This window comes from Mixophyes fleayi, chromosome 1 (genome assembly GCF_038048845.1).
Source record: "Mixophyes fleayi isolate aMixFle1 chromosome 1, aMixFle1.hap1, whole genome shotgun sequence".
NCBI lineage: Eukaryota > Metazoa > Chordata > Amphibia > Anura > Limnodynastidae > Mixophyes > Mixophyes fleayi.
The window spans coordinates 319,269,787-319,405,555 of record NC_134402.1 but is presented as its reverse complement, the minus strand read 5'-3'; the positions used below and the strand labels follow the sequence as shown (position 1 = coordinate 319,405,555).

Sequence of the window (135,769 nt, the reverse complement as noted above, 5' to 3'; positions counted from 1 at the left end):
CAGTATGACCAACCAAATGAGGCGACAATCGTCCATTTGGGCAGATTTTCGAACATCGTGTCACAACACACACTGACCCGACTTTCGATCGAGCGGGCGTATGTCAGCTGGTTGAGCCGATTATTGGACAAAAACCCTGTAGTGTGTACCTAGCTTAAGCCTACGTGCAGTAATGCCAGGGGAGTGGTCGCTCCATCAGGTTTTCCAGTTGCTGGTCCTGAGGTAGGGTCTCCTGGACCTCATGGTGTTGAGGCACAACCAGCGGGTACCCAGGTTCTGCTCAAGGGTCAGAGACAAAACCCTAGGACTTCCGGCTGGGGTACCTGTTCCTTCCATTCCGATGCTCTTCTGTGCCCCCAGAAGGGTCAAGCGAGGAGGACTCCAGTAATCCTGGTGGCTTCTGTTGGGCCTCACTCATAGAGTCTGGTTTGCAGACATACAGTTAATTGCGGTGAGTCAAGGACACTGTCTACCAATTCCAGACGACTTCCTACTCAAAGGACTCTTCAGACATCAGGACCTGCCTCAGCTGGCTTTATCGGCATGGCTGTTGCAGCTAGCCTTTGGCAATCAAGAGGGTTCTCTCCCAGAGTTGTTAATATCCTACTGTGGGCTCAGAATTTCGTCTGGAATCTACCACATCTGCTGAACTTACATTAGGTTGTGTGAGTCGGGCTTGCCACACTGGTTGTTTCATCTCCTACACTTCCTTGTCTTCCTCCAGGTTGACCTTAATGCTGGCCCTTTTTTAAAGGCATAGCCCTCTGCAATTTTCCACCTTCAACTTGCGGAAATACCGGACAATCGGACATTCATGCAGGGAGCCCTGCATATACAGTCACCGTATGTCCCACCTAGAACACCTTGGGATCTGAACTTGGTGTGTAATATGCTTCAAGGGCCATTTGCAGAGTGGTACAATAATGGCACTGCAGTTTAGCAAATAGAGTTGGGAATTTAGTCAGGATTCATGGTGTCCTCAATGCTGAGAAATACAGGCAGGTACTTATCCTTAATGCAACACCATCAGCGAGGTGTCCGATTGGCTCCAAATTTATTCTGCAGTAGGACATCGGCCCCAAACATACAGCCAGTCATTAGGAAATATCTTCACTGCAAAGAACAACAGAGTCCTGGCAGTGATGATATGGCCCCCACAGAGCCCTGATTTCAACATCACTGAGTCTGTCTGGGATTACATAAAGAGAAAAGAATTTGAGCAAGCCTACATATACAGAAGACCTGTGGTTAGTTCTCCAAGATATTTGGAACAACTTCCCTGCAGAGTTCCTTCAAAAAACTGTGTGCAAGTGTACCTATAAGGATTGATGCTGTTTTGAAGGCAAAGGGTGGTCACAGCAACTATTGATTTGATTTCTCTTCTGTCCATTCACTTTGCATTTTGTTAATTGATAAAAATAAACTATTAACACTGCTATTTTTTTTTAAAGCATTCTTACTTTACAGCATTTTTTTTACACCTACCTAAAACTTTTGCACAGTAATATGTGTATAATTTATATTTGTATATATGTATATATATTATACAAACATACATAAACATGAGGTTCTTGGGTATTCACAAGTTGATAAAACGGTTAGAAACTCGTTTAGTTTATGTAATATTTTGTATACTAATATTAGTGAGCCAAACACATAAATGTTTGCTACTGGGATCAATAGGTCTTCAGTCGCTGTACAAACATATTATATACAAGTTAACCCGTGCATGATACTCATGCATTCTAGTCAAATCAAGCTACTTAAGGTGTTAAAAAGGTTCTTGTCATGCATTTGGGCCATAGCCCAGGCCTCAACCACCAACCACTCCCCACTGTCACCCCCGGCAACCACCAACCACTCCCAACTGTCACTTCTCCTTCAAGAAATATATATATATATATATATATTTTTTTTTAAATCTTTATAAACACTTAACAATTAACAAATTAAAAACGTCTTAGTATACCAAATTTCAGCCCTTTCTGAATTTTTTTTTCCCCACACACACACTAAGAATTTAGTAGGTCAGTGTATAACTCCGGCCAGCAGGTGGCGCTGCAGCTCGGTTTTATTTTTTCCACACACAGCCTAACACACACCACTAGACATTTATAATTATATATATATATATATATATATATATATATATATATATATATATATATATATATATATATATATATATATATATATATATACACACACACACACACACACACACACACACACACACACACACACATACAAGTTAACCCGTGCATGATACTCATGCATTCTAGTCAAATCAAGCTACTTAAGGTCTTAAAAAGGTTCTTATCATGCATTTGGGCCTAGCCCAGGCCTCCTCAGGGGAAGATCGTTACTTCCCGACCCAAGCGCCCTTTTTAATGTGTGTTCATGAGGTAAAATTACCTCACGAAAAAGAGTTTAACCCCTCAACTCGTAAATTTAGCCTTTACTACCCCTCCCACGGGGGGAAGGGGGGAATGATGGAAGTTAACTAACTTCACTATTCTAATTTTTTTGTCAAATAATGTCAGTATACCAAATTTCAGGTCAATTGGATGAGCCCTTTCTGAGAAAATAGTTTTTTCCACACACACACACACACAAACACACACACACACACAAACACACAAACGCACGCCTCTACACATGTGTGTTCATGAGGTAAAATTACCTCACGAAAATGAGTTTGAGCCCTACCAAATTTCAGCCCTTTTTGAATTTTTTTTCCCCACACACACTAAGCATTTAGTAGGTCAGTGTATAACTCTGCCCAGCAGGTGGCGCTGCAACTTGGTTTTTTTTTCACACACAGACGCCACTAAGCATTTATATTTTATATATATATTTAAAGCATTCCATTTATTTTTCAGACGTTTGATCATGTATTATGTTGATTTAAAAAAAGAAACTAAATTATGCACTCTGTAAATCATTGTATTATTGATACAGTTAGTTCTTAATTTTGAGTTTAATTTAGTAGATTACTTTAAATATGAAACAAAATATTAAAATTACGTATTAACTATGATGTTATATCCAGGTTCATTCTATACAAATCAGTGAGGCGTTAGGGTTGATGGCAGGTGAGCAATAGAGTAGAAACTTTTGCCGTATTTCCATTAAATGATAGAGCTTTTCCATTACCACAGAATAGCTACCAAGAATATACAAGTGCCAATTACGTCTTGTACTTGTACATATTTATGAGGATTTCATTAAAATTACAGATGCCATTTGGTGCAGGATGTTACTTCTTTCTGTACAAAGATGTGATCAATTATTTCTAGGAAATAGAGTGGACAGGGTTAAAGGTTATCAAAACAATCCTTTTAACCATTTTCATTATTGTAAACCAGGAGAAATACCCAAATGCAGAAAAAAAAAAAAAAAAGAACTGCAAGCTAATTGTTATATCAATTACAAATATATAGATATAAGCATCATCTTACACATCTGGTTATTAGCATTAACTGTTGTGATGTGGAAGTTATCCAGGGAGATTGATTTAAACACACAGTCTATATAGCAGGAGCAAACAGGATAGTGGATTCCAGTCTCCTGTTAACTGTAATGGCCATAAGTGGAGATTCAAGAGACACCAGACATGGTACAAAGGACTCACAGGATGGAAGATAAAATCCCATGATCAGCAGTTTCTCATGGCCATGGTGAGTAAGCAAAGTCCACAGTTTGTTGACTGTTCACATAGCCGAGAAGAGCCTTGAAAGTTATCCCTAAATAGGATGGTAACATTTTATTTTCAGGTGAAATCCCTGCAGACTGGCCCCTCATTGCTTTTTTGACTTTTTGTTCTTGCGTTCAGCTTTGCTAGTTTCATCATGGGCTTTCCTCTTCATTGCCAGCTTGTTGGCCTGTGAAAAGAAGAACAATTCGAATCATTAAGAACATATTATCTTTAAGGAACCTTTAAAGTGTTTTTATGGACTGAAACGGTTATAAACTTCCCTGGGAGAAGCATGGAGGTAAAATGCACTGTAAATATAGATATAATTTTTCTCCTGTCACTGCAAGACACACACCCAACATTCCTCAATATAGATAAAACACAAAATCAGCAAAGCATAGAATGCAATTGTCCTTCAAACTTGTAGTGACTGCCCTGTTACATGAACCAATCAATTTTCCCATGGAGCAATGTAGCTAATCTCAATTCTCCAAAGTTTTTTTCCCTTTTAAACAGTCACAAGTCAACAAAAGACTAGAAGAAAAGAGCAATCTATGTGGTTTGATTTCTCAGATTTGCCCACATTGTATGCTCAGCACATATGACAGTTTTGACAACACTGCTGTACAATAAAAGTAAATCTTGGAGCAATCCATCCTACAACTCCTAGCTCACGTGTGCCATTCCATGGTGCTAGTGAGCAAGATGTGTAAACACATTTTACTGCATTTATAAATACATCTGTGCATGATTACAGAAATCCTGAAAACATGAACGGTTGGTAGCCCTTGAGGACGGAGTTTGAGCACCTATGTCATAAGGGGTAGTTTTTTGTAAAGCAGCTAAAACTTTAGGTTTATGAATGAACATCTGATTAATTCCCAGTTTGCATAGAAAACCTTTCCTTAGAAATTTGACTGGGATGGTGGGACAAATGGGTGGTAGAGTGTTTCACCTGTGACATTAGACACAGTGTCTATTAGACATCAAACAGCCCGAACCTGGGGTCCATTTGTGAATTTGTATATTGATTTTATTCAAATGGAAGAAATAATATAACAACTTTGAATATGTTTTGATATTTGTATGCATCCATTCGTGATGGACTGAGGCCCATCCATCTGTGAAAGCAGATGCTGCAACTGTAGCCAATAAGATAGTGAGATAGTTTATTGCCAGATTCGGTAAACCATTAATCCCAAACTTTACAGGACAGGTAACTAGGGAAGTGTATACGTCACTAGGGATAGATCAAACACGCCGCTGCCCATACTACCAACACAGTTAAGGCAAAATTGGATTCTAAAAAAGACCAAAATATGAAAACATGGCTATAAAGGCCAGAAGCCATACCTACTGTCCTCATCAGTATCACATACATAGGAAAACTGGACTAAGTATACTAAGAGAAACCTATGGGAAAACCGATAACATTGCCATCATCACAGACTGAACCATTGGCTACTCATGATTTGGAACCAACTGAACAGGTTTTGAACTACTGCAAGGAGAACTGGGAAAGGGAGCAGACCAGCCATGTCACGCCACTGAACTCCAAGACTGGGTCAAAATATGAAGGAACACCAGGAAGAAAAAATTCTTTGCTTTGGCCAAGATAGACTGGACCTTGAGAGTGCAGTTATTCTCACACATAGCGGTCACGTGTCAAATTCAACATCCATCTCTGTGCTCTGCACCTAAACAAGATGTCTGTTCCAGGAAATTACACCCCGCTTGCTCTACCAGCAACATACACCAATGAGCTCATTAACCTACACCTGACAAATTGTGTTTCAGAGTCTGCCAATAGGCTGTACATTTAAAAACATGTTGGTTCATGAGGTAACAGTTTTCACAAAGCATGCGAGTTCACATTGTGGACACTATAATTAAGTTGTTGTGGCCCTTGCACTAGAAGAGTTTCTGCATATGTCCGAGTCTACTCTGAGGCAGGATTCCACATGGTATCAGATCCATATATTCCTGAGATCAATAAAACTGCTGGTGCTAAAGGAAGTAATGACCAGTGTTCCAGCCTTCTAAATAGAACGGCTTTAACAAACTGCAGAAGGGCATACAGACTCAATACTAAAACATATTTCTCTTTAGGAATATTGTTCTTAAAAGATCAGGGTTAGTAAGGATAGGAAACAGAAAATATAACGTCATTGTACAAATCCAAAGCAGTTATGAAGCTCAGAATCTCACCGTCACTATGTCAATCATTTAGCAATTCCCTATGAATTACCGTAAATGACACATTCCCTATCTGTACTCCAAAGATTAATTAGGAACTTTAGGAAGAGGGATCTAATCGGTACACTTGAAGGATCTTTTGGGATAGCATTTACCCTATATAGAGCCATATATAAATGTAGCCATATTAAATTGTACGAAAGTAGGTCTGCCTTGGGGTGGCAATGTTATTGCATAAATATGGTTATCCACAATATGTTTATATATAAATGTATTTTGTGACAACCATTTTTTTGTTTAGTAGTTTCTCAGCATGTTTAGATGTTATACATAATTTTCTTTTTGAATTGTTTATGTTATAGGGGAGGAGGTGTGTGTTGACATACGGTGATACAGGGACAGCAGACTGATTTATAAGCATGGTTCTGGATGCAGGCTGGTACTGAAAAGAAAAGACTGAGGCAAATGGGCAGATGATGTAATGGAAACCATCACAATGGTAAATAAAGTAGGCTGAGCCTCTATCACTTTTGAAAAATGAAGGCATCACAGGAAATAATGACTGTGGACTTGGAAAGTTTATATACACTGTGGATGTGTGTGGCTATTATTAAGGTTAGGAGGAGTTTTGGGGACTATGTCACCTTCTCCATTTGATAGGCGGCTTCACCACCTCTAGTGAAAGGAGACCACAATACACGATTGTCACTCATAACCACTAGGTATTGAGCAAGTGCTGTAGCAAGCACCAGCAGACTGTGCTATTAGATATAGGTAAAACTACAGCTTCTTCTTCCTTCAGCAGGAAAGCAGCCACAGAGCGATTATCCAAAACAGATTGCTAGGTAACTGTACTGTTACTCAGGGACAATATGCCAAACAATATGGGCTTCATATTTTTACTATTAAGTGCTAAATATATACTTGCTACTCCTTTCCAGGGTCAAAATGTTGTCATAGGTAACAATAGAGAACGAACAAGCAAGTAAGAGCCAGTTTGCCTTTTAACTCATTGTGGTTACTGGTATTTGACTAGCCATAACCACTACTTTGTGCTGCATAATTGTTTTTTTTAAGGCTGGGTTCTCACTGAACAACGTGCCTGCACTTTACTCTGCATCAGAGGGAATCAACAGGTTTTCAAGCTTTGCCCTGGAAGCCAGTTTGTCAAGAACCATCCCGGTTTGCAAAGCATGTGGGCGGCCTAGAGTTCCACTCCCAAAGTGACAGATGCACACATTTTTTTTGTGTGTGACTTTTCCAAATGTGGACAATGTAAATAATGCCTTAAAATATACACCCTGGACCTGTTGTTTATTTGCCCTTCACAAACCAAAAACCAATATGGATTTCCTTTCTCACCTCTCTGACTTTACGCTTTTTGCCAAACATGATCTTGTTGTAAAGATACTTCTCCTTCTTCTTCATCATCATGATAGCCAGGCGTTTCTCCTCATTCTTCTCAAGCTCTGCAGCTCGTGTTTTGTTCTCTACCTTTACAGTGCCTGCAGTCACTTTCACATTCAGCTTCTGTGTGACAGGGAGACATTTAGCATCAAAAAGCAGGAGAAAAATGACAGGTAACAAGACAACATTTTAAACCAGAATGCACCTTCTCTCCAATTTTTTTATGTTCCAGCTCTTTCAGCTTATCACTCTCCTCATCCTCTTCGTCATCCTCCTCCTCATCGTCGTCATCCTCCTCCTCCTCCTCCTCCCCTTCTTCGTCTTCCTCCTCCTCATCCACCTCATCATCTGCCGATGAAAAAATAGTTTGCCCATTGTACTCACATTGTCCAGCTTACTCCACATCTTCCAAAATGTTCTTTTTGCTTTAGATCTGTCCACAGATATACACACACATTGCCAGAACAGTAACATGACAGAATTATCAAACTTATTTTAGAAATTCAGGTTACAAACTGAGTGGGACATAAAAGACACCAAATAATAATGACTGCTCTTTAAGCAACAATACAGAGCCTCCTTGTTTAAAAATCAAATTAATTCTAAGCTCATCTGCTTCCTCAATTACCGAGTCTCTCTCCTCTCTGCAATGCCAGCAGCCGCTGTTTCTCTGGGGGAACGTAGTCTCCTTCCTTCTCCACAACAAATGGAGAGAGATGGGGAGGGAGCAGCACCCCAGGAAAGTAATCTTCCACAGGCAGGAGCAAACGGGCGTTCACGCTGTCAAACAGCCACTGTGGTTGTACATAATACCTGTAGATGAAATGTGCAAGTAAATACAAATATTCACATATTTTACTCCAATCAAACACAGTATTTTAAAAAGGGACCAACTTAATTTTTTTACATTTTTGCTTAATTGTGTTTGTGGCAACTTATATGCTAGACATTGTTTTGTTACTATGTGTAGGTCATGAGCAAATGTATAGAGTTGTGTCTGAAACCTCTCCTCACAGCCCGATTACGGTCATTTTTGGTCTTTTATGGAACCGAATCATCCGGAATGATGTCATGCCCCCGTCCCAATGATGCCACAAATATTTGTTACCATTAAGCAATACCCCCTAAGCTATTGTATAGTGAGTGGATTGTCACACCTCACTGGCACTATGGGTAAAATAAAGCAAACCATGGACGTTCTGTTGAATACTGGGCCTCTTAACTAACACCACCATAGAAATTAGGTAAAGACTTATCACAATATGCCAAAACGTATATTATAGGGAAAATAAAATAGTCTTTGAAACAGATAGTATGAAATTTTGAGAGAGAATAATAAAACAAAAAGCTAAAAGATACTATAAGTTTCCATACACAACTACTATGCCATTTTTTGTTTGTGTGTTTGTTTTGTTGTTTTATTTTGGGTGAAGTTGTTTTTTTGTTCTTTGTTTGAGGGATGGTAAGTTCCAATTGTGGGTAGGGAATGTTGAATGGCTGCATCACTTGGGGCCCATACATTGGTGTGGCCCAGTGACTGCACATGCCTAGTCATAGTTGACATTGGCGGACTGCATTTTCCAGACACCCAATCCATCTCACCAATAGCAAGATGGATAGTAGCGATTGTTATGATTTCTAGCCACAATTGGTCTACACAGGCCAAAATAGACAAAATTATGAGTGGCAATCTTAACTCTACTGTCTATCCTCAGGTCGAGACATGCAGAATAGACATTAGGTGTAGTATGATTGTAAGAAGCGAGAGCCACATTTTTTAAAAAATCATTATAAAAAGGTTTAAATGCTTTCAATTGTATGTTAAATATATAAAAGCAGGACTGGGAAAATCCCAGGGGCCAGCTAGAAAATGCTCCTTAAAATACTGCTGAGCATAGCATACAAGAAATATTTGCCATTGGTTGGACTAAAACACTGACTTATGACCATCAAAATAGAAAGTAACAGAAGAGGGCAGGGAGATTTCTGTAGATCAAACTGTAGACAGTGATTTGCCATCACGGGAGGGGGGCGGGGATATGAAGGATGTGAACCCCAATATCGTGAGCAAGATTACCTGTTGATGATCTGAGGTTGTACATTGGGCCGGTCCACAATGTGATGCGTGATGGAAGTATCTGAGCTGTCATACGTTGCCCCAATACAGAGTGAGCTATCCCATGACACTTCTCCTCCAAAACATCTATTGAAACAGAGAATAGTATTATGACATAACATATTAGAAAAGAACCCAGAACATAAGGTGGTCCTTATCATTTTTCACTATGATTCATATAGCCTATCACATCTTATTGCACCACCACCAACTAACTGCAGATAGACTGATATGTCAACATTTAAGATACATTTGGGCATACTCCAAGTACAGTGCAGCAATAATAAAATATAAAAAAACAAAAACAATGAAATCACCAAAACACTAGGCTTTTTTTCCCAGTAAATATTTTCTATTATCAAACTCAATCCATTTTCAGATATCAAACAATCTAACATCACTTATAAACTACGTTCTTTTCTAATCCTACCAACCATTTTCAACTTACCGGATGATAAAGGCAAGAGCCTCTCTAGGAGCCTCCCGATTCAAGAAAAACTTAAGGCCCACAAATAATGCCTTGTGCTTCTCCTCCTCTTGCTGCTGCTTTTGCTGCTCCTCCTGAAGGCTTGCGTTCTCCTACACCAATTAGAGCTCAGGATGAGAAAGATATATGCAGCACCTCTGAGGGTCTGAGCTACTTATGAAATATGTTACAAACTCTCACCTTCAAAGCCCTCACCAACTGCCTTATAAACCTCTGACCTCATCACTATATACTCTCTCTCACTCACACACCCTCTTAGGTCTACCTCTCTCCTCCTCTCCGATTACCACCTCTCACTCTCATGTTTCTTTTAATAGTCTTTATTAAATTGTGTCAAGTACTGAAATGATCCAAGCTCTTCTCTAAACCCCAGACCTTAGAGTCTTCCAGCTTGTAATATTGGTAGGTACAATTTAATAGGCATCACTTGACCTGTCTGGATTCTCAGGAAATGTCATACATAGGTCATACAATACAGTCATTGATAAATATCAAGAGACCTCTCAAAATTCCCTAATGCCTGCCCCTTATGTGTAAAAACAAGGGGGGAGTAGAGTGAGGTGAATAAGTGTCTATAAAGAAAATAAAAAGAAAAAAGGATTGTTTGAATGATTAAAATTTAAATTTAGAAAAAAAACCATTTTGTTTAATAATGGAGAAGTAGCTCATACAACCCTCGGTTCTCAAGATCCATCATCTCCCTTGACTGAATTATCATGCTGTGGTGCCAAGAATTTGTGTAGTGTCTGAACAAATGGTTGCAGCAATTCACATAACCATGCAAATCACACTAGCAGTTCTACGCAAGTTCCAGGCACCTCTCTAAGTCAATGGAGCACCATCTACAGTACCTGGGGGTCAGGGATGGTAGCTTTAAATATTTAACAAATAGACTGCCTAAATGAGGATGCCGACTGTACATCAATGACATGCAATGATGAGATGGAGACTCAGACTTAATGCAGTGTGATCTTGTACACGGTGTCCTAGACACCAAAATACAACTGTAAGCTGAACTTGGAAAAGGGATCAATGCCTGAAAAATCAGCAAAATTGTTATGTACAATAGATAAAACAGACCCATGATATATTTTGGTTACATGTTCGTAGCTTCCCTTTCGCCATTTCATTAATCTCGACTATATTGCTAGAATACATCCAGGTACACCATATACGTCTCCTTATAAAATGCAAGGTCTGTTACTCGTCGCACAATGAATCTTAGGCCTGGTAAATTAGTAGGTTCACTTACTGTATCTGCAGGGAATTCATCAACCTCTGCTTCCTCTTCGGGCTCAGATGGAATCACTCGGGATAGACTGGCACCGAGAGCTGACAATTTCTGCAGGACACAAAGAGCGGGCAAATTTATAGGAACTAAAAGATTGTTAAGGAGAGTTATCAGAAAAAAACTGTGGCGCCAGAGGAAAGGAAGAGCCAGTGGGTAAAATAGATATTGGGGGGAATCATAACAGGTAGGCATTATGCCAGTATTATACCTCCATGTAGGCCTCAGATTCAAGAGCGTATTTGTCCTCATCTTCTAGTTTCAATTCTGCCTCTGAACGAGAATCCAACTAATGGGTAATGAAAGAGCACCACAGGGTTATTAAGTAAATCTCAGACATTGTGATGACAAACAAAAGCATAGACTAAAACACAGATCATAAACCAAATAGGGAAGATGTGGGATCTTCCTATACCAATTCTAGTTTAAGCACGGGCTATTCTATCAATTTGCTTACATTTTAGAATTTTGATTAGGCTTTAAAATGTCTTTTCTAGAATAAGTAGGTGTCAGGTTTATCATATACAATACAATATAATAAACAATGGACAATACAATAAAGAATCTTTACTCTTACCTTTGGAGGATACTGCAGATTAAGAGTCTGGTAGAGGCGAAAGTTGATAAACCCAAGAAGGGTTGTATAAAATTCTGTGAAAGTGGCCATAACCCTGTAATCCACATCTGTGGGGTGCTGCAGGGAGACAGTGAATGTAGTGAAGTTAAATTGAGAGCACTTGCCAACCATGCTAGGCAAAAACCATGTTTTAGCCATGGTTTGATTCATCCAACACTATTACAGACCTTGAATATAAAATTACACAATAAAATGCTTAGTAATAATCTAAAAGCTTTTACAGAAACAGTAATGATTCATCATAAAGACAATATAGTAGTTTTAGTGGCCAATTTAAAAACAAAGTATTTTATAATAAAATAAGAAACACAAAGCAACACGTGTACTGTGCGTGTTTTCACCCCATGTGGCTCAAAGGAAATATTCCCAGATCTCCCACATGTCCCTTATTGTCAGCTCCTAAATTAGAGGATTGTTGTTGAGAAATAAAAAGACTGAACTTCTGACAGAGGGATGGGGGTGGTGGGGAAAGAGATCTCAGAGTTATAAACTCAGACAACATACAATGCAGTAGAATCAGGACTTAAATTTAGGTCTTGGATATATGTCTTTTTCTAATTCTTATGAAAATGCCCACACATATCTTCTGAGGTTCTTAACTTTCTGAACCAAATGCTAACAAAAAGGATTTCACATTTCTTATTAAATAGTATAATTTCTACTATAAAAGAAAAATTTGCTTAGCTAGTTGAATAAGAAAAAAAAAAAAAAAAAACCTGAAACATCCTTATGAACAAGATCAACACGCTCAATATGAATAAACGCTGTGAGTATTTAGGAACCTTGGGTTCCTAAATGCTCCCCAATTCAGCAGTAAAAGAAGATTTTTGTACTTATGTTAAATCAATTTCTCCAAATCCATCTGTGAATTGAGGATAAGTGGGGTTGGGATATGGGAATAGCTTCAATCTTAAATTGTTTAACTATTTAGTGCTCAGCTCCAGATTGGATTTCTGATAACTCAAAAACCACCATGCGATTCCAGCACCTGGACTGTCCGATGCAGGAGAGTCTGTAGTAAGGAAGTCAACTCAGATTTCAGAATAAGATCGCCAAGGTAAGTCACAATGGTCATTCCCTGAGATCTCAACAGGGCCATCATGATTGCCATGACCTTTGTGAAGATTCATGGCTAGACGGAAAGGAAGGATTCTGTCTGCAACCTGTCACCCATTTTGTAATTTTATTTGCCACCTGGAACAGACAAATACACAGCAAACTTCCCTCCTCCAGTTTACGGAGCCTCCATTCCATAGGACAGGTCCCAGAAGCGCCTAATCCTCTGGTGGCATCAACCATGAGCAGGGGTGCCACCAGACCATTAAAAAATCCTGCCCCAAATACCCCCTGAGAGCAGGAGGTGAATGGTATGTTCCTGCTGGGTTGGTGGCAGCGATCTTGGAAGCGCAGCTTTTTTATTTATGCTTAACTGGACCAAACGTCAGTAAATCTAGAGCAAATAATTTGTTCAGTCTTTCCATAGCAAAAAATTTAATTAACAGACTGTCACTAGCCCTGCATATGAATAGTACAACTGGCTGTGGAATACATCTGAAACACTGACAATGCAGATATTGAATAGTTTCCCTGGGTTTGGGGTGGTATAATAAAATTAAATACATAAAGATTTTTTTTATATAGATATACAAATATTCATACATAATATATATCTCTATCACTGTATATATCTATATCTATATATATATATCTATATATATATATATATATATAATATATATATCTATCTATCTATCTATCTATATATATATATCCACACATGTACACACACTGTATATACACACACACAATTATAAATAAACAATACTCTTGTTTCCTATGCACAACTTATCAGCTGATAAACAAATACAAAAGGAAATTCCATAAATAGGAGATACCACTTACATCATGAGAAAAAGCATATGGGGTAATCCATGTGACAGTCTGCCCAAGGATCTCTGCTTGATAATAGATTCCTTTTATTGATAGGAACACCTAATGAGATAATTTAAGCATGTGATATAGATGCACAAAACAGTACAAATAAATAAACAAAACAATAGAAAATAAATTTAGTTTAAAAAATATAGTGACAACTAAAAATATCACCACACCCTTTATGGCACAAAAAGATTCCACAAGAAACTAAAGCATTGAAAATGAATGCAATAATAAACTTTCAAATGAATGAAAAACAAATATCAAAAGAACAAGCTCTCAAACTGGGGAATTCTAATAATGTTCATTTCCTATCGGCACTATTTTGTAAGTTAATGAATAACATATGCAAATCCAATTAGTAACATTTTATTACCAAAATATAGTTTCAGAAACACAGTCTCCCATTTATTTACAGAGACAAGTATCACTCGATTGTTCAATTTTCAGCCTCTACACCAGGGCTGCAAAACTGCAAAATAAAACCGTTTCAAACTATTGAGGCATGACACTACTGTGCACCAATGTCATTTAGGGAACACAATATGTGGCTCATATAAGTGACACTGAATACAGTGTAAACATGTTGTTATTTGACAGCATGCAATGAATTAATCTTGGAAAGCACTTCAAGTTATACAATATAAAGGATTTCTACAAACAAGGGTGACTAGACATTGTGTATCGCTGCAGCATTCAAGTTTGACACATGTGTAAACAACTATAATCTGATTTATAGTAAAACCTCATTGACTGCTTGGAGTGAGAGAGGGCCAGAGTTGAGAACCCATTTATAGAATTGGCCAAAAGCTCACTACAATTATAGTTTTTAATGTAATTGTGCCAGGATGCAATATATGCTCTAAAATAGAATTTAACACAATTTAAACTTAACTCAATTTTCATCAATCTGTGAATTCTCAAATTACTTGCAGTTTTATTCTTCAGATAGTTGCTGTATATACCCACCACACAGCATACAAAGGATGATGATACATACCCTACTGTGTATTCAAGCTAAAATCATATGTTGGTCACACCAAATGCTTAATTTACATTGGATTTCCTTTCTTAAAAGATGTTACAGAAACAAGTTGCCTCCAAAAAAGGGGCCTCTTTTATCACACCTTGGAGTTATTGTATCAATATGAGAATTTCCAGCGGGTTTGAAAAGTGGAGATGTTGCCTAAAGCAACCAATCAGATTCTAGCTGTCATTTATTTAGTAGGTTCTACGAAATGTTCAAACCCGCCGGAAACTCTCAGCTTGATACATTTCCTCCCTGTTTATTCGCTGTAGTTTCTTACATGCATTAAGCACAGGGAGCTGTAGTTTGACATCTGGCGCTGACACTGCTTAAAGTGAATAGACACGCCAGGGTTCCAGATGTAGGTGGAGACCACCATTATTGCTAACTTTTCACTAGGTCCGCTTACATTTTTGGGGAGAATGATGATAACATGTCTTGTGCACCCTGTAGTTAGAAAAACACAAAACAAAATAGGGCTCCACTGGAGCTTCATATACCCAAGAGCGAGCATTTCAACCAATGTGTAGAGAAATACGGTCTGGAAGTAAATATTACTAGCGAATGCCAGTTGATAAAAGCTACATAGCAAAGAGTCAGTGCTTGTAATCATAATATATCCTATTGATTTGTTGATATTTAGCTATGCAAGTATATGCCAGCCTGGCTTAATGTTTTCTGAAAATGTTCTCCTCCAATCTTCCCTATACTGTGAAAGCAAAGTATGCAACTCACACACCAGACTTATTTACAAATATTTATTGTTGCTTCACATTAACCTTTCAGTGGAGATTCCACCTTCATTAATAATCACCAACAAAACACTGATGGGAAGCAACAAATATTTGCAGGTCAAAAAAATAAATGAATGTGTACAGGTTGCATGCTTTATATATGGGGATTATTGTGGCTTCTGGCACTCACCTGTTTCCCAGCAAGTACATTCTCATTAACCGAGTGCACGTGGACACTTTATAATTGTTAATCAATCACGGTTACCTTATTCTGCAATCCCCTTTCATGAAGTATGCAAATCACTCTTAATTTTTTTGGTGTGTTTGTTGACAATAGTAGATAGAAGTTGGAAGCATGGGATTTATTTTTAAAGACACTAAACTCACATCAGAGCCAAACACATTCTGCCCACTAGATTAATAACATTCTCAAGATCGGATAACTCTAATATGTTATATGGCCCTCCTCCGCATCGTCTCCTGGGAGTCACTCAATAATAAGCAAACCCGTACTGACAAAAAACGGACCCAGATCAGGCAGGAAGCCCTAACTATGGAACCTGTCTATCCTGCAAGCTTCAACCTGCCTATCTATCCATACGACATATATCTCAGCCCTAAAAACAAGTCGTCTGCTGTTCCACCCAGCCACAGTCACCGGACATCGGCTTCACAGCTGCCGGGAAATATTTATTCACCTTCCTTACATGGAAAGTTGGGGGAATAGCAGGGGCTTACTCTGTGTGGATGAGGAACTTCGTGTTTACCCAGCAGCACTCTCACCCTCTGATCCAACAATCACACTCAGATGAATCCCTGTCCACACAAGCCTGGGCTGTCACTTCAGTAACCGTCCACAGATGGCTGGGAAATCCTTCTTGGCAGGCAACAACATACTATATTATTCACACAGACCTGCGCAACATACTTGGCACATTTTAAAGAAGAGAGAAAGCTAATCGAAGAAATGCAAACTATACAAAGTAAACAATAGAAAAATTACAAATCGCATACAAATAGACCGTTCTTTACAGCTCTGCATTTTTAACCCTTTCGCCAACAATATTACACTGGGATATTACTAGGTTTGTTGCACAGGACTGAGATTTATCTTAACAAGTTTTGTTATAAAATACAAAATAAAAAAATAAAATAAAAATAAAATAAAATATATCAGCCAACCTAACAAAATATTTGCTAACCTGGGCTTTCATTGAATACTTACCTACATCCCTTTCACTCCAATGCTTCTGCTAGCTACCATCAATTAGCGCTTCTATACACAGATTTCAGCACTGCAACTCTCTGAGAGACCCCAGAGTTTCCGTTAAGAGCAGTTCTAGCTGTAATAATAGCACAGGCAGAACGTGTTGTAGCCTAATAATCAATACTAATGGTCCCTGCTAGGTGCACTGAAGATGGGGCAGCCATTCAGTAAAAATAGAACTGGAAAGTGCAAAAAAGGGAAACTCCCGCTCATCATCATGCGACATCCTTTTAGTCGCTGTTTTGTCCAGATGCGAGTACGGTGTTTATAATTTAAGCACACATAATATAAGCATATACAGTACACACAGAAAGTTCGTACAGACAATTATGATTTCTTCGGGTTGTGAAAAATGCAGTGGTATGTGATTTCCATGTAAATACGCTGCCTCTTCTAATTGCAACTAACCTTGCGTAGAGCACGGGAAGCAATGACATAATTAAGGAATTCTACAGAAAGACGGCGACAAAGCTGTATAGTCTGGACGTGGCACTTCCCAGTGCGCCGAAAGGTGGAGAAAAGAAAACACATGGATAGAGCATCATCCAAATCTCGGAGAGCATCAATAAAGGTTGGGTATCTATAGAAGGCAAATACAGCATTGTTATGCATTTCAAGCAATCCAGTTAATAAAAATTGTAAAACAAAACCTTGCAAGTTACACCACCAACTATTACCAACAAGATACCATTAAAACATTTTTCTACCCCTTAAAAACAGATTAGTGTGGTGTCAAAATCATTTGAGCCAATCAGAAGCTTAGTTTACAGACAGCTAACCAGAAGTTTTTGAAAGGAAACAAGTAATTATAAGTAGCAGCTGCCATTTCTTCCCTGTAAACACTAAGGGTATATTTACTAAATTGTGGGGTTGAAAAAGTGGATTCAAGTTATTTATTTAGTGCATTCTACAAAATGATAGCTAGAATCTGATTGGTTGCTATAGGCAACATCTCCACTTGTTCAAACTCGCAGTTTAGTAAATATACCCCTAAATGTTGACTAAAATCAGCAATACAACCAAGGACATCCTTTAGCTTGAATTTCTTTTAGGCAATACAAAAAAATGGAACCATTTGGAAAGAAATTATCTCACCTCTCCTTTATGATGTGATCCAGTTTATATGCTGGTTTGTTGTCTCTAATTCTATCTACTGCATCCCATTCCTGTTTTCCATATGCTTTGCGCAGACGGCGCACAAACACCTGATAGTTACAGAAGATTTAATTTGTTAAATACATAGATATTTAAAAAAACTAAAATGCAGCCTGTATGCAAATAGTTTTAATATACAAAAGTCTCTTTATTTCTTTGATAGTAATTAGTGTTCCCGATTCACTGATTATGTTCTAGCCAGCACTGGACAGAGACTACAAGATACGTTTGTGCATGGTTCTTAGGCTTGTAAGCAGAGCCTGCCTACTTATTTGTCTATTTGTTAATATCCAGTCTTATTTTATTGCCATGTTTCTTCCCAATTGTAAAGAGCTGCAGAATATGCTGGTGCTATATAAATAGAATGTCAATAATGGTTTTGAAGGTAAAAGCATTACTCTAAGAGGGGTGAGGGTTATGGAAAACAAAAAATATAAATAAGAAAACCTCCAAGCCACTTTCCTTAACATCTCACAAGCAGGAATATGTTGCAGTCTACAGTACTGAATGCTCCCCATTTCCTCATTCAATCCTTTGGTAAAAAGTTAGTGGGCAAACCTATAAACTTTCAAGTAGCCTATGTTAACATAGTCCTTTTGTTCTGGATGTAACGGAAAATGGCTGGTCACAAAGGCTGAAGACAGCACATAGCTTAGTATCTTTACCATCTAAAGTCCGGCATGGCATGAAAATGCAGTTATATATTATAAGGTTAAAAAATGCTCAGAACTTTTTTCCCTTTCTATATATTTTTTTTATATATGGAATATTAAATATGTATGTTGTGCCATAGATGGTTAGCTCCTAAAAACAAACCTTGTATTCTCTGAATTTTCCCACAATAGGTTCGTGCAGCAGAAATTTTATATCCTTTACGAGATAGAATGTCCGGGGAGCTGTGGACCCCTTATTCACTTTTTTCTTGTGTTTGGGTTCATGAGGATAGATACCTTTCAGGATACAGAGGCGTCTAAGGAAAACAAAAAAGTTAAATGTGTCGGTTTAGCTAAATCAATAGGTGTTTGTAAAATTCAGTGCATACTGCAGAATCTGGTAAGAACTGTTAATTTCATCTAATCCAGACAAGACTATTAAATCCATTGTTTTTATCTTAAAGCACCTATAACTAAATACATTTATCCCCCAATGTTAACATACTGACAAATGATTCCAAAACATAGGACACACACATTTGTAACAGATTTCCCATTACAAAATGCAATTAGAATACACAACAACTTAAGATAATTCTTCCTTAGCTTTGTAAATTAAGTATAATAGTCTACAAAAAGTAGTCAAGTACCTGAAATCTGGCAGGCTCAACTGCAGCTTCTTTCGAGCCTTATTTCTTGTGATGTAGTTAGTGGCAGCGCCACGCTCATACTAAGAATAAAAAAAAAAAAAAAAAGAAGACATGTAACAAGTTATGCACTACATACCTTGTTGGTAACCGTAAAGTTTACAGTCCTAAATACCCAACAGTGAAGTCAGTGTGTAAAACTGACTTATATTCATAGGGCAGCACAGTGGCCTAGTGGTTAGCACATCTGCCTCACAGCACTGGGGTCATGAGTTCGATTCCCGACCATGGCCTTATCTGTGTGGAGTTTGCATGGGTTTCCTCCAGGTGCTCCGGTTTCCTCCCACACTCCAAAAACATACTGGTAGGTTAATTGGCTGACCCTAGTGTCTCCCTCTCTGTCTGTCTTTGTGTGAGTGTGTGTCTATATTAGGGAATTTAGACTGTAAGCTCCAATGGGGCAGGGACTGATGTGAAGGAGTTCTCTGTACAGCGCTGCGGAATTAGTGGCGCTATATAAATAAATGATGATAATGATATTATACTAGATGCCTCCATTTTATGTGAATAAGCCAGCACTCAAATAAATAAACTTTCTTAATGCCTATATATCCTGTTATCTACACATAGGTGAAAATGTCAATGAGAAACTACTATCCCACTTCGCACTGAGAATCTGGGGGGGGGGGGGGGGGGGGAATTTCTAAAAATATCAATGGATGTAGATTCTACTCATAATTTTCTGTAACCATGCCACATGCATACACTAACAGTTAAATACAATTCTGGGCTAACCAAGACACTTTCATGACAAGCACAGTTAGAATGAGTTCAATTCCTGGCCATGGCCTTATCTGTGAGGAGTTTGTATGTTCTCCCCATGTTTGCGTGGGTTTCCTACCACATTCCAAAAACATACTGATAGGTTAATTGACTGTTAACAAATTGAACTTAGTCTCTATCTGTGTCTGTCTGTGTGTTAGGAAAATTGGACTGTAAGCTCCAATGGGGCAGGGACTGATGTGAGCGATTTCTCTGTACAGCGCTGCGGAATCAGTGGAGCTATATAAATGGTGATGATGATGATATATGTGAGCACTGTGTTTTTGGTGGTATACTTTATTATCACTACGTGGTAAGAATTAAACAAGCATAAAACAACAGAGATTTGACATGGAGAGGAAATGCAGCCGTTTAATAACCAACAAACAACACATGGCCACTTTGAACAGTGTTTTCTATATTTGGCCATATGAACAAGGTTCTCGCTAAGTGTAATATATGTGTGTATGTAACATATGGCCTGTGCCTCTACTTTACACTACTGTGAACCATATACACAACTTTTAAACCACATTTATACCTTCTTTTTCTCCAAGCCGCCCATCACTGCTTACTGACCCGGACCTCTCCGGAAACCTCACACGTGTATTCTGCACGCCGTAGTCAGGACCCCTACAGACAACCTAACCAATGCCTGCTCTAAAGCCAAGCAGGCATCTCAAAGGACAGCTAAAAACAGGCTTCTGCTATACTCCGACGTCACTGGCATTGTACGGTACGTAGTGGCTGGTACAGAGGTGAGCGGCGCGCTCCTAGCTCTATGGCTGCTTGATAATCTTTATCAACATTTTTATACAATGTAAAGGGGCACTCTTTCCTGGGACTGGTGTCTAATCGGGCCTTGGGTGTACTACCGGCGCCCTGATCTGTTTACTAAGTATTGTTAGAAAAGTTTTTGTATTTAAATGTTAATCATATGAGTATTATGGCTGAGGAGCTAGTTCTCCTGCAGCTAAATCATGTCCCGACGTATGACATCACCAGGTCATGTGACTGCTGCATGGCTTCCATGTAGTTGACTGAAAAGGAGAATAATCGTGTAAGGAGAAGGCGGCACACCGGTGAGAAGAGGGGGCATGTGAGGAATAATCTGATAGGAAGGCAGTATGTGAGGCAAAGTGTGGAGGAGACACATAAGGGAGAAGCTGGTGAATATGACGGTGTTATATGGTAAGGAGGAGCCATGTGGGGAGAAGCTTCTCCATCACATTTCTCCTCTGCCCAGCATCTTTTTCTTTCCCATTGCACTCAGTACATATTGGTGATTTTCTGAAAATCACTGCTGAGGGTGTGACATTTCCCTGCTCTTTGCTGAATAGCAGCCTTCTATGTCCCCTTCTGGCAGTGAACCTTTGGTTATAAGTGCTTTGTCCATCTAGGGTGCAACTTGTCCAGACAGTGTTAAGCTGGGTACACACTGCAGAATTTTCCACCAACTTTTTATGCCGATCGATTTTACATGCGATCGATGTTCCGATCGCTCGCATACACACTAGCCTTGTTTAGGACGATAAAAGGAACAGTGGACGTCCCTTTAGCGACTTTTTACAGCCATGTTGTCGTGAGCAATGACTGTAATTTCGTACTCACTGTTGTGGATCGGTCGGAAGTTTATACACACTACACAACGGAAACGAGATTGGAACGAAAATATTAAACAGTACGACCAACCAAATGAGGCGACAATCGTCCATTTGGGCAGACTTTCGACCATCGCGTCACTCTGCACACACTGACCCGACTTTTGAACGAGCAGTCGTATGTCGGCTGATTTAGCCGATTATTGGATGAAAACTGTGTAGTGTGTACCCAGCTTTAGAATGTTTGATAGGCAAAGTGTATTGCACGTCCAGATTCAGGGACAATGAACCAAGATATGATAACATATTGCAGTGGTGGGCATTATAGTTGCATAACAAAATAGCAGATTGCATTGTAAAGTGCATGTCATGGTACCATTTTTTTTAATCGGTGTTCTAAAACCGTTTATTTTCGGCTATCCAGTGTTAAACATGAGAGAATATATTTGTACGGTCTGGAAGGCTTGAACTGTTAGCGTACAAAAAAGTATCATGTGCATACATGTAAATAGAGACTGTAGCACAAACAGTGGTTAAATCATTGATGAAGAAAGGAAACAGTAATGTAAAACACAGCCATCGAACATATCGTATACTATTGCTAGTGGAAAGAATTACAAAAAAAAATGATTTTAGGGTAAACAAGAATTATAAAGATAATAAAAAATGAGGCATAATAATTACTGCCCTGAGTTGTTATATAGACAATCCTGTTTGCATGAGGACTGCCTATATAACAACATCTTTGTAAGATACTGTATGTAATAAAATACTGCAACAAAAATGTTTGAACTATTGAATTTGTAATATTCATTTTATTTTGATATAGGTATGTGCGGTTACATTTGAAAAGTTAAGAATTTTACTGGAAATAGACGATATACCCAATTTCTTAAAAAATCACCCACAGGAGATTGTCAAGCACCCATGATAGAGCACATGTGAAGGGAACCGTGAAGCTGAGAAACAAAAGTATTCTTCAGTGTGTTCATGTAAAGTGGGGATACTAAAACATTAACCCTTCTTACTCGTACGATCCATTGTTTATACTGAACATGGAATGTTTTTCAGAACAGAGAGAAGTGAAACTGAAAACCCCTCTGGAGGTATCGTGCATGAATGCTTACCAGCTGAACCTCTGGACTTGGCAAAACAAAGAAGAACAATCTTAATTCGTAGTTGTACACAGACAACACAACAAATGATGGATATTGTTTATTTAATAAAAGATGAAACATACCTGAGAAAATTTTACAAGACCATTAGAGATTTAGCAGAAGATATGAAAAAAAGACATCCCAAAAGACAAAGATTTGCCATTGATTGAAACGCCTAAAAAATGCAAGACTGATGAAAAAATGAAGCTGCTTCCAAAGAGACAAAAAAGGAAGCCTAAACATTCAGCATCCCAGGGGACTCGGTCAAAAGTAGATATGCGTAGAGTAGATGCCTTACAGTTGGTAGAAGTGGAACCTGGACTTGGTGAACATGAAGATTTAGGCACTCCACATTAGGTACTACAGTTTCAGAGGATCATTGTCAATAGGATCAAGTTAACATATGCAGATAAAGAATCGATAGCCAATAATAGTTTTTATCTTCGAGTTTTAAGATGCCACAGTGCTCTGAAGTGTCTGACAGTGGGGAAAACAGGAAATGCATACAACAGGCTTACAGAGCTTATATTCTAATTGGAAGAGGGGTAAGCTTTAATAAAAAGATGGTTTTTCAGAGCACATTTAAAGAATTGGAGGCTATGGGAGAGTCTGATCAGGGTAGAGAATTCGATAGTTGGGTAGCAACATAAGTGAAGTCTTGTAGGCAGGAGTGAGAGGTGGTTACCAGAGATGAGATGCTGTTTACAGGTAGATCTAAGAAGGAGAGCAATTTGAGATGTATGAAGGGTTGGTGCTGTTGAAGGCTTTGTAGGTAAGGGTGAGTAATTTGGATTGGATTCTGGAGGACAGGGGTAGCCAGTATAGGGATTTGCAAAGTTGTGTAGCTTCAAGAGTGATGGATCAGTGTAGCTGAGACATTTAAGATGGATTTAACCAGGGATAGATGGGCAAGGAAAAGTCATATAACAGTAGGTTGCAGTAATCAAGGTGGGAGATGACTTTTGATATCATTATGAGTAAGATAATTATCCTATAAGCTGTCTGCACCAGATACCAGTTATCGGAACAGCAATAAGACAGTGCTATTTTGATTAATACATGGTATGCTGCTTTTCAACTCTTTGTTTTTGTATTTTATTGCTAGCCTTTGTTGTGGGAGGTTATTAGCGGTTGATTCAAGTCACTGATCACGTGTCTGTTACCCATGCACTCTCAGTGTGTATTGGCTGCATAATTAATGTGTGTGTTTGTAAGTGTGCTTTGTTATACTAGTATTAAGTTTTATATATTATTACAAACAAAAACACAGTCAGTGCTTAATACTGCATATATATATATATATATATATATATTTTGACACTGATGCCCATCAAATGACAGGCACAACCGCTCTTTTTTTCGAAAAATGGTCCTTCTGTTGTTCCATTACCAAGAATCCATAGCACACTCTTGACAGGATGGGAGCAGGTGACCCTAGCTCTGGCTAGCCATAGACCTCCTGCATACAATGAGGTACCCTTGATGTTGGGATGCAGGCTTAAATGTTTTGATCAAAATATGAACCAATACCTCTTGTTCATTTTGCTAGGTAAGCACAGATATGCAGTGTTAAGGACAACAACTGTCTTTTTGTGTTCTATACATATAGGGCATTTATATTGCCATGCAGCTGGTACCATGTACAATATGGGATTAATCGAACTCTGGCTTATTTCTTCTCCAGAATTATACCAGAGTTAAACAGACGGTAAAGAGGAGGAGAACACTCTACCAGAAATCACTGCTACAGGAAGACCCAAACCAACATCCTCCTTTCAGTTCTGGTACCTTCCACCCTATGCACCTGCTTTGTACACTACCTGGACACTCCCTACTAAACTGCTAGTATGGATAAGATTACTGCCGATTTACTGAACTGCTAGCATACCTTGTCTCTCATTTTATTTTGCAGAATGTCCATTCTGTTACGCATCTGTATCCCCATGTACACTTGATCTCCCAGAAGGGAGTTTTGCTAAGGCTTGCAAGTATGATCTTACATAATAAAATGTCATGTGAAATACATGGTACCTATGTTAGTTGATTCTTAAATAAGGTTATATGTACAATTCAGTTGAGTATACAGTTCAGATAATTGTTTATTATATATTGGTTATTCTGTTAACATTCATAATACTTATTTAGATATTGTAGTTTTTATATATACACACTAATCCTAGATTTGAAAATAGGTGCAAAGTACCATATATTAGGAATAGTGCAGACAGTAGTATGGCACTACATTTCATGTACATCTGTTGAAAAGAGTGTTTGCCTCTTGAAATCTAGTGCCATACCACAGTCTTGTCACTATGGTATCCTGTGATCTATTTGTATATTATTTTTAATCACATTACACATTTGTTCCTATTTCTCTTCCTATTAAGGATAGCATGGCTTATTTCCTTTTTTGTATGCGTGTGAGTGAGATTTTGTCTTTGTATGAAAAATGTATAATTTTGCTTCAAAAGTTATGTTAGTATATACTGAAAAGTAAAAAAAAAGAAAAATAAATTATTTTTTTACTTGTCCTTACTTTTTATTTTATTTGCTTTTATTTAAACTAAAACTTAAGCATGTACCTGGTTTTACAATGGTTTAAATTCCATCAGCATTTCAAGAGGCTGTGATTTCTTGTTATTGCTGCATAGATATCCCATGCAAAATATGATCATATTTATATCCTCTGGTAACCAGGCAATGATGCGACCCCTAAAAGGAACAAACACACACAAAGATCCCCCAGCACACTGCTATATAGCCAGCAACAGATCTGCTATTTCTACTGTAGATAAAACTGCAAAAGTCTCAGTTGCACACATTTGCAAATGTATGTTTAAGCCACCCGCCTCTCCACGGCGCTTTTGCTAATAGGGTGGTCCTAACTCTAAACCATTAGAGTCCCATATATTTGGGCCATACATATGTGTTTTTAAATTGAGAGCCAACTTACCAAAGAGGTACCCCAGAAGCCTCCAAATAGCAATCCAATGTCAGCACTCCCCCTCAGCTACTGACACCAACATGCCTCTCAGACAAATTAAGAAATGAAAGTTGCTCAATCAATTTATAGGCTATAGCAGGTGCGTGAAAAGGTGGGGTTATCCTGAAAGGAACAAACACAGAGAGAGAGATCCCCCAGCACACTGCTATAGTCAGCAACAGATCTGCTATTTCTACTGTAGATAAAAATGCAAAAGTCTCAGTTGCACACATTTGCAAATGTATGTTAAAGCCACCCACCACTCCACGGTGATTTTGCTAATAGGGTGGTCCTAACTAAACAATGATGCGACCCCTGTAAGATAATTACATACACTGTCACCCAGAACTGTATGTGGCATAAAACAAACTACAATAACAATGACTGTTTCTACATAACTCATTAAGATCTATTACCTGTGATAATGAATACTCAAAACAAAATATTGGACATACCATTGACAGAAGGCAGGACGGATACCAAATTCTGACCTTAGCATCTGCATGTCGGAGCAGAAATTGAGATTAGTCAGACCAAGCAACATTATTCCAAGCTTCAAATGTCAGTTTTGATGGGTCTGTGCCCACTGTAGCCTCAGTTTTCTGTTCTTGGCGGACTTGAGAGAAATCCAGGATGGCTTCTCCTGCTGCAGCCCATGTACATCAAGGTTTTTTCGGCCACAGTATTGCCACTCACTAATTGTTTGTAAACACTAGAGTAAAAATCTCAAGAGTTTAGCAGTTTGAGATACTCAAACTACCCTGTCTGGCACCAACAATCATTCCATAGTCACAGTCCCTTAACTCACATTGTTTCCTCATTCTGGTGTTTGGTCTGAACAACAACTGAACCTCTTGACCACATCTGCATTTTTTTATGAATTGAGTTCTGCCACATGGTTGGCTTATTAGATATTTGCATTGAGTAGGTACACCTACACCCACAAGTCCTGAGATCCCACATATACCGTATATACTCGAGTATAAGTCGACCCGAATATAAGCCGAGGCACCCAATTTTACCTCAAAAAACTAGGAAAACTTATTGACTCGAGTATAAGCCTAGGGTGGGAAATGCAGCAGCTACTGGTAAATTTCAAAAATAAAAATAGAATTAACAGTTCCATTTTGATGACTTTATATAGATGTTTTTATACTGTCCAACTTTATATATTATTATGCCAATTTGCTAATCAATGAGCTGTAGCCTATGTTCCAGGTTTGGGCTACCTTCAGCTCTCCAGTTCTTCTGGACCATAAGCAGCTGCCACAGGCTGAAACTTGTACAACAGCAGGTGCTACAAGTTCTCTAAACCTGATAAATGCCTCCATGACAGCTTACAGAATTCTGCCCTTAATAGTTTCTGGACATCATACATAAAGAGGGGACGTTATTATGAGAACACAGGAAGACGCTTTATAAAGGAATTACAGAACAATTCCTAAGTTTAGAGATGGTTCTCTCTCAGTAAAACTAGAGTAAAGGGACTGCAATGTATGGATTTACATTACCATTATCTGTTTTATTTGGATTCATAGTTTGCAATTGAAAAGTGTGAATGAATAAAGATTGTTTAAACCAAACCCCCCTTATAAGTAAGCTAGAGGATGATGCGTCCCAGGCACTGCACTCCCCTTTTGGGTCTATCTGGAAGCCGCAAGAGTTGCCGAGGTTGCAGTGAAAGATGGACATTTCCCAGCAGCACCCGGAGCCCAAGACGCAGACAATCAGGAACAGCAGTTTGCAACGGGACCCAAGAGAACCGCTGCATATGTGCAGTCTAATGCCGGGCAGCGTCTGAGAGAGTGTTCCCGACGTGGCTCTGCGCAGTGTGACGTGATGTTAGAGGTCACTCTGCACAGGCCGCACCTCCTCCACCCACCTTGCCCGCTTCTCTCCCCACTAGGGATGCCGCTCACCTAGCTCACTCGAGTATAAGCCGAGGGGGGACTTTTTCAGCACAAAAAATGTGCTGAAAAACTAGGCTTATACTCGAGTATATACGGTATTCAAAACTCCCCCACATTTTACTCGGATATCCCTACATGTCACTCAGACCTCAACACAGGCCATTGACATCTACCCACATTTCCCCATGCCTTCAACTCACTTGCATTCTCACACAGAAGGCCTGAGGTAGAGTTGGATTTTTTTTTAAAAAAAATTCAGACGTAAATTGTCTGAAAAAAAAAACCACCTTATTTTGTGTAGTATGGCAAGCTAGATGCATCTGAAGATCCAGACACATTTTGAAGCTGTCCTCTAGTACCCACTAGAGATAGACCTCCTGACAGGTGCATATGTGTTGGTGTCCATGTCTGATATCCGTGCATTTTTGTGAACATGCCATTACTGTACTCAGTCTACACTTGCAGGTCCCTTCCCTCCCCATGTCTTCCTCTCTAAATGTAAGGAGTCATAAGTGTAAGATGCGCCCAAGCCTACTAAGAGAGTAGTGTGACTGGATCACTTATCAAGCTTATTTATATAATTGCAAATGTACTTATTTTTGATATTGTGTGTATTTTGGTAAAGGAAATATCTTTATTTCTGAGACCAGGTGTAAATGTATGATGCTCCAATTTTTTCAACTCGCCGGAAATCGGCGACTTTGCATTGAAAATTGAAAGCGGCGAAGGCAAACTGCCTTTACAAGCCATCGCCGCTTTAAATTTTCAATGCAAAGTCGCCGATTTCTGGCGAGTTGAAAAAATCGGAGCATCATACATTTACCCCCAGGGGAGGAAATTAGTTTTTGTTTTAACTTTGCTAGAGGAAATGCATTATTTCTGAGGTATATATCCGATGCAATAAGCATTTGTTGAGGAAGTCTTTTGTGTATTTTGGTGTAGAAAAATGACTTGTTTGGGGTTTTGTAACTTTTCTTTGGGAAGTCTCAATTGGAGGAAATGTATATTCTGCAACTGTCTTAAGAAAGGACCCATGTTAATCTAATGTTAATTAGACCTTTTTATGTGTGAAGTCCAACATACCTGAAAGCACAGGAAGGTTTAATTAGACTTGCTGTTATATTTCCTCTGTGTCTAAAACAAAATGCAGGAAATCACAGCAAGTTTAGGATAGTACAGATAAGTGTAAATATTGTTAGCTTTGCATTGCATGTAAATTCATGTTTGGGTAAACATATTGCATCCTGATACTAAAAATAACTCTGACCTCAGGGGGCTGGCTTACCCTGGGAGGCTGTGTCCAAAACTGTATAAAAAAAGCACTGTTTTGTATTGAAAATCGTTCTTGTTTCATCTGACCTGCTCACTGGTACTTTCAACCAGTGTGAGCAAATAAACATAATTTGCTTCAAAGACTTGATTGGAAACTTCTCTATCCCTGTGAACTACAGATTAGACCCCAACTCTAATCCGTTCTCGGGTGTTCTGAGGTTTGGACCCAGCTTTCCGGTACCACGGCTCTGCCCACTACCCAGCAGCTCTGGCCAGTGTGATAGGCCAGGGGGGATCCATCCACAGCAACCCTAATCCATAGGAAGAGGTCAGGGGTACCAGCTCAGGTACACTAGCAGCATCAGTTACCCAGAAGAAACCCGGTACTGAATGCCGGTAAGGAGTCCAGTGGTGTCAGCATTTGTAAGCCCCTCCTACTGCGGTTAGAGGGCGCACTGTGGGATAACGAAAGGGAATGGTGACAAAGCGAGCCCAGACAGTTCCCAGGAACAACAGACAGTGGCATAGGCAGTCTATTCTGTCACAAGTAGCAACTATGCAATTTTTATGTGCACGTGGAGTATGAAAATGTGTATTTTGCACACAAAAAAACCTGCATACATCGAACTCTACATAAGGCATAGAGTGTGCTATTTTCCCTGCATTGAACGTACCAGGTAAATTAGCTGAAGGCCAAATAGACATACTCATTAAATTTCCCATAGAATACTAATATATCAGTAAACTGTTATAGCAGTGATGGCTAACCTGTGACACTCCAGGTGTTGTGAAACTACAATCCCCAGCATGCTTTGTCAGTAGATAACTAGCTGATAGCTTGCAGAGCATGCTGGGACTTGTAGTTGCACAACACCTGGAGTGTCACAGGTTAGCCATCACTGTGTTATAGGATTCAGCAGTAGAGGCATTTTTTACAGACTTGAAAATTATACACTGTATTTTGTTTTGTTAACCAAGATGCCAAAAATCACTTATTTTACAACTAGATGAAATACCCGATGTTCCCCGGGTTTAAATTTTCAAGTTATTAAGTTATCAATGAGTTTGATGCAACTGTCAACCTTTTAAAAATAATTAGCAGCTCTTCGAACACACCCATGAGGTGGTTGCCCAGTGTCATTCTTGTTTTTATATAAACTCATCCAAATCCATCCACTGGAAGGCCCAGAACAGGCTCTCTGTTACAACTCCGTCTGTCATTTGTACCTAGCAGCAGTACCTCATACCACCAGAGGTGCTGCTGTTCTGTTCCTGAACTTTTCTACATGCCTGAAGGAGTTAATCACCTTGCATTATGCCTGATTGGAACTGCACCTGTTGCACTGCTTTAAGTACCTGCCTCAAGCTGTGCTCCGAGCAGTTCATCCTTGTATACCTGGCTGCTGCTTGTGTTCCCCCTGTTTCTGTTTGATTCAGCTACCTGCGTCCCCATCTCACTGAGGAGGAACGATGGCGCAGAAGGATTGGTAAACTATGCCTCTACTGCGCCAGTGGCGAACATTTCTTACAAGGCTGTCCGCTCCACAGACCACAACATCCTATGGAGCAGCCTTCAGTGTGCTCCTCTCCAGACCCTGGATTGTTCTGCACGTCATCTCCTGTTGTTTTACTTCAACCTAATCTATTCCCTGGGATAGGGCTTAATCTGCCAGTCCCAGCTACCGCCAGCACTGAGTCTCCAGCAATTGTCTCCTGTTCCGAGGTGCCAGCCTCTGCCTTGAGTCCGCTGCGTCCGGTCCTGAGTCCGCTGCCTCTACTCCCGAGTCTTCAGCCGCTGCCTCTACTCCCGAGTCTTCAGCCGCTGCCTCTACTCCCGAGTCTTCAGCCGCTGCCTCTACTCCCGAGTCTTCAGCCCCAGAGGGGGCGCTGCCCTTACAGTCCGCTCCAGAGGGGGCGCTGCCCTTACAGTCCGCTCCAGAGGGGGCGCTGCCCTTACAGTCCGCTCCAGAGGGGGCGCTGCCCTTACAGTCCGCTCCAGAGGGGGCGCTGCCCTTACAGCCCGCTCCAGAGGGGGCGCTGCCCTTACAGTCCGCTCCAGAGTTGCCTGTCCATGCGGTCCAGCCCGAGTTGCCTGTCCATGCGGTCCAGCCCGAGTTGCCTGTCCATGCGGTCCAGCCCGAGTTGCCTGTCCATGCGGTTCAGCCCGAGTTGCCTGTCCATGCGGTTCAGCCCGAGTTGCCACTTTATGCGGTTCAGCCCGAGTTACCACTTGGTGCTGTCTGCTCTGAGGCATCTCACGGTGCTGTCTGCTCTGAGGCATCTCACAGTGCTGTCTGCTCTGAGGCATCTCACAGTGCTATCCAGTTGGAGTGCTGTGCCCAATCCAGGCTTCCCGTCAAGTATACTCAGCTTGCCGTCTCAGCCGGGGACCCCTGCCCTGCCGTCCCAGCTCGGGACTCTCCAGAGTCTGCCATTGAGCCTGAATGCCCAAAAGCTGCTTCTGAATCTTCAGACCCTCCTCCAGCCTTCTTTGATGGAGACCTGAAACAATTTGCTTTAATCCTTCAACTTTGTATGAAGCAATTTGAAGAATTTCCTGCATATTTCTCAGACCAATTTAACCAAGTTGGTACTATTATCATGAATTTCAGAGGGGAGCTGCAGACTTGGGCTTTTTCCCTTCTCAAATCTGATGATCCCATTACCCACAACACCATAGACTTTATAAATGCAGTCTGCCAGAAATATCTTCCATCTCCAACCAAGTCACCTGAACCAGTTTTCTCTGTGCCCCCTCAATCACAACAAACCTCAACCTTGGTAGCTGGCTTTTTGGATATATCATCATCCTGCAATAAAAAGAAAAATAAGAGGAGGAAGGGAGCTTGTTTGGAGCGTCTGGAATCCGCTCCTTAAAGGGGGGGCTATGTTACAACTCCGTCTGTCATTTGTACCTAGCAGCAGTACCTCATACCACCAGAGGTGCTGCTGTTCTGTTCCTGAACTTTTCTACATGCCTGAAGGAGTTAATCACCTTGCATTATGCCTGATTGGAACGGCACCTGTTGCACTGCTTTAAGTACCTGCCTCAATCTGTGCTCTGAACAGTTCATCCTTGTATACCTGGCTGCTGCTTGTGTTCCCCCCTGTTCCTGTTTGATTCTGCTGATATTTGATCTCCCGTTGTGACCTTGGCCTGTTTACCGTTTATGCTTGTCTGCTCGTGACCCCGAACCTTGCCTGGATACTGGATACTGCTGGACTTCTCGTTACCTTAGACCTTGGCCTGATTACCGGACTATGCAAGTTTGCTTGTGACATTTACTTTGCCTGGACTCTGTTTGCTTCCTGGACTAAACTTTTGCATCCTGGAATTGGGTAACTCACCCTTATTATCCCTGCATTCAAACTATATTAGTTTTCTGTGGAACCATTTATTTCTGTGTACCTTCCTGCCATACCTGTTCCTTATACCTGTTTATGAAAACCTGCATGTTCCTGGAACTGAATCCTTGCTTATATATTTTGCTGGAATAAAGACATTTGTATTATACTTCCGTGGCTACTTGCTGAGTTTACTAGGAATCATAACACTCTCCAGGTGAAAGTTCTGCCCATTATACAGCAACGGGAGGTCCGACTGGGACCTCAACCCCCTAGTAGGTCTTTTGGGATCCAATGTTACCAGTCTGAAGTTTTCGTCCAAATCCATACAGTGGAAGGCTCAGAACAGGTTCCTCGGGTCAAAGTTCTGCCCAGTGTGCACCAGCCGGAGGTCCGACCGGGACACTAACCCCCCTCCCCTAAAACCTGGCTGGGATCCAACAGGACCACCTTGTGTTGGTTTTCATCCCAATCAGTGCAGGGGTGTCCAAATACATAACAGACCAATGATTTTTATATGTAAGATGCCAATGTTGTTCTGGGGTTTGCAATTACATTTGACTAGCATGTAAGTATTTTAGATTAGATATTGAGCTATGGGATAAAAATTATACCTGTCAGCTGCCCCGGCATAGATAGCTAAGCTAAAGGTGAAGCACGTTGCAGGTAATTTTGTTATTCAACTATTATGAAGGAAAAGAAACAGCATTGACAAAATGATTGACAGCACAGCCTTTGCTCAAAATAACGGCAATAAACCACTTCCTGTAGCAATGGCTGAGCTTCCTGCATCTCTCTAGTGGCAGTTTGCTCCACTCTTCTTGTGCAGACTGCTCCCAGATATTAAGGTGCCCTCTCCCAACTGTTGTTTTCAGATCTCTCATAAGTGTTCTATGGGATTTACATCTGGACTCGGTCCAATATGGCATAGTAATCTCTAGATTCCAGGCCATGCCCAGGTCCAAGACACCCAGTGTCAGATGCAGCACTGGAAAACAAAAACATTACTGAACCTCATCCATGTTTGACTATTTTCTTTGAAAGATTGGCGACTGATGGCGAGAGTTGAAACGGTCACACCTTGTGTCTAAAGCTGTTAGGAATAGCATTTAACTGCTTTTCTAAGTAGTGTTTTTTGGTGTATTTTTACTGGTGCAGTTGTTGCACAAAGCAAGTCTGCTTTGTTATCGGTCAGTTACTATGGTCACATGCGTTGTGTGTCATCTGTGAGCTGGTCTTTACCTGATGCTCGTTTGTGCCAGCTGCCTTACATAGCAACCTGGGGCAGCACGGTGGCTAAGTGGTTAGTACTTCTGCCTCACAGCACTGGGGTCATGAGTTTGATTCCCGACCATGGCCTTATCTGTGAGGAGTTTGTATGGGTTTCCTCTGGGTGCTCCGGTTTCCTCCCACACTACAAAAGCATACTAATAGGTTAATTGGCTGCTATCAAAATTGACCCTAGTCTGTCTCTGTGTGTGTGTGTGTGTATGTTAGGAAATTTAGACTGTAAGCTCCAATGGGGCAGGGACTGATGTGAATGAGTTCTCTGTACAGCGCTGCGGAATCAGTGGCGCTATATAAATAAATGGTGGTGATGATGGACAACCTGTTCCATTCAGACCATGCTGTATATAGTGTTCACACTAGCATTTCTGTGCTGTTCTGAATTTCCGGCTGCTTACAGGTATCTGACCCTTGCTTGTAACGGAGTATCCTGTTTGCTGCCTGGACTTAGCAATGCAGAGATAAACGTGCAATAAGCAGATTGTTTCATTATCTGACTTCTGCACACCTTGGTTATAGACTGCTGCTTATCTTTCTCCATGGACGTTATTCCACTGACCTTTCATTTGGGGTATAAATCTCACTTGTGCTGTCCCTGGACATTACTTTACTGATGCTACTGCTTTTCCTAGTGATCCTGCTTAGTCAAGTTCTATCAGTAGTTGTGGTGCTCCACACTGTCAAAGCAGCACTGGACAATATTGTAATTACAACTTGCACATTACTTTGTGGTTCACTATGCTACATAACTTAGCTACAATCTTCTGCCTGATCCCTTTCTTTCTTTTTTCTATGCTCATTGCAGTACACACAGTGACAAAAACAAACAAACAAAAGAATGAGAACTTTTCTCTATTCAGCTTGTTTAATAGTTTTATATTGCAGGCACCTGCTACTCACCACAGTTCAGTTCCAGTCAAGTAGAATCACCTGTTTGAAATCTAATTATTTATAACTATTTCTAAAAGGTGCCAAAATGTGTGTCTGGCTGATTTAACGATTTCTGTCTGAAATAAGCTACAATTTAATACATTTTTCTGCATTTTGTGTATTCAACTGTAAGCCAAAGACACACATATGTAGGTACCAAAATATGTTTTAATTTCAACAATTTTCTGGAAGAAAGTGTATTACAAAAAACTATAAGAGTATCAATTTTTTTGACCACGATTGTCTAAAGCAATTGTCTAAGAGCACTTTTCATATACTATATGCTGGATTTTGGACATATGGGAAACTGCACAGTAGTAACCCACTTATTTATGTGATGTAAATATTTGTATATATATGGAGAACTGCATAGTGTCACTTATCTTTTTCCTGTGTGCTGAGTGTGTTCTCATTATCTGTTCTATTAACAATAAATTGACAACTGCTAAATAATAACCTATTATGTACGTCTAGTCACTATCCAATAACTATTATCCACTTCCAGTCATGTGGTTTCAAAGCACAAAGCAATTTAATAGCAAAAAGCAGCAGAGTAACAATTCAAATAAAATAAGTACAGCCGTTACGTACGCAGGCGCCCTGGATCCAGCATACAGTCATTCAGTCATGAAGTCTGTGGTCAAAGAGACAGTCTGCTGGTCCCAGGACCCCTGCTTATATACAGTCAGTGTTACAATGAAAACAATACAGATGATTTGGCATGTTTCCATAGGTCCAAGCTTCAGCAAGGTCCAGTGTAATGCAAGTCATTGGCCAGTGCAAACGATGCCCTCCAAGGGTGGGGGTCAGCTCTCCAACAGATGCATACTGATCTTCCTGTTGAAAACTAGTTCAAACTGGTCTATTTACATTACACACACACACACACACACACACACACACACACACACACACACACACACACACACACACACACACACACACACACACTACCATTCATGATCATTTATTCCCTACAATCCATATCTAGCATACGCAAGGTGCGATCCTTTAGGCAATTAAACCGGACATCTGCAGATAAATAGGGGATTAGAATGATACCAGACATGATATGTTTCCTGTGACCTGAACCTTAGATCTCATTAAAGTATATATAACATTGCAATATTTAACTATAAACCCTGCTACATTTCACTACAAATAACTAAGTGTTGCAACTATTTTTACGAATTACAAGTGTATGTGTTCGTGTTAATGTGTAAGTGTTCGCATGTGTTGTGGTTAATTACGCTCCTCCACGTCGTAGCGGGCTATTCGTATAATTTCAGACATAGACAATCAATCAGATTGACGGATATTGAATTGAAATGATCATATCCAATTATTTCACTTCAACACTATTCTGAATGAAGCTTTTATATTAATGGGCTTGCACTTTTATAGTTAATACTGAATCTAAAATACAAAATGGCAGATAGAGCACATAGGGTGATAGTCATATCAGACTAAATAGATTCTCACCTGATTTGGTAACTAGTGCAGGCACACTCTCTGACAACAATAAATAATGCTTGTAATCCTCTAGAAAGCATCCAAAATTAGTGCTCCGATTTCTCCCCTCTCTGTGATCGTTTTCATTTGCTCTGCACATCCTTGGAATGAAATAAGGATGAGCTGCCTGCTTGTGACCAGAAATCTAAAATTTTTCCTCAATATTGCTGTTACTCATTCCACACCTCTACCTTCAGCAGGACAACAGCATATACAGAGCACATGTAATCTTAAAGCGATGCCACGAACAGGCCAATGAATTGCCTCCAGTCACCAGATCTCAATCGAATAGAGCGCCTTTTGGATTTGGTGGCACAGGAGATTCACAGCATGAATGTGCAGCGAACAAATATTTAGTAATTGTGTGATGCTGTTACGAGCCGCAGCTATGCCCAGCCGCCGCGACTCTCCTACCTCCGTCCCGGCCGTCGCTATGACGACCGGGACGTCACTTCCGGGGGCTCGCCGGCCGCTGCCATAGCAACGGCCAGACGCTCTTCTATCCAGCGCCGTGTCCCGGCCTTACAGGGCAGCCGGGCGCGTGCGCAACAGCGGGGCAAGTCTGCAGGCTGATTAATTCCATCAAGGAACAGCCTGTGTGCAATTTTGAGTACTGGGCTCTTATTGGTCTGGTTCAGTATTTAAGGCAGGGAGGGCTTAGCCTCCCTGCCGGTTATAGCTTCCAGTTCTTGTGTTGCTGCCTGCTGTTGTACTCCTGTACCTTTTGTGATAAGCCTTTTGGATTGATTTCTGCCGTGTTTGACCTCTGCCCGTTTCCTGGATTTGCCTGTTTGCCTGTGCCCTTGACCTACTGCCCTGTACCACCGTTTCTGCTGATTTGCCCGTGACCTCGACCCTTGGCTTGTTTCTTGACTATTCTTCCTAGCAAGTGACCCCTGACCTCGGCCTGACCTTTGGAACTGTTGCCTGCCATTAACCTCTGCTCCTGGGTTCCCCGCAGCTGATACACACCACACGACCCTCTGTAGTCTGCAGCCAAGTCTGTCCCCACCACTAGGGGCTCCAGTGAACACCTGACTATCAGAGTAGACTCCGGGTGGTGTTGTATTGGTTGGAGGGGTTCCTGACAGATGCTATCATGTCAACATAGACCAGAATCTATAATGAATGTGTCCAGCACTTTGATGAATCCATGCCAGGAAGAATTAAGGCTGTTCTGGGGGGCAAAGGGGTAGAGAGTAGAGCATTCATTGATAAAGGGGAGGGGAGTGTGGAGCATTTATTGTGATTGAGGAAGTGGGAAATGTACTGTGCAGAGGGAGAGGGCCATTTACAGTGAAGAGGAAGGGGGGCTGCCAGATTAATTAGTACTGGGCCCCACAGTTTCTGATGGCAGCCCTGTGTGTGTATATATATCTGTAATTGTTCAAAAGAAACGCCAGCAAAATCATATATATAAAAATAAAATAAAAAATAAAAAAAATAGAAGTGTACATTTCTTGCCAAACAATTATTTCCGTTCCCATTACTTTCTTCAGGGGCCAGTGACGATTTCTTCTTTTATGTACTTTTCTATATGGATTTTTTCTGGTTCCAATCTGTTCATTTCTTTTCAACAATTACAGATATGCTATTTGTTATATCATATGCACACAGCCTTTTGGTGTTTTTGCTTGTGCTTAATAATTGAGTAAATACATACACCAAGAAGCTACCAGGTATTGTAACATTTATTAAAATAAAACATGGTAACATTAGATTGATTACATGGTGATAAGGCAAAAGGGGGCATTTTACCGGAGGGTAAAAAAAACAAAAAACAAAATAGTACTGGGACACTGTCAGTGCAAAGGTCCTGTTTAAATCCAACATTGATTAACAAAAACAATATTGTTGTTTTAACGCTCATAGTTCAGTGGACAGGAATTCAGTAAGGATTTGACAAACACTTGATAAACTGCAGAGAGAAATGTGTGTCCATTTGATCACCTACAGATACACATTGCTAGATCTTCCAAACAAATTTTTATTCTGTTCAGACTGGTGAAAAATGCTGGCACCAGAATGTACTACGCACACAACAATGACCAGGTATTTAAATACAGCAACAGCGTAGTACTGACATGTCAAATGTATCCAAGCTGTAGTGTCAAGCAGGTTTTTCAACTTCCTTAAAGCCAGAAATGGTCTGGTAGCATTAATATTACAGCTGCCATAAAGCAGACTTTACTTACTGAATAGTTTTTTTAAATGGAACGCCCCAGGGAGTTTGACAGCGAGGTCATTTGTTCAATTTCTAAATAAAAAATTATAAAACCTTGTTGCATGTCCTCATCTGACGTCTTACCTAAAAGGTACTGACAGATTGCTATAAATGTCTTCCAATTTTTCAATTGTCATTGTTACAGTTCACATTTTATTCACACAATTAAGTACAATTATTAAAATATATTGTTCTTTTAAAACATTACAATTGAAGTTCTGTGATGTAAGTAACTATTGGAGAGTTTAGTACTATCGGTTGCTGGCACTGTACTTCCGCAGAAATTCCATCTTAAGTGTTGAAGCTGAATTTCTGTGTCATTTCCTGGTGGAAGCCAGGTATGTGTACCAGAAGAATGCTACAAAGTTGGCAAACAGCACACGGAACTGAAGAGACAAAAAAGCAGACCACTTCATTTATCTAGCTTCACGAGTTAAAAGCAATAAAATCAAATAAAAAAAAAATAAGCCTAGGAGATGTGTAATAGATGGGGCAGAACTTGGTGGGGATAGGTTAGGCAGAGAGGCGGTGGAGGACGAGAATGCACTAGCAGTAGGAGTTGGTGCAGGGTGCAACAAGTGAATGGCAAATTAAACCACAGAATAAAATATGCACAATAACAGAACGTAAATTAGTAGTTCAAATACACCAGTCTTTTTACAGACTTTCCTCACCTGCACAGGAACATAGTTCACATTGATGAACTGAAACGGCGTCCAAACTTTCCAGTTCATCTTTAGTGCAGACCAGTAACTATCCTTCAACTTCCGATTCAGTGTATTCAGGTCTTTGCCCTGAAGCACAGAGTGGGAACAAAACGAATATAATGGTACACACAGCCTTTCAGCCTATGATATTAATGATACTGAATGCAGAAGAAATGTACACTATTGCCACCTAAAACACCATCTTGAATGCTAATCCGACAGACAGGATGTTTGATGAATTGTTGCTTGAATCTACTGTGTTCAGCCTCCCTGCATGGTCTTGGCAATTGCCTCATTGACTGTGCATGCTGAGAATCATGCACAGTCAATGAGGCAATTGCCAAGACCATGCAGGGTGGCTGAACACAGTAGATTCAAGCAACAATTCATCAAACATCCTGTCTGTCGGATTAGCATTCAAGATGGTGTTTTAGAACATTATACCCAATAGGCGATTGATGGTCAGGCAGTAGGGGAGCATAATATCAAAATTGCTTTTGCTGGTGTAATACAGATTGTGCTTTGTGCACCAGAATGTATATATACATCTTGTTTAAATCCATGCAACAAGCCCACACAGAAACTGGGCTTTTATTAAGCCTTGGTTTCTATGCACAGGTCTGGAACAATAATAAGCAGCTCCCGGCTTACAGATCATCCCTGTACGACAGGATGTTCTCATAACGCAGTAATTTATTTGGGGAAAATTGGTATGGTTGACAATGCAAAAATCTCTCTGCTGGAAGCGTTGGGTTTTAGCGCAAAAACTGTTAATGACTAGAGTGTCATTAAGTGGTCATGTGATGGAGCAGGACAAGGAGGGGGGGGGGGTTGTGCTGAGAATGTGCATGCTTTAGGACTAGGTGTATTTTTGTTCTAATCTCCAACTAAGCAGATGATCTCAATGTTATCACCAACATCAAAAATGTAATGAAAAGATATTAGTTTGCAAGTTCTCTAACTCAGAGTAAAAAACCTCAATATATTTCATAAAAATTATGAGAGCCCAACATGCAAATGTACCATTTAAATGTATATGAAGACTCATTTTCTGCAGTTACTGGTCATCTCCAATACGCTGTATCGGAATAAAGCAAGCTGGTGCTCCCTACTCATATCTGTGACATTAGGGAATCCATCAGTGCCTGCCTCCGATTGTAGGTTTTACTAAGAAGGAACATTTATACTTTGTGAATACAGCTTTATTAGACTATACATACTGCCAAGATGTACAGCTCTAAAAACAAAATAAAAACTAACTTGTGCTTTATGTATAAATAATATTAACATAAAGAATCCTGTCTTCTTAGTGAGAGCCAATATTGTATTACATTTGTATAATAAGAGCAAACATGACCAATAAATAATTGTATTTTGAATGGTCTTACATAGATATTTAAATATGGGCTATAAACGGTAGAATACTTTGTAAAAACATGAGAATCATACAGTTTTAAAGGATTATGAAGACTAGAAAGAAGTAGGAGAGACTCACTTCCAGAAAGTTCATCACAATGAAGAAGAGAAGCAGGAAAGCCGGAGCAACAATTAACCTGTCAAGCAGAAGGCGACGTAGTCCAGCTAGTGGCACAGAAGAAGGGACCAACTGCTCCAGGAACAGGTAGAAGTAGTGAGACAGTGGTCCTGTGAAGCAGAGTCTATGGGAGAGAACAGTTATTTGTGTGGTAGAATAGAAAATAGGCTTTCCTCATCAGGTAACGGCATATAAGCAAATAACAAAAAGGACTACAATAATACAATCTTACACAGGTTAGATATAGAATCATGCTACCAAATCTAATAAAAATCATATTAATAAAAACCATATTAGTGGAGGAAGTCGGCCAGGGAAGTCCCTGGCCAACTTCCTCCACTTTAAATTTATTCTCTCCTCATTCTGCTCCGCCCTCTCCCTCGCCAAACAAACCTTCTTCAAGTCCCTCATCTCCTCTCAGTCCTCTAATCCCCGCCGCCTTTTTGCCACCTTCAACTCCCTCCTCTCCCCCCCTCCGGTCCCGCTGTCCCTCTCTGCTGCTGACTTTGCCACTTTTTTTCTCTTCTAAAATTGAAGCCATCAGACTTAACATCTCCGCTTCTAAACCCTCACCAGCTGTCCTCATCGCTCCACCCCCATCCAACAATCAACTCTGGTGCTCCTTCTGCCCCACATCAGGCGAAGAAGTCCGCTCCCTTATTCTTTCCTCTCCACCCTCCACCTGTCCTCTCGACCCCCATCCCCTCCAACCTCCTTCGCTCTCTCTCTCCCACTGCCTGCTCCTACCTGGCACACCTTTTTAACCTATCACTCTCCTCCGGTGTAGTACCCTCCTCATTTAAACACGCTCTTATCTCTCCGATCCTCAAAAAACCCAATCTTGACCCCATCTCACTTCTCCCCTACGCCTCCAAACTTCTTGAGCGGATAGTCTGCTGTCGCCTCACCAGATATCTCTCGGACAATTCCCTCCTTGATCCTCTCCAATCTGGATACCGTTCCCTCCACTCCACTGAAACTGCCCTGGCCAAAGTTACCAACGACCTCCTTTCAGCCAAATCTAAGGGTCACTTCTCCTTACTCATCCTCCTTGACCTCTCCGCGGCCTTTGACACTGTGGACCATCCCCTCCTTCTGCAAACTCTTCTCTCTCTCGGCCTCTCCGGTTCCGTCCATGCCTGGTTCTGCTCCTACCTTGCTAACCGCACCTTCTCTGTCTCCATGTCTGGCTCTTCCTCCACCCCCTCCCCACTCCCAGTAGGCGTTCCCCAGGGCTCTGTCCTCGGTCCTTTACTCTTTTCGCTATACACTTCCTCCCTTGGTGCGCTCATCTCCTCCTTTGGTCTTCAGTATCACCTGTATGCTGACGACATTCAACTCTACATCTCTTCTCCTGATCTCTCTTCCTCCCTTATCTCTCGCGTATCTGACTGCCTCTCTGCCATCTCCTCCTGCATGTCCTCCCGCTTCTCAAAATTAACATCTCCAAAACTTAATTCATTGTCTTTCCTCCCCCCAAACTCCCCTCCCACCACAACCTCTCTATCGTTGTTAACAACACCACTATCTCCTCTGTTACCCAACTCCGTTGCCTGGGTGTCACCCTTGACTCCTCTCTCTTTTGCCCCCCATGTCCAATCCCTTGCCCAAGCCTGTAGACTCCAACTTCGCAACATAGCCCGCATCCGACCCTTCCTCTCACAAGACGCCACCAAAACCATCATCCATGCACTCATCATCTCCCGCCTCGACTACTGCAACCTTCTCCTCACTGGCCTCCCCCTCACTCATCTCGCCCCCCTCCGCTTTGTACTCAATGCGGCTGCGCGACTCATCTTTCTCTCACGCCGCTCCTCCTCTGCTTCCCCTCTCTGCCTTGCCCTACACTGGCTCCCCATCCCCTACAGAATCCTCTTCAAACTCCTTACCACCACTTACAAAGCTCTCTCCCAGTCTACTGCCCCCTACATCTCTGACCTCCTCACCATTCACACTCCTGCCCGATCCCTGCGCTCTGCCACTGACCGGCGCCTCTCTTCCACTCTCATTACCACTTCTCACTCCAGAATCCAAGACTTCTCCCGAGCTGCCCCCCTACACTGGAATGACCTCCCTCGCTCCATCCGTCTCGCTCCCAAGCTGTGCTCCTTCAAACGAGCACTTAAAACTCACCTGTTCCTTAAAGCCTACCAATCATCCACCTAACCCCTCACCTACTCTGCTCACTCTTCCCTCTCTCCCCTGGTATCACCACTCCCTCTTGTGTCTGTTTCGTCCACCCTCCCTTAGGATGTAAGCTCGTTTGAGCAGGGCACTTCTTCCCTCGTGTCTCCACACCTGTTCTTCTGCTCCGTCCTTACTCCATTTGTCTGTCCCGGAGTTTCTGAAGCACTGGTACTTTGTGTTTACTGTTCTGTACTGTTTAACCCTGTATGGTTTACTGTTTGTACTATGTACGGCGCTGCGGACACCTTGTGGCGCCTAACAAATAAATGATAATAATAATAATTTCATTTTCCAAACAAATATTGCAGATGCCTCTCCATCAGAATTAAAATAAACAGTATTTACTTGTAAAGTAATGATCATGAATTGTGTACCAATGGGTTTAAAAACCATGTATCCAATAGCACAGACGTGTGTAAACCATACCCATCAGTTAATGCTTATTCAAATCTGTTCGCCTTCAAGCCTATTTATAATTTGTTATTTTAGATGGTCAAACAGGCGAATACAAGGAGCATCACAGTAAAGCTATTGTACAAACAATGAGAAATAAAAACAGTTCAATAAAATGGTCACGTTGCGTCCAGAAGAAACTTACGATGAAGAACGACCAATCTTTACATTTTATATGCATTATCAAAGAAAGAGAAAACTGTAGAAAAAAATTGGAGGTCAGTTTGGTTGGAAAGGGGAGTGGAAAGGGGAGTGTGACCACACAGTAGGGTGGTGTGAGCACTCGGAGGGTGGAGAATATTTAAGTGTCTCAGAAAAGTAAGGGAGAATAGTGCCTCAATGCGCAATAGGAAAAAAACAAAACTAAAAAAAGTAAAAACTAAAAAGCAAACTACCTAGCACTAATACTGTTCAAAGGAATAGAAACCACTACGGTGCACTGTGTGTTGACAAGCAATGGTGTGCAGAGGGGCCCGAGACAAAACAATTTCCATAGAGTGCACTGTATAGTAATAATAATAAAAAATAAATAAATAAATAAATAAAAAATACACACCTGCCCCCTCTGCACTACTTGCATTGCAACAAAATTCCAGATGGCAACCCCTAGGGGTTGCAACTCTTCAAGCTATGTGTCACGAACGCCCAGCCTGTCCAAGATACAGCAATCTGGGCAGATGGCCGTGACTGGCATCACCTTAGTCACTTAGCAATGAATACACCTCTTCTGCCACCACAAAAGATTTATTATGGTGTCCTTACATTCACCAGAACCACTTATTAATGTTTCACACTTAAATCAGATACACATGTAGCATGAGCCTCCCTGGGCTTTGTAAGGTCACAAAGGGGGGTATTCAATTGTTAGCGTTAACGCTCTCAAACGAGCGCTCAAAAAATCTTGCGGAATTTCAGCTCGCCGCTCCCTGAGCGGCGAGCTGAAATTCCGCGAGTAAACTACTGTATTAACGCTTTGAGCGCAATATTACTGTATAAACGGTAATATTTTTTGAGCGCTCGTTTTTTAGCGTTAACAATTGAATACCCCCAAAAGAATCACGGAGAACACACACTAGATTGAATTTATTTAATCTGAAAAATGGTTTCAAGAATTACAAAAATAAATAACAAGACATACAATATGTTGCAGAAATACGTTTCAGAAAATAAAATCAGAGTCCCTACTTACTAGTGAAGACCTGGTATGTGAGGGAACACAATTGAGAAATACGTGACATTTCAGTCTTGATAGACCCCCTCATGAAAATAAACACATTATTGTCTAAGGCAGAATATTTTAAACCTTTTTCCACATAGCTCTCACCCCCCCACCTTTGGAGTTTAGCTGTCAATAAGGACATATCTCCCAAATGTCACAGGGCTTTCGAAGGGAGCTAGGGATGTCCCGAGACCTGGAATTATCACAGGACCTTGAGTATTCACCTCTGCTCGAGTGGCTAGATGGTTTACAACTTTGGGACTTTAAACAAGATCCTTAACTATTCTTGGTCTGGCTAATTTCAAACAGATTATTGACACTTGCATAGGTTTCAGACTTGTGTCATTTAGCAAAGCACATGTTGAGATTACATTACAAGGTCACATACAATATACATCCTCATACATGAATTCAACAGAAAATAATCAGTGATTAGATATACTACATAATCGTCACACTATGTCTGAGTGTAACGGATCCCTTGTGCAGTCTGGAAACTGTATTTCCCATCTACCTAGTCTGGCAGAGGAAGGCCCAAATAACTCTCGCACTTAACTTTTGGTAAAACAAAGAATATGGTTCCCCAAGTGCAGGTAATATGTAAACAATTGTAGTAGTACTCCAACGCTCAAGCAAATAAAATCAGTTTAAACAATATACAAAAAGTGCATACATACGTTTGCCCAATACGGCCAAAACCAGAGCGAAAAAAAAAAAAAGCAATAATGCACAGGTTACAGAAAGACAATAAAACAATGTCACAATTAAAGATCATGCCCAGTGAAACTGATCATTCTTGGAAATACTTCATTTTCGATACTTCCAAGTTCAACATAATGAAATAACTTAACAGGATTTCTGGACTGCTCACTGCAGGTCCAATTCTTCTCTAAGGAATGACAGGTCAGAATCCTGATATGGTAAAGAGTCAATGTTGGTGTAGATAAGTCACTCAATGAAATAACCAGATGTTACAGTGGTTATAAATCATCAGAATGTAGCTCAGTCTTATACAAGTTTTGTAGTTAAAAGCTCCGCCATGAATGTTCTGAGTGGTATATGTGCCAGTAGTTCCCTCTAGGTTGGGTAACAGAGCGGGATATTGTGGAGAATCGTACAAGTAACTTGCCCGGGTTGCTGGTCCTCTTGCTCCCCTTCCTACACCTAGGTCCAGGCGGCTCTTATCCCTGTCACGAAATCTTCTCCCAGCGGCTTACACTGGGTTGATTTCTGTCTGTTACTTCCAGGTTTTTCATGCATGTGCATACAGGGCCAGTGGTGTAAATACCATCGGCTGATCTGTGGTAGTGATATAATCAATCGAAATGTCTATGTGGCAACCAACACGTTTCCCCCACTGGGGCTTCCTCAGGGATTAATATAACTCTTGGTACCTAAATGGTCTAAGGGGTATATTTACTAAACTGCGGGTTTGAAAAAGTGGAGATGTTGCCTATAGCAACCAGGATTCTAGTTATCATTTATTTAGTACATTCTACAAAGATAGCTAGAATCTGATTGGTTGCCATAGGCAACATCTCCATTTTTTCAAACCCTCAGTTTAGTAAATATACCCCTAGGTCCCTAATTCATAGTCATTTGAAAAAAAATCAAAAAAAAAAAAATCAGTAGCTAGTAAACAAAATTCTCCGCTGTTAAATTAGTGCCTATCTGATATATTGCTCTTAAAAAACAGGTGACTGAAACCGGTGTATAACAATCATACAAATAAGAGCACAGATGCAGAAAATAGTACAAATGTATTAAAAATGAAAACATTTGTGCCATTGATCTAAGCTTACAGTATATATAAATATATCCCCATATCCCTATAATATGGATAAATATCCAATTACTGATAGCAAATACATGCATTATATTTCACAAAAAAGTTAAATTGTATTCAAGAACATCAGTTATGTACTTTATGGATTCATGTAATCCATCTCACATGTGCTTGTGTGTGTGTATATATATATATAATCAATTGAGATGGTGGATACACAGCTATTTGTAACAGAATGATACAAAATTCAAAACTTCCCAATACCGAGTTTCCTCTAATGAAACCACCTATTACAAGAAAGGGGTCTGAGAAACGCTGCATAATCAATAGTGGGCAGTTACTACATCCAGAACTTTCTGCAGATATGGGTTTTCAAAACATTGAAGAATTGATAATTCATTTTTATGAACATCATCTTCTCCACATTTTGCGGAAGCAACCTCCTTCGCCGCTCACTGACCAGGTTCGCCGCTGCACTAAAAACTCTTTCCGAGTACAGTCTGGAGGGGGGACAACTCAGGTAAAATAGAGCCAGTTTGTACAGGGGCTTCCAAACTGCCTTTTTTTCCTGCCAGTACAAGTAAGGACTGTCTGACTGTCTGACATGTCTACTTGGATGCTGTCTCCAAAGTAATCCTCCACCATTTTTTCAATGGTGACAGCATCCAATGCAGCAACAGTAGACATGTCAGCAATCGTTGGCAGGTCCTTCAGTCCGGAACAGATGTTCAAAATCGCTCCTGCCTGCTCTGCATACCCGCCAGCGGGTTGTTCAGGCATCGCAACCACCAACACCCTTGGACTCTCCTTGGGGATTTGTGATGCCATGTCTTTAGAAGGCAGAGTTGTTTGCTGTGTTTTTGATGACAGCTTAATGCTCTTAAATTTTCTAGAGGGGGGGAGGAGGGCTTAGATCGTTGTGTGAAGCTGAACCACTAGTCATGAACACGGGCCAGGGCCTAATCCGTTCCTTGCCACTCCGTGTCGTAAATGGCATATTGGCAAGTTTACGTTTCTCCTCAGATAATTTTAATTTCTTTTTTTTGGATCATTTTAGTGAACTTTGGCTTTTTGGATTTTACATGCCCTCTACTATGACATTGGGCATCGGCCTTGGCAGAGGACGTTGATGGCATTTCATCGTCTATGTCATGACTAGTGGCAGCAGCTTCAGCATTAGGAGGAAGTGGTTCTTGATCTTTCCCTACTTTATCCTCCAAATTTTTGTTCTCCATTATATGCAGCACAAGAGAGCGTACCCCTAAACCACACACACTCGGCAAAGCCTTTAAAAATTATATGCGGCACAGGAGAGTACCACTGGACCGAGCAGGACAGAGCACAGGACAGCACCACACCACTGGACCGAGCAGGACAGAACCACACCACTGGACCGAGCAGGACAGAGCACAGGACAGCAGCACACCACTAGACCGAGCAGGACAGAGCACAGGACAGCAGCACACCACTAGACCGAGCAGGACAGAGCACAGGACAGCACCACACCACTAGACCGAGCAGGACAGAGCACAGGACAGCACCACACCACTGGACCGAGCAGGACAGCACCACACCACTGGACCGAGCAGGACAGAGCACAGGACAGCACCACACCACTGGACCGAGCAGGACAGAGCACAGGACAGCACCACACCACTGGACCGAGCAGGACAGAGCACAGGACAGCACCACACCACTGGACCGAGCAGGACAGAGCACAGGACAGCACCACACCACTGGACCGAGCAGGACAGAGCACAGGACAGCACCACACCACTGGACCGAGCAGGACAGAGCACAGGACAGCACCACACCACTGGACCGAGCAGGACAGAGCACAGGACAGCACCACACCACTGGACCGAGCAGGACAGAGCACAGGACAGCACCACACCACTGGACCGAGCAGGACAGAGCACAGGACAGCACCACACCACTGGACCGAGCAGGACAGAGCACAGGACAGCACCACACCACTGGACCGAGCAGGACAGAGCACAGGACAGCACCACACCACTGGACCGAGCAGGACAGAGCACAGGACAGCACCACACCACTGGACCGAGCAGGACAGAGCACAGGACAGCACCACACCACTGGACCGAGCAGGACAGAGCACAGGACAGCACCACACCACTGGACCGAGCAGGACAGAGCACAGGACAGCACCACACCACTGGACCGAGCAGGACAGAGCACAGGACAGCACCACACCACTGGACCGAGCAGGACAGAGCACAGGACAGCACCACACCACTGGACCGAGCAGGACAGAGCACAGGACAGCACCACACCACTGGACCGAGCAGGACAGAGCACAGGACAGCACCACACCACTGGACCGAGCAGGACAGAGCACAGGACAGCACCACTGGACCGAGCAGGACAGAGCACAGGACAGCACCACTGGACCGAGCAGGACAGAGCACAGGACAGCACCACTGGACCGAGCAGGACAGAGCACAGGACAGCACCACTGGACTGAGCAGGACAGAGCACAGGACAGCACCACTGGACTGAGCAGGACAGAGGACACCACCACACACCCTCCCTCTTCCCTCTCCAATGCCCGAGTGAAGATGGCGGCGGGAAGCGGGGAATAATATGAATCCGGATCTCGCGAGATCCGACGGCGGGATGATGACGTTTTTCCTCGTTCTGAGTCGGGCGGGAATCCCCGTACAGTGCTGGGATCCGGGCTCGGATCGGCACTGTTCGGGGGTGTTCGGATTTCAAAAATCCGAACCCGCTCACCCCTACACAAATCAAACTCTATGGTGCCAGGGCTGCATCTCATTGACATGCTGGTAGTTCCTTTGTTGTAACATTTTGTCTACCAGTCTCCAGTAATGGATCCAGAGGGGGTGCAATCACCTCCCCCAGACACACACTATATACACATGAGCTTAGTGGCTATGGGGTTAGCAGAGGATCCTGCCCGGCTGTTTAGCTGACTGGTCCAATCAGAGTGAAGGAGAGGGAATGGCCCAACAATCAGAGTGAATGAGGCTCTGCCAAGACTAACACCCGCCCCTCCCCCCAAAAAAAAATCTAGAACTGCACGGTTACCTCACCCGATTCATATGATTCTATGGAGGGTCAAACAGGGTGCTCCTGATTGGCCCAGATGGCCCTGGTACGCAAATCGGATTGAACGCCTATTCAGTATACTTCAGCCACTTCTTTTCTTTTGGCAAGTCTTAAGAGAACCTGGTTCAATGGCATATCTTTTGAAGACATGTTTTTAAGCAAAAGGGCTTTGCTGAAACAGTTACTAACACCACGCTATGGCCAAGTAAGCCCTCTTTTCCGTTATATATGCAGTATATATTGCCACAGCCATGCCTATAGTATACTGTACTGTTCATTCTCACAGAAACCACTCAATATACACTACAGCTTCCACGTCTCCCATACTTACATTACAGCTCCATAGCCCTTCATATACATACTGCTTTAAGTTGTGCTTAGTATATATTCCAGCTCCCATATTCATAGTATATAGTACAACTCCATCCAAGGACCAAAGCTCTAGAGGGTCTTGCCATCAGTTTACAGTTCAGCTCATTTCCCATTATACAGTGCAACTTTCATGGCCACAGTCACATGTCCCAGTATACTGTTGAAGTCAGCAAATTGGATAAAGTCATCTCAATTAATATCGAGCAAACTTGATTTTCTTTGTCTGAAATTATGCGTAGAGCACGCTACGGCGTGGAAGGGCGTATCCAGCCGCAACACGTGGCAATAACAGTTTTTACACTTTTGTATACATTCGCACAAACACACACATTTGTAAATAGTACACATTAATCGTAGCTGCAACACAGTTATTTATGTCGAAATATAGTAGTGTTTATGTGTAAAATTATAAGCTATATGCATATTAGTGATACATATGGTTCAGGTTAAAGGAAAGGTGTCATATTAATCCCCTTTACATCAGCAGCTGTCCGGTGCATTCAGCGTAGAGATCGCACATTGCATACTCTAGTTATTGATTTTAGGGAATAAACCTTTAATATGATGCTGACTGTAAAATGCTAATGGACTGGTTGTAATTGGAGTTTTGGCGGGAAGAACAGAGCTCATCCCCTGGAGAGATGACCCCCACCTTTGGATTCCTTAGATTGAACCAGCCTATGATCTGCAACCCCCTGGACCTTCCTGAAGCAAACCATACAATCTGCATTGTTTCACTGTATTTCTGTTTGCATATAATCAGGAGCTTTTCATCTAGTGTTCAGACATCTTGTCCACAGACTTCAGACCTGAATGACTGTTCACTGGATCCAGAGCGCCTGCGATAAGTAACGGCTGTACTTACTATTATTTCGCTTGAATTATTCTGCTACTTATTGAGAATAAATATTTGTGCGTTGGAAACACAAATCGAGATTCGACAATCGTTATTGGATAGCGACAAAACGTGCATAACAATACACTAGAGCAAAGTATGCTAAATATACAGTACAGCTACTAGGTCACTAGTATTACTGACTCAATGCTTCTGCTGCCACTAAAAGGGTCGCACTAGCGGCTGCCCTGCGCTGTCATAATTTACTTGTTCGCTATTTTTCATTCATTGAACTCTATTTGTATACCACAGTTCACAGAATGCAAGGCACCCTGAGCACTAATAACCAATGACACTGTAGGTTACCAACTGCTTCGGAGACTGTCAGAGTCCCTTCCTTTAGGTAGCAGGGCCAAATGTTGACACAACACAAAAACCATACACATACACTGATCAGCCACAACATTAAAATCATCTGCCTGATATTGTGTAGGTCCTGCTCATGCCACCAAAACAGCTCTGACCTGTCGAGGAATGGACTCCACAAGACATCTGAAGGTGTCATGTGGTATCTGGCACCAAGAAGTTAGCAGCAGATTTTTTAAGTCCTGCAAGTGCAAGATGGGGACTCCATGGCTCGGACTCGGGTTTTCTCAGCACACCCCAGATCGCAATCCAATCATGCATCTGTGGGGAACTTGGAGGCCAAGTCAACACCTTGAACTCGATTATGTTCTCTCAAACCATTCCTGAACAATTTTTGCAGTGTGGCAGGCACATTATCTTGGTCTGCAACAATGTTTAGATGGGTGGTACGTGTCAAAGTAACATCTATATGAATGCCAGGACCCAAAGTTTCCCAGCAGTATATTGCCCAGTGCAACATACTGCCTCCGACAGCTTGTCTTCTTCCCATACTGCATCCTGGTGCCATCTTTTCCTCAGGTAAAAAAAGCTCACGCACCGAGCTGTCCACATGATGTCAAAGAAATCGTGATTCATCAGACCAGGCCACCTTCTTCCATTGCTCCAGTTATGGCACTCATATGCCCACTGCAGGCGCTTTCGGCAGTGGACAGGGGTCAGCATTGGCACTGACACTGGTTTGCAGCTAAGCATCCCTATAAGCAACAAACTGCAATGCACTGTGTGTTCTGACATCTATCATAGCCAGCATTAACTTTTTCAGTTATTTGTGCTACAGTAGCTCTTCTGTGGGATTAGACCATACAGGATAGCCTTCAATACCCACACGTATCACTGAGCCTTGGGCACCCATGACCCTGTTTCTGGTTCACCGGTTATCCTTCCTTGGACCACTTTTGGTACTAATCACTGCATACCAGGAACACCACACAAAGACCTGCCATTTTGGAGATGTTCTGGCCCTTGTCAAAGTCACTCAGATCATTATGTTTGCCCATTCTTCCTATTTCCAACACATCAACTTCAAGAACTGACTGTTCTCTTGTTGCCTAATATATCCCACCCCTGGACAGGTGCCATTGTTATGAGATAATCATTGTTATTCACTTGTTAATGGTTTTAATGTTGTGGCTGATCAGTGTATAACACCCACCTTGCCCCCAGGCATTTCTCTTACTACAGTCATAGCCAAAAGTTTTGAGAATGACACAAGTATTGGTTTTCACAAAGTTGGCTGCTTCAGTGTTTTTAGACCTTTTTGTCAGATGTTGCTATGGTATACAGAAGTAAAATTACAAGCATTTCATGTCAAAGGCTTTTATTGACAATTACATTAAGCTTATGCAAAGAGTCAATATTTGCAGTGTTGACCCGTCTTTTTGAAGACCTATGCAATTCACCCTAGCATGCTGTCAATAAACTTTTGAGCCACATACTGACTGATGGCCGCCCATTCTTGCCTAATCAATACTTGGGGCTAGATTTACTAAGCTGCGGGTTTGAAAAAGTGGGGATGTTGCCTATAGCAACCAATCAGATTCTATCTTTCATTTATTTAGTACCTTCTACAAAATGAAAGCTAGAATCTGATTGGTTGCTATAGGCAACATCCCCACTTTTTCAAACCCGCAGCTTAGTAAATTTAGCCCTTGGAGTTTGTCAGAATTTGTGGGTTTTTGTTTGTCCACCCGCCTCTTGAGGATGAATGGTCTCAGGGTGCTTTACTGTTGGCATGACACAGGACTGATGGTAGCACTCACTTTTCCTTTTCCGGACAAGCCTTTTTCCAGATGCCCTAAACAATCTAAAAGGGGATTCATCAGAGAAAATGACTTTACCCCAGTCCTCAGCATATTATTTACTGTCATTGCTCTTTTTTAATAATCAAACTTGCTGGATAGATCTGTGCTGGCTCCCTTGCCAGCCCGCCCCTACTGACCACTGTTAACAGAATTATAAGTTTTTGTGGAACCAGTCATCATTAGATATCTTTTTTATTAAACACTAAGGGGCATATTCAATTAGCTTTTTGATTCGCAGTAACGCGCGTTGCCGCGAAAAGTGCGCGTTCTTGCGGGTATTACGGTACCGCATTAACGCGGATTTTCGTTCGCAACCCTATGGGCTGCGAACGAAAATCCACGTTATTGCGGTACCGTGTATTACGTTTCGCGGCTGTTCCGGCGCGTTACCGCGAATCAAAAAGCTAATTGAATATGCCCCTAAGGCTTTATACCCACTGGAACTGTATTTTATTAGCATGTTAACACTAGCAGAATACATGTAATCAGGAGTGACACTAAGAAAAATAGTTTCTAATGACACCATACCCATTCACATTTCTGCTAGTGTTGTGTTTTGGTTTTTGAAACAAATTTGCTTGTGTTTTTCACAGGATTAAAAATACAAAACACAAACACTAATGAGGGCTTGGTCTAAGCCAATTTATTATTCATTTTGCCTTCAGTGTTGGGCTTAGTATTATTGTGCTTTGTAATATTTCTGTATGATCATCCTTTACTTACACAGGGCAACAACAATCCGCAGCACTGTAAATCATGTAAGGTTATGCAACATACGCGAATAGTATTATAGACATATACAATGAAACAAAACATAGGCAGGTCAAGCTGGATAGTTTAAAAATCAGTTTACCCGTACCATCTGTTGCCATAGAGATGGTTGGGATTTTCACAGCTTTGGCAGGGTTTATGGACAGCATTGACTTTCTTATTTTATTCTCTCCAGATGAATTACTAAAAAAGAAGTCACCCTCTTTGGATTTTTTGTTTTTACATTAATCAATCCAGCGATACAGTCCTGATTGGTATACAGGCTCCCTGTTCCAGTCTTACGAGTTACAAATTTGACTTTTCTGTAGAACCAGGTTTCCATGTATATTTTCTGCATATAATATACTGGGATGTTCTACAGCTTAATGCTAGGCTTAAAAGGATAACATGTATCTAGTTAGATCTGTGAACAACTAAAACACACACACTTTGATTGTTGGTAAAACGAATGTTACGTGGGAGGGTGAGTGGATACTACCACATTGATTTTTGTATAAAGATTTATGCGGTTTTATTTATTAAACCAAATTGACCAAATATTGTACTGCATGCATCATCATTTATTTATACAGTGCCAGTATTTCCACAGCGCTGTACAAAGAACTCACATCAGTCCCTGACCCATTGGAGCTTACAGTCTAAATTCCCTAACATACAGACACAGACACACAGACTAGGGTCAATTTGTTAGCAGCCAATTAACCTACCAGTAGGTTTCTGGGGTGTGGGAGGAAACCGGAGCACCCGGAGGAAACCCACGCAAACACAGGGGGAACATACAAACTCCTCACAGACAAGGCCATGGTCTGGAATGGAACTCACGGCCCCAGTGCTGTAAGGTAGAAGTACTAACCACTGTGCTGCTTCAAAATGGTTGTAACATACTTTTTCAATCATGTTGCATTAAAACAGGTCAAATGATCACTAATGCCAAGAGTATGGGATCATTGTTTAGCCTGAAAAGTGCAGTGCTATTTATTGGGACCAAGTTGCTTGGCATGTTTGCAAAACTGCTCGATGATCAGATCACTCTCCACAATTGCTGAATGACCGGACTACAATGAGAGACAACTTTCAAAATGTATTAATTTAATTATAATTTTTTTCTGTGTAGGCGTCTGTTCTGCAAAATAATGTTTCTTGATATAACTTTAGTGTTTCAATAAATATTTCTATATAGACCACCTATGATGTTTCTGAATGTGCTCGCTCACCCATATGTAGCAAAACGAAGTGGTGCAACCAAGTCGACATTTTTCACTGAAGATTGACATCTACGTCTCCTCTCTATGTACTGTGATAGGAGGTTCCCCAACGCAGACAGAATTCCACTGTATAGACACAAATATTTCATTGAGGGTCATCAATTAACAGACATTAAAGTACATCTGCAGAATAAGAAAGCCAAAAGCAAGACATTCCTCTGATAAAACAAGTATGGATGGTCTGTAAATGCACTCTAAAATAAGGATTAAAAAAAACAAACAAAATGACTAATCTATAAGAACAGTGCCATTCTTTTAAGATTTGTCCTTAGAATCTTTTGGCTCCGATAATGGGCAGTTTTGATGAATATTAATAAAATATACAGTGCATACCTATTGCTATACAGCACATAGAATACAAACAAATAAGATACAGATTTGAAAATATGCTACATTTGTTGTGGAATAAACCTATTACTCTACAAGAAGCCCTGTGAGTGCCTCCTGACTACCTTTCTCTGTATATCCAAAATCATTTTAGTGTATTTGCACCCAAACAGGTGGAAATTTGCAAATGTAAGTGCCTGTCTGGCATGTTTATCTATATATGATAATAGAACCACATGCAGTTGACTATATAAGGGTGGTTAAAAAAATTGCAGTTGTGCATTCACCATGACCAGTATCACAATCTGATTTTTTCAGAAGTCACCAAAGCCCCACTGTACACAATCCACAGGAAAAGGAACAGTTTGCAGTGTCTGTAGAGAAGGTATGCCCACTGCCACCATTTTTAGTGCAGTTGATAATTCCTCCAAAATGTACAGTAACTTATGTCCAAGAAATAACATCCCTATAACAATATATATTGGCTATGTTACAGGTCATAAGGACTGACCCTTAATCGAGTATGCTTTTAAATCAGCATCAAAGACAATAAAAAACAATCAGTTTTAATGGACCACTAAAACCAGAAATTGCTTTACATGAGAAAATGTTTGGAACTTAAATAATTGACAGAGAAATCATGCAAGTCCTTCATCTCATGCCCCCAATATGTAAGTGTTCCATTGGGATCGCAGCTCCTACCTCCCCAAGGCTATACATACCAAGTGGGCATCAGTTAATGTAACATCTCAACTAATCTCATTTTGAGACATTGTGGGACCTAAATCCATAAATCTTAAAGAGTACATAAGGAGAAGATAACAGAGGGGGAAACTTTCACTCTGATAATTTGTAAATGGCCAAACAGACTATAACCAAAGATGCCCAGAAATATGCTGGTGAGCACATTCCTCAGTAAGCCAACAGAGAACTAGATTGTTTAATATTACACCAACTTGACCTCAGGAAGATCACAAATATTACACCAGCTGGTCAAGAAGATCACAAGCATTGGGGGTCACCGGAAGCCATAGAATGAAGACTAAACAGGTCCTGTTTCACCAGAGACTCTACAGTAGCTGTAGAACTACAAGTCCCAGCAGTGTCTGGTTTGAATTGAGGGGAGGGGCAGTGACATGTTACCTGCTCAGTGCCTTGGTGAGTATGGGGCGGCTGTGGAGAAGCTGCAGGTAGGCCCGCAAGGCCACTGTGTACAGCGGAACATCGCCTGGGTCCGGGATGGGCTTTGAGGCTAGCGGCATGTCTACTACACCAGCTGCCGCTCCAGCGCTCCTGGAGGTGGGATCAAATAAGTTCCTGACTCCTCCCAAATATACCGCGTTACTATGGCAACTCACTCCCCATCACTACCAGGGACACTGCTGCTGCACCCTTATTGGTCTGCGAGTATTGCCAAAAAGCTGGGGAGGGGGAATAAATGATGTGTTATGGCTATAGATTTTTTATATATATCTATATAAAAGTCCCTCAGCCTTGGGAAGATTCGCCTTTTCTCTTTAGTAGTTTTGTGTTATGTCCATGTATCATTAATGATGTACACAAGTTCTAGGTCCTGTAAATTTCTGTTTTTAATCGAGTGTTGTGATTTATTACCAGTCCCTAAGAAGATACTGCAGTGATTGGCTGCTATGCTGGAGAAGATAGGTTGATTGGCTAGTAGCACAGCAGCAGCAGTCGCGATAATTGGATGGAGGTATAGGAGATGGCCCGCTGATTGGTTGAGTGGGGATCAGTGAGCTGATGGTGACAGGCAGCTGCTGTAGTGAGGGGTGGAGCTGGTGACAAGTGCTGGCGGGAGTTGGGCAGCGCGGGAAGTGTATCTGTGTCGGGATGGTGCTGCAGAACAGCGGAAAACTTAGAAGCGATAACCGGGGGGAGGGCGAGAAAGAACAACAGTGAGTATTATGGTTAAGATCAGTAGTGCACAGCAGCATTACATTCAGCACGAAGTACACGGGAAGTAAGCTCGTAATGAGTGGTCACAGCTGGCAGTAAACAGGCTGGCAGTAAACAGGCTGGCAGTAAGCAGGCTGGTAGTAAACAGGCTGGTAGTAAGCAGGCTGGCAGAAGATCCACATTGTAGAGTTTATCTTGTGGGCAGCAGCACTTTGAATGGGATATGAGCAGAGATGAATCTATATGAGCGCCATGTAATCTTGATTTTTAGATGGTCCATATATAACAATATTATAAACTGTTCCTGTCGGATTGTCAATCGGGACAATCTGCTGTCTGGCCAGCAGTCTGCCTGCCTGTGTCTGTATATATTGTGCTGCTGCAGACATCCCCCTACTGCTATTGGTGAAAAAAGAAGCAGGCACTAAATCTCCCCCTAAAAAAAAGAAAAGAAAAAAAGTGTGGACTTGAGAGTATCTCAAAGAGTGAAGGCTGGGTGAGAGTATGGTCAGTGGGATATGAAAAAGTGATGACCACAATGCCACCTTGGGATGGACATAACAGATGTACATATCATGAGCGCACAGCTTAATTGTGTATGTAAGTAACTCATTGTTTACTTATTTATCTTTCCAAATCACCTGTTAGAGATGATGCTTCGTCAAATTCCGCTGCTAAGAGACTGGAACGCAGTCAGTGGACAGATAAGATTGATGCTCAGTATGGCTTTGAGAGGATCCGAGAGCCTGGGGAGAAAACAGGCTGGCTGCTCAACATGCATCCGGTCAGTGTATAAGCACAGCATTAATAGGGGATGTTGTATATGATGGGAAAAGCTTTACACAAACTAGTCCTAAACCTCAAATATGATAGGATTTTTTTTTTTAGCAAGTTTTATCAAAATCCAGTAGCCACAGTGGCAAAACAATTCACTGTTACAATGGTCCTATGTCCCCCACATGTCACCCATCGCCTGTATCTGCCTCAGCTGTAGGCTTTGCTTTGTCTTCTGCTGTGTGGTTGAAGACACCGATGAGGCAGATTGTCAGACAGTATGAATGAAGAGTGCAGCATAATGAACATGCTGCACTCTCATATGTTTCCACTCTAACTTTTAGTACAGTGCTTCAATGATCAAAGTCTCATCAACTGACTAAGCTAAGCAACACTGCAGACATGACTAGCTGTTATGGTTAAGGATGACCTTCCTTGCTGCCTGCCTGGATCTGGGACAGACAGACTGGTGGTATATTTCCTCTCTTCTCCCCCCCTCCCCCCCTTTTTTTTTTTCTTTTTTAAATAAAAATTGCTGTCTCCTAACGCCCTTATAAAATTGGCGAGCTCGATATAAATTGTGTAGAGTAACGTTTTCTAAGTTATCACCTAATGCGTTGTGCAAACTGATTTGTCTAACCTATCAATATTGTTTGTTTTCTTGCTCAGACTGAAATTCTAGATGAGGACAAACGTCTAGTGAGCGTTGTGGATTATTACTTTATTCAGGAAGATGGGAGCCGGTTCAAGGTGAGAACTAAAGTCTCTAACTTGGTGTAAAATGGCTTTGGTATCTGCGGAGATATTGCTAAAATACTCAAATCCATAGAAAGTGTTCTTGCTGCAGTTATCCACAGTTTCTAGCTTATTCAAAACAAATACAGAATAAGTTGTGTTTAAATATGGACAACTGTTTTGGCTTTATTGTAACAGCACTTCTAAACATGTCTTCCTTCAGGTCGCCCTACCATACAGACCTTATTTTTACGTGGCCACAAAAAAGGTACAAATTGACTTATACAAAATCATGTTGAGAGTTCAGATTTTCCCAGTGTCTTGTACTTACTTTCTTTCCTTATTTTGTCAGGGGTGTGAGAGGGAAGTCTCTTCTTTTCTTTCCAAGAAGTTCCAGGGGAAGCATGCAAAACTGGAGACAATGGCCAAGGAAGATCTGGATTTGGTATGTAATTATTTTATCATGCATGGAAATCCTAAGCAATTGAGGTTTTACAAATGAAATGGATGTATTTTCCTACGTCTCTTCTCTTGGTATGTTATTTCTACCCTAGCCAGATCTCAAAAATGTTGGTACAGTGGTACAAATCTCAATGGTTATATTCACCGTAACATATTTTCTCACTAACTTAATTATTTATTTGTAATATGGTTGTATAATATATTCTTATCACTTTTTGCTAGAACTCAGCCGTCACTATTGTTTGCGCTGATTTAGCAGCAAAATGCATTTTATTCATCTACATAACCAAGAATTGTTACGTTAACTAATGTTCTACGTTATGAAGTATATTCATTTAACGCCAGTCTTGGTACAATTTTTACAGTCCAACTTTATTTTGGTGATTTACATTTGTTTTCTGTTTTCCCTTTTTATGATATATGTAAAAAGTCAAGTTATGTAACATGCCATCACTTGTGTATGCTGTTTTACTCTACCTGTTTGCTTTCATGTGTTTTAGTCATTAAACCTTTTTACTATTTTTTCAGCCAAACCATCTGGTGGGACTAAAAAGAAATTATATCAAATTATCTTTCCATTCTGTGGATGATTTGGTAAAAGTGAGGAAAGAGATCTCTCCATCTGTACGGAAGAACAAGGAGCGGGACCATGCCAGTGACACATACACAGCCATGCTCTCTAGGTTTGTGAACTTGTCTCTCTGCACTAAGGGTCATATTCTGACTGCGTTAACTGCAGACCTGCAATTCTTCTTTATATGCACAAAGGTATTTAAATGGACCTTTGGAACATCCCTGTAAAATCAATATGTGCCTAGTTTTGGGTGTTGGAGTGCTCTGGAAAACACAGGTGTGAACAGTAAATAATTTCACATAGTATAATCTAGTCACTCTTTAGGACCACCCCCTATGTTCATTTTAACTGTCTATTTCCATATAGATTGCTGCTTGTTCTAGCTTTGTTTACACAAGGTTCCCTTTCAGAACTCTTTATAATATGTCACTCTTGGGTGTTTTGAACCTTTTTGATATATATTTGGGGAAGGGTGCCTAGAAAAACACTTTCCTGCAGAACTGGTTCTGGAAGGCCCTCTATTATAAGTAAGCATGTGCAATCACACAAGAATGTACCACAGATTTTACACTATTTTAATTTTTTTATTCTTTTTAAATAAATGAACCTTGGTGTAATACAAATGTCCTGTCTGGTCTGTTACAGTTAAAGCTACAAAAACATATTCTCAATGTTGGTGCTTTTATTACTCATTTGATACCCTAAAACACAAGTGAATGTCCTTCCTTCCTGCTAGGCCCTATCAAGACCTGTTGTCTTATCTATACTCTAATGGGTGTTCCACTGGTAAACTATTTAAATTGCTACTGTTCTCTGGTGTTTATTTAATAATCCTTTGTCATGTATATAATGTCATAGATAAATTGTCTTTTAAGAAGACAATTTCAGCACATTACATACTGACCTCGATAATGTGAATAATACAATGATATAGCCTTTGTGTCTTTTGAGTTATATCTGTCAACATTTATGCAGTGCCTTGACTGGAAACAGCTTTGCCCCTGAAGAGGAAGGTCCATCTAAGAAGATCTCTGATCAGATGGAGAACATTATTGATATGCGGGAATATGATGTCCCATACCATGTGCGCCTTTCTATAGATCTTAAAATACATGTGGTAAGTACAAGGTAACTGACATGACATTTGGTCTGCAAAAGGAATAAAAATGTTTGTCTCAAGGTGACTGCCATTCATGCTTCTGATAACTGATACGAAAAGGCAGTATTTATCTTGATTTATACTTGGCTACATTGCAATGTGCTATATATTTACTATTTCACAGTATTGCAAAACATTTGTAACATCTTATCAGAGGCACAGCTACATATTATAATAGGTTGGCGCGTTATAAAGTATCCTTCTTAAAACAACGCTACCACTATACTTTTATGAGGTAGCATAGATTTAAAGAACTGTTTCCATTTAAAACACTGTATTTGAATTTGTAGTCGGTATAGACAATTTGCTGCTTTGTATTGGAGGTGATTGGGATTTCCCTCTCTTCCTTCTTCTCTCCTACTCTGGGGAAATATGATCGTTGAGCCTGCAATCCTAATCCCTTGAATCCTGCAGAGAATTAGTGCTTTGTGTGTACCCGGTGCAGTGCTTCTCTTCTAGTGGGGTGGAGAGGCACAGAAGTGCTGTGGGGGTCTTAAGCACATATTATATTCTTTTCCTTGCTGTCCCAGTGTGCTGGTTTCTAAGTAGACTCTGTGCAGAGGTACCCGCTCTGTTCACTCTATCTGGTTTATTTTTGGTTTCTAACCAGCATAAGACTCTCTTCTCATATAGGGACTCCTGGCGTGGCAGGTGACAAGAATTAATAAAATCTATTCACTTCTGCACACTGCAAAGTTTGCACAGAACTCCAGCTTCTGCCTATGGCACAGTTTAACCCAGGTGTGTCTGCAGTGGCAGGATCAATGTCTGCAACAGCAAAACCTCTCCCAGGGAAGATATTCATTATCTATTTATATTCCATTTTTTGTAATGTGGTTCTTGCTTCTGCCTTTTGTAGATATCGGTGAAGATAAATAATAGTATTAAATAAGGTTATTTCTTTCATCCTTTCTGGGGGACACTGCTACCATGGGTTGTATGAGGGGAGCGTGGAGTTGGCACTTAGCTAGTTAACTTGTTTAATGTATCAATGCTGACAGACTCCTCCCCTTTGCAACCCCCTGTAGCTACTCAGATTAGCTTAAGTGCGCAGCCTTTACAGGCATAGAGCGCTGCTAGAGGGGAGCGTTAGCGGGCGCCATCTTGCCAGGGTATACCAAGTTCCCCCTTCAGAGAAAGGAGGGGGGGAATCTTTGTTTTAAACTGCAGGATCTTAAGTAGAGGAGAACGGAGGATATAAAATGTGGTGACCTGTTAGAATGAAAAGAAACAGCCACTGATTCCAGGAGCAGGAAACGTTAAAGCGAGGCTAAGGCATATAGGGCTCCCCCATCTCTACTACATACTTGGACTCCCCCATCTGCGTGCCAAGAGTATTTCACGGGAAGACGGCAGACTCTCCTGACATCAGGGGACACTGCTGACTGACTCCTCTCCTGCATATCGTGCTTAGCTGGAGGGCTAAGTACCATTATTATATACCTTTCTATTCATATTAGAGGGATATTTTAGTCAATGTGTGCAAGTAGTTTTAAAAACGCTTTGTATTCTTCTTAGCCAACTTATACCCTTTCATATTGCTTGTTACAAGATACAACTTTTACAGTTCTAGACTAGTTATAGATTAGTTGCTATACTTTTATTAATTTCACGCTATATCTTTTGGTGACTGAATTTCTATTTCTTCAGTGTGTTTTCCTTTTAAAAATAATGTCTGATTAGGGGAAAGCACCACTTAAAAAAATATTTCCCTTGTTCTGACTGTGATGCAGACACACACACTATGCAGGTCCAGTCTAATGTACTACCAGTACTGGAAGAACCGGCATGGGCATCTTCTCTGGCGCAGTCGGTTACTGCACTGGTCCAACTGCTTACCTATCCTACAGGGTTAACAGCGGTTTCTGCTGTTCTCCCTGCTGCTTCAGTTGAATCTGCCCTCCCTGTGACAGTAGGGATGCCAGTGACCTCCAGGATATCTGAAGTGGCTTTGGCAGGTCCATCATCCTCTCTCACGAACCCAGGCCTTTCCTCTGGAGAACCAGCTTGGTCCTCATCCTTAGTCAGAGGCCTGAATAGATTAAACCGTTTTCTAGAAGCTCCTAGATCTGGACTTTCTAAAAATAAAAGGCTTCGGTCTACAAATCTTCTTCGATCTCTTTCTGATTCTGATAGGTCAACAGAAGAGGAGGGCGAGTCTATTTTTGACTCAGATTCTGCACAGGTCCCGGATCCGGAAGAATCCCCTAGAGATCAGGTCATTGATGATCTGGTCTTAGCAGTAAGGCAAGACCTGGACCTTATGGATTTGGATGAACCCAAGTCTTTTGAACAGGGTCTTTTCAAAAAAAAATAAATGAGAAGATGCGCTATCCATTTTCCACCATCGGTGGAATTAACCTCACAGAAGCAGCTTGGAAACAACCGCACCGGAAGTTTACTATTCCAAGGCGATTCCCTACCCTGCACCCGTTATAGGAAGAGGACCTGGCCCGCTGGGAACAGATCCCAAAGGTTGACACTCCGGTAGCTTGTTTTGCTCGCCACACTACGCTTCCGATGCCGGGAACAGCGACCCTGCATAATGCCACTGACCGCAAAGTCGAGGGTCATTTAAAATCAATTTATGTAGCGGCAGGCACCTCTTTCAGACCCATGTTTTCATCGGCGCGGGTTGCCAGATCGATGGATGCATGGGCAGAGCAGTTGGCCGAGGGACTGCAGGACTCAGAAATTTTTCCTTACCTTGAATCTAAAGGAAGCCTCTAGATACTTAGATGAGGTGGCCCAAAATGCAGCCTCTATTTCGTCCTCCATATCTGCTTCGGCGGTGGCAGCCAGAAGAACCCTATGGCTGAGGTCCTGGGACGCAGGTACAGAATCTAAAAAAATAGCTTGAAACGTTACCCTATTCAGGCGCAGTGTTATTTGGGCCCGAATTGGACAATATTATTTGGCAGGCAACAGGTGGCAAAAGTACTTTCTGCCAGTAAACGTTTCTATGGTAAAATCTCGTCAATTTGGTTCTTTTAGGCAGCCCTTTCGGAGAGGCTCCTTTGCTAGGGGTCAGACGAGTAGAGGTAGACCGACTGGTAGCAGGGGACACTCTTAGAGAGGTAGATCCTCCCTCTGTACGAGACGGCCGTCCGCAAAAGTTAAGGAGAAACCAGCATCCTGACTGTCATCCACCCCTTCTTGCAGGAGTAAGGGGGAGATTGCATCTGTTCAGAGAACAGTGGATAGAGTCCTCCCAAGATCTTTGGATTCACGGGATCATGACGAGAGGGTATATAATAGACCTGTTGGGTCCAGCCCCTCGTCGCTTATTTGCAACATCTTTACCCCGTGTTCCAAAAAGGAGACAGGCGATGTGTCTCTGTGTCGCTTCTCTTCTTTCTGCAGCAGTCATTTGCACAGTACTAGACAACCAGAAAAGACCGGGGTTCTATTCAAAACCTTTTTCTGGTCCTGCAGCCGGGTGAATCATTCCGACCCATTTTAAATGTAAAATTATTGAATCTACACCTACGGGTGGACATATTTTGCATGGAGTCCCTCCGATCAGTAATCAATGGATTGGAGGCAGACAAATTTTTAGAGTCAATAGATATAAAGGACACTTACCTTCACATCCCCATTTGGGATGAACATCAGTCTCTTCTCAGATTTACTGTAGGATTATCTCGCTACCAATTCCGGGCACTCCCCTTCGGCCTTTCCACAGCGCCCAGAGTGTTCACAAAAATAATGTCAGTGATGGCGGCATGTCTTCCTTTCAGAGGAATCAAAATAATACCATACTTAGACGACCTCATCAAGGTCGCATCAGCGAATCTATTGCAACAGCACCTGATGCTTACCATCAGGATCCTGGATCACCATGGATGGTTAATAAATCTAAAGAAATCACAATTGATTCCCTGCAAGCGGATGACCTTCCTGGGGCTGCTCATGGACACCAGAGAAAGGTGTTTCTCCCAGAGGACAAGGCCATATCATTACGGGAAGTAGCTACCAAGGTCCTGGTCACTCACAGTCCAACCATTCACTTATGCATGCATCTCTTAGGGAAGATGGTGTCGACCTTCGAGACAATTTTTTACGGCCCGTTCCATTCCCGTGGCTTCCAGTGGGACCTCTTAACAAAGTGGTCCGGTTCCCATCTGCATTTGGAATGCCAGAAGATCTGCTTATCTTCCAAAGTGAGGGTGTCTCTACAGTGGTGGTTGGTTCAGGATCACCTGGCAGTAGGCAGGTTCTTTGCCCAGTGGTCCTGGATCATAGTGACCACAGATGCCAGCTTAAGGGGCTGCGGGGCTGTGGCCCTTCACTTACGACTTCAAGGCCTTTGGTTGACTCAGGAGTCTTCCCTGTCTATCAACATTCTGGAGTTGAGATCCATGCTAATAGCTCTTTGGGGCGCCCAGACCATGCTTCATGGTTTTCTGGTCAGGTTATAATCTGACCATGCCACAGCAGTGGCTTATGTCAACAGACAGGAGCAATGACAATGGCAGCACAGATCTTCGCCTGGGTGGAACAGAATGTTCCTTCATTCTCAGTGGTGTTCATCCCAGGCATTTGGAACTGGGAGACAGATTATCTAAGCCAGTGATGGCTAACCTGTGACACTCCAGGTGTTGTGAAACTACAAGACCCAGCATGCTTTGCCAGTAGATAAATAGCTGATAGCTGGCAAAGCATGCTGGGGCTTGTAGTTTCACAACACCTGGAGTGTCACAGGTTAGCCATCACTGATCTAAGCCGTCATGCAGTGATGCCGAAGAAGTGGTCACTCCATCAGGAGGTCTTCCAGCCGGTGATCCTGAGATGGGGTCTCCCGGATCTAGACCTCATGGCGTCGAGGCACAACAGGAAGGTCCCAAGTTTCTGCGCAAGGGCAAGGGACCCCCTGGCAGTAGCCGTTGAGGTCATGACAATGCCCTGGGACTTCCGGTTGGGATATCTCCCATTATACCCATGATTCACCGCGCTTCTCAGACGAGTAAGGCAAGGGGGACACCCAGTGATACTGGTGGCTACCTCCTCACCGCGGGGAGTATGGTATGCAGACATTACCTTGATGGCAGTAGGTCAAGGAGTGCGTCTGCCGCTACGAGACTTCCTTCTTCTTCAAGGCCCTTTCCTACATCAGGACTTGTCTCGGCTGACTCTAACGGCATGGCCTTTGAAGCCAGTCTTTGGCGGTCTAGAGGATTCTCTCCTAGAGTGGTGAACTCACTGTTGTGAGCTCATAAGCCAGTTTCGGCTCGTATCTACCATCGCTTCTGGCGCCATTATATCAGATGGTGTGACAATCGGCCCTGCCGTATGTCATCCTTTCGTCTTCCCCGTTTCCTGGCATTCCTCCAGGATGGCCTGGATGCAGGACTCCGATTGGGCTATTTAAAAGTACAAATATCGGCCCTTTCGGTTTTCTTTAACCTTCGATTGGCAGACATGCCAGATGTTAGGACGTTTCTGCAGGGAGTCTAGCATATCCAACCGCCTTATGTCCCACCTACGGCACCGTGGGATCTAAACCTGGTACTCGATAAGCTTAAGGGGCATCTTTTCGAACCGTTACATTCGGCTGATCTAAGGTTCTTAATGTGGAAAGTAGTGTTTCTTCTGGCGATTGCATCAGCTCGCAGTGTGTTGGTATTGGGAGCCCTTTCTTGTCGTGAACCGTATTTGGTTTTTCACGGGGACAGAGCAGTTATACGGACTATTCCTTTGTTCCTACGAAAGGTGGTTTCGGCATTTCACATGAACCAGGAGATTGTGGTTCCAGTGTTTCAGGCGGGGGCATCGTCTTCCGGACAACATTCAATGTAGTGTTTGGATGTGGTCAGGGTGCTCTGAATTTATGTGAGGAGGACCTCCCACATTCAACACACAGATTCTCTATTCTTTTTGATTCACATAAGAGGATGGCCAGCCTCAAAGCAATCCATTGCAAGATGCCATTAGGCAGGCTTACATTAGTAGTAACCGACCTGTGCCAGGTCGACTTGCTGCTAATTCCTCCCATTCGGTGGGGGCGTCTTGGGCAGTGAGAAATTGGACCTCAGCGGACCAACTTTGCAGAGCAGCCACCTGGTCCTCGGTCCATACTTTTACAAAATTCTATCAATTCCATGTCTCTGCGTCTACAGACACTAACTTTAGCCATAGTGCTCTACGTGCCTGGCTATCAGAGTGGTCCCACCTTTAGGTGGGCTGCTTTAGAACGTTCCCATGGTAGCAGTGTCCCCCAGATGGAATCGGAGAATCGGATAAAAATCATGTTTAATTTTTTCCCTCTTTCTCTGGTGTCTTGGAGTATCCTAGATTGTTTTCCAGGTGTGTGCAGACTGTGATCAATGGAGCATTACAAACCGTTTGTTTTTTCTAATCTGCCTGGATGCACTTTCTTTTTGGTGGAAGGAGGGTTTTGTGCTTGTTGTATAAGAGCTCTGTGTTTTTGTTTTGTTTTTTACCATGTCTGGCAAGCAATAAATACCATCTTGCACACCATTGGTGGCCAATTCCAAGAATTCCATAGTTTCGCCTTCTGTACAGGAAAGTCTTTGTTGGCTTTCCATTTAGAGAAGTTAATCTCCCTGGCCATTAGTGAAAAAGCACTATTTGGTGCGTCTTCACCCTCTTTGTTGTTCTCTGTGCCTCTAGCTCAAACATGGCCAGGATTGGCACTGGACTACACACAGGAGCCATGGCAATAAGGTAACTGGCTGAGGTTGTTCATGAGTTTCTGGTTGCATGGTACTGACTCAGAAGAGGGGGGCCCTTCCTGCACGAAAGTTTACCTCTGCTGGCTTTAACGGCATGGGTGTTTGAATCCATGATTTGTAGAGCTAAGGCTTTTTTGACAGCGTGGTCCAGACCATGCTTATGTCTGTGAAACATGTTTCGGCCTCGAATAACAGGGTTTGTAAGACTTACATTTACTGGTGTGAATTGTAGGGGTTTCCGATCTCTTCCATCTGTTTGAACTTCTTTTGTTTCTGCAGGGTGGTCTGGAAGGGGGTTTAAAACTTAACTCTTTGAAGGTTCAGGGGGTATTTTTACCAAACTGCGGGTTTGAAAAAGTGGTGGTGTTGCCTATAGCAACCAGTCAGATTCTAGATGTCTTTTTGTAGAAACACTAAATAAATGAAAGCTGGAATCTGGTTGCTATAAGAAACGCCTCCCCTTTTTCAAACCAGCAGTTTAGTAATTATACCCCCAGGTCTCAACCCTTTGTTTTCTTTCAGTAGAAACTGGCTTTTACTTAAAGTGCAGGCATTCTTGCAGGGAATGATGTGCAGCCTCCATATATCACCCCACCCCAATAGCTCATTATCAGAATCTCAATCTGCTGCAGTCAGATTTATATACCACCCTCTTTTTGAACCAATGTTGTTAGTGGAGTTTTTTAACCGTTACCTTTCCGTTGGCTATATCCACTGCTTGGAGAGTTGCTCAGCTGGGGGCTCTGTCATATATGTGACCTTTTCTCATCTATGTGAATAGGGCTGTTCTTAGGACTAAAGCTTTTTCAGCCCAAAGTGGTCTCCAGCTTCCATCTCAATCAGGACATTGATTGGTTATAACCTTAGACCGTAATAAACCTCTAGGGGAAGAGGGCTCTCTGGATGTTTTTAGGGCTTTGGAGGATATAGGACCAGGGTATTGTGCAGGACAGATGCGGCTGGTCAGTGTCTAAACAGATTGTTGCCAAACCAATATGGATTAATTTGGTAATTGGCCAAGTTTGCACTAGAAGTATGATAGCCTGTCTCTGAAAATGTGACATTTTGTTTGGTACCTCTTGGTTGGCACGTCACTGCTCCTTTGCTGAGATGCTATGTTGGGTCTTCAGTGCCCCCTTCACAAGATTATATAGATTCAATACTTGTGTCCAAAGATGGACGTAAAGTTCTGCACACTACAATTTCTGACCATACCTTTCCATGGGAACAGCTTTGGGACGTCCCCATTCTATGTCCCCCATAGAAAAGTGATAAAATTGGATTTTTGTCCTTCCGTTAATTCCTTTTCTCTGAATCCAGTGGAGGACATTGGATTCGATTCATTTATGCTCTTAATTTTTGTTCTTGATTATTTTTTTTTGTTTTGTTTGGATTATGATTTTTGTTGGATTTTTGTTCTTCTTTTACTCCTTGTTCTGTCTTTTTGGGGCATTGTTAGAAAAAATACTGAGGCTTACAGGCAGCTGTTGAAATTAGGAGGGGAAGAAACTTGAGTTTTAACCAGTAAATTTAAAGTGCCCAAGCTCCTGTTACCTCACTCTATACCCCATTTTTCCCGTGTCCCCCATTGGAGAAAAAGATTTAGCACAAGTAGAAATCTTTTTTTTTGTTGTGTTTTTTCTCTTCCTGTACTGTTCAAAGGCAGCCTCAACAATAGTCTATCTTCTGGTTCCTTTGTCAGTCAGATTTTCTCGACTGAATTAGGTCTGCAAGTCGTCCCGCTTAGTGTCACAGCTCTTTCAGAGTGAGTTGTAATTGTGTCCTGATCTTCCTTGCATATTTGAACAAACCTTTTCTGTGTATGCACTGCTTAACCTGCAGAAGTGAGTTATTCGAGAATGTGTTGTGGGCTGTGGTAAGTGCTTTGTTTGTGATTTGGGAACTCTCCCCCTACGACATTGCAACATTTTTTTTATTTATTTTTAACTTTGATTGTTTGATCCTGTGTAATAAACTAATTCTGCTCTCAGGCTCATTGGTACATTATTCGTTATCGTGGAAGCAGTTCACCTCCAGAGATCACACGACGGGATGACCTTGTGGAAAGGCCAGTAAGTGTTTGGACCTTGTGTGTTTTATAGTTTTGTGTTGCTTTTTTTTTGTTTTGGCTTACTTGGGTGGGGGGGGGGAGGGTTGTTAATCTTATTAATTTTACTAAATTACTTGGCATGTTTTAAATGTATTAATGTTTCTTACAACTTCATGTTAAGTATCTGATATCTGTTTAGGATCCTGTAGTCATGGCATTTGACATTGAAACAACAAAGCTGCCTTTGAAGTTTCCAGATGCTGAAACTGACCAGATTATGATGATCTCCTATATGATTGATGGGCAGGTTTGTGTAACTATTTTTTATTACCCTGCAACTGAAAGTCTTGAGAGCTGAATTGTTTATAATCAACTGTTCCTACTGACACCTAGTGGTATAAGTCTTCATGCAATAGTTTGGTGGTATGCTAGATCGCTATAGTATGTCCCTCTAATTGAATACTTTCTCCGGCACTTCCACTACAGATAATACAATTTATTGGAGAGAGCTTGTGAATGAAACTGTTTTAGAACAGTTATTGGGGGGGAGGGGGGAGGATAAACTAACTGTTTGACAATATGTGCATCATAGAGGGTTTAGTCATTGACTCTCCTCATTGTGCTGTTGATATACTATATTTTGTCTACCTGATTTTAGGGTTATCTAATCACAAATCGAGAGATTGTGTCTGAAGATATTGAGGACTTCGAATTCACCCCAAAACCAGAATATGAGGGACCGTTTTGTATCTTCAATGAGCCAGACGAGGTTAGAAACATGGCTTTGCTCTTCAGGTTGTTTGCTTTGTTTGAAATTGTTTCTAAAAAGAATGTGCAGTTCAGCTAAACCGCTAAGATAGAAATCCTTATTTGTAGATGGAGACACAGAATTAAGTGGGGTATAGAGCCTGGCACAGGACTAGGGTACGTAGGTGTTAACTACTATACAATGGGACAGATTCAATTGGCCGCAATGTTCCTCATAACATTGCAGCTGCGCATTTTTACCTTTGCTGCGGTAAAAAGTAATGCTTGTTTTTGTTCTTACCTCTATGGGGCTGGTTAAAATGGTGTCAAAATTCAAAGTGGCGCAAGGACGCCACTTTTTTTGCTAAGCACTTGAGCGACCATATTTGTCCCAACTTTAGGACACTGCCATGCTCTCTTTCTCTAAATTCCATGTATGTATGTTTTCAAATCTGCCATTAAATCCTTTTATCTAAATCCATTGTATGACACAGACACTGGTTGGTTTGTTTGTTTTTGTTTCTTTTTTCTCTTTTATGCCAAATTCTTTAGTATGTAGGGATACAGAGAAGGGTGGCGTTTGACAAGTTCATTTTATTTAAACTGTGTCGTGAAGGAGGCTCTGTGTCAGAGATAATGATTTAGCGCAGTTACAAATCACATTTTAATAAATGGTACTCATGATGGTGATGTCCCCTTCTTCTTTTTTTTTTTTTTTTTTTTAAGCCATTGTGCTCAAAAATATTGAACCATAATCGCCCCAGCTGACAGGTCCATAAGCTGGAGACTAGATTAATCTCCTCAGATACCAAAAAAGATGGAACATCAGAAAAAGCAGTAAATTGTGATCGATTTTCGTTTGTGTTTTTTTAAATAAATTGCTATGTTCCGTGTTAAAATATAATATAAAAATGTACTGGTGGACATCATTGAAGATATTTTGTGTATTTCATTGTTTTGTTTGCTAGAGATTTTGTATTGGAATATTGTTTTACAGCACACACATAATGCTCAAATACAGTAGCTAAAAAAATAAAATAAAAAAAAAATAGTATAAAACATTTTCACTACTTACACCAGGGGATAAATGTATCAATATGCGGGTTCTTCAACACCCGCGTGTTCAGCCTCTTCCGCGATTAAATTTCAAGCGGCGCTGCATTGTAAAGGGAAGTTAACCCTTTACAATGCAGCGCCGCTTGAAATTTAATCGCGGAAGAGGGTGAACACGCGGGTGTTGAAGAACCCGCATATTGATACATTTACCCCCAGGTGTCAAGCTTTTTCATTTTAGTCCATTAAAATTGTATTGTTTGCAGGAATGTATTCTCTATAAATTGTGAAAGGGGGGAAAATTTTAATCTTCAGATACGTTTACCTTTTACATATGTTCTCGTTTGCAGGCACATCTGATTCAACGTTGGTTTGAACACATTCAGGAAACAAAGCCCAACATAATTGTAACGTACAATGGGGACTTCTTTGATTGGTAAATTTGTTCCTCGTTTGCAATCCTGTATCTTAGTGTTGCCCCCTATTGGACTATGGTTGAACCTTTTGTTTATGTCACAGGCCTTTTGTGGAAACTCGTGCGGCAGTTCATGGGATGAACATGCTCCAAGAGATCGGCTTCCAAAAAGATAGCCAAGGAGAGTACAAATCTTCCGCGTGTATTCATATGGATTGTCTCAGGTACAGTAACAAGTTCTAAATTCAATGGATAAAATATGGTGACATTATTAAGCCTGTTGCATCACTGTGCAAACAGTCTAGTCAGTTGCTATTGCCAAAGACTTAATTTGTTTTAGTTTTTTTTTATTGACAACTAACATGATTGTCTACAAGAGCAATTCTTTTATGTTGGGTGAAGGATTATAGGCTGTGTTCTTCAGCCTGTTTGTTATTTTTATTGTTTAGGTGGGTGAAAAGAGACAGTTACCTTCCTGTTGGAAGCCATAATCTGAAGGCAGCTGCAAAGGCAAAATTGGGATATGACCCAGTGGAGCTGGACCCGGAGGAAATGTGTCGTATGGCTACTGAGGAGCCACAGGTAAAATATTGTACACTAGCTCAGTGTCTAATTGAAATGTCCATAACTGATATCTATGAACAGTGCTTTCGATAAGAATAAGTTTGTACATTATGGTTAAAAAAAAATAAAAAAAAATTAATGTAATTTTAACAATTTATATGTAGTTCTTCTCTGATCAGATGAGTAGGTGAAAAAAGCCACCTATCTTTGACTGTCTCATGTTGTTCTGTAGGTGCTGGCTACATACTCTGTGTCCGATGCTGTTGCCACATATTACATGTACATGAAGTATGTTCACCCGTTTATCTTTGCCCTCTGCACTATCATCCCTATGGAGCCCGATGAGGTAAGAGACCTCATATGTATGGTTCAACGCTTTCAGTGAATTATATATGTTTTAAACTTTCACTTTTTTTTATGCCTATTCTATGGAGTATGTAGAGTCCTGTAGTTATAGTGCTTTTGCTTTTTTTTTTTTTTTTTTGTTAAATATTGACTGATGGGTTTTGTGCATAGGTGCTCCGAAAGGGCTCTGGTACCCTGTGTGAGGCATTGCTGATGGTCCAGGCTTATCATGCAAACATTATCTTCCCCAATAAACAAGAGACTGTATTCAATAAGCTGACTAATGATGGACATGTGCTGGACTCTGAGACTTACGTTGGTGGCCATGTGGAGGCTCTGGAGTCTGGAGTGTTCCGTAGTGACATCCCCTGTCGCTTCAAAATGGTGGGTATCTTGCTTATGTATGTGTCTCAAAATATATCCTAGAGACTTTTTTTTTACCTTTTGTAATTTGTTGTTGTTAATTCTTCTTTCATCCTATCTGGGGGACACTGCTACCATGGGTTGTATGAGAGGAGCATGGAGTTGGCACTTAGCTAGTTAACTTCTTTACTTGTTTAATGTATCAATACTAACAGACCTTTTCCTTTTGCAACCCCCTCTAGCTCCTCACTTTAGTTTAAGTGCCCAAGGGAGTCGAGCAGACTCCTATTAAGGCAGCCGCACTACAACTTTCTTTGTGAGAGCCAGAGGGCTTTCACTTACAGCACCTGCAGTGTTTTCAGTGAGGACAGGCGGCCTATTGAAGCTGCTGTCACACTGACAGCTTCCAGACATACTAGCACTGCCTTGAGAGGCATATTGCGCTGGTAATTGCAGCGATGGTGGCCGCCATCTTGCTGGACTATACCAAGTTCCTCCCTCAGACATAGGAGGGGGAATCTTGTTTATGCTGCACAAATTCATCAGGACAATGAGCAGAGGATAGATAATGGTTGTGGACTGTTAAAATAGAAAGAAACAGCCATCGATTCTACAAGCAGGGGCAGGAAAGCTCGGAGCGGAGCTAATGCATATAGAGCTCCCCCACCTCTGCTTGGATTTCTGGACTCTTCCATATGCACGCCAAGAGATTGCCCGGGAATTCAGTAGACTCCTCAGCCTGATATCAGGGACACTGCTGACTGACTCCTCTCCTGTATATCTGTTTTTAACTGGAAGGCTAAGTACCAAACATCATTTACTTTAATACTCTGTTTTGAAAATAGGGGTATGTTAGTTAATGTGTTGCACGTAGAGTAATATATTATTTCCTACTTACTCAACCTATCTCTTTTCACATATAGTGTGTTACAAGATACAACTTTTGACTGTCATATATTAGTATACTTGTAATTATCTCAAGTCTATATCTTGTGTGACTGAAATTCTATTGCTTTAGTGTGTTTTTTATTTAAAAATATGTCTGATAAATGGAAAGAACCACGTGCAAAATATTTCACTTGTTCAAAGTGTAATGTTATATTGCCAATTGGACAAAAGGACCCGCATTCTGTACTGACTGATGTGGGGGCGTACACTACGCAGGTCCAGATTAATGTAATACCACTACTAGAGGAACCGGCATGGGCATCTTCTCTGGCGCTTTCAGTTACTACACTGGTCCAACGGCTTACTAAGCCTACAAGGTTAACAGCATTTTCCACAGTTCTCTCCTCCTCTTCAGTAGAAACTGCCATCCCTGTGGCAGTAGCGATAACGGTGACTGCTGAGATATCTGATGTCTTCGGCAGGTCCATCATCCTCGCTCTCTAATGCAGGTCCTTCTGGAGAACCGGCCTGGTCCTCATCCTTCGTCAGAGGCCTAGATAGATTAAATCGGTTTCTAGACTCGCCAAGATCTATGCTGTCTAGAAATAAGAGGCTGCGGTCTGCAAATTCTTTCCTATCCCTCTCTGATTCTGAGAGATCATCAGAAGAGGAGGGTGAGCCTATTCTTGACTCGAATTCTGCGCAGGTCACGGACCTGGAAGAATCCCTTAGATATCAGGGCATTGACGATCTGGTTTTGGCAGTCGACAAGCCCTGGACCTTATGGATTTGGATGAACTCAAATCTTCGGATCAGGGACTATTCAAAAAAAAATAAACACTCTATCAGTTTTCCTCCATCAGTGGAATTAACAGACATAGCAGAAACAGCTGGACTGGACGTTTTCTATTCCAAGGATATTCTTTGCCCTGTACCCATTACGGGAAGAGGATCTGGCCCACTGGGAACAGATTCCAAAGGTCGACACTGCGGTAGCTCGCTTAGCTCGTCACACTATACTTCCGGTACCAGGAACAGTGGCCCTGCAGGGTGCCACTGATCGCAATGTAGAGGGATATTTAAAATCTATGTAGTGGCAGGCACCTCTTTCAGACCCATGTTTTTATCGGCGTGGGTTGCTGGAGAGATGGAAGCATAGGCTGAACAGTTGGTGGAGGGCCTGCGGGACTCAGACTTGCTTCCCCATGCTCTGCACCTAAAGAGGCTTCTGGATACTTATGAGGTGGACCAGAATGCAGCCTCCATTTTGTTCTCCATATCTGCATCGTCGGTGGCAGCTAGAAGGACCCTATGTCTGAGGTCCTGGAACACAGATACAGAATCTAAGAAATCGCTTAAAACATTACCTTATTCAGGCGTAGTATTATTTGGGCCCAAATTGGACATTATTATCTGCCAGGCCACTGGTGGCAAAAGTACTTTTCTGACAGTAAATGTACCTAAGGCATAACCACCTATGTTTGGTTCTTTTCAGCAGCCCTTTCGGGGAGGGTCCTTCGGCAGAGGTCAGACGAATAGAGGCAGACCGACTGGTAACACTTACAAAGGTAGGTCCTCCCACTCTACCAGACGCCCGTCCTCCAAACTTCCGGAAAAACCGGCATCCTGACTGTCATCCACCCCTTCTTGCATCAGCAGGAGTGGGGGACGTTGAGTCTGTTCAAGGAACAGTGGATAGCGTCCTCCGAAGACCATTGGATTTGCGGGATCATGATTATAGACCTGTCTGTTCCAGCCCCTCGAAAGGAGAAAGGCTCTGTGTTGCTTCTCTTTTTGTTCTGTAGAACTCATTTGCACGGTATTGGACATCCAGAAAGGACAAGTGTTCTACTCAAACCTGTTTCTGGTCCTGAAGCCAGGGGGATCATTCCGACTCATTTTAAAAATGTTAAATCTACACCTATGGGTGGACTGATTTTGCATGGAGTCCCTCTGATCAGTAATCAATGGATTGGAGGCAGACAAATTTTTAGCGTCAATAGATATTAAAGATGCTTACCTTCACGTCCCCATTTGGGAGGGGCATCAGTCACTTCTGAGATTTACAGTGGGATTGGCGCACTCTTCTTCGGCCTTTACACTGTGCCCAGTGTGTTCACAAAAATCATGTCTGTAATGGCGTCATGTCTTTGGGCCAGAGGGTTTAAAATAATACCATATTTAGACAACCTCCTCATCAAGGCCACATCAGCGAATCTGTTTCAACAGCACCTGACACTTACCATCTGGATCTTGATGCGCCATGGCTGGTTAATGAACCTGCACAAATCACAATTGATTCCCTGCCAGTGGATGACCTTCTTGGGGCTCATCATGGACACCAGAGAACAAAAGGTGTTCCTTCCTGAGGACAAGGCCAGGTCGTTACAGGAAGTAACTACACGGATCCTGGCTACTCCCAGTCCCAACCATTCACTTATGCATGCGTCTCCTAGGGAAGATGGTGTCGATCTTCGAGACAATTAAGGTTGGTTCCATTCCTGCTGCTTCCAATGGAATCCTTTGAATCCTTTATAGATGGGAACCGGACAAAGTCGTCCGGTTCCCATCTATAGTTAGAACGTCAGAGAATCCACTTGTCTTCCAAAGCGAGGGTGGTGTCTCTTCAGTGGTGGTTGATCCAGGGTCACCTGGCGGTAGGCAGGTCCTTTGCCTCGGGGTCCTGGATCAAAGTGACCACAGATGCCAGCTTAAGGGGCTGGGGGGCTGTGGCCCTTCACTTACTACTTCAAAGTCTTTGGTCGACTCGGGAGTCTTCCCTGTTGATCAACATTCTGCAGTTGAAGGCCATGCTAATGGCTCTTTGGAACACCCAGACCATGCTTTAGGGCAGGGGTCGGAACTTTTTTACCCTTTACCCCAAAATATATTTAGAAATGCTGCCGTTACCCCCTTGATTAGAAATTAAGGAAATAATAATTAAGGAAATCATATATTGTTAATTATTTGAATTCAAACCTGTATGGAATCATCTTCAAGACTTCAGGTTTTGGTGAAATGATGTTGCTTCATTGTTGATACGAGAGCATCAATATTGGGGCATTTTGATGTCGGAACAATTTAGATAGTCTTCAGCGTCCAATCGATTTCTCTGCTTTGTTTTTATGTTCGTTAAAGTTGAAAATCCTTGTTCGCAAAAGTAGGTTGTTGCAAAAGGCAGCAACTTTTTGACTGCCTCCTCATGTGCAATTTGGAATGCCTTTACAGCTGTTGACATCCAAAAATTTGACAGATCTGTTTTGTTTTCAAATGCAATACGTGCTTCATTATTGCATCGAAATTCAAGAAGTGCCTCTGCCAACCCTTGAGGTTATTCTGGTACAACAGCAATTTCACATTTAAATGGCTCTACAATCCAACTAACAGCATGTGAATCAAGATCTGGAAAGTAGTCAGATAACCGCTCTGAGTTTGGTAAGATGCCTTATAACTGTATCCTTGTTGTCTTCAAAAGAAATATTTTCACAATCTTCCAAGAACATATCTAACTTTGAAAAGGTAGCTATCTTTTTCTGTTCAGCTTTCTGTCTCCAATATAAAAGCTTTGATCCAAATGCAGAAATCTTTTCTCTCGCTGAAACTATATTTGTTTTTTCCTTCCAATTCTTTGTTCAATACATTAACATGCTCAAACATATCGTCTAAATATGCAAGATGTGCAACCCACGTGGAGTTTGTAAACTTCTCTACGAGAACATGAATTTTTTTTGGTTGATCAAAAGCAAGTTCAGTTTTGAGAGCCCACACTCGGTTCAGAACATTTCCACGTGAGAACCACCTCACTTCTGTATGATAAAGTAGGTCTGTATATTCAGCCTGGCCATCTTTACATAATTCACGAAATAATCGCGTGTTTAGTGCATGTCCTTTTATAAGATTGACAATCTTGATAACATCATGCATGACTGCTTCCAGTGCAGGTTCCAAATGTTTCACAAGCAGTGCCTGGCGATTGATAATACAGTGGTTTACTTCAACTTTTGGATTTTTCTCTCACCAAAGCCGAAAAACCATTAACATGACCCAACATAGCTGGAACTCCGTCAACAGACACAGCAACGCAGTCTTTCCACTTTAAATTGACGCCATTAAAGTATTCATTAACTTTATTGAAGATATCAATACCACGAGATCGCAAGTCGAGAGGAGAACACAACAACAATTCCTCTTCAATAAGAGGTAAACCTTTGTAGCGGACATATAGCATCAGCTGTGAATTACTACTAACATCTGTAGTCTCATCAAGCTGAATAGCAAAGTATTTACTCTCTTTTATTGAGGTAATAAGTTCTTGCCTCACATTTTCTGCTAAAATAGAAATTCTTCCTTTTAACAACTCTTGCAGAAAAGGGCAATGAATTTAGTTTCTTGGCTTCATTCTGACCACACATAATCTCTGCCATTTTCAAAGCTGCTGGTTTAACTAATTCCTCACCAATAGTATAAGATTTCTTGATCCGGGCAATCAACCAGGCCACTTCAAAGCTAGCCTTTGATGCTGAATGTTGATTGAATGTACCTCTCAAGTTGCTGTCCAGTCTTTGTCTTTTGACAGACATTTCCAAATTTACGAAATATTCCCGTGGTTTTGAACTCAGATGTGGGTGCAAATTATCCAAGTGTTTCTTCAATGGACTCTTTTTGAAAGATTCTGCAGTCGGTACTTTTAAACAAACACACTGTGGTTTCATTATTCCTTTGTCGTCAATTTGGGTAAACCCATAATCGTGGAACTGTTCCTGGTATATTCTTTTTCTATTTCATGTCATCTGAAGGGTAAAAAAGACAGTGATTGGAAAAGTTGTAACCCTTCAGCACACGTTTAGAGAGCACAGAAACTGTGTTCCATAACCCCTGAAATTAATTGTAATGCACACTGTACCCCCAGAAATTGATGATATATCCTGCTAGTACACAGCCTGGCAGCAATTGATGATGATTACCATATCATACCACAATGTATTTGTAGCTATAATTATGAGGACATTATGTTCCATATATAAAAAATGAAATGAAAATATATTTATTCCAATAAACCTCCAAAATATACTCAGATTCCCCCAAAACAAGCAGTATAAAATTCTCTTGGAGAGACACAAATTGATGAGACTTGCTGAAAGCTGCACAAAATGAACACATGGAAATTGATTTAAGCACCAATGTAAAACCATCCAAAGAGAGAAAAAGACACCAAAGCACCTCTAGTTGGGCACCGGGCGGGGCCTGATTGTTGTGCAAGGATCTAATAATAATGCAATTGACTATATATATATATATATATATATATATCTCCATCCTTTTTGCTCCCCCTTCTCTTTCCTCCCTCACCATATATGCCTCTGTTATTTTACTTACTTTTCTATTGACTGTTTTTTCTTTTCTGTTCTACTCTTGTTTCCTTCTGCCGTTGCTCCTCTGATCCTCACTGAAATTGGCGTCGGGCGTGATATCGTCACGCCCGACATTCAGACATGGTCAGAGCTCTTAGAACGTCGAGAGTTCAAAAGTCTGACTGCTGGTTCTCTTCAATGTGCAGAAGTGGAATTGACCGGCATCTAAGCAGATTATAGACAGATGGATCAGGTCCACTGTGCAGCAGGCTTATTCTAGTTCTAGTCTCTGTATTTATTCTAGTTCTGGTCAGCCAGTTCCAGGTAGCTTTTTCAGCTTACTCCACTAGACCAGTGAGCGCTTCTTGGGTAGTGTCACGGGGCTTTGGTGAAATCTGGTGAACGTGTAGACAGAGATGCTAGCTTTGGACGGCATGTTTTGCGTTCTGCTGTGTCTGAGTGTACCCTAAGGGGCAGCGTTGATCGTCCCCAATGTAGCAGTGTCCCTCATATAGGATGCTGAAAAAGAGGACTTTTGTACTTGTTGTTAAATCCACTTCTCCTAATCCATCTGGGGGATGCTGCAATCCCACACTTTATACTCTAAGTTCTGTGTGTGTGTGTGGTTATTTTTCCTGTACTATCTTTTCTTTGGGGCTTTTCAAGTTATAAACTGAGGAACACTGGGTTTGGGAGAGGGGAAGAGCTTCAATTTTATAAAACTTAAACCTTAAGTGCTCAGCTCCTGCATACTCGCCACAACCCCAATGTGGCAGTGTCCCCCAAATTGATTGATTAGGAGAAATGGATTTTTGTCTTTTTAGTTTGAAAGTTTATTTAATCTAACCTTAAACTTCCAAATATACACTCAAAATGTGAATATAGATTAGTCTGTACTATATTGTATTGCTAGGAAAGTTTTATTGCAATGGGCAATTTAACTACTTATGTTCCACAGTGCTTTTCACAGAGAGAAGTGAAAGCTTTCTAAGGAAAATGGACGTGTATTTCCAAACGAGGATAAAAGGGTCCTGCAATTTTGATGTGTGCCAGGCCTTTCATTGTAGAAACCACTTATAATTATATTATAAGTCACTGAGCAATGCATCGTAAAGGACATTGTCTGTTTTCTATCCTGCAGAATCCAGCTGCTTTTGACTTCCTGCTCCAGCGCGTGGAGCTGACACTGCGCCACGCTATAGAAGAGGAGGAGAAAGTTCCACTAGAGCAAGTCTCCAATTTCCAGGAGGTAAATCTTCTCCTGTGTGTGTTCATGCTCCTTTCTTTACTTCTATCACCGAAATTCAAAAGCCATAATCTTGTCTAATTCTTATGTCAGGTTTGCGATGAGATTAAAAATAAATTGAACTCTCTGAAGGAGGTGCCAAATAGGATTGAATGTCCCCTCATTTACCATCTGGATGTAGGAGCTATGTATCCAAATATCATCCTTACGAATCGTCTGCAGGTTAGTAGAAAGTCATGTAACACTCTTCTGGGCCCTTGTGCTCTTTTTTATTTATGGTTTGTATGTGTGTGTATATCTCTATCTATTGTGAGCATATAATATCTATATTTCTCTTTAGCCTTCAGCCATGGTTGATGAAGTGACCTGTGCCGCCTGTGACTTCAACAAGCCAGGAGCCACTTGTCAGCGCAAGATGACATGGCAGTGGAGAGGGGAGTTCAGTAAGTTGTCCTTTTGCTACAGGTGTCTTATGAGCCACATATTCTCCTATATCAGGTGCATGCCATTCTGTATAGTAAATTCCACTAAAGGGATATAGTTTATAAAAGTGCTTTCACCTTCATAAACCATTCCCCCAGCATTCTCTCTGTTAGAGCACAAATTTAATTAATTTACACTATCTGGCAGTTCAGGGTGTTCTCTTTTTATGTTTGTGCTGGTGTGGCAGATTGTATCTAGTGCACCCTTCATTCTTTTTTTCTCTTTGCACTCCCCCCTCATTCCTTCCAATACTGGAATGGGAGAAAGTCCTCCTTAAATGAGTCTGTAGTAGACACTAGGAAACCAGCCCAGCCATTGGACTGAATCAGGCATTAGACTGCAACGGAGGTGCAGCAACAAGTTAGGTGACTGGCCTCTCCTCCTGCATTACCTGGCAATCCTGCATTAGGGAGGAAAGAAGGGGCCACACGGGGCTGTCCTTGGGGACAGCAGCCTCCTGGTTTACTTAACCCCAGGGGGAGGTGTCATCCCTGCAGAGAACCTCCATCTTGGCGGGATTCCCACTCAGGCAAGCCTACTAAAACTGCAAGACACACAGAGCCATCATGGATGCAGCATATTGATGGCACATGTCGTCTTTTCTTCTATTTTCCTGCAGGAACATTGAAGGTTGGGCGTGGTAAGCCTTGTTCAGAGGGGATGGGTTTTTCCTCTTTTTTTTTTTTTTTTTTCCTGTCCATCTAGTTGGCCTGTATCTGTATTGCAGATCCATGCCCCCGCTTGGTTATTTGCAATAAACCTTTTATCTTTTCCTTCTTCCCTTTGTCTGGGGAAGGAACCTCTTCCAGGGCTCACATTAGAGGAGGAAAGGTGGCAAACATTTTTGCCTGTTCCAGGTGTAATACTAAATTTCCGAATTTTCCGTGTGCACAATCTAGCCAGGATGCACTATGTGTCATGTGCGTGGTGAAGGACCAGAGTCCACGCTCACCTGAGGGGGCCCCTATTGAGGTGGCAGAACCAGCGGCGAAGTCTTTGGTCCTGGCGGTTGCGGAGTTCTCACAGCTCGTTGCAGCAAATGGAGAGCTAGAGATCCTTCCTTATCTACACCTCCCTCTGGAGCCACAGAGCGTTATTCTGCTCCCCCTGGATCTCGGGGACAGGGACTTTTGTCTCCCCTCTCATTTCTGCACTTGATACACCAGCTTGGACCTGGTTTTCTCCAGATGCTCCGGTTTCCTCTCCACAGTCTCACATTCCAAAAACATTGGCTGCTATTAAATTGCCCTTGGTTTCTCTCAGTCTGTGTGCGTGTGTGTGTTAGGGGATTTAGATTGTAAGCTCCAATGGGGCAAGGACTGATATGAAGGAGTTCTCTGTACGGCACTGCGGAATTAGGGGCGCTATATAAATAAATAGATGATGATCAGTGACCAGTATTAATAATAATAAGACAATTATTTTTTTAATGTCTTGCCGATCAAAGTTTTATTTTAATTTCAATTCTCCATGTACAATATGATTTTATCTATCTCTATATCAATCCAGGCTGTAGTACTTTTTATCCCAATCATATATCATTCTATCACAATAGTGATATGTGGCCCAAGCTTTTTGTTAACATACTTGTAACAACTTGGTGCTCTCCCATTCACATATAGTATTGTAACTTGCCGAGTTAATCACAGATCACATACAGTCTGTCTGTCGGCTTATTTCACACAGCTGAGCATATACAGACTTTTGCAGTCTGTGAATGAATGATTTTATTGAATGTTTAAAATGTCACTGTGACATATTTTGTACCCTGTCGCTATATTCAGGGCCGGATTAACCATAGGGCTAACTGGGCTACAGCCCAGGGTCCTATGGCATCCAGGGGGCCCTTGAAAGTGCTCAGCAGCAGTATTGATCAGTCGGGGGCGGTGGCGCCCCGGGCGCGATCAGTGCTGCTGAGCACTTTCCCTGCAGTCCTTCTCCGGCACGCTGTAGTCTCCTTACTGAGGAGATCTCGTGAGTCTCACTCTCACGAGATCTCCTCATTAAAGAGCGTACAGCGCGCCGGAGAAGGAGGTAAGTGCCGGGGGGGGGGCGCGGGCAGCTCGGACAACCGGGGGGGGGGGGGCCGCAATCAGCTCCGATCACGGGGGGGGGGCCCTCATGGGGGAATGGAGGCCCCCTTAGCCCAGGGGCCTCCATTTCCTTAATCTGGCCCTGGCTATATTACATATATAGCACATTCTGCTAAGTCTGTGGGTGCCTCTTGAGTAGTGCGGTACGGTACACTTTCTGTGCAGGTCGGATGGGATTTTTTTTTTTTACTTATGTTAAAATCCTTTTCACTGAATCCATGTGGGACGCTGGACGTCCTCTTTTAACTCATTATTTTGCTTATTTTTTTGCTGTGGTTTGTTTTTTTGTTTTTTTTCGTGTGTAAATGTTTTTATATCTCTGTGTCTGAGGTTTCCTATATAGTTCAATGTTCAACGATATCTACATTTGGCATGTTCCAAAACAGATTTGTTGCAAAATGTATACATTTTTTTCCATACAATAAATGAAATCTAATTGGTAGGAAGAACTTTGCTTTTCCTGTTGTCCTGATTGCTGTAATAATGTCATGATGCAGGCACACTATTTATCATTGCATTGAAGAATTTCTATAAATAGCGTAGATTATATATTACAGTATTGCTGAATCATTTTATTAACTTCTAATCTCCTGGTGGGCCTGGTAGAGGCACATTGGGCTAGAAGTTTATAGAAGACCATTATGGGATAGACACAAGTGTCTTCCTTGCTGGCTCTTCTTTAATTCAGATGCCTTTTAAGCCCTAGAACACTACTCTGGATCCGTTCTATGCTGACTCTGATTAAGAAGGCCTAACTCTGTATCCCACATAGTCTCAATGAAGAGTCATTTTAAAGGTAGGGCATTGATGACCTTGTTGTTGCTATGTGGCAGACTCTTGGCATACAGGACTTTGTAGATCCTCCTAATTTCTGTTATTTCTTAAAGAACAAAATAAATATATAGTTAGTTTTCCTTCCCCACCTCAGTTGTTAGAGCTGTTAGTAGAAGCTTGGAATAAACCGGATAAAAGGTTTCGGAGTAAACGGATTTCCACTGGTTTATCCATTTGCCGTGTGAAAACTTAAAGTAGTACTTTTCTGTTAAGGGTTGATGCAACAGTGGCCCACCTATAACTCTAACATAATCCCCATTCAGAATGCTGCTTTTTTGAAGATAAACATGGCAGGAAATGTGAAGATATTTTGAAATTAATTTATTTGGTAGCAAGTGACCCCATTTTAGCATCTGCATGAGTCAGTAAAGCAATTGACCTAGGTCTCTTTATTGTAAACCATTCATAATCTGTTCTGCTTCTCAGAGTTTTTAACCTTTAAATGAAACTTATCGGAGAAGCATCAGAGTACTTGGGTGGAGCTTCTCTGCAAGCTTGACTTATTTGAGTCCAGGATATTTGTTTTAGCAGTGGCTGCTATGAGAGACCTTTGGCTCAGATCCTGGGACATTTATGTAGAGTCTAAAATAACTCTTAAGTCCTTACCTTTTAAGAGTAATATTCTTTGGCCCAGAACTTGACAAAATCATTAGTCAAGACACTGGTGGAAAAATTTGGTATTTCCAACAAAAGTTCCCAGACCTTAGGGTCTGAGATTAGTCATTTTGCTCCCCTGTAAATCCAAGTGGTACCATCTGGTGAACAAAAGAGTGGTAAACGGGAATGGGCATCCAAGTTTCTGACTTCCAAGCCCTTTGATAAACAAGTTTCATGAAGGGATTCCTACCCACCCAACTTTTCTTTTGTTTTTCTGGAACCTATGACTAGCCACTTCTTCCAACACATGGGTAAGGATTATCATAGAGCGCTTATATTCTAGGCCTCCAGGTGTCTTCACCCAGTCTGTTTTCCACCAGTCTCCCATGGAAAAGGATAAAAAGGTTTGCTCTTATGGAGGCCATTTAGTCCCTGTTGTCATCAGGAGTGATTGTTCCAGAGATGCAGAAGACCCCAGGGCTTTTTCTCCAAAGTCTTTCCTGCCATTAGGGGACACAGCGAAACATTGTGGTATAGTAGGTGGTCCAGGGGTATGGTACTTTAAACATAACTGCTTTGAACATACATTCCTTCCCTATTATGCTGCTCCCACTTGGGAAAAGACTCAGTTTCAGATAAAGTGCTCAGGAGTCAGGGCATTTTACTTTTCCTCAAGAGGGAGTTCCCACAGAGGTTGAGATTCTGGTCGACATGGTGCTACAAAGCCTAGGAACAAACCAACAACATGAAGTGGTATCCCACTACAGTCAAGTGGTGGGGGCCTGTCTTCTGCTGTTTTATGATCAGCGGCGGGCCTTGACTTCCAATCTAGGGTACAGGGAACAGTGATTCGTGGTTATAGTATTGACCCTACTCTGGTTCCTTTCAAGAAGGTTTTTCATCTTTCATTTTTGTGCCCAGTATGGTGTTACATGAGGTTTTTTTACATTTGTTGTGTTCAGGAGTGATTGTTCCAGTTCAGGAACAAGGTTGGGGGTTTTACTGAAAACTTTTCCTAGTTCACAAACCAAACCAGCTTTATTCACCCAATCTTGAAGCTCAAAACTCTAATCAAAATGACTCAGGTAGTGGGGTTCAGGATGGAATTGTTGCATTCAGTGATTGTAGGTATGGAACAGGGGGAATTCCTGGCAGCAATGTTCCAATATGGGAGGGACATCAATGTCTTTCGTTTTGCAATCTGTAACGATCGCTTTCAATTCAGGGCTTTATCCTTTGGACTCTTCCACTCTAAGGGCTCACCAATATAATGGCCTGTATGGCAGGTCTTCTTTGTTCTCAGGTAATAATTATAGTGCCCGATCTACACAACCTGTTTAAAGCGCCATCCGCATCACTTTTACAGAGGCGCATTCAGGTAACAATTCACTTTCTAGAGATTTTTCTGAAAGTGGTCCGGCTCCACTCCATCAGTACACGCAGATTTTGACGCTATCTGAAACCACCCAACTATCTTTCACGTGGTGGTTAGCCAAGCAGAATTTGGAGAAGGGTCGCTCCTTCCAGCCTTGGAACTGAACCCTGAACCCTGGTGACCACAAACACTAGTCTGTCGGGCTGGGGGGCACTAATCAGTCCGCGTAGATTTCAGGGCCTATGGTTTCCTCTGGAATCCTTCTCGCCAATCAACATGCTGGAATATGCTGGACGATTTACCATGTGTTTGTTCAAGGTCAGAGGGTTCTCATCGGGAGGCCCTTGAGGGTTTTTTCAGGCAATCCACCTCAATTGCCTATCTGAGCCATCACAATGGAAGCACACTACTGGGGCTATGCGAGAGACTGCTCGGATCGTGTCTTGGGCAGAGTGTCACTCTTGAATAAAGACTCTTGCCAATTATTATTGATGGAACAAATGTTCAATTTTAATCTGACTATAATGAAATACTGGACTGGAGTGCCTTTTTATGTTTCCAGTGCTGATCTTGGTGGTAAGAATAGTTATATATGTTGAAGGCGCACCCCCTCAAAAATAAAGGTTGGGCAAGTACCCACTTATTTTGATAAGCGAGTCCTATTCCTTGTGCGATTTACAATTTCTTTACATGCATCTGGTGGTTAAGTACAAGACTAAGTCATTAAAATCTATGAAAAATTACATGAAGCAAGACTAATTTCTTGCCACCTTAGATGCTTATCTTCACATTCCGATCTGGGCGGATATCGGAGCCTCCTCAAATTTACAATACAGGAATTTAGAGTCCTTGCCTTCAGGATGACCAGAACTCCCAGAGTGTTTTCAAAAGGGATTTACCGCTCTCTAAAAGTACCACCGGAACTTCATGTGACTCCTCTAGACAATCTTTGAAAGATGATTCTTTCTCGACTTAAGAACCACCTACTACTAGCAGTCCAACTGTTAGAATTCCATTGATGGATAATTATCACAAATCATACTTGATTCTGTCTCAGCTAATGGTGTTTTTAGGGCCTCTGTTCAATACTAGGCTGTCTTTTTGCCAGAGAAGGTCATAGCCATCCAAATATTGGTGAGGTCTGCCTTAACTTTTAGGTGAACAACTGTTCTCCTTTTAATGACAATACTGGGGAAGATGATGTCCACTCTTGAAGCGATGCAGTATGTATACTTCCATTCCTGGACTTTTCAAAATGATATTCTGAAAAAGGGGTCTAGGTCTAACCTTCGGTTAGCCACCCTGTACATTAAACTCACCTCGGACATGACTGTCTCTTCTGTGGTGGCTCAGTATAAACTGCCTCAATCTTGGTTGTACCTTCTTCATCTGGGATTGGACCAATGCAACTGTAGATATCAGCCTTCAGGGATGGAAGAGATGATGGTGCACCTTTTGGCTGCATGTTCTTTGGTCCGGAGATGAAACGGATGATCCCATCAATGTGCTAGAGCTCAGCGGTGACAAACACCCAGATGGGCTCAGTCCTTTCTGCAGAGCTGTCTGGATTCAATCGGACAACGCTGTGGCTTACATAAAACCAGGGGAGCACATGGAGTTTCCTAGCGATGAGGAATCTTTATACAATTTACAACCCAGGGGTGGAAAATTGAGACTGAGTTCCTGAGTGGACATGTTGTTCATCCTGGTAAATGCTCTCCCCTTTCAAAGGCCTTCCACTAGATCATGGAGAGGCTGGGTCAACTGGACTCAGACATTACTGTTGGATGCCATGACAGTACCATGGAATAATTGGCTGTTTCAGAATCTAGGCTGGGAAGATTTAGGCCTTGTAGGAAGGAATCTATGGTTTTACTATTAGGCTGGATCGTAGAGGGATCATCCTTCAGATTGTATAGGGTGGCATAGAACTTTGCAAATATATTAGCTATATCTTTGGGGTTAGAAGCTTTCCGATCCCCTCCCAACGATAAATATTTTATTCTATTCCTAGCTTGACGGCCTCTTAGCTTACGCGCTAACATCCTTCCTGCTCTATTCCCAGCCACGTAGAATTTTTGCTGCAATCTGTTTAAGGCTGCTTGGGTTTTAGCCATAAGTAGTTTCTGTAGTTGGGCCCTTACCTGAGTAAGTTCCTTTTTAATCTCTTTAGATGGGCGGGCCTTATTTTGAGCTTCAAGCACTTGAAGCTTGATTTCTAACTCTTTCTGGCAGTGTGCATTCGCTCTTTTCAATCTAGCCCCAGTCTGGATGGCAACCCCCCGCACCACCGCCTTTAAAGAACACCAGAAATTAAATATATTAGTCTCTTCTGGGCTATTGGTTTGGCAGAATGAGGAGATAGAATTCTCTAAAGCTAGTTTAGCTTCTAGTAGGGAGAGCAAATAGGCAGGGAAGCGCCACGGTCTGGGAGGCATGTAAGGGCGCGACAGACGCCAGGTCCAGAGTAGCGGGGCATGATCCGACCACGTCAAAGGCAAAATCTCCATGCGCATGGACCTTTGTAACGTCCACTTATCCGTCAGTATGAGATCTATACGCGAGTACGAATTATGGACATGGGAGAAGTATGTATAATCTCTCCCCTCTGGCTCCGAGACCCTCCAAACGTCATAAAGACCATGCTCCGCCATAAGTCTCGAGAAAGCACCCGCAGGGCCTAGCTGAGAGGAAGCCACAGAGGGAGGGGAAGATGGAGATCTGTCCATCCTAGGATCGGCCACTATGTTAAAATCACCCATTGTTATTAAACACCCCTCCCTATGTTTATCCACTTCCTGGAAGACCTCCCTTAAGAAGGGTACCTGGCGAGAGTTAGGGGCATAAAGGGAGGTGAGAGTGACTAAAGTGTCTTCCAAAAGGCCAACTAAAATCAAATATCTACCTGCTTTGTCCGCAACCCGTTTTTTAAGGGTGAAGGAGGTATTTGAGCTAAACAGTATGGCAACTCCATTTCGTTTTTGTGGACCGTTCGCCATATAGCTTGTGGGATAGTGATTGTCTCTAAAAGTGGGGGGGGCGGCAGCTGAAAAATGAGTCTCTTGTAGTGCAACAATATCTGCTCGATGTTTAAAAAAGGAGGACAGTGCCATACGGCGTTTATTCGGTGAATTTAGGCCCCGGACATTAAGCGAAAGCAGCTTAACCATCTAAGTATAATGGGAAAGTGCACTGTCTGGGTGCGGTGAGATCACAGTATACCCCATCCGAAAACCGGAGAGGGGAGCGAACTACAATAACATCCTGAGCTAAGGTGTGAACTTGAATGGGAGCAAAGACACGTAGGGTAATAAAGGAAAAAAGGGAAAAAAAGGGGGGTGAAAAAGGGAAAGAATAGGGCAAACTAAACGAAATAACCCAAACCATTGGGTTAGTGTATTTGCTGGAGGGGGAAAATGAAAAAACCAGCAAAATAGGTAATGGGGGGAGTATGGACTAACGGGGTCCCCACCCACGCACAAAACACCCACTAAAACCCAATAACAAATGCCGACCCGGACGGCATCCCTCAGCATAACATGTATAGTAACCAATATCTTAAAGAGGTAGAACAAGAGCTACCACTGCATAACAGTATCATCATACTAACAAACAAACTGTTGCGACTCAACAAAATGAAGTACCTGAAAGAAAAAACATGTAAGTGGTAAAATAACAGTTAGAGACCAGACACACATAGTCCCGGCCATGGCTTCCAAGAGATCACCCTATACAGGGTAGTCCTTTAGTAGAAGAGCATTCACTCCAGTTTCGAACGTTCAGAACAGGACGGGCTGCCAGATGGCCGGGAATATCTTTGGTGATAGAAAAAGGTACTAGGCCCCTCAAGAGGCACTTTTCGACCAATCCCCTCTCACTCTCGATTTAGGAACAGAGGCCGACTCACGCACTGGAATGTCCCAAGATTTCAGCAGGGCAATGCCATCTTCCACCGATGAGATCACATGAGAGACATTTTGGCGACGAACCAGCAACTTTACTGGGAAACCCCACCGGTATTGGATCTCTTGTTCTCTTAAAGCGCTTGTTACTGCTTGAAAGGATCTGCGTTTAGCTATAGTGGCAACCGAGAAGTCAGGGAAGAATTGGAGATCTTTAAGGATTGACGAGCTTTCATCCAACCTAGCCGCCTGTAGTAAACGATCCTTGACCTGAAAGAAATGGATCCTGAGCAGGGTATCGGGAGGGACTCAGGACCAAACCTCGGCCTTGGGAGACGATGGATACGGTCGATGGTTAAATCGAGATCAGTCGCTGCGGGTAGAAGTTGGTGGAATATGTTGGTAACAAAAGGGAGAAGCTCAGACGGGGAGACCGTCTCCGGAATGCCTCATATTTTGATGTTGTTACATCTCGACCGATCTTCCATATCTGCCGCTTTTTCTTGGGAGGCGTTAAATTCCGCTCTCAGTTTTTCGTGTTCTGTGATTAACTCGTTGTGGGAGGCCGCCACTTCCTCAAATTTTTCTTCTAGGTGACCCGTTCTACCTCCCAGTTCAGTGACTTCACGCTGAATATCTGCAATTGATGACCTCATTTCTGATAGCAATTCTGACTTGAGTGTAGCAAGCATAGATTGCATAGCTTTAATTGTAATAGGGCCGTCCCCATCAACGTGGGAGGGAGAAGACGGAGAGGCACTGTTGGGGCCCTCTCGTGAGGGTGGTGAAGCGACCGGCAACGCAACAGTGGCTGGGTGCTTGTTTTTCCCTGCATTAGCGGAAGAGGAGGCCTGTGATTTAAAGAATTGGCCTGGCGGGGATTGGATAGGCTTAACTCGTTTAGGAGCCATAGCGCCTTGCATGGGGCTAATTACAGACTGAGAAAAGATAGATGTCAGGCCTAGGGATTGCAGTATTAAGTCCGGGTACAGTTGAGAAGACTAGGCGGACCAGCGCCACTTGCAAGGGGTGTTCTGCAACATGGTAGGGGACCCAGGAAAGCTCAGTCCAGCATTATACAATCAGGCACATACCATTGCCCCTTCTTTCTCCCCAGATAACATTCAGGGTAAGTGATAGATGGAGAGCCAGAAGCTTCTTACATCAACCCCACATGCACACAAGGGTAAGGGTTCAGAAGGTACCTCCACTTGCAGCAGCAATCTCACTGCATCCAGGTCTGCCACCAACACAGCCACTACCCCCAGGCTCTTCTATCCTCTTAGTACAGCAGCCCGTCTGGAAACCACTCCTCTGACCTGGTTTAGTGGGGAAGAGGGCTCAGTCTGATCCACAGCAATGCCTGCTATTGGAGACCGCTTGGCAGCTTCACCGCTGGTCACTTCCCTGAGGGATTACACCGCTGTCCGCAACCGGAAGTCCCGTCCCGCGAACCGGAAGTGGGGAGGCCAAGGGACTGCACACAACCCGAGGCTGCGGCTTTAGCGGCCGCACACCCCCGATGCCGCTGTCTGACCCCGCGCCTCGCTGGAGATGATGAGGCGCTGTTTTCTATCCTCCAGGGGCCGCTCAGGGGTGATGGGACGTCCGCAGGTTGTCTGATCGTGACTCCTTTGTCTCTACGGGGTCACGCTGGACTCTCCAACTTCCCCGTGGCTTCCCCTACCGAAGCAGGTAATTAATTGTTTTTTAGCACACCTTCTAACAGGTTCAGGAGGACAACTTGAACGGAGCTCCTTTCAAATGCTGCCGGACCGGATGGCGACCAAACTCCGCCCCACCATGGAATAATTGATTGATATACCAATTTCCACCCACAATCATGCTCCCTTGGGTACTTATAGAAAGCAAAAATGGCAAGAGTACAAGTGATCCTAGTCGCTCCGGTTGAATGAAACTATCCTGGTATGCCTATATCCTAGGCCAAGTATCGTGTCAGGACCAGCATGAAGGCTTTTCATAAGGAATAATCTTAGTCAAGGTTCGTTTCTGCACCAAGGCATAGTTCGTCTGGCTTTAATGATGCAGCTGTTAAAGATGCTTAGAGCTAAAGGTATTTCTGAAGATGTCATCCTGGCCATGCTTGAAGGCAGATAACCTGTCTCTGCGCAAATCTACCATAGAGTGGGAAAGTTGTTTGTGGAAAATGGTTCAATTTCTTCTTCCTTCAAGTTGCTGCTACTTTTGTATGCTACAAGACAGAATTAACAGTAGTTTGCTTAGTTCTATTAAGGTCCAGATCTTTCCTTCCTTCCAATATATTTTCTGACAAAATTGGGTCTTATTCCTGATGTTCAACCACTATATGTGCCTCTGATGGCACCCTGGGATATTTATTTGGCCACATCAGCCCTGCATTTCCCAACATTTGAGCCTTTGGACATGGTTGACCTTAAATGCCTCATGTGGAAGACAGTGTTCCTTCTGGACATTTCCTCAGTGAGAGGATTTTCTGAGTTGGCACTATTCTGCAGGTCGCCTTTTTTGGTATTCCATGAGCCCTGGGCTGTGCAGGAAAGGTTGGCAGGTGCCAAAGCAAATTATTGCCTGATTGGTTAGTGATTATTGATAAACTTTACATCAGTTCAGGAACACTGGTTCTAGAAAAAAATCCTCGCTCACTCTTCCAGACAAGTGAGTGCTTCCTGGGTGGTGCGACATGGGATCTTGGCCGAGCATCCACTTTGTCCACAGTTCGTACCTTTTTATAAGGTTTTAATGTTTTAGTTTGCTCGCTATGGATGAAATGTTTTGCACACAGGTATGTCTGAATGTACTGTGCCTAAGGGCAGCTTTGAAGTGCCCCCTAAAAAGGTGAGAGGATTTTTCTACTTGCCTTAAATCCACTTTTTCTGATTCCTTTGGGGGAACACTGTGTTCTCACCCTTTTATGCTTGTCTCCCTAATGTTATGTTATGTTTGAGAGCATGTTGTATGTGTTTTCATCCTTTAACCCCATACTTGGGTACTTTTAGTTATTAACTGAAGAGCTGTTGGTGAGGGGTTATAGAGGGTAAGAGCCTGCAAGTGGTCCCCCAAATGAAATCAAGAGAAATTGTTTTAATGCAATAGAAAATCCTCTTTTCCTCTTCAATCCCCATGGCAGCCTTTACAATGGGTAAGTTCTCTAGTTTGCACAGGTTAGATAAAAATGTTCTCGCAGTTCTGCACATATGGCAGCTCCTCCTCCGTCTGCATCTTTTCCTGTCTCTGTTTAAGTAGGTCAAGTAGTGCAGGGGCTTACCTTCTGTATGGTTCTGGTGACAAACCATCCATGATGTAAGCCGAGGACTTGGCTGGCTACCCAGGGAACACAAGATCTGGGGGTAAATTTATCAAGCTGCGGGTTTGAAAAAGTGGAGATCACCGCTAGAATCTGGTTGCTATATGCAACAGCTACACTTTTTAAAACCTGCAGCTTCATTTATTTGCCCCTTGTTGCAAAATTCAGATGTCGTGTTGGATGTCTGCTGCATAATAGAGTTTGAGTCACCGGAAAAAAAAAAAGAGAAAACATGAAAACATTCTTCCTTTTCTCTTATTTCCTTCCTTTTAAAAAAAAAAAAAAAGAAAAAAAATAATTTGAGGGAGAATACTACCCAGATACTCTGGAAAGGGAGACGGCATCAAGAGTCAGGCCACCTATGAACATAGGGAATTCTTAGGGGGAAGGAGTTGGTGCAGGAGGTAAGGGGTTATAAGTAAAGCCAAGGAGCCCAAATCTGGTGACATTTATCATCCTTATCGTGTAGATGGTATGTAATCTGTTTCATCTGGGCAATAAACCAAATATAGGATCGTAAGGTCGCCATAGTGGGGGGTTTAACTTGTTTCCAAGACTTAGCCACTAGGCATCGCGCAGCTGCAAGGACATGGGATGCCAATTTCGCAGACTGTCTATCATTATCAATCAGAGGATAACAGAAGGAAAGACCATCGGTCTTTCCGAACGGGGCACGGAAGGAGGGAGGAGAGGAGGGTCCTAACTCGATCCCAAAAGAAGAATATTTTAGGGCAGGTCCACCAGATATGCAAGAAAGAACCCATTTGGCCACAACCCCGACAACATAGTGGAGAACTAGAGGGGGAAAATTTTAGTGAGTTTGTCGGGAATGTAGTACCATCTATAGTATATTTTATATGCGTTCTCCTTCACCAAAGTGGAAATAGAGCTGGTGGCGATTTGATCCCTTATGATTTCCCAATAATCCTCATCTGTGGGGGGCCCAGATCCCTCTCCCACTTCCTCTCATGCCTACCGCCCAGAAATAAAATTACATTGAGAATTAAGCTGTAGATAAAGGAAATCGTGCCCCTACCCAAAGATGGAGACTTGGATATTTAAAGCATAGATCATCCCAGGAGATAAAGGCACCTTGAAATATTAGGTCTCCTACAAATTGAACTCCCGCTGAGACCCAGGGACTTTAGAAGGCAGATGAGAGCCCAGGATGAAAGGCCGGGTTACCCCAAAGAGGTAGAACAGGAAGAGAGGACACCGGAATATTGAGATTCCGGTGTCGCAGCTGAGAAGAATAAGGTGGGACATCGGGAGGTAAGGGGAGATCTAACTTGTTTTGAGACCCCATATACAGGAAAGAATTGGAAATTTAAGATAGGCGGATTCGATGTCACGCCTGAGCAGTTTTAAGGAATTTAGATCCTCCTCTGTCACAAGAATCCTTCACCCAGCTTATGTTTGTTATGCGAGGTTTAAAAAGTACAAGATGTTAGACTAGTATTGATTTTGAGGATAGATACTCAATCGGAGTAGGATTCTTCAGGATATTTTGGGACATTAAAGAAACACCTAGAATGTTCAGTAAAGACAATGTGGACATTTTTCTCAAACTCAAATGCAATTCTATGGGTATAAAGAATGAGAGAGCAATTAAAGGGTTGCTGGTTTAATAATTGTATTCAACAGTTCTGGAACCTCTCCTTTTAATTCTGTGTCTTTGGCTGTGCCATCTAAATTTATGGCAGGCGCTATTGCATTAAATGAAAGAAGCTTAATAGATATCTGGAATTTCGATTTCATGATCAAGAATCAACAGCACAGAGGCTCATATACATTTTTGAAGATTGCAGCAAGATGGGTAGAATTTTCCAGGTATATCACGTTTTAAAAGAACGTATTCATAAGGAATCTGTAGGTGGAAAAGCAGACGTCAAACTCGGAGATTTGGACAGTGATGAAAAGGCAAAGGAGTGAAGCTTTGTTCCAAATGTAGACTCGCCTGTAACTAGTATGTCAGCCAGAACTACTATCTCTCCAAGATGGGAGTCCCATGGGTAGAGAGTTTTAAAAAGCCTCCTATTTCATCTGGGAACACATTGAAGTCAGGTTTTGCTATTGCCTCAGTAGCTAGGGCACTTGGCTTTTGGGGAGAGGCATTTTTATACAGATGTATAAAGTGTTAAAAATTTTCTGGTGAAACTCATTGTGCTTACAGTGCCGGCCAGCCGCAGTGAGTATCATCGGATACAGCAACAGCTAGAATCTGAGAAATTTCCTCCTCTCTTTCCTGGACAACCCTCAAGAGCATTTCATAAGTTGATGCGAGAGGAGCAAGCCAAGTATGAGAAGAAAAGGCTGGCAGGTGGGTGAGGCAAAAGACAGCCTGTTGGCATTGTGTTTAGGAAGGCAAATTGGTATGTCCAATATTTGTGTTTATACTAAATCAAAAAATAGTTTATTGGTTTACAATAAACAATGTTCCTGAAACTATCTCTCTACCCCAGATTACTGCAGGAAAGCTTACAAGAAGATACGTGTCACTAGGCTGGAGGATCGTGTCACCACCATATGCCAGCGTGAGAACTCTTTCTATGTAGATACTGTACGAGCATTCAGAGATCGTAGATATGAGTTCAAAGGGCTACACAAGGTATGAATGTCTTGCATGTGACTAAAATAATATATTTTTTTCACAATTTGCTTGAAAACAACCATATAAGATATTGTTATATTTAGTTTTGCAAAAGAAAAAAAACATTTCTCTTTCATCCAGTCTGGGGGACACTGCTTACCATGGGGTTGTGGAGGGGAGCTCGGGAGTTGGCACCTAGCTAGTTTACTTTAGCACTGCTGACAGACCCCTCCCCTCTACAATCCCCCCTGCCTCTTCCTCTTCCTGTCAGTTTTTTCTAGGTGCCCAAAGGAGCTGGGCTGCTATTTTAGTGCTAGTGCTAATTTATTAATTTATATTTAATATTTTATTTTATTTTTTTTCTTAAACTTAAATTTTTTTTTAAGTACAGAGACTTTTATTTTGAAGGCAGACCTGGAAGTGTGTTCTACCATAAAGAGCACACTCCCAGACCCGCAGCGCAGACACGGCTCTGTCAGATGAGAGCCAAGGGCTCTCACTGGCACAGCCTTGGGTGTCTGGAACAGAGTGACAAGCGGTCTCACCGGACCGCTGTCACTCTCAAAGCCTCCCCGATAACCGGCGCTGCCACTGCAGGCATAGAGCGCCGGTTATCAGATAAAAAGAAATGCCGGTGGCCATCTTGGATCGGACTTCCGGAGTTAAGACAGGCGGCAAAAGATGGGGGCTATACCAAGATCCCCCCTCAGTAATAGGAGGGGGGCATCGGGGTCAGAACCGCTGCAGGAGACCTCAATCTTTTTGAAGTCTCCATTACTCTGCTATTTATTGTTTATTTTTCTAAAAAAAAAATGGAGACAGAATATGGAAGAGGGGGAGTTAAAATTATATAGAACTCCCCTGCTCTTCAATTTACGGGCAGTATTCCGGTCTTCTGGAGCATAAAAAGAAGCCCGGGAGCAAGCATCAGGACATGGCTGGTGGACTTCTCTCCTGTTGGCCTTTTGGCTAAGTATTCTTTTTCATTATTAAGCATTTATAAAAACTGTATTGCTGTACTGACAAAGTGGGGCTAGTATGGGTAAAATTATAGTACTCTTGCCAAAACGCAAATAACATTTTTTATTTAAAGGCACAAGTGCAACTTTTACTGTAGATTAGTTGATTACTTGTTTTTTTCTATCTGTCTCCTTCAAGTCAATGGTGTTCCCCCCCCCCCCCCCCCCCCAAACCAATAACTTGCCTAGGGCACCATGAGGTCTAAATCCGGCTCTGCCCGTATAGCCCCCCATGCTACCTTGCCGGTCCTGGACACTGAAACACTGCAGAACAGACTAACCGCAGAATTGAAGCTCAGAAAAAATCTATGTTGTAACAGCGGGTTCTTCCTTTAGACCCACATTTGCTTCGGCTAGGGTCCCTAGAGCCATGGAAGCATGGGCAGAGCAGCTGGCTGAGGCCTTGCAGAACTCATAATTGCTTCCCCGGCCTTTACATTTTGAAAGAGGCAGCTCAGAGTACAGCGTCTGTGTCTTCCTCTATTCAGGCTTCGAAAATTTCAGCAAAACAAATTTTATGGCTGAGATCCTGGAAGTCTGATTCGGAATCGAAGAAATCCCTAGAAACCATTCCTTTTTCTGCATCGGGTTGGTTCGGGTCAGAATTACAGGGTTTGATTTCTCAGTAAACGGGTGCCAGGAGAACACCTTTTTGCCAGTGAATGTGAGTAGAGCCCGCCTCCCGCGTTTCAGCTCCTTTAAGGCAGTCCTTTCTGGGGACCTCATTTCCTAGGGACCAGTCATCCTGCATCAGACCACTCAAATTCTAGAAGCTTCTCAGTCAGAGGTAGATCCTCTTTCTCAGCTTCACGTCAGGCCTCCAAGGTTCAGGAGAAGCCTGGACCCTGACTGCCATTCTGCCCACCAGGAGGTGGCGAGAGGAGGGGCGGGGGGCGCCTGTCTCTTTTCTAGAACAGTGCACAGCGTCTTCTCAGGATCTCTGGGATCGGGGCAGTATAACTAGAAGATACAGGATAGATCTCTTGTGTCCTGTTCCGCATGGTCTCTTTGTATCCCTGCTAGCTCGAGTTCCACAAAGTAGGCGGGTAATTCAAAATTGGATCGCCTCTCTTTTTTCAGCATGAGTTATTTGCAGGGTCCCAGTAATCCAGAAAGGCAAAAGCTTTATTCAAACCCTTTTTCTTGTCAAGAAGCCGTACGGTTCCTTTCGACCCATCTTAAATCTAAAGAACCTAAATATCCACTTAAAAGTGGGTAAAATTCGGATGGAGTCCCCGAGGTCAGTAATAAACGGATTGGAAAGGAATCAGTTTATGGCCTCCATAGACATAAAGAACGCATACCTCCACGCTCCTGTCTGGAACGGTCATAGGTCTCTCCTGAGATTCAGAGTGGGGGCCTTTCAGAATGTCGGTAATGGCAGCTTGTCTTCATTCAAGGGAAGCTCAGGGCGTGCCTTACTTAGACGATCTTCTCATAAGATCCGCCTCAGAGATTTGCGTGCAACAGCACATGTCCTTCACATAGCTTTCCTCAAGAGATAGGGGTGTTTAATACACTCAAGTAAATCCCAGGTGATTCCGCGCCAACGCAGGATCTTCCTGGGACTCGGCATGGACAACAAACAGCAGAAAGTGTTTCTGCCAGAAGAGAAGATCAAGTCGGTTCAGAGGATAACATTGCAGGTCTTGTCCTCTCCCAGTCCTTCAATACACTTGTGCATGCGTCTTCAAAGGAAGATGTTGGTCTCCTTCGAAACGGTCCCCTTCGGTTGTGCTTATTCCCGGTGCTCGTAGTGGGACCTCTTCACAGGAGGGTCGGGATCCCACCTACATTTGGAGCACCAGAATTTTCTCTGTCTCTGGATGCGAGAAATTCACAGACACCAGCCTGAAGGGTTGGAGCGGTATCCCTTCATCTCCGGCTCCAGGGTCAGTCTAGGAGTCCTCTCTATCCATCAACTTATTAAAGTTGAAGGTAATCCTTTTGGCCCTTCGGGAGGCCCGAACCTTTCTCCATGGTCCTCTTCTCAGAGTTCAGTCCGTCGTGCCATGGCTGTGACATAGGTCAACAGACAAGGAGGAACGAGAAGAGCAACGACAATGCGGGTATCGGCTCAGATATTCGCTTGGGCGGAACAGTGTGTTCCAGCAATCTCGGCTGTGTGCATTTCCGAAATAGAGAACTAGGAGGCAGATTATTTCAGTTGCAATGCGATGATGCCAGGGGAGTAGTCCCTCCATCCGGAAGCTTTTCAGTCTCTGGTTCAGAGGTGGGGTCTACCGGATATAGATATAATGGCCTCCATACACATAAGGAAATTTCCCAGGTTTTGCGCAATTCCCATATTTCCTTGAATACTCAGACGAGTGAGGCAAGGCGGTCTGTCGGTAATTCTGATAGCACCTGCATGGCCGTGGCTAGTGTGGTACGCGTACATAATCTTTATGGCAGTAGGGCAAGAACTTCGTTTTCCGCACTGACAAGATCTACTCCTTCGGGGCCTTTTCATCACCAGGATTTACCTCGGCTAAATTTAACCGCATGGCTGTTTGTAGCCAGGCTCTGAAGGGCTAGGGGTTTTTTTCCCCCAGTGTAGTGAACACTCTGCTATGAGCTTGTAAGCCTGTTCGGCTCGCATATATCGTTGCATTTGGCGAGCCTATGTCACAGGGTGTGACAATAGGTCTTGTCATACGTCCTCTTTTCGTCTTATCCGAATTCTGGCCTTTTCTTCAGGATTGTCTTGAGGCAGGTCTCTGCTTAGGCTCCTTAAATTTATAGGTTTCTGCCTTTTCAGTTTCTTCCACCTAAAGTTAGTAGATATGCCAGACATCAGGGCGTTTCTTCAGGAGGTCTTGCATATCTAGCCTCCTTTCTCTTCTCCTACAGCACCATTGGATCTTTTCCTGGTGCTTTATATGCTTACAGGGTTTTCTTTAAATCCTTACTTTCGGCAGATTAGGTCTCTAACCTGCAAGGTTATGTTTCTCTTAGCCATTGCTTCCGCTTGTAAAAGTTCAGAGTTGGGATCTCTGTCCTGTCAACAACATAATTGATGCTACATGAGGACAGAGCGGTATTCAGAACTCTCCCTTCCTGTTCCGAAGGGTGTTTCAGCTTTTCTTAAGCCAGAAAACTGTGGTTCCGGTATTTCGGACAGCTTCCGTATACACCTGTCTGATCAGGTGTATACGGATATATTATTTGTGGTTAGGGCTCTCCGCTTATATGTTAGAAACACGTTACACCTAACTTGGGAAGCTCTCTGTTTGTTTGTCCTTATTGATTCTCATAGAGGCTGGCCAGCCTCTAAGCAGTGAATTGCGAGACGGATTAGGGCAACAATTACTCAGGTTACTTCAAGGCTAACCATCCTGTGTCAGAGAGATTTAAGGCCCATTCCACCCGAGCGGTGGGGGCGTCTTAGGCAGTGAGAAGTGGGGCTTCTGCAGACCAGCTTTGCAGGGCAGCCACCTGGTCCTCTGTCCACACCTTTACAAAATTTCATCAGTTTAATGTATTTGCATCTGCAGATGCAAATTTCGCTCGTAGTGCTCTCTAAATCCGTTTCTCTGATTCCGTCTGGGGGGCACTGCGATCCCTCCCTTCTGTTTTTGTTCTGTGTGCTTTTGGTTGATTGGCCTTTTCTCCTTGGGCTTTTTAATTAACTGACAGGAAGAGGCAGGGGGATTGTAGAGGGGAGGGGTCTGTAAGCAGTGCTAAAGTTAACTAGCTAGGTGCCAACTCCCGAGCTCTCCTCCACAACCCCATGGTAAGCAGTGTCCCCCAGACGGAATCAGAGAAACGGATTTAACGTAAGTACATAAATCCTCTTTTACTCCTGCTTTTCATCTAATGCCCGATCTTCACCATGTCACCAAATTGCTTGAAAGTTTTGATTTACAACTACATATCTGATTATTTTCTCTTCTACTTTGTACTTTTAAATAAAGAATGAAAAATTTGCTAGAGATCACTCCTAACAATTCTTGAAGATGTTTCTCCATACTCCTAGACCTATCTTGATGATCGTTGTCCATACCATACGGTTACAAGCCCTCCATTGACATTTCTTGGTTGTCATCCTACGTATTGCCTTTTTAGGGCTTGATTATTTAAATGTGACCTTTTTTTCTTTGGTTTTTTTTTTTTCTCCTTTTTATTCTAACGTCTTCTTTCTCTCTAAATTCTACCTGTCGGTGTCACGTATGTGTTAACGTGGAGGCACATAAAGACTGAAGATTTTTCCTCCTCTCCATAAGTAGTTTATGCCGACATTCAGGAGCTCTTTTTTGTCCTGTAGGGTAGTACTTCAGCATAGTTATGTGTGTTTAATAATTGTTTTGGTGACACCATGCAACCAATGTGATAACATGTACGAGGAAGCCATGTGCAAAAGAATGCCTTCTTGTAAAAGATTTAATATTAGTAACTGTAAAATCCATTACATTAATCCCGTACTAAGAGAAGAAATAATGCCCGTTTCTAATCTGTGGAATACATCCCTACTCCATCTGTTATAAGTACGCGACTAAGTAATGAATTCCCAGTTATCTGTCTTTTTCACTAGTCTGCTCATCCCCTATATAGGTGTGGAAGAAAAAGTTGTCTGCCGCATGTGAAAACGGAGATGCTGCTGAGATTAAGAGATGTAAGAACATGGAGATTTTGTATGAATCTCTGCAGCTGGCTCACAAGTGCATCCTAAACTCCTTCTATGGATATGTAATGCGCAAGGGGTATGTCCAAATGCAGCACATAAACCATATTCTAAAGGCATTTAGAAAAACTGGTAAAAAAATGCTTAAAATGTCGCCGTGCACATAATGGTCAGTGTTAGACTTTGGGAGTTGCAACAATTTTGCGTGTATTAATAAATGCCCCTTTGTATAGTTCTACTTAACACCTTCTTGCCTATCTATTGGAAATTATAGTATGGCTTTTGTATAATAAGATACAATAAACAGTCATGTAACTTTTGAGGAATCTTTCTGGGTGTTATTTTTTAATCTGCTATGTAATCAAGGTTTTTAGTGTAAACATTAGGCAAGTGACCATTGATTGACATGTCATTCACATTTCAGGAATCTGATATTGTTCTCATGTGTGGGCTACTTCAAAATATATGCACAATGCAGCTGATATGGGAAATGATTTGCATTCCTAACACTTGGGTAAAATAGCGAAAATAATGCTATATCTTGTTCAGTTATGGAAATGTAATAAAAAAATTTTTTAATCTGTTTTCCATTCCCAGAGCTCGATGGTATTCAATGGAGATGGCTGGTATTGTATGCTATACAGGAGCCAACATCATCACACAGGCCCGAGAGCTGGTTGAACAGATAGGGTGAGTAATGAGATAGAGGGGGGGACACTCTTCAGGCTCTCTAATTCCATAACATTGGGGATCTACTTGTCCCTTTTTATAATTACCTACACTAGGGGATGAGACAAACCACCATCATCTTGGCCGCAAAATTGTCTCCTTCAAACTGCCCTAAACAGAAGAAAGACCCTATGCCTTCTAGTTTCCATCTCAAGCTAAGCTGCGCTATCAATATCTGGCTGATGCCCTACACTATCTATTCACCTACAGGAACTCCTCCAGAGCAACTGATAACTCTTTATTCCTGCCACTTACACTAGGTCGGCACGGACCCTGTGAGCTACAGCCTACCCCACTGCTTTCGTTCGGAGAACAACTGGAGTTGCCATACTTGTAGTGGCTACCTTAGACCTTCTAAGGCTGCATAGGCTAGTCCACAACTTCAAACTCCTTTTCCTGATAAGCAGAGCTCTGACTTCAGCTGACCTGATACATGCTATTGCCATCACCCTCTGCACCATCCTATCAATATCAGGGTATTACTTTGTTGGCCCGCACAGTATCAGTCATGTCGCTGCTTTTCTCCGCTGACCTGAATCCATCGCCTCATGCAAGTTTCCAGATTCCCGACCAAAGCAGAGTAGATCTCACTCTTGACAGAGGAAGTGTGGTGGCCTGGTCATCTAGCGTGTCCCTTGGCAGGTACTTTAAATTCTCGTGTTGGTTCACTTGTGGCCTGCATACCGGGCTTTCTTATATGTTATCAACACCCCCACTCTCCACATCACTAGGTAGGCAGCTTGGCTCACGCTACAAAACCTGACCCAAAGTTCTACCAACCCTCTAGCCCATTCTGGCCTTAACCATTACAAATCATGGCACACCGGCTGACAGTCCTCTAACCTGAGATATCTTATGTTGCTTCAAGTGGCGAAGCCTGCAACTAGACCATACAGTGGGATTCGGCATCCCCTACCTGAACGCTAAGCGAGATCCTCTCCCCAATTGCTGGGCCATCTGGAGGAGAACCAGCTGTGTGGATTTTTCCAGCATTCTATCTGCTACCACCTTTGTCATTCCCCACCTGGTCTGATGTCCTGCCGTCCCTACTTTCTTCATTAAGGCAAGCCAGTCAAAATTACACAATAGCAGCTTTCCCTTTTGGCAGACGGTCTGCTGTCTGGCAAACCCCAAGCTGATTTGTTCACTCTGGTGGATCATTGAGGAACATATCATTCTCCCTGTTTATGCTCCCAGATATAGGGGCATTCATTTTCGCTCTTTTCGTCCCTCAGGAAATTCCAGACGTTCGACCTCTGTAGTGCAAATCTCTGCTCCTTGCGGAAGTCATTGGAGAGGTTAACGGGCTTTGGCAGGTAAGCATCCAGCCCCCAAGCCAAGAGACAATTTAGTCCACCTTGTGGGCCGGGCTAAGCAGTCTGCTTTTCTTTTGGGACTGGTGGTTAATTTTCATCACTGACGCCTGGGTCAGAGGAATTATTTCTCTGGGTTACATCATTAGTCTCCTGAGGTTCCTTTATTTCAACAGGCCTTTCTAGAACAATGCAAAACATTTTGCTCTATGGGAAGTATTCAATCATTGATCTCCTTCAAGAGTAGTGGTTCCATCCTTGCAAGACTGAAAGGAATTGGGGTTTTTTCTGGATTTAAAACCTGGACGATCTGCTTATCAAGGATGAACATTCCTCGTCCTTGCAGCAAGCTCATATTTGTGAGACAATCCAGACAGTTGAATCTCAACAGGACAGTCTCCTCTGGACTGCTGTTCGATAACCACCAGCAGGGGATGTTCTCGGCAGAGGACATATTCCTTTCCTTACAAGACTTGAGAAGAACCTGTTCAGTCAGACTAGTGTTTGTTCTCGCTTCTTTGGAAGTCTAGGTACAGATGGTCTCCATCTTCCGGCACTCGAAAAAGGTTCCATATCAAACCTTTTTTTCACAATGTAATGAATTTCACCATTTTCTGATCAGCCAGTTTATCAGACTATCTCCAGGGGTACGCAATTTGCACCTATGGTCACTATGTACCGGCTACCTCAATAGGGGCAACCCTTCATCTGAGTAAAGACACTGTTGTCTATGGATGCCAGACTGCGGGGGCTGTCGACTTTCAGTGCTGCTTCCAGTGTCTTTGGACTCCAGAGGACTCAGAGCTGTTTTTCAGCGCTCTAGTCCGAGCAAGCCCATTCTTGTGAGAAAGGGTCTCGCAGTCTGACTATGGCATGGAGATGGCATACCACAATTATCAGGGAGGCACCAAGAGTGCCCGGGCGATTATAGAAACCTGCAGTATATTGCAAGGAGTGGAACTTTTCCGACCATTAGTGGTGGCACTGGACTGGTCGAGAAGGTCGTGGTACATGGACATTTTCAGCGTCTGCCTCTAAGATTAGACTTGCCTGGTCAGGTTTCTTTCTGCACCAGAGGTACTTTGGCTGGTGTTATCTGTGTGACTCTGGAAATTATGATCCTTAAGGCCTAGGCCTAGGGTTTCCAGGTCAGTGTGGTTCAGACTATTCTCAAAGATAGGATGCCAGTTTCAGCTAGGCATTATCTCGTGTCTGTAATACCTGAATCTTCTTGTGCTAATGTAAGAGAGGTTACCGACCTCTTCTTTTCAGGTTGTCCGTTTACTTTTCATGTTGCAGGAGTGCCTGGGTGGGGGTTTGAGACTTTTCCTTCAAAGGTCCAGGTGTCTGCTTTATTGGCTTGACTTTTGTGAAAACTGGAATTTTTACTGGAAATACAAATTTTGTTTCTTACATCTCCCTCGCTGCCCACCCCCCAGTAGCTACTTGGGACCTTATCTTAGTGCTGACAGCATTCCATCGCTTTTCATTTCGAGATCTTAAATTCTGCCGAGTCAATGCTCCTTACCCGGATTCCTTCCTTCATATCTGCTATTTCTGCCGTTAGGAGAGCTTCAGAGCTGGGGATCTATCTTAAGCCTCCTTTCCTCATTTTTCATATTTTCATAAAGACAGGGCTGTCCATCAGACTAAGCTTTCCTTTCAGCCTACTTAGTCTACATTCAGGTTTTTGTCAGCCTGGTGCCAATATATTGTGTCTTCCCTGCTTTCTCCTGCAGACTATTGGTCCTGGCTTACAGACTAGAAATGTTCTGACTTATGTGAACTGACATACTTTTTAGTTTATTTTGTAACCATTCTTGACATGTGAATCAAGAAGAGACAGAAGCTCACACAGAGATCATTGACCTTTATGATCAGACACTGAAACAGTGTACACAGCAGTTTTAATGGGGCTGATGATGGAGTTGGGTCAGGTGAAAGTAGAGCATGTTCTGCTTCTGACCATCCCTGTTAAGTCGTCCGTTTTTGGTAGATAATCATGTTTTATGCATTGACAACTTACCATAGAGACCAATTATCTGTTTTAGTGTTTCTTCTTTTCACCTGTAAAAGTACCCCTTGTGTGTGGTATAACAAACTTTCTCTTCTCTCAGGAGGCCACTGGAACTAGACACAGATGGTATATGGTGTGTTCTTCCAAATAGCTTCCCTGAGAACTTTGTCATCAAATCCACCAATGCCAAAAAGCCAAAAGTGACCATATCCTACCCTGGAGCTATGCTCAATATTTTGGTAAAGGTAAGTGTTAATGGAAGGTGTTAATATAAAGGACATTTTAGTGGAGTGTTGGGCTAACATGCTTAAGGTAACATGTTGTGTTTTTTTTGTTTGTTTTGTTTTTTTGCTTTTGTTTTGGTTTTTAATACTCCCCTTTCCAATCACTTGGCTTTTTCAGGAAGGTTTTACAAATCATCAGTACCAGGAACTAAGTGACCCGTCAACACTAACTTATATTACTCGCGCTGAAAACAGCATCTTCTTTGAGGTGGATGGGCCATATTTAGCCATGATTCTTCCAGCATCTAAAGAAGAGGGGAAGAAGTTGAAGAAAAGGTTAGTGAATTTGATTCCCATTTTGAAACTGAATGTTGAGCTCTCTACGCCCCAAGCCTTTCACTAATCTCCGATGACTGCATGTTAACCTATATACTACAAATACATACCATGCTTCTTGATTCATTATTTTGTCTGTGTACTTCCCATTATATAGTTTAAATGTATTTTTTTTCTCAGGTATGCTGTGTTTAATGAAGATGGCTCACTTGCTGAGCTCAAGGGATTTGAGGTGAAACGGCGAGGAGAGCTGCAGCTGATCAAAATCTTCCAGTCCTCTGTTTTTGAGGCTTTTCTGAAGGGCAGCACACTGGAAGAGGTCTATGCTTCTGTGGCTAAAGTGGCAGATTACTGGTTGGATGTACTTTATAGCAAGGTAAAGGGAGACACCAGACTTGTGTTAATAATGTTATTTTATTTCTTTTTGATTTTTTTGCTTTGTAAATGTCATTATTGTATGGGTTTACTGCCTTTTAAGCTCATTTGAGGGATCACCAGAGACTGTGTCTTGGTGTTTGCACATGTCCTGTGTATAGATTTGTGAGTTGGACCAGTAGAGCTAGGAGTTCATGGGTCATACTAGGTGTTACTGGTCTAGCAGAACTGGACAGCAGTAGGCAAAGTCCCCCAGTAAATCTATCTACAATAAATGCAGTAGAACTGTAAAAAAAAATTGTATTAACTTACTGTTAGATTTTTAGATAAAAACAATTGGGGACACAGTCTGTTATATGATTAAACTCCACCAACAGGAGGTAGGGCACTTTAAGAATATAACACCCCCGTCCCCCCGATTATGCTGACTTAACCCCCTCCAATTTTACATGACAAAGCATCAAACAAGTTTTTATTTTTTGCAGGCTGCCAACATGCCAGACACTGAGCTGTTTGAGTTGATCTCGGAGAATCGCTCCATGTCTAGGCGTCTGGAGGATTATGGAGAGCAAAAGTCCACCTCCATCAGTACTGCCAAACGCCTTGCTGAATTCCTTGGTGACCAGATGGTTAAGGATGCTGGGCTTAGTTGCCGTTATGTTATATCTCGAAAACCAGAGGGTTCCCCAGTCACAGAAAGGTGAAAGTGAATTAAGATTTTGTCAGTTATTTTGTGTGTGCTGGAGTCACATTACAAAAAGTAATGTTGTGCGTTTGGGAAAACAAACGTTTATTTAACATCTTGCAATATTTACAACTTTTTAAGTGTTCCTAAAGGCATGGTTCAAAGCCATATTAACTATATTTATATTGCCTTTCTCCTCTTTCTTCTTTGTTTTTTGAAAATGCTATATTGAAATGCCTGTGACAACCCTGTTTAATATGTGACAAACTGGTCTGCAGTGGTCATGTAACTTCTAGTGGATTTTCATTCTGTTTTTATATACCTTGCATTCCAGAGCCATTCCCCTGGCAATCTTTCAGGCAGAGGTGGGAGTAAAGCGACATTACCTGCGCAAGTGGCTGAAAAATCCATCCCTGCAAGATTTGGACATCCGCTCGGTTGGTATCATCTCTGTGTTTTACTTTTAACTTCCTCTCTGGTTATCTCTAGATTTATGTTTTTTTGTTTTTTTTTTCTCTTTCAGATTCTAGACTGGGATTATTACATTGAGCGACTGGGCAGTGCTATTCAGAAAATCATTACAATTCCAGCAGCGTTACAGCAGGTATGACCGCTGCTCATGTCTGATACACTTCTTTCATCCAGTTGTGGGACACCAGAAACCTTGGGATATAGAGGATTAGTCAGGAGTGCCAGCACTTACAATTTCTACACTACTACTGAAACTCCTCCCCTTCTATATACCAGTGCCAACAGGAGTGGGTGTTTGTTTGTTTTTTTTCTCTACTCTTGCTGTTTATGGCAGCATTGTTCATTAATTTTCATTCTTTTTATTTTTTGAACCATTTAACAACAGCACCAGTTCACCACCATCCACAGTGTCTATGGCTTGGAGATTCCTGACACACAGTGTGGAGGTACCGTGTAGCCTAAGATGTGTGAGCTCCTCTCTACCCACTAGGAGAGATGATATCCAAGCGCAGTCTGCTCCTTTATCAGGGTGTGCACCCAGCATGGGGTGAGGTGGGGGGTACTTTCCACTAACCCCATACTAGGCACAGTCTTGATGCTGGGAGACTGTCCTTGGGTACAGTTGCCATGTTTTGTGCTGAACCCTTGGGGAGCTGCTTATCCCCTCACAGCCAGTACCTTCCTTGGCAGGCTCTCTAAGAGATGCCCAGCAGGACTGACAGCCAGTTTGCGATGTCCAGCTCTCCCCTTTTATACACCTTCTGTCAGAGAAGTAATTGTTTGGAGTGGTATTCTAACAGGAATGGCTTCTTTTCTGAATGCCGCAGGTGTGTGTGTACCAGGACGATCTGATCAAGGCCGCGTCCCTGACATTGCCTTGGGCCCCATGTGTAAGAACAGACCGTAGAATCTCATAAATGGATTCTTAATTACAAGAAATCCAACTTAACCCCTTTCCAGCGGATTTTTTTTCCTGGGCCTGCTCAACACCTAATAGTGGAGGGCGTTCTTGCACCAGATTATTTCTTTACAGAGACTGGTATAGTCTGTTATCGTGAAGTCTGTTCATTTGTGCATGAATGGCTTGTGAAAGGTGATTGTACCTTTGAGCTAGTGTAGTTTACAGGATTCCGCTTCTGGGAGTTTCATATCATACGCCTTTAGAAATGGAACAAGTCACACCATCATCTGATTGGCCAGTACAACTGTATCCAAAGGTTCATCAGTTGCTCCTCTGGTGGCTGAGGGTCGACAACCTCTAGAATGGGTCCCCCCCTTTACCATTTGGAAGCGGAATATGGCGACAACTGACTTCAGGGTTGGGGGCAGTCACTCTTCAGTGACGGTTTCATGGTCTTTAGACGGGAGTCAAATTTTTCGATGATAGATACACAAATTGCAATTATGGTAATCTTAACAGAATATTGTTCTAGTCAGTTAAATTACAGGTATGAATAGTAAATAGAGAATAGGAGAAATTTTGCAAGACACTTTATGGTTTTATTTTTTTTATGGTATAGGTGAAGAATCCTGTCCCCCGTGTACGACACCCAGATTGGCTGCATAAAAAGCTGCTTGAGAAGAATGATGTGTACAAGCAGAAAAGAATTAATGAATTGTTCACCAGTGAGGGCAAAAAACAGGTGAGTAGAGGCTATGGGGCTGATGCAGAGCTGGATGCAAAATACAGTAAGCTAATTCTTAATAATAAATAGTGAATAATACTTTTTATTTTATTTTTTTTTTGTTTAAAAAGTGCATGGAAAAGTAGCGTACTTTATGCTCATATGCAAAGCTGTACACATCTCGAGATGTTTTTGCACCTGCCCTCTAGCTGTTTCAAAACGCCTCCTAAAATGCGTATATGCACGCCTGTACTAAGCTCAGCCAATGTTAGAACATCCTTTCCCTCCTCGGTCTCACCACTCCAGGCAGGCATAATTGTCAGAATTGCTCATAAACACTCACTGGGCATGCCCAGAGCGGTTCTACGTGAGATACGCTGCTTAAATTGGCGTATATCCCACTCTGCATCAGCACTTATGTGTCTGAAGAATGAGAACTCCATATGTTTCTTTCCTATTTTTTTCTTCCTTTTGTATTTTAGTGTTTCCTAACTTGAGTTAGATTTTAAGAGTTACTTAGATTATTGAACTGCATTGCTTCAGTTTCCTAATTATATTACAGCTAAATTTCAGATGCCTTTTTGTACCAAGATGAATGAATCCTCACACATCTTCTCCAACACAGTGTATTTTTCTTAAATTTAGAACCTGTGTGTTCTATGGTTAAGTTGACAATTTACTGGAGAAAAAACAGGTTTTTTGTTTGTTTTTTTGTGTATGTGTGTTGTCCATTTTCTGAGAAATGCTTTGTGTTTGAGGCTTATTGCAAACTCCTTCCAAGTTATTTGGCCAGTAGGTGGCACTGTTTGATTACTGTTTCCTAACACCTCCGGTAAAATCAATATTGTACCTACAACTAATGTTAATAAATGCAAATAAGGAAGAAGGAGATGTTGTCTTCTGTACAAAATCACTTCTGTCTATATTTTTAGTGGAAATTCGTGTCAGTAACTCATGCTTGTAAATGGGGAAGTTTGACTAGTAACCAGACATGACCCCCGAATATAGTTAATATTTAGTAATTTACTATACTTGAATAGACAGCATTGCAAAATTTGAAAAGCAAGTGATAATTTTGACTCCCATGTGAGGCCAAATTGGTGCATTAATTGGGTTAGATATAACATGCAGTGCCCATGCTTTCATATTATATTATGAGGTTTCTGCTAATGTGGTTCTTGCGCTGCAGTAGCAGGTTGAGAATTACATTCTACTGTGAATGAGTCTATTAACTTTTTCTACTGGCTGGAATCCACTTTTCAACTTCTAATTTTTTATTTGTTTTTAACCTACCGACAAAATGCATAAATGTAAAGTTTTCCTCTGCATTTGCACATACCTTCCACATACAATTTTTCATATGGTTCTGGGCATATCAAAAAGATTACTTTAAAAAGCACACATGAACGGCATTGGCTCTAAAGGTTTGAAATTACACAACTGCTTGAAAGTTTAAAGATACATCACTTTAGAGCATATTAAAGATCACATACAGAACTGTTTGTCCAGGTTGTGCCAGGAAATGGACACCTTGACTGTAAGTTCAGGGATTATCTACTGTTTTTGTGAACGCTGCATATAAAGTAGAACATCATACTTTAACAATGATCAGATTGTACCTTACCTAAAATACCGTATTTCTCCATGTATAAGACGCACCTTTTTCCCAAAAATTTTGGGTCCAAAACCTGGGTGCGTCTTATACAGGGGTAGCGGAGGGGAAGGGGTGATCCAGTAGGAGGGGGACAGGCAGCGTGTCAGCGCGATCCAGCAGGCGGGGACAGGCAGCGGGGATGCAGAAGGCAGAGTGTCAGCGCGATCCAGCAGGCGGGGACAGGCAGCGTGTCAGCGGGGATGCAGAAGGCAGAGAGTGTCAGCGGGGATCCAGCAGGCAAGGACAGGCAGAGAGTGTCAGCGGGGATCCAGGAGGAGGGGGACAGAGGCACAGTGGCAGCGATTGCAGGGAGAGTGTGCTGCCCGGCTGCTCTGATCACTATCAGAGCAGCCGGCCATTACAATCTCCCTGCCTTTTTTGACAGCTACCGTAATATTTTTTTCCCAAATTTCGGGGCCAAAAGTAAGGTGCGTCTTATACATGGGAGTGCCTTATACATGGGGAAATACGGTATTAAGTATTGTAAAACCAGTGAACTATGTTATACCCGATAGCGTTTACTCCAATGCTATTCAACATTCCTTGCTTTCAATGCAAGTTGATGCTATGAAGTGATTACAAACGTGTTCAACACCTGTGGGTCATGGATTTGCCAAGTGACTAAGAGCAAAAGTCTTCACTGAGTGGTGCACATCGCTGGGCCCTGGGTCTAGTTTATATCAAGGTTATGATATTCTTCAACCACCATCTTAATTTCTCTAGATTACCCTATTACCATCTTCTACACTGCTAACGCAAGACAACAACCCTCTGACCAACATTGCAACACACACAACCCACTTAATACTTTTACCTTTGCGTTCTAGCTGGTCCATTGTGCAATATGATGTAGCACATGCCCTTGTGTTTCTAACTCCCATTGTCCTATAGATTGTAAGCTTGCGAGCAGGGTTCTCTTGCCTCTCTGTATGTATTACGCAGTATTGTTTTATCAATGTTTGTTCCCAATTGTAAAGCGCTATGGCTATATAAATAAATGATGATGATATCAAGCTGCTTAGTGCGATAGAATAGATTAAAGTGACTGTTTCCCTAAGCATATTTTTTTTTATTACATTGGAATTGTCCTCCATCAGAAGGTGCTTGGCTACAATTCGCCCTATAGCTGCTCAGATCAATTGCTCTTCTTTTTTGAGGGTGTTTTTGTTTTTAGTATTTTGTTGTGGTTTTTTTTTGTGGTGTTTTTTTTTAAGAATTTGCTGTGTGTCAAACATCACCTGCATGTTCACTGCATTTGTATTACCTTTTAAGGTCACGGCTCAGTTGCAGCAGGGAGACTCCTCACAGACCGCAGACATTGAGGATTTTGGAGTGGGAAAACGTCTGCAGCCTGCTGTTCCTATAAGTACCAAGAGGAAACGTGGAACAGCTGAGGAGAGCCAGGGTGACTCGCAGGATGTGGCACTTACACAGTCGTGGAGAGAAGTTCTGGGTCCACCACCTCCGCTAGGTACCACAAAAGTGAGAAAGTCTTTTATTACATTGCATGACTATAATCATCCTGCTTCATGTTGGTTATAAATTATACTCATTTTAAAATTCTTTCATTTACTTTCTATAGGAAGAGCGACTTCTCTGGCTACGTTACCACAAGAAAAAGTGGGAGCTTCAGGCACGTCAACGCAAAGAGAAACAAAAGAGACGGCGATTAGAAGATGGAGATGCAGCCCCTGGAGTCGGAGGTGTGGTCCGTGAAACCCAAGCAGCTGGTTTAGGCAGTTTCCTACGTCGAACTGCTCGCAGCATCCTTGACATGCCCTGGCAGATAGTACAGGTCATGGGATTTTTGTATTTGTGTGTTTTTGTTTTGTTTTTTGTTTTTGTTTTTTTTAATGTAAACAAAGTGTACTACAAGCCCTATATGATGTATTACCTGTTCTGTGTCTTTTTTCACAGATTGGAGAAAGCAACCAGCCAGGAATCTTTCGCTTGTGGGCTGTGATTGGCAGTGACTTGCACTGCATCAAACTCAATATACCTCGCACTTTTTTTGTCAATCAGCGCGTGCTTAAAACAGAGGAAGGGATGGTGTATAGGAAGGTATGAATTGCATTTACCAAGTTTCTCCTTTTGTAACTGAACCCTAAGGGGTTAGTGCTCTTTTCCAGGCCCCATTGGTACATTAGAAAGCCCATTGATTGCTAGATTACATGGAGCCATTAGAATTTTAGTTTATGTAATGCAATCTCATTGTGCCAGCATTAAAATTTGTTTTCCAGTTTTTGCTTTATTCCCCCCCCCCCCTATTTCAGCTTAAGGGAAGCATATACACCCCTTATGGGGGTAAGCTCCACACCACAGCCTGTACACAGTGGAGGTAGCCATTTTGTGGGCTGGATCAATGTTAAACCTACCCATTCACTGTAAACTAGTGACTTCACTGAGGCATGAGACACTTTATGCCTCCACACCTCAGTGATTTTACTAGCTTCTAGTGAAATTATAGGTTGCTTTTTTTGCATATTGGTTGAGACACAAAATGTCTGCCTCCACAGTATGTAGGCGAAAGGTACATTTTAACCTCTTCCTCTCATGAAACTGTATTGGGTTCTTGTATTTTGAGTTTAAAAGGTATTTTTCTTTTCCGCAGGTGAATAGAATTCTACCTCGTTCTAACCCAGTGTACAATTTGTATGAGTACTGTGTGCCAGAGGACATGTACCAGGAGCACATCAATGAGATCAATGCAGATCTGTCTGCACCCGACATTGAGGGAGTGTATGAGACCCAGGTACTAGCTCACTATTACTTGTTTGGACATCTCCAGCATTCTATTGCCTACAATATGCTTGTCATTTAGTACACAAATAAATCTGTTTTTTATTTAATTTTCTGTGACAAAAGAACCCTTAACCAGTCCTGCTCTCTCTCAGGTCCCCCTGCTGTTGCGGGCAGTGATCCAGCTCGGCTGTGTCTGCATGGTGAACAAGCAGGTAGTTCGGCACCTTTCAGGAAGGGAAGCCGACACTTTTGACTTGGACCACTTGGAAATGAAGTCATTGGCGCAGTACAGCTACCTGGAGCCAGGTAACAAAGTCAAATATCCAGTGCTCGCTCTTGTATGCATATCCATGCTTGGATAGCTTTTCATCAGTACATGAGTTTTACGGTCAGCAAAATTGACATACTCTTAAATAAAGGTTGTTTTCTTTTACAGGAAGTGTCAGGCACATTTACTTGTACCACAACTCTCAGGGGAACAAGGCCCTGTTTGGTCTGTTTATACCATCTCAGAGAAAGTCAGCTGTGTTTGTGGTGGACACGGTATGATCCTTTTGAATCCTTATGAAAATACTTCAGTTTTAAAATATATATTATGTGTTATTTTGGGGGAACATGAAAATTGTGGGTATAGGTCTGGTCTACTGGAGGTTTGACATGAATAAACAGTTGACTTTCTCTTGCATGCCATATCCCCAGGAATCATCATCATCATTTATTTATATAGCGCCAGGCATGACACTATCAGTCTAGCTTCAGATTCTCAAGGTAGGGAACTATAGCGACTTCTCTGAGCCTGTTTACCTGTGATCTTTTTATTTGAACCTATGCTGTCTATTTTTCATTGTGCACCTTTCTGTACCCTGCCTCCCATAATCCACTGCACTGGATTTTACAGTATAATTCACCAATGGGGAATGAAAAGCAATAAAATAATGGCAGAGATCACAAGAAATTTTGAATTGCGCTCTCTTCCCCATGATCTTGATGGTGCATTTACTTAAGTTGTGAACAAGTGGTTACAGGCAAAAAGGCATGTACAATAGCTCATGTCCAGATTGGGGCAGACCACATGGTGTCTGGTCCTAGATTCAAAGTTCTGTTTGTGGCCTATTACCAGAACAACCTAGCAGTGGGCGTGGATGCCATGGCTGGTTCTTGGCACTTACAACCGGTCATTTCTACTCTCCCTGCGATGCTAGCATGGACAATCAAGTGGAGAGGGCATATCAACTATTTTCATAGCCCTGAATTGGCACAGAAGGACATCATACTCGCAAGTTGTTGGCCTCCTGTCCAAACATCCATGGTGTCTAACCTAATAAAGCAGAGGCTTGTTCTCCACCATAACAAACCACTCATGGCCTTAGCTCTTGAGGCTGCTGTTATAATTTAATAGTGTGTTTCCATTGCCAAATAAAAACCCTGGGATAAAGTTGTCTGAGGATACCAAAGGTTACAAGGTCCTACTTCTTAGGTGTATATAGGCATCATACCCACCATTCACTTTCATTCAATGGGGACACTCGGGAAACACTGGAGTATAGAAGTACAGTATAGTAGCTTGGACACCTTAAATCGCCCTATAAAAAGTTCAAGCTTCGCCCCCTCTATAAGCTGTCTGCTTCAATTTTTTCAAATTACCTGTTTGAGCCGGGCAGTGATTTTAATGGCTGCAGTTGGCAGCTGCTGATTTATTTTTTTTAAACCTTTTTTATTTTCAACTCCTCCGTGCTCTGACTGATATTCGCACAGCCTCTGCGGCTGTAGGACACTAGGTGCAGGCTGTAGAAAGTACTGCAGTCTGTACCACTTCCTGCCATCTGTTTGGTCCCACCGTGCGATTGGCTCCGTGCCTCCAGTGAGGGGGGGGCCCTGATTTTTAGTCGCTGTTACTCTTTCGGCCTCCATGGGTGCATTTGGGTATAGGGTCCCCAGTGCTAGGCACAGGAAGGCATAGGGGACCATACTTGCTGATTACAGCCATCCCATGATGCTCGGCCCTGTGGTGAGGTGCTGTTAATATTTAGCACCTTCCTTGGTGGGCTTCCCTCGCCTGCCCTTCTCTGGGGAAACCTTGTTCCGTCCTGATCTGGACAAGATTATTTCCCTGGCAAGGGCCCTTTGTTTGAGGGCACAAAGTTTTGCTCCATTAGGTCCAGGCGAGTAGTCTGACCCTTGTGAAAGTCTGCAGGGGAGAAAACAGGCTTGAGCAGTAAGTGTCCAACTCCCAAGTCTTCGAACAAACAGCATGACAGGCACATATTAACCACAATGTAATCTGCCCATCCAGGCTCTGCCTCTTCCAGGGATGGTTGTTTGATTCCACGACAGATGCCTGGGTGAGTGGAATAATTTCTCCAGGATATATCGTAGATCTTCTGAAGTCACTGAAAGGCATTTAGTATTTGATCTCCTCAGGAGTGGTTGTTCCAATCCAGGGAGAACATTAAGGGATTGGGGTTTTACTCAAATCTCTTCTTTGATCAGAAAGCGGACGGGTCCTTTCTACCCTTTCTAACCCTGAAGTCCTTGAACAGAAAGCTTTGGGCGGGTAAGTTCAGGATGGAGTCATTTTACGTCTGTCATCAACAGCATGGAGTAGGGTGAGTTTATGGTGTCCTTGGTCATCAACAATGCGTACCTGCATGTTTCGATATCAGAGGCACACCAGTGTCTCATCAGATTTGCTGTACAGTTTCATCACTTTCAGTTTCGGGCTCTACCCTTCAGCCTGTCAACAGCGCCGAAAATGTTTACTAAGATCATGCCAGTGTAATGGCTGACCTGAGATTCAGGAGGAGTGACACCCTTCTGCTGACAAAGACTGGTTCCCTGGCCTTGCTACAAGTGCATGTTGGAGAGACCTTTAAATATCACTGAGCCTTATCTACAAGAAATCTCCTTCCCAGCAGATGGTTTTCCTGGGACTGCTGTTCGACATTGGCCACCGAGGGGTGTTCTTGCTATGGGAAAAATCTCTTCCTTATGGGCACTCATGAAGTCCCTGTTAGCTTGCAGATTGGTTTTGGTTTACATTTGCACGAAAGTTCTAGGCAAGGTGGTCTCCACCTTCAAGGCAGTGCGATTTGCACAGTTTCACTGGAGTGACTTCCAGATAGAATTTATTTCTAAATGGAACAAATCTGTTCATAGTCCAACCAGCTAGTTTATCAGGATTAAGGGTGTGCACCAGCCACTTTTAGTGTTTTGGGTTCTGATTAGCTTGAGGTTTTGGGTTCTGATTTGTTTTGCCAAAACATCCGACGAAAGGTTTTGGTTCTGATTTATTTTTTAAAAAGTGCTAAACAGCTTTGTGGTTTTTTTTTTTTTTTTTTTCACTCCTACGCTATTATTAACCTCAATAACAATCATTTCCACTAATTTCCAGTCTATTCTGAACACCTCACCATATTGTTTTTAGTCCAAAAGGTTGCACCGAGGTAGCTTGAGCACATAATGCCAAAAAAAGAGGTACAAGATGGAATTGTTCTGGGCCCTCCCTCCCACCCCTCACGAGACTTGGACGACAGAGCCTCGTTTTCATTTTTTTGCCCGCCGGAAATATCCGAACAGTGCTCGGATCCCGTTCAGATCCGCACTGTTCGGGTGGGCTCGGATTAGCGGAATTCGAGCCCGCTCATCTCTAATCCGGATGTCTCCAAAGGTGATCCAGTCACTCTTCTGGTAACTGAGGGGTGTCAACCTCTACAAGAGATGCTCTTTAACTATTTTGGAATGGACACTGGATACTACGAAAGCCAGCTTTCGGAACAGGGGGTCAGTGAATGTTCAGTGCTTTTTTCTTTGACGCCTCTGGAGTCTTTGGACTCCAGAGGTGTCGAAGCTCCCGGTTATTAGTGCTAGAACTCCTTAGTCAGAGCATGCCCATTCTTGCAAGGAAGCGCCATAAGAATCCAGGCACAGCAGTGGCATATCTAAGTTTTCAGTGAGGCACGAAGAGTACCCTGGCTATGAGAGAAACGTTCCAGCCATCGTGGGATTAATAGAGGTACAAAAAAAAGCAGCTGGTGGTCAAGTGGGGTTGACATGATGGCATCTCTGTTAAATCACAAGGTGGAGCACTATTGCTCCAGGACAAGGGACCCACATGTTGCTGCCCTGTTTTTTCACCAGACTTGCCTATTCTCTCTGGTAGCAATGCTTCTGTATGTGCTCTCAGCCAAGAGGGTTCCTGGTATCTCCACAGCTAGGAGAGTTTCAGAGTTGTGGACGAAGTCTTGTAGCTCTCCCTTCCTTAATGAAGACTGGGGTGTTCTTCAGTCTAAGCCTTCCTATCGGCCAAGGTGATTTCCAAGCTCCATCTGAATCGGGACATTGTGATTTCAGCTTTACATCATGTTAGGTCTCCAGATGAAGAGGCCTCCCTTCACACTCAGGTCATTAAGACCCTGACCTTGTTCAATGTCATGTAGGACATGTGAAGTGTGCAGGATGGATGAACTCTTAGTCTTCTATGATGCCCACAAGAGAGGCTGACTACCCTCTAAGCAGACCGTTGCCATGTGGATTACTTTGATAACTCACCAGGTGTGCATTGGGGAGGGTAAGTCTGTCCCAGAAAATGTCACCGTACAGTCTACATCTACCAGGTTGGTGGGTGCTTCCTAAGCACCACGGAATGGGGACTCTGCTGAGCAGTTGTGTTGGACAGTTACCTGAATCGCTAAATTCTACCGACTCAACATTTTTGCATCCAGACATGCTAGTTTTGGATGCAAGTTGCTCTGCAGCTTCTGAGCATACCCTACGCTGGAGACAGCTTTGTGATGTACCTAACATTTTGAGTACTCCCCATAGGATATAAGAGAAAATGGGATTTATGTACTTGCGTCAAATACTTTTGATGGGTAAAAAGAGTCCGGACAGGAGTTTGGCACTTTAAATTTTCTTAACCAAGTGTGAAACGCCTTCTCCCTCTGTATCCCCCTCCCTACAGGTAGCTCCATTTTTATTTTTAACCGAGTCCCACTGGGGAGAGCTTGTATTGTTGCCTTCGATTTTCTTTCTTCTTTTGATGTCGTCTTCTGAGTTGTCTTTTGAGACTGACTGAGTACTTAATATCTTGTCCAGGGATTATGAGCTGCAATAGGATGAGTTGACTTTTCCTTCATGTCCTGCCTCCAGGAAGCAGGTTCTAGACTTCTACAGTTCACCAATCAAAAAAAGGACTTGACAATAAACTGTTATTATGTGTAATGTGTTTTACACACATTTTAGCTGTGCCAAACAGCAGTATTTAATGTGATTTCTGTCTGATGTACTTCAAATCTTCCATTTAGGTGCGAAGTAACCAGATGCCAAACCTTAGCAGTGTGTATACAAGTGAGCACAGTGCAATGCAGGAAAAGGTTGATGCTGAGCTTTTACCTCCAGAGAAACATGTCTTTGAAGTACGAGCAGAGACTGATTTAAAAACTGTCTATCGATCAATCCAAAGGCTACTTCTGAGCTACAAGGTAAGTGAGAGTGGCTGATTGGTCACTCTGTTAGAGAGCATGCACACCATGATGAAGTATTGTTGATTATCTTCCTTAGGATGAGAGACGTGGTCCAACACTGATTGCAGTGCAGTCTAACTGGTCCTCTAGGAGGTTAGCAAGTGGGATGCCTGTTTTAGAGGAATTCCCTCTTGTCCCTGTGCGTGTGACAGATGACATCAGCTACAACGTCCTGGATTGGCAGCGCCATGGAGCTAGGCGTATGATTCGTCATTACCTTAATTTGGACAGCTGTCTTTCTCAGGCATTTGATATGGCCAGGTAAAGTGTGGCTGAATGTCTTCACAGTTGGTACAATAAACTTTGTTAATGTTTATGCTACATTACCCAATTAAAAAGAGAGGACTGTTTTAAAGACTCAGTTATAGTTGACTTTATGGTCAGTCAAACGACTGAAAGTCCCAATCAGCATGCCGATTCATGCGTACACACTACAGACATTTGACAGAATTTACTGTCCGATGTATGATTTTCGTCTGTCATAACCATTGTCTTAAAAGACATGGGGCTAGATTTATTAAACTGCGTATTTGGAAAAGTGGAGATGTTGCCTATAGCAACCAATTCAATTCTAGCTTTTATTTAGTGCATTCTACAAAATGACAGCTAGAATCTGATTGGGTGCTATAGGCAACATCTCAAACCCGCAGTTTAGTAAATATACCCCTTGGACTCCATGCACACTGTACATATATACGCTGTCCCAGCAGCAATATGCTATATTAATTTAAATAAAGGGCTAAACCTCTGCACACACAACATCCACAAACAGGAAATACCATCATCGCCATTCATTCCATTTTGGGGCACAGCTTTGTCTGAGCATTTCTAAGGGAAGCATTGGAATGTACCCAAGGTTAGTAGTGTCCCTGAGAGTGGGGGGAGGAGAATCTTTTTATACTTAAATCCATTTCTCTGATTGCATTTGGGGGACACTGCGGTCCCACCCTTTTTTCGCTCTGTTGAGTGGTGTTTTTCTGTCCTATCTTAAGGGCTTTGTTACATGGGGGGAAAAAGTAAAATAAAAAAATCATCCACTGGTGGAGGGGTATAATAGAGAAGCATTTAATTCATACATTTTAATAGTTAAGAATTGGTCTACTCCAGCACGAGAGCCCTCTATGTCCCCCAAATGGAATCCGAGAAATAATATACTTATAGAAAATGTGTGGTTTAAAAAAAAAATTAATATATCAAGTGTTTAGGCTGGATTTACTTTTGCTTCTCTGTACTGCAAGTCTAGTATTCCACTTCCCTACATTAACTTATTGATTTTATTTTATTTTTTTGTCCAGAATGTGCAGTGTTTTGCACTTTATGGATATGGCTCTCTGGAGCTACCTTACTTTACATATTAAGGATTTGTTTATTAGCTATTGCCTGTTTTCACAATCTTAGGTATTATCACCTTCCTGTGGGAAACCTGCCAGATGATGTATCCACATTTGGGTCAGATCTTTTCTTCTCAAGGCATCTTAGACGGCACAATCATCTTCTTTGGCTTTCCCCAAGCTCCCGACCAGACCTTGGAGGCAAAGAGGCTGACGACAACAGACTAGTTATGGAGTTTGATGAGCGGACATCTGTGGAAATCAACAACCCTGGGTGTTACAACACCGGTAAGCAGCCTTTACTGATCTAGATAACAATTTTGTTTGATACCTATTGCTTTTTTTGCAATTGGGAAGGGGGCAATACACTATTTCTGCACAAATGCTATCTATGTGTCCCTGACACTGAAGGAGGTGCTCTGTTTTTTGTTTTGTTTTTTTGGGCTTATGTATCTTTCTCTTATAAGAAGTTTTTTATGAATCTCCAGTATTGTGTACATTGGTTACAATCTAACATCAATTCTGCAAACTGCTTGTGATCACAGGTGCTTGCACAGTGTGCGCATTCAGATTTTAAACTGGCCTTAATGTCTTTGCCACAGTGTGTGTGGAGCTTGATATTCAGAGCCTGGCTGTAAACAGCATCCTGCAATCACATCACATTAATGACTTGGAAGGAGCTGGGAGTATGGGCATCAGCTTTGATGTGTTACAGCAGGCATCCCTTGAGGATATGGTTACTGGCAATCAGGCCAGTACTGTGGCCAGCTACGATGAAACTGCACTTTGTTCCAACACTTTCAGGTACTGTATTAAATATACAATTTATTGTACAGCAATAGCATGAAGCTTTAATCCTTGTGAATACTGAATCCTTGGACTAGCACTTTATCTATAGAGGTAATAACAGCTAATTCTACGTAACAGTCCACACTATCTGAGGGCAATATCTGCTTTACCCTTTAGGATTTTGAAGAGCATGGTGGTAGGTTGGGTGAAGGAGATTACTCAGTACCACAATGTCTATGCAGACAACCAGGTTATGCACTTCTACCGGTGGCTGCGAACCCCATCTTCACTGCTGTATGACCCTGCCCTTCACAGAACTCTCCACAACATGATGAAGAAGTTGTTCCTCCAGTAAGTAAAATGTGGTTCTATATCTGATTTACAAAGGCCTTGGGAAAGGTGTGAGCACAAATAGTACTTAGTGTTTTATTGAAACTGGGGACTCGTGAACTTTTTCCATTTTGTTTCCATCCATGTTTCCAACCCTGAGACATGACCTCCAGTGTCATCCGAGTACAATCTTGTCTTTTTGCTCTATAATAATTCTGATGGTTTTATTTTTGATAACATTTAATTTAATTATTAAAAGAAACAAAAACAGAAGTTTTCCATATGCTACACTGTATATTGTGGCAACTAAATGTTCAATATATCCAAACAATTGATAGCACAATGTCTGAGAAGAAAGTGATGTACATAATTTAAATAACTGCAAACCAAGTAAATGCATATGTTGAGGAGAAATGGTATAAAGAAAATTTAGTCCGTTGCATTAGAAAAACTAGTTTGGAAAGAAAATATGGTTTGGATTCCATTTAATATGGATCTAATTTTTCATCTAGTTTTATATATTTATATATATATATATATATATATATATATATATATATATATATATATATATATATATATATATATATATATATATATATATATATATATATATATATTTATTTCATTTGTGTTTTTGTTGTAAAATTGTATTTCTTTTAATAGATTGGTGGCAGAATTTAAACGACTGGGCTCTTCTGTTGTTTATGCTAACTTTAACCGCATTATCCTCTGCACCAAGAAACGCCGGGTAGAAGATGCCATCGCTTACGTGGAGTATATTACCCAAAGGTAGGTGTCTGTTCTTGGTGTCCTTAATGTTCATCACCTTACTGAAGTAGTTCTTTAACTCGATAAACTTCATTGAAAACGTTTGCAGAACATTTTAAAAAAATAACAGTCACAAATTAATGGGTGAACGGAACAGGGATTACTATAAACAGGGAAGAGTTTAGGAGTGGGATGCAAAATGATATTATGTGTAACTTTAAGAAAAAAGTGAGAATATCAAATTGATGATGAACAGCGCACTCAAATAGTTCTAATAATTTCTCTTGCAGTATTCACTCTAAGGAGATCTTTCACTCTCTCACCATTTCCTTTTCACGCTGTTGGGAGTTTCTTCTCTGGATGGACCCTGCAAACTATGGAGGGATCAAGGGAAAGCTTCCTGCTAGTGTGCACTATGGAGAGGTTAGGCTCCAAAATCTGTTATGGCACTGTACTGATTATTTTCAGTTTGATAGCCTTGTTAATCTTTGTGTTCCTATTTCAGAGTGCAAAGAAGAAGAAGAAATCTGAAGAGGATGAAGAAGGCAGTGAAGAGGAGGATGAAGAAGAAGAGACAGATGTTCCCTCAGATAGTGAACAGGCAGAGGACCAGGTGGAAGAATGCCTGGAGAATAACTGGAATATAGTACAGTATCTACCACAGGCTGCCTCGTGTCAGAGCTATTTCCTAATGATTGTTTCCGGTAAGTGGCACATGCTTTTTGAAGTTTCTCTAGAGCAGTGTTGGGCAACCCAATATACCTCCACAAGGGGTGCACATTACCCTTCATTTTAAGAATTTAAAAAACAGCCCCAGAACAACTTCAAATCCACATCACTCATTCCAAAATTCATCACCTGCTCCAAAATTACACCACATGCCTCGCTGACCTGCCACTTGTTCCAAAATAGCCCCCTCGCATGCCCCCCCCCCCTTGCATTCCCTTCACAGAACTTTCCACAATCTGTCCCTCACATGCTTTTCAGACCCCCTGCATGCCACTCAGACCTCCCCCTCCCTCAGAATCTGCCTCTTTGGCAGCCAGCCCCTGGGTGTAGAGGGGGAGTAGCTATGAACAATTGTTAAGTTCTTAAAGTGCCTGTATGCCTGAATCCCCTACACTATTCCCCCAATGGATGCAGGAAAACAGGAATTCACAGTATGCACAATTGATTTGGTTTACTTTGTCTTTCTTCTGCAGCATACATTGTGGCTGTATTTCATAGTATGCAGGAGGAGATGAGAAGAAATGCTCCGGGAAGCACCCCGATCAAACGCCGGCAGAATAGCCAGGTGTCCCAAGAGACAGTGGAAGAAACTGGGGCCATGCCTGGTAAAAAAAAAAAACCTAGACAATGACAAATTAAATTAGTTTTGTCATATGAATTATTTATATCCGTGATTGGGAGGCCAGCACTTCAGGCCATAGAAAAATAGTTGCAGTAGAGGTATACTTTCATTGTTTCTAAGATGTGCAAAAAACATATGTTTTTGACAGGCATACATCCCACAGCTCTTTGTTTAATAGATGTGGTTTGCTGCGCACCTCTGGTTTAAATCCATAAAACCATAATAAACATCTTCCATGTGATTAATATCAGGAAATGTAAAACAAATTGTCAAGTCTCACATACTGCAACGTTAAAAGTACCACTGTAAATGTATGACTTTTAATTTATTTAGTTTTTTTTATGTTTTGGTTTTTTTGTACCTTCCCCTAGGTCTTATCACCTTTTCTCAAGATTATGTAGCAAATGAGCTAACACAGAACTTCTTCACAATCACACAGAAGATACAGAAGAAGGTGACTGGAACACGCCATGCCACGGAGCCCTCTGAAATGTTCCCCATCTTACCCGGATCCCACCTGCCCCTTAATAACCCAGCTTTGGAGTTTATAAAATATGTCTGTGAGGTGAGCCTGTTTTATCACATACTGTAATGTGTTAATTTTTTTGTTTTATGTTTTTTTATGCATGCTTAAATTTTAAACTTTTGAACTGCACTGTTCTGGATATAACCCTTAACATCTTCAACACTGAAAAAACTGTCTAGTTGTTTTTTGTTTTGTTTTTTTAAAAATGCTTACTTTAGATTTCCCATGAAATATGATTAATACTTCAGAGTTTTTGTGTTTTATTTATTTTTATTGAGATCTGTGTGTTGTACGTCAAATATTTTCATTATTTTATTCAAAGAAATTAAAAAAATTGTGGGTTTTATTAGTTTTACAGATAAAACGCAGGAAAAGGATTTGGTCACATTTGCATTATTATTCATAATTCTTCCTGCTCTGATTTGCTTGGTTGTTTAAGTAAAATACAACCTAATCTAGTAACATCACTATCCTCTGTCTTGACCAGGTTAAGATTTACATTTTACTATTGGCTGTTATCTGCTCATATTATTCAGAGGTGCAAACCTGCACTGAAACTATAGCAACTCATCAGACATTCATTTCGTTCATTCATTGTCTAATCTGGTTTAGACTCATAAAAGCTATTTGCTGATTAATTGCAATGATTTGAGTGCAGATGTGCACCATTGAGCAATGCTGGTCATTAATTCTTATCTTATCAGCTGTTCTAGGCATTTAAAGGTAAGGTTCTCTCTGTAGTGTCTTCTAAGGCACTACTGGCATTTATTGGGAAAATCCCTCCCCACGATCAATCACTCGGCCTCAAAGTTCTGGTAAATTCCTGTGCATTTTACCTATATAACTGAAAATACATATATCTTCAATGTAATGCAGTCATGCAGTTTAGTTTTGGCTATCCTTTTTAATATTGTATGTAATATAGTTAAATTCCCAGAGTACTTGCCAAATGCTTAATTTGGGTGATTTTTAGATGCATTGAAAATTTGCAGTTAGCCAGAAGACTCTGAACACTTCATGCTAATGTTTCTATTTGGGCTCTGCAGGTACTGTCACTGGATGCAAATATAACCAACCAGGTGAACAAGCTAAAGAGAGACCTCTTGCGACTGATTGACGTGGGCGAGTTCTCGGAGGATGCACAGTTTCAGGATCCATGCCGCTCCTACATCCTTTCCGAGATCATTTGCAGAAACTGTAACTTCTGCAGAGACCTAGATTTGTGCAAAGATCCCTCACTTAGTCAGGTTTGTCCAGAATACATCTATAAATCTAGTCTGTATTTGTTACTTGTGTGTTTATTATATCATTATTGCCATCTATCTCCAACACAGGATGGGTCTGTGCTGCCACAGTGGGTATGTTCAAACTGCCAGGCAGAGTATGATTCTGACAGCATTGAAATGTTTCTGGTGGAAGCTCTTCAAAAGAAGATGATGGCTTTTATGCTGCAGGATTTGGTGAGATTCACTAAAATATTTATTCTACTAGCTAATGTCTTGTACATGTATGTAGCAAGAGTTTACAGTTTAATCTTATCACTTGCTCTTTTACCCAGGTGTGCTTGAAGTGTAAGGGTGTAAAAGAAGCAAATATGCCAGTGTATTGCAGCTGTGCAGGAGACTTCAGCCTCACCATTTCAGTGAAGGTACATATCTCCTGTGTATAGTTGGTGAGATCATTTCTAGAAATGCAGCCATGCTCTAACTATACTGTTTCTTATTTACAGGCTCTCATGGAACAGGTGGATGCGTTCCGGAATATCGCTCAACATTACCAAATGCCACATCTCTTAGAGACCATCAAGTGGCTTGTACAGCAGAATTCTCACCTGACTTTGTGATTCCATACAATGTTGTGGCTTTACCACTCCGAGTTAGAGGGGACCTCGTCAGTATCTGACCCTTCTTTATTTTTATGTATAAATTGTAACTTAATAAATATTTTTTGTAAAAGTACAGATTTCCTTTTGTTCTCATTCAAACTGTTGAAAAAAACACACAACGCTAAATGGCATGGTGTTTATTTTAAAATAAGCTTTGTAGTTGAGAAAAACATTTCTGTACATGGTGGGGACAAAGTTTTTGTTTTTTGTTTTTTTGTTTTTTTTTATGTTTTTTTTTAGAAATATGTTTTTGTCACTGCAGGAAAGAGGGGGTAATCTGTGTAGGATTGACAATAATCTAGCATAAAAATTCTCACTACACACAAGTACATATTTTTTAATGATTGTATATTAATACTTTGTCACAGGTGCTCTAGTAAAATGTTTAGACTTTTTAATGCTATGCAAGAAAATACTGTGTGCAATAATTATAGAATAGAAAACACTAAAGTTTCAAAAATGATTTTTGTACTTCAGTTAAATCCATTTCTCAGTCTATTGGGGGACACTGGAACCATGTGTGTAGGGGAGCGTGTAGGCGATTGAGCGCTAAGAAAATCTCACTGAAGTCTAAGTTCTTCCCCTCTATATCTCCCAGTCTGGAGCAGAACAGGGGAGGGAGAGTTTGTGAAAAACAAATAGGACATTGTCCTTAAATATCAGACAACTAAAAAGTTAAGTATAAAATCATAGTGTATAATGGGTGGGCAGCCAATGAACTTTGAGAAAAATTTTAAACGTATGTACAAAAATCCCTGGAACTATTGGGATTTCCCAAAGTAGTCCCTAAGAGAGGGAACAATCTGAAGCTGCTGGGTGCAAAACTTGCATCTTGGATGTAAAAAGGTTGAAATTGTAGAACTTTGAACATATAGACAGAAAATCTAAGTGGTATCCAGGATGGTTGCTCTGCCGAGGCCATATGTCATGCACCAAAGGAGTCACTCGCTGACCTGGTAGGATGTATTCTTACATTTTCAGGAACGGGAAAACCTGCTCCAATATAGGTGTTTCCTTTTTAAGTGAGTATGAACATATTGAACTGCCTTCCAGATTGCTCTAATTTTTAAGACATTTATGTGAAGTTTTTTCTCGTTTTGACCATGTTCCTTGTGCTATTTTTGCCAGAATGTGGGCTACCCAGCCTGCGGTAATGGAGTCCATTTTGGTTCTAAACGTGAAACTTCTATTGCCTTTTAGTTTTACCACTGAGAGACCTTTTGGTGTTTTCTTGACAGCTTGATGGGATGATTCAGAGAAGTCTGTTTGTGATCTCACTGGGTTAGTAGTTCCAGCTGGAGAGTCTGCATGTGCTACTTTGCCCAGGGTATTATTCTTAAGGTGTACAAAAACATTCCAAAAGTTCCTTTATTTTTGTTGTCTGAGAAGTCTAGTTAATGTGTTGGATTGGATCTTGATACTCCTTTCTTCTGACAGAAAGAACTCATTTTGTATGGCATTTATCTGCTCCCTCAGACTTTATGTAAGAACATGGCTGGATTGTGAACAGGACAGTCTCCTCATCACCACAACAGGTTTCTATCACCTGAGGTGTCCTGCAGATGACCATGTGCTCGAACCGTGTGGATATCCTCCAAATAGGACTGAAACCTTGTTTCCTTAGTTCTACCAGCAAAGTAATTATCACTTTGGGAAATTGCCTGAGCTTTTCTTACAGTTTGCGGACTGTTGTAACACCATTAGTGGGCAAAATCATAAAATATACAGAAACATGGACCCAACACTAATCAGAAATCAAGGGGTTTTGAACATTGCAAGGCTTGCAAATTTGTTAGGGTTGATCTAGCCCTGCATTAGACAAAGTCCCCAATGGGATATTGATGGAACTCTATTTTGTGTCCATTTCTTACAATGGACCAATGGTGTTTAAAGGGGACTGATCCTGGCAGTAGTTGTGCGATCCTCTGATTTGTCCTCCCTTCAATAAGTCTAAATGCCCGAAAGGACTGTTTGAATTCTTTCAACTTTTGAACTGTTGACAAGATGAGTAAGCGTAAAGGTATTTTTAACTTCAAACCTGTGGCAAGCAGTTAGATTTTTCACCCGAAGACTTCTGTATCGTGGTGTCTAATTTGTCTCCAAACATCAAATGGGATAATAAGTTAGGCTACTTTTCGAGTGAGCGCCTGCTGTTTTCATAACAGAACAGAAAATAACAAACGTTACATGAGCTGCTTAAGTAGAGACAAGAATAGAGGAAGAGGGGTAGCTGCCTTATATATTGTCTGGGGAGTTTTTAATTAACCTGTCTCTACCAAAACTATAAAGGCACTTACTCATCGTAACATCTGCCATGGTGGTTTGAAGAGGAAATAAATGTTCCAAACGCTGTGGTGATTCTTAGCTATAGATGTTTTTCAAACTTTTAGCATAGTTAACACCATGCAGTCAGATTGACCCTTAGGGGTAAGTGTATCAAGCAGCACTTTCTGTGGTGGTTACAATCTGCTGTACATCGCCATCAATTCCTGACAGTTTTATGCTCCAAACTGCTATATTTACTGTAGGGTGGTTTAGAAGGTTCAATGTAAAACCCGCTGGTGATGTGTCAGTTTAAAAATACACAGAAAAAGACAGCTTATTTAAATATCTACTTCTGATAGGCCAGTTAGCTCAAATGACATGTTTTAGCTATCTCACCATTCATAACATAAGAAGAGTCGCCATTGAGCTGTGAATTGTAATCATTATTTAATGTTTATGGGGGAAAATTAACTTAGGGGTGGGAAATTTTATTATTCATTATAGTACAGGGGCCATATTGTAAATTATGAGGGAATATAAATATTAAGGGGCAATAATTATGATGGTGAAAACACTTATATGGGAATACAAGTGCCAGCATGCACACGTGTCACGATTACTGACCTATATTCTTCAAAAACAGTTGAAATGCAGTTAAAATCAAAAGCAGTCATCTCCCAGGTATAGACGCTTACATCTAACAAGGGCTGGCTTGTAAACCACATCCAAAAGGCCCTTATAAATGCCTCATGGACAGTAGTCGAGACATTAGGCAGTATTTTAAAACAAAAATAGAATAGATAAGTCAGCACTCGGTTAATCCCATATTGTACATTGTAGCAGCTGTATTGCAATATACAGTAAGTGCCCAATATGTGAACTGCATTTTAATGGTGGTTGAAGCATATATGTCAATATAGAATAGGAGTTGCTGTCGTTGAGGTTTCCTTGATGATGGGATGCAGGATGTTGCTAGATACACAACGATTTGCAGTGCGAAGCACCGACAAAAGTTTTTTGTTTATTTGTTTTTAGAAATGCTGACAAATCATTCAAAAACCAGGACCTACAACCAATACAAACCCAACTATTTCTCCATTCATATCTGTATACTTAAGTTACACTTATTAATATTTATCACATATAACCATTAATTGCTATTTTACAACCATCACAGCCCACTTTCTTCAGTGTGTTCTACACACCAAAAGATACAAAAGTAAGGCTGTCTTTAACTGCTTATTATAATTACATCATGCACTATAATACACAATTGATGTATATGTACGCATAAAGTCCTGTAAATATCTGTAAATTGAGATGTCATCACTTCAGTGTTAAACGTGTGCATTATAAGGACTAATGTGCTCCCTGATGTGATTTTGAGAGCTATTTAAATCAACCTACTGCATTTTTTCCATTCAGACTATTATCATTTATAAAGTATGACGTGACCTATTATGCAGTGCTGTCCATCTACGGGAATGTGGTACAAACTCCTCAGGGATTTCTATTATACCTATAGTATACAGTAGGGAGTATTTATGATGTATAGTACACAGGCAGAGGGGGGCATCTACCCCCTGGCTGGTCCCATAGTGGGCTAACTTGAGGTGGGTCACAGGGCTGTCTGCACTTTTTTTTTTCCTTTAAAATGTTCCTAATAGTCTGCTGAGTCTTGTCCACCAGGCTAAAATTTGCCAGCCCTCTCCTGATTGTACATGGAGGTTGGCAGAAAAACAAAGCTGGATGAACTTATATTTCTGTGAGTTTGACGCTCAGTCTCTCTGCAACTGGCAGACACTTGTTCATCCACTGTCTGTATGTGACTTACCACTAGCCTCTAATGAAAACTGCCAAATTCAGTTCGCTTTACTCAACATAATAAAAATAATAATTTGTTGCGAATTTAAATTTAAAGCATAATTGCCAACCCATGGCTTAGAACTGGGGGGATGCACCTAGTAACAATCTGCAAATCTGTTTTATTTTTCCCCATGAATGTCGATCCCAAATGCCTCTCCAACGAGTTCTTTATACATTGCACCTGCAGGCTACATCTGTCCCAGAACACGTATTAAAACGGTAAAGCCGCTTACTTACAATACTACACATATATCTGATCTGACAGTCTGTAATGTTCATGTATTCGGGTACACTGTAGTCAGACTGCGCTTGACGTGTGGTCAGATTACATCCCTGCATATAATGATTCTTAAGGTATAAGGATATTATATACAGTCTCCCATAGGTCCCCTTACATTTGCACACTGCACGGAGCCGTGTCGGGCAGTATTTCCGGGTGTCTTGTAGACAACAGCAGCGTCATGCGCTTCCATGGTGACCCTGACTGGGCAACTGAACCGTAATATGGGGGTCGTGGTGACCAAGATGAGTGGAACCAAGAAGGACAGGCATGGAAGTGTCCAGGTAAGACACGTGTCACCTCTTCCTCTCAGTAATCCACCTGCTAACACAACGACAGGTTTAGGAATGGATCTACCTGGAACGTGTTTATGTTGCACATTCATTACAAACATTCGTTTACTGAGTGCGAGTTGAATGTCCTCAGTGTAACCAGTAAATCTGGATGAAGTAGAACTGAAACAAACTTCCAATCTGCAGTTTTCTACTTGATGCATCATGTGTAGATTTGAATAATTATATATGGATTATAGCTGGGCAAAAGTTTAGTATATATCAAATGTCATATTTTTTTCAGACTCCCATCTGCCTGCTTCTACCTAAGATGCCCTTAAATGTCTCTATTTTAAAAATAAAAAATAAAACTTTAAAGGATTATGTATTCTATATTTTAGGGGGAGATTCAGTTGCTGTGGAAAGGAAAAATGAGCAGAGATTTCTGTCAAATATCTGCAGCGAGTTGTCTTGTCGACATTCCGGAGACACATTGCGGCTAATTATTTACTTGTGTCAAATTTAATATAAGGCTTTTTTTTTTTTTTATTCCTCCATCATCTGCCTTGCAAATAATAATATGTTGCTGTGTGTATATTAATAGTAGTAAATAATGGATCGTGGATCTGTCATAGGGGATTATAGCATATTTGGTTGATTCTTCACAGGTAATTGAATTCCCCGCTATGTGTCATTACATTTTGAGGTTACTATACCCCAAGAAGGGCACACCATTTTCCTCATACATTACCAGATCAGTACATACCACATCCTTCCTCCGCTCAGTCAACCAGATTTCCCAATCCTCCGGCACTTGGCATTTTAGCAGACCTCTATTGCACTGTCCATATAACATGAGTTGTTCTTCCAAGAGAGGCAACAGAATCCCAGTTACTTTATAATGGGCTCCACCCGATCACTGGGACAATAACAAAAGCCCGTCCCTCCTGAGTGCCAAAGTAAACATCGACCCTCTTGGTTGCTGTTTTTATAAACCTTTATTCCACCAAATCACGCTTGATATTTTTGTATAAATTAGGTTATTATGTTCAAGCTTTTTTCAATGTAACACTCAATGTTCACACTCCATCCTGCCCACTGTGATCGTCCAATGATCGTCGCCTCTCTTCCCCTCTGATTACCTCTTCTCACGCACGTATCCAAGACTTCTCCCGCACCACTCCCCTCCATTGGAACAAGCTCCTTCGCTTCATCAGAATATCCTCTAATCTGTCCTGTTTGAAACGAACATTAAAAACCCACCTTACCTTAAAAGCCTTCCAATCACCTGCCTAACCACCCACCTGTCAGTTACCTCTCCCTCTCTTCCCTTACCCCCACCCCCCCTTCTCGACTCTGTCTCCGTCTCACCATTGTGTCTCTGTCTGTCCTCCCCTCCCTTTAGATTGTAAGCTCCTTTGAGCTGGGCTTTCTTGCCTCCTGTTTCCACCACTTTTAGCTCCAATCTCCAGCTACTCAGCCCACCTCCTCTCGGACCTTCTGCCCTCCGACTCCTCTCACTTCTCTCTCTTCCTCTCAGTGGCTCTTAACCTGTCATCCGCGTCCACCCTTTGGGGCTCAAGTTACCAGCCTGCACTGATTATCCCTCACCCTTTCTCTCTAGCTGTGCTTTGAGCTCCCTGAGTTATAGTGCTTACTGTTGTACTGTGCCATTGTTTGTCCTTGTACGGCGCTACGGATACTTTGTGGCGCCCTATAAATAAAAATAATAATAATGGCATTGCAGCCTTATAAAATAATGGCATTTGGCATTATGTTTGATAAATCATCAGTTATGACTTTTTGACTGAATTCTAACAAGGATGTTGTAAAACATCTATTGCTGGCAGGGGCAGGGGGGTATCTTGCCTCCGTGCCAGTCCCAAGGTGGGTTACCTTGGGCTGTGTCACTGGACCACCTGCATTTTGTTTTCCTTTAAAATGTTCCTAATAGGCTGCTGAATCGAATCGTACCCCCCGGGCTGAAATATGCGACCCCCTCCCCTGATTACTGGCACAGTGGGCCTGTAACACACAGATCTTTTCAATTGTACTATTTAGAATGTAAGTTTTTTAACCCACTGCACATATAACCATAATGTAGTGTACACTGGTTAAGAATTATATACACTTCCTACATTGAATGGACAGCTTAATCAACTTGTGCATTACACAATATAACTACATATTTGTGTATGTAACGCCTGTCTCACCTATGCTATATTCATATGTTGGACCTAAAGTGGTCATGTTGCCAACCCCCTGGGTTTCTTGTATAATGGAGAGGTAATACTGAAGCTGGGTTTGATTGCTTTCATTAACATTGTTGTCCAGTAGCAAGAGGAATGGATGGGTACATTACCAAATATTATAGTTCTTTAGTGTAAGCTAACATAAAATGAATTTATATATCCTTTAATTAATTCTTTATAATATGATTCTTCTATGTTATTAGTGCTCAGCTGCGGATATAGCTCAGATGTGGGATGTGATTAATAACTTACCTCTGGTTGAAAGGCTGCCTGATCCCTGCTACCAGCCATTGTCTGCTGAATGGGTCACCGTAAGAGTGTTTGTCTCATCTACATTTGAAGATTTTCACTCCGAGAGAGAAATGTTGGTAAAAGAGGTGAGGATGTGGAACAGCTTTAGCACCCTGATGAGTCCATTAATGGGAACCCTAACTTCAGAGAACTTGCATATAATGTATCCAGGCTGATTTGTTTATCGTGCCCTTTCGTGTATACGAAAACAAATAAGCGAAGGTCTGTGGACTAGATACAATTGTATTTACACAGCACATCTGTATCTCAGAGCAAGGAAAATTTAAATAAGTACATCTGATCTGTCTGGACAATAGAATTCTCTAAATATGGAGTCCCCCTTTAACATATGCATGTAGAGAAAATACCTGAACTAGATTTAGTTGTAACTCCACATTCGTAATAATGTTTGTTTGCGTTTTCTTTCTTATAATGACCCTTTGGCTTAAAACTAGGATACTCCAACAGGAGTGGTTAAAGATAGAATTATCTCCAAGCTTGTAGATCAGTGGGTTATTAAAATGGTGGCCATAATAATCATATTTTTGCAAACTTATCTTTTGTACTCTTAAGTAGTTACTAATCATTTTTTTTTATATTATGAGTGTGTACAAATCCCCAATCCCCAAGTAATACACACATACTGTGGTTGAAGTGGAAATTTAGAAGTGGTGGTATGGAAAATGTAAGCGAATGGAATTTGATAGCTTTAAGGAGTAGGTGTAGTGGTGATAATAAATATATATATATATATATTGTTTATGCCAAATAGTGGCTTTTCTTGCTCTTTAACTTGCAACGCTGTTTCACAAACATTTAGGTCCAAGAGGGGGGATATTTAGACCCCTGCCTGATTGTAGATAATACTCATTGCCTACTTCTCTGTAGACATTAAATATTGTGTATTTAATCAAACTGCTTTTATAATGCCTAATAAAGTGCGGTGGTAGACAGCATATTGATGCTGACTACCCCAACAAGACTTCCCCTGACATCAGGATTCCGAAGGCCCGCTTCCCGCCCTTCACCGATGACAACCGACTTCAGCCAATGACGATGAAGTAGGAAGGCGGCTGCGGTTGATGACTTCATTGATCGCTGTTGTTAAGGGGGTAATGTATGCACCCGTGTACAATGTAGTTTGCAAAGCCTTCTACATTGTACATGGGTGCATGTACAATTTTCTGAAGTTGGTGTGAAGATGAGTCGTCATCGGTGAAGTTTGGGAAGCAGCCCTTCGGAGTCCTCATGCCGGGGTAAGTTTTGTCGGAGTTCTCACAATTGATATGCCGTACCACACCCAATAAAGTGAATACTGTAATTATTATTGTGACGCTGCTGCTTCCTATTGGCTCTGGAAGTTTTTAAGTCCACTCTACAGGTATCCACTAGCTGGACTCTTCCATCCTCTTCCATCCTCTTCAGCACATGACCTTATGGTAAGTAAACTTGTATTAAAGTGGTTGCCCACTATTGGACTACCTCCTATGTATAAAATTGGGGTTCTCTACCTCCACAAATCTCGCTGTTGCCTGACAGCTCTGTTTAGTTGCAGGTAGCTGTTCCAGCTCACAATTCAGGACCTCGTCCCACGTGATAGAGCAGAACAGCATTTTACCAATGATTATATCCATGTTTTTGGTGTTTCTTATTTTTTATGCATAGAAGAGAAAAACCAGAGAGACCACAGTTATCTTACAGATTATAGAGGCAAATGCTTCTAATATTGTTGCAGGTGTTTCCAGAACTAAGGGAGTGGTGCGAGGCCCGGAGGATCTGTCTAGTCGAGTGTGACTTAAGATGGGGGATACCTGAGGATACGCCCTCAGGCGAGATTTTTGCCACATGTCTAGGTGAACTGGATCTATGCCACCAGGACACTTTTGGAATGCCCTTTATGGTGGCACTGCTAGGTCAACGGTAAATAGTGATTTGTTTTATTTTTTTCTCAATTTAAAATATAAAATTTGCAACTGTCACACAAGTTCTTCTGTCTAGAATTACAATATTTAGTTTTTTTTAATTATTATTATCATTTTATTTTGCAATCTTTGCTTTGCCAGTCTACCGGTGGCCCTTGTCTTGAAGAACGTTTCACATACATGCAAACCTGAAAAATAAATATTTAAATACACATTATGGTATATAAAGTGACTACTTTATCAGAATAACCCTCAGTCACCTGGCCCTGAAGGCTTTCTCAAGGCCCGTTATAAAAACTATGCCCCATCTCTCTCTCCCCATTTGTTGCAAATTTTTATCAAGATTTTGAAAAAAGCATATTTTCAACCCAAATCTACCGACTTGAAAATAAAAGGTGTACCAAAACCAAATTAGAGACCCTTCGGACTGTGTCAATTAAAGACCAATATCCTCAGATATCGATCTCAAACTGTTTGCAAAACTGTTGGCTAAGAGACTAAACCCTTTGCTGCCAACTGTAATTGACTCTGACCAGGTGGGTTTTTGCCCAATCTCGTCAAGCCTGTGACAATACAAGTGGAATTATTAACTTAATACATCACATTAACGACCCTAGCTGCCATCGGTTGTCCTTGCCCTGGATGCTGATAATGCATTCAACTGGATGTCCTGGACTTTCATGCAGCAAACCCTAACAACTGTTGGTCTACAATGGGACTACA

At 41.9% G+C, this 135,769-nt stretch overlaps 4 protein-coding genes and 1 long non-coding RNA gene across 8 annotated transcripts in view; 3 read left to right on the top strand and 2 right to left on the bottom strand.

Moving 5' to 3' along the window:
* Window positions 1–2,925: 2,925 nt before the first annotated feature.
* PES1 (pescadillo ribosomal biogenesis factor 1) lies at window positions 2,926–20,724 on the bottom strand. The gene is made up of 15 exons (XM_075213062.1): window positions 20,610–20,724; window positions 19,250–19,329; window positions 18,763–18,916; window positions 17,887–17,996; window positions 17,200–17,371; window positions 13,731–13,820; window positions 11,769–11,885; window positions 11,403–11,480; window positions 11,156–11,245; window positions 9,865–9,995; window positions 9,378–9,503; window positions 7,929–8,113; window positions 7,506–7,648; window positions 7,256–7,423; window positions 2,926–3,884 (listed from the first exon to the last, which is right to left on the bottom strand). The coding sequence occupies exons 1-15, from the start codon at window positions 20,631–20,633 to the stop codon at window positions 3,801–3,803; spliced, it is 1,752 nt and encodes a 583-aa protein (XP_075069163.1). The 5' UTR covers window positions 20,634–20,724; the 3' UTR covers window positions 2,926–3,800.
* LOC142158794 (uncharacterized) lies at window positions 20,699–25,357 on the top strand. Of its 3 annotated transcripts, none has more exons than XR_012692868.1 (2): window positions 20,699–20,804; window positions 22,499–25,357. It is a non-coding gene; the product is annotated as an uncharacterized LOC142158794 (long non-coding RNA). The 3 variants fall into 3 exon arrangements; XR_012692867.1 differs by having other exon boundaries at window positions 20,781–20,826; XR_012692866.1 differs by lacking the exon at window positions 20,699–20,804 and adding an exon at window positions 20,836–21,150.
* A 12,381-nt stretch (window positions 25,358–37,738) lies between these two features.
* On the bottom strand, window positions 37,739–56,463 carry PXMP2 (peroxisomal membrane protein 2). 2 transcript variants are annotated; one of them, XM_075213040.1, is made up of 5 exons: window positions 56,207–56,455; window positions 54,686–54,802; window positions 40,492–40,654; window positions 38,964–39,083; window positions 37,739–38,675 (listed from the first exon to the last, which is right to left on the bottom strand). In XM_075213040.1, the coding sequence occupies exons 1-5, from the start codon at window positions 56,323–56,325 to the stop codon at window positions 38,607–38,609; spliced, it is 588 nt and encodes a 195-aa protein (XP_075069141.1). In that variant the 5' UTR covers window positions 56,326–56,455; the 3' UTR covers window positions 37,739–38,606. The 2 variants fall into 2 exon arrangements, with proteins under 2 accessions (XP_075069141.1, XP_075069150.1); XM_075213049.1 differs by lacking the exon at window positions 54,686–54,802 and having other exon boundaries at window positions 56,207–56,463.
* A 393-nt stretch (window positions 56,464–56,856) lies between these two features.
* Window positions 56,857–125,971, top strand: POLE (DNA polymerase epsilon, catalytic subunit). The gene is made up of 49 exons (XM_075213028.1): window positions 56,857–56,979; window positions 57,629–57,764; window positions 58,424–58,504; window positions 58,713–58,757; window positions 58,842–58,934; window positions 59,480–59,634; window positions 60,501–60,642; window positions 69,371–69,451; window positions 69,629–69,736; window positions 70,088–70,198; window positions 71,580–71,665; window positions 71,749–71,868; window positions 72,094–72,226; window positions 72,441–72,554; window positions 72,725–72,937; window positions 80,297–80,404; window positions 80,495–80,623; window positions 80,742–80,844; window positions 95,163–95,309; window positions 95,452–95,597; window positions 101,153–101,301; window positions 101,820–101,912; window positions 105,382–105,526; window positions 105,684–105,841; window positions 106,022–106,217; window positions 106,702–106,916; window positions 107,236–107,338; window positions 107,425–107,505; window positions 108,893–109,015; window positions 111,924–112,133; window positions 112,234–112,446; window positions 112,569–112,712; window positions 113,263–113,403; window positions 113,546–113,699; window positions 113,830–113,936; window positions 118,697–118,873; window positions 118,953–119,176; window positions 120,314–120,534; window positions 120,849–121,050; window positions 121,213–121,386; window positions 122,032–122,157; window positions 122,427–122,559; window positions 122,642–122,840; window positions 123,339–123,470; window positions 123,859–124,052; window positions 125,060–125,260; window positions 125,348–125,473; window positions 125,572–125,661; window positions 125,743–125,971. The coding sequence occupies exons 1-49, from the start codon at window positions 56,915–56,917 to the stop codon at window positions 125,854–125,856; spliced, it is 6,861 nt and encodes a 2,286-aa protein (XP_075069129.1). The 5' UTR covers window positions 56,857–56,914; the 3' UTR covers window positions 125,857–125,971.
* A 4,529-nt stretch (window positions 125,972–130,500) lies between these two features.
* The window catches only part of LOC142153655 (telomerase protein component 1-like), an 8,913-nt gene continuing 3,644 nt past the window's right edge, over window positions 130,501–135,769 (top strand). Inside the window, exons 1-3 of the mRNA XM_075210891.1 lie at window positions 130,501–130,593; window positions 133,037–133,210; window positions 134,860–135,044. Coding sequence (XP_075066992.1) covers window positions 130,501–130,593; window positions 133,037–133,210; window positions 134,860–135,044 — 452 coding nt within the window. The remainder of the gene's footprint in view (window positions 130,594–133,036; window positions 133,211–134,859; window positions 135,045–135,769) is intronic.

Excerpts from the sequence above, each read along its gene's own strand:
- PXMP2 (XM_075213040.1), bottom strand. The coding sequence starts at position 56,325 with ATGCCGCTAGCCTCAAAGCCCATCCCGGACCCAGGCGATGTTCCGCTG. Across the intron at positions 54,803-56,206 it reads CTCACCAAGGCACTGAGCAG|TGGAATTCTGTCTGCGTTGG; the intron begins GTAACATGTCAC and ends GTGTCTATACAG. Across the intron at positions 39,084-40,491 it reads TTGTGATGAACTTTCTGGAA|GGCAAAGACCTGAATACACT; the intron begins GTGAGTCTCTCC and ends TCTGTGCTTCAG.
- POLE (XM_075213028.1), top strand. The coding sequence starts at position 56,915 with ATGGTGCTGCAGAACAGCGGAAAACTTAGAAGCGATAACCGGGGGGAG. Across the intron at positions 57,765-58,423 it reads GGCTGCTCAACATGCATCCG|ACTGAAATTCTAGATGAGGA; the intron begins GTCAGTGTATAA and ends TTTCTTGCTCAG. Across the intron at positions 120,535-120,848 it reads CCCTGGGTGTTACAACACCG|TGTGTGTGGAGCTTGATATT; the intron begins GTAAGCAGCCTT and ends TCTTTGCCACAG.
- PES1 (XM_075213062.1), bottom strand. The coding sequence starts at position 20,633 with ATGGGCGGCTTGGAGAAAAAGAAG. Across the intron at positions 17,997-18,762 it reads GAAAATTCAGAGAATACAAG|GTGTTTGTGCGCCGTCTGCG; the intron begins GTTTGTTTTTAG and ends TGTAACTATCAG. Across the intron at positions 11,246-11,402 it reads AATCTGAGGCCTACATGGAG|AAATTGTCAGCTCTCGGTGC; the intron begins GTATAATACTGG and ends TGTGTCCTGCAG.